This window comes from Prionailurus viverrinus, chromosome X, assembly GCF_022837055.1.
Source record: "Prionailurus viverrinus isolate Anna chromosome X, UM_Priviv_1.0, whole genome shotgun sequence".
NCBI lineage: Eukaryota > Metazoa > Chordata > Mammalia > Carnivora > Felidae > Prionailurus > Prionailurus viverrinus.
Window position 1 is genome coordinate 38,898,234 of NC_062579.1, and position 132,620 is coordinate 39,030,853.

Sequence of the window (132,620 nt, forward strand, 5' to 3'; positions counted from 1 at the left end):
AAAGGAAATATAAATGAAAATGGAATCAACTTAGAAAAGAAGAGGAGGAATTGTGAGAAGTAAGGGAGATGATTCATTTTCAGAAGTACCAATTAAAAGCTGTACTGTCTAGTTAACAATAGATTTACAACCTATTGGAAAATGTATGAACCCCACCCCCACCCCCAGCCCTGTCATAGAGTCCCAAACCCTTAGACCCTTAACTTCCTGGTTCTTCCCCTCTCTGTTTTACAGGCTTATTTTTTCAGGCTTTGCAATGAGCATGGCCAAAGAACTGAAGTCTCTGCGTCACCTCAGGAAATGAACATTTATTTCAATCAGACTACTTTTTGCCTTACATAGGCAACTTTCGGTAAGGCTGCAACCTCTGTAGTACTCAGCCAATGAGGAACCAGGGGAGGGACTTGCACGCTAGGAATTAAATTGTCTGCTGTAACTGCCCTGACTGTGCCTGTCCATCAGACACCCGCTCTTACAAGAATGTTGATTAAAGCCTCGCCTCACTGTGCTCTGAGTCTCCTCGTCCCTCCTTTGATTGGGCCAGTGGGCTTATTTCTCACACTATCTATGTGACTGTATACTTGGAGAGAATAGCTAGAAGCTTGCTCCTGGTTTCTCCTAGACTCTTACCTATGGACCTTTTCCTTTGACTGATTTTAATCTGTATCTTGTGCTGTAATAAACCACAACCATAAGTATAACAGCTTTTCTGAATCTTGTGAGTCCCTCTAGCAAATCATCGTAACTGAGTGCTCTTTGGGACCCCCAACATAGTATTCCCCACTTGTTTTTCCATACAACAAAATGGAGAAGGGAAAATAATTGAAAAATAGGATTAGAGAAATTTAGAGAGAATAAAGAGATGAATAGCTCGTATGTTCCTACGTCTATATAAACCATGCATTTGTCTGTTAGCTTCCTGGCAACCACAGTGAAAAAAAAGGCAAACATGATCAGGTATATGATATGCATTCTCCTCACAGAGAAAACAAATCAGCTCCTAAGGAAGTAAAGATTTCCAGGTACTTAAGCCTACAAAAGTTTACTGTTATTTGTTCTTTCTAAAGGTTAGTGATTTTCAGCTCAGTATTCTCCCAATGAGGCTGTATTTAATAAAAATTTTCTAACAGATGCCTTCAGGGTAGGGGGTAGGCTTTCCTTTTTTTCCATGGCTTCTTTGCTGTCATCTCTGTGAGTTTATGCCCCAACTCAAGGCAAATCCTTCTCCTATGCTCTTCCACTTGGAAAACATTTTTTTCTCCACAAACATAAACTATATATGAAGCAAAAATGTAAACAATATAAGTAAACATTAAGAAAGGAAACATTTCTACAAAAGGAAAAGGAAATTCTCCATAATATATTCCCTGACCTCCAACCCACCTAACCATGATTATCTGGTCTAAAGAAACTCTGGCCAGATTTTGTTTAATATACATAGAAGCCCATCTATCTGTGTGTAGCTTTGTGTAAAGTGAGTGTGTTGCTCATTATATTCTGTATTTTGCTTGACAAAAAATATCTACTATATGTTCTGTCCTACTATTTGCTTTGTTTATGGTAGATTTTCACATAACTTGGAAAAAAACATGTTTATAGAGAAACACTTAACCAATATTTTCTTTTATACTATCTAGGTTTTATATAATGCTTTCTAAGGACTACCCCACTAAGAAATTATAAACAAAAATTCTCTTGATTCCCTTGTATTTCTCTTATTGTTTCTTTCTGTGTTTTATGGTTTCAATATTTTAGGTTTAAATTTTTGTCACGGGTAATTAATTTTTTGTAAGGTGCGAGGTAAGATTCTGACTAGATTTTTCTTTCTCATGGCTACTTGGTTTTAAATAATCTAAAATCATTTCTACATGGATGCAGAATGCCACTTATATCATATTATTAAATTACCATTTGTGGTTGGGTCCCTTTTTGGACTCCATTTTGTTCCAGTAACTATTCTGCTGATGGCAGGATTTCACATCATTTCTCTTATAAAGTACAAGCAAAATCTAGGTGCACAGTAAACATTCTACACATTTTAATGTGGTAAAAATGATGAGAATTCTCTCTTCAAGATGAACAGGTATGTTTTGAACAGGGATCAGTAACATTTAAGGACATGACTATGGACTTCCAGGAGGAGTGGCAGAACGTGGGCTTTGTTCAGAAGGCCCTGAATAGGAAAGTGAAGCTATAGACTTACAACCACCTGGTCTCTGTGGGTAAGAATGACTACCCTCTGTATTTAATTAACCTAATCCTTTTCTCTGTCCTTCAGAACTGGCAAGGCCAAGATCTTTATGTTTTTCCCCTAACAGGGTGTTTCTTCTTTTATTAATTTTATTAATTTTATGATTTCTGGGGTTTTTAAGTGTTTGTCTGTTTGTTACATATGGAATTTATTTTTGTGTATGGTGTGAGCTAGAGATCCAGTTTTGATGGGAGGCTAATGGGCAGCTTCATTATGATGTCCCTGAAATTGGTTCTTTTCTTCATGAAGTTTTGAACTGTCAAGGCAAAAACCTTTATGATCTTCCCTCTTTTTAAGTAGGCTTCATGCCCAGTGTGGAGCCCAACATGGGGCTTGAAATCATGACCCTGAGATCAAGACCTGAGCTGAGATCAAGAGCTGGACACTTAACTGACTGAGCCACCCATGCACCCCTTTGATTTTCCCTTAACAGCATTTCTTGTTTATTAATAGAAACATTTTGGGCTAATGAATTTAATTTGAGTACTACTTTAACTGTGATCCAATCCAATGGTATTCTGTTTTTTAATAACTAAATGTAGTCCTGTTTATTTATGGATCTAACGGATTCATTTAGTCTTATATGTGTTAGATATACCTTATTATATTAATTCTTCTCTAACTTTTTTGTTTGTCCAATTGTCCTATTATAGAGCAATAGATAAAATCTCCCATTTTTAAGATTTTTGATTTTTTTAAATTTATTGTAGTTTTTGTTTTTATTATAAATGTTGACGCTGTGCTATTTGGGACATATATATCTAGTTCTACTCAGATTTTAATTTTGACTTCATACTTTATAATTGAAAACTGTCAGAGTGCCTGGCTGGCTCAGTTGGTAAAGCATGAGACTCTTTTTTTTTTTTTTAAGTATTTCATTTTTTTTTTAAGTTTATTTATTTTGAGAGAGAGAGAGCGAGAGAGCAGGGAGGGGCAGAGAGAGACAGGAAGGGAGAGAAGACCATGCAGGCTCTGTGCTGCCATCTGTGGAGCCCAACATGGAACTCAAACTCACAAACCATGAGATCATGACCTGAGCTGAAACCAGGAGTCTGTCGCTTAACCAACTGAGCCACCCAGGCGCCCTGTGTCTCTTGATCTCAGGGTTGTGAGTTTAAGCCCCACATTGGGTATAGAAGTTACTTAAAAGCAAAATCTTAAAAAATCTGTCTATATTTTCTCATTTGTTTCTTATTGCAAACTCAACATTTTCAAGTGTTAAAATTTTCTTCCCACTTCTTTTTGTTTGCAATTGTCAGGTATGATTTATTTGTCTGTCTATTTCTAATATTTCTAAATTGTCTCTTATGTTTTCAGTTTTACTTTGTATTTCAAAGTGAATATATTTGGTCTTTTAGTAGACAATGTTACCCTGACTTTGTCTGTACACATGACAGATATATTTGGTCTAAGGTTTCCCAGTATATTTCCTGTTGTTCACACTGTTTTCATTGCTTTTGTCTTTTAATATTTTGTCATGTGGTCCTGGTTTCCTTTATATTATTTTGCGCTTGTCCCTTCTATAATAAAAGGGGGACACTTCTAAAGAGTTCGTAGGGAGCCAAAATAATTGTAACACACAAATCTGAAAAATATGGACAAAAAAAGCAAGCTATAGATCAGCTTTATTTGTGAATATCAATGCAAAACTACTAATTAAAATACCAGAAAAATTTTGGCTGCTGCATACTGGTTCACAGCATGAACAAATGAAATTTATTCCACTAATGCAAGAAGGGTTTAATATAAGGACACTTATTAATATAATTTAATATACAATGGATCAAAATAAATAGTCTATGATCATCTCCATAGACACTGAAAAGGTAATTTGATAAAATTCAACATCTATTCTTGATTCAAAAAATTACTCCAATAAAATAGGGGCAATGGATACTTCCTTATCATTATATATTATCTCTCTCTCAACTCAAAGCCTACATGTTTTGTGGGAAAACAATATATATGCTGACTATCAACAATCTGAGAAGGCCAGGAAGAGCAAGTGCTCTTGTTTAATGTTGTTCTGAAAATACCTCACAATGCGTTTGGACTTTAAGTATGTCTCTTAAAATGGTGTATATCTGGCTAGATGTTATACAATCCGACAGTGTTGTCTTTTAACTGGTAAGTACAATTCATTCATATTTATTATGATTGGTGGTATATTTGTACTTATTTCTACTATCTTATTTTGTGCTCTTTATTTTTTTACAGGCCAATATCCCTCATGAACATGAATGCAAAAATTCTCAACAAGATACTAGCAAATCGAATCTAACAGTACATTAAATGAATTATTCACCATGATCAAGTGGGATTTATTCCTGGGCTACAGGGCTGGTTCAACATTTGCAAATCAATCAACATGATATACCACATTAATAAAAGAAAGGGTAAGAACCATATGATCCTCTCAATAGATGCAGAAGAAGCATTTGACAAAGTACAGAATTGATTCTTGATAAAAACCCTCAACAAAGATGTTGATGGAACATACCTCAACATAATAAAAACCATATACAATAGACCCACAGCTAATATCATCCTCAATGGGGAAAAACTGAGAGCTTTTCCTCTATGGTCAGGAACATTACAGGGATACCCACTCTCACCATTACTATTTAACATAGTACTGGAGGTCTTAGCCTCAGCAATCAGATAGCAAAAAGAAATAAAAGGTATCCAAATCAGCCAAGAAGAAGTCAAGCTTTCACTATTTGCAGATGACATAATACTCTCTGTAGAAAACCCAAAAGACTCCACCAAAAATTGATAGAACTAATATATGAGTTCAAAAAAGTCACAGGATATAAAAATCAATGTACACAAATCTGTTGCGTTTTTATAAACAAATAATGAAACAGCAGAAAAAGAAATCAAGGTATCAATCCCATTTACAATTGCACCAAAAACAATAAGATACTTAGGAATAAGTCTAACCAAAATGGTATAAGATCTGTACTCTGAAAACTACAGAACACTTACGAAAGAATTTGAAGAAGACACAAAGAATGGGAAAAAAACATACACATAGATCAATGGAACAGAATGGAAAACTCAGAAATGGACCACAACTATATGGTCAACTAATATTTGACAAAGCAGGAAAGAACATCTGATGGAAGGGGAGCCTGGGTGTCTCAGTCTCTCCATCCGACTCTTGACTTTGGCTCAGTAATGATTTCACAGTTAGTTCAAGTCCCACATTGCACTGGAGCCTGCTTGAGATTCTCTCTTTGCCTCTATCTCTCTCTCAAAATAAAGAAACTTTAAAAAAAAGAATATTTGTTGGAAAAAAGACAGTCTCCTTAACAAGTGGTGTTGGGAAAACTAGCAGCAACATGCAGAACAATGAACCTGGACCAGTTTCTTACACCATACACAAAATAAATTCAGAATGGATGAAAGACCTAAATGTGAGACAGGAAACCATTGAAATCCTAGAGGAGAACACAGCAACCTCTTTAACCTCGGCTGTAGCAACTTCTTACTAGACACATCACTGGAGGCAAGGGAAACAAAAGCAAAAATGAATTATTGGGACTTCATGAAGATAAAAAGCTTCTGCACAATGAAAGAAACAATAAAAAAAACTAAAAAGCAGCCTATGGAATGGGAGAAGATATTTGCAAAAGACATATCTGATAAAGGGTTAGTATCCAAAATCCATATAGAATGTTTCAAATTCAACATCCAAACAATAGGTATTCCAGTTAAGAAATGGACAGAAGACATGAATAGACATTTTTCCAAGAAAGACAACCAGATGGCTAAGAGACACATGAAAAGATGCTCAATATCACTCATCATCAGGGAAATACAAATCAAAACCACACTGAGATACCACTTCACACCTGTCAGAATGGCTAAAATTAACAACACAGGAAACAGCAGATGTTAGCAAGGATGCAGAAAAAGGGGAACCTCTTGCACTGCTGGTGGGAATGTAAACTGGTGCAGCCACTGTGAAAAACAGTATAAAATTTCCTCAAAAAGTTAAAAATAGAACTACCTTATGATCTGACAGTTGCATTTCTAGCCTTTACACAAAGGATACAAAAATACAGATATGAAGGGGTACATCACCCCAATGTTTATAGAAGCATTATCAACAATAGCCAAATTATGGCAAGAGCCCAATTGTCCATTGACTGATAAATGGATAAAGGAGATGTGGTATATTCATACAATGAAATACAGCCATCAAAAAGAATGAAATCTTGGGGCGCCTGGGTGGCGCAGTCGGTTAAGCGTCCGACTTCAGCCAGGTCACGATCTCGCGGTCCGTGAGTTCGAGCCCCGCGTCAGGCTCTGGGCTGATGGCTCAGAGCCTGGAGCCTGTTTCCGATTCTGTGTCTCCCTCTCTCTCTGCCCCTCCCCTGTTCATGCTCTGTCTCTCTCTGTCCCAAAAATAAATAAACGTTGAAAAAAAAATTAAAAAAAAAAAAGAATGAAATCTTGCCTTTGCAACAATGTGGATGGAGCTAGAGTGTATTATGCTAAGCGAAATAAGTCAATGAGAGAAAGACAAATATCGTATGATTTCACTCATATGTGGGATTTAGGAAACAAAACAGTTGAACCCATGGGAAGAGGGGAAAAGGAGAGAGGGAAGCAAACCATAAAAGACTCTCAATAATAGAGAACAAACTGAAGGTTGATGGAGGGAGGTGGGATAAATGGGTTATGGGTATTAAGTAGGACACTTGTTATGATGAACACTGGGTGTTATATGGAAGTGATGACTCACTAAATTCTACTCCTGAAACCAATATTACATTACATATTAACTAGAACTTAAATAAAAATTTGGAAGAAGAAAATAAAAAGTAAAAGTTGAGGGGTGACTAGGTGGCTCAGTCGGTTAAGCATCCGACTTCAGCTCAGGTCATGATCTCATAGTTTGTGAGTTTGAGCCTGCATCGGGCTCTGTGCTGACAGTTCGGAGCCTAGAGCCTGCTTGGATTCTGTGTCTCCCTCTCTCTCTGCCCCTCTCCCACTTGCACTCTGTGTCTTTCTCTCAAAAAAATAATAAACATTAAGAAATTAAAAAAAATAAAAGTTGAGAGGAGAGAGAAAAAATTAGTATTAGTTTACCTAATTAGGGAAAAAGAAATCACAAATACACACTATGAGAAATGATAGTGGAGAAATAACAATATATGTTGAGGAAATTAAATGAATCATAGGAGATCACTTTGCTCAAAACTTCATAAATATATTTTTCTTTTTTCAAAATTTCACAAATCTATACTTCCTTGAGAAAATGGATGATTTTTATGAAAATTACAAGGATTCATATATCTATATCTATGTATTGATAGACATATCAACATAAATACATATATAATCTAAAGAGAGAAAATATGATCAAAGAAATAGAGAAAGATGACAATGAGATTGCTTTCAAATTATGCACCATACCCAAATAAATTCACCGGAAAATGCTACAAAACCTTCAAGCACCAAATAACACCAAAACTATGCCAATTATTCCAGATGTATTTATTCTGTGAGGGGGGGGAATACTTTGAAGGTGAGCAAGTGCATTACATATTTACAGTGTTGAAAATATTCTGAGAGCCTGACCAGATCATCCTGTGGAGGAGTAATCAGAAATATGTAGGAATGTATGAATCTATTCCACAGTAAAGGAGGTGCCACATTTTTTTTCATGTCCAATGTACCCAGAGGATTTCTGTTCAGTGTGAGTTTTTTCATCCATAGTGAGATCTGACTTCTGGGAAGACCTTCCCACAATCAGTACTTATATGAGGTTTCTCTCCTATGTTGGTTCTGATGTCCAGTGAAGTGTATGTGCTGGCAGAACACCTTCCCACAGTCACTGCAGTTGGAGGGTTTCTCTGCTGTGTGTGTTCTCTGATATGTGATCATCTGTGAATTTCGGGAAAAGGCCATACCATATTCAGCAGATTCAGTGGGTTTCTCCCTAGTATGAGTTCTTTGATGTACAGCTAGTGGAGATGTCTCACATAAGGCCTTTCCAGATTCATTACGTTCATATGGTTTCTCTCCAGCATGAGCTCTCTGATGTATAATGAGATGTGACTTCAGGGAAAATGCCCTTCCACACTCAGTACACTCATAGGGTTTCTCCCCTGTATGAATTCTCTGATGAATAATGAGGGGTGATTTCTGGGAGAAGGTTTTGCCACAGTCACTACACTCATAGGGTTTCTCCCCTGTATGAATTCTCTGGTGTATAATAAGAGGTGATTTCTGAGAGAAGGCTCTTCCACACTCTGTACATATATAAGGTTTCTCTCCAGTGTGAAGCCTTTGATGTCCAGTAAGGTGGGACTTTTGGGAAAAGGCTTTTCCACAGTCATTACACACATAAGGTTTCTCTCCTGTATGAATTCTTTGATGCCCTATGAGGTGGGACTGCTGGCAAAAGGTTTTTCCACATTCACTACACTTATAGGGTTTCTCTCCAGTATGTGTTCTATAATGGATGATGAGTTGTGTTTTCCGAGGGAAGGTCTTCCCACATTCAGTACATTCATAGGGTCTCTCCCCAGTATGAGTTATCTGGTGTATAAAAAGGTGAGACTTCTCACAGAAGGCTTTCCCACATTCACTACATTCAAAGGGCTTCTCTCTAGTGTGAACTCGCTGATGTATAATGAGATGTGACTTCTGAGAGAAGGCTTTTTGACACTCAGAACATTCATAGGGTTTCTCTCCAGTGTGGACTCTTTGATGAACAATGAAGGGTGACTTCTGGGAGAAGGCCCTCCCACACTTACTACACTCATAGGGCTTCTCCCCAGTGTGAATCCTCTGATGCACAATGAGGTGTGATTTCTCACTGAAGGCTTTTCCACAATCTCCACATACATACGGTTTTTCTCCAGTATGAATTCTTTGATGTATAATAAGTTGTGACTTCTTAATAAAGCCTTTCCCACACTCACCACAAACATTGGGTTTCTTACCAGCTTGACCTTTTTTATACTGAATATGGACTTGTTTATGACTGAGAAATTTTTCACATTGACCATGTCCACAAGGTTTCATGCCAGTGTAAATTTTCTCAGGTACAGAACAGGAATCACTAAAGCTAGGTGGGCTCCTGCATCCAAATCTCTCAATGGGGTTCTTTCTTGTATGGCTCCTATTACATATCAGTGAGTCTAAATTAGATTCCAAGTTCTTTTCACATAAATAAAAATTATGGAGTTTTTTACTTGAAGGATCAAGGTTTATGCACCCACCAAAACTGTTTCCAAGTGTGTTATATTTGGTGCCTTTCTCCTTGGTCAATGTTTCATGGTTAATGACTGTGACTTGCTTCAAAACTCTGTCTTGGTTTCCCTGATATTTATGTGTCTGACCATCAATACGCCAAACTTTTAAAAGGTAGTACAATGAATTATCCTTTGGGGCTTTTTCCAATATCTCTTTTTGAAATGAAAGTTCTTCAGAAATGATGTGCTGGGAAGAGTCAAGGCTTTTCTCCCTGTCTGAAAGAAGAAAAAGATAAAATCAAATAGAAACCAAAAATAAAACAGCAATGAACAGAAGTGCTAAGAAGGTGCTCATGTGGGATGGATGTTATAAAGAAGGCCTGGTGAATTTTAAAGAATAAAAGAGTTCATTGATGTCAGAGAAGAAGAAAATACCCTCCCAGCCATCTATCAAATTCTCACTTACCTGAGTGGATCCACCTTGACAACTCACTCTTCATGATCCATGGGTCCTCTTCATGTTCCAACTTGAAGATTATACCTGGACTTATACCTGAACACCCTGTTAAGGGAAAATTATTCAGAAATTCATAAAGAGAAGAAGCAATCTCAGGGGCCTCCCAGGAAAGATGGATCTTTAACTCACAAAAATAAATTCCAGATATAACAAAAATATAAACATAAAAAAACTATAAAGACCCTATTAATGGAAAATCATAAAGGTCATGGTCTTGACAGTTTGAAGAATGGGGAGGACTTGATTCATTGTTATACAGAGAATTTGCCCTTACCCACAGAGACCAGATGGCTGTAGATCTCCAGCATCACATCTCTGTGTAGGATCTTCTGAGCAGGGTCCAGATGCTGCCACTCCTCCTGGGTGAAGTCTACAGCCACATCTTCATAGGTCACTAGTTCCTATAATAGCACATTATGTACAATCTGCTCATCCTGATCATTTTTACCACAGCAACACCTGTAGGATAACTACTTATCATTTTGTGTAGCATACTTAATGAGAAAAACTTTGTAAGTTCTGCCATTAGCAAGAATAGTTGGTGGAACAGAATAAAGAGTCTAAAACTAGATTGCAATGGAATATTACTCAGCCACCAAAAATAATGAAATCTTGGAGCACCCTGGGTGGCTCAGTCAGTGAAGCATCCGACTCTTGATTTCGGCTCAGGTCATGATCTCACAGTTCATGAGACTGAGCCTCGCTTTGGGCTCTGCATTGACAGCATGGAGCCTGCTTGGGGTTCTCTCTCTCCTTCTCTCTCTACCCCTCGCCTGCTCTCTCTCTATCTCTCGCTTTCTGTCAAAATAAATAAATAAACATTAAAAGATAATGAAATCTTGCCATTTCAACAACATGGATGGAGCTACAACGTGTTATGCTAAGCAAAATAAGTCAGTCAGAGAAAGACAAATACCATATGATTTGACTCATACGTGGAATTTAGGAAACAAGACAGATGAACATATGGGAAAGGAAAAAATGAGAACAGAGGGAAACAAACCACAAGAGACTCTTAACAATAGAGAAAAAACTGAGGGCTGATGGAGGGAAGTGGTTGGGAGAAGGGTTAGATAGGTGATGGGTATTAAGGGCACTTGTTGTAATGAGCACTGGGTGTTGTGTGTAAGTGACGAATCACTGAATTCTACTCCTGAAACCAATATTGCACTCTATGTTAACTATAACTTAAATTTAAAAAAAAGAAAAAAGAAAAAGAAATAAACAAATGAATTTTGAAAGTAAATAAATGCAGAAACGACAGATTGTTCAAAACTGGGTAGTTATCAGAAAAATGTAAAGTTAGACTCCTTATTTCATACTATACTCAAAAATAAATTTGAGGGGTGCCTGGGTGGCTCAGTCGGTTAAGCGGCGACTTTGGCTCAGGTCATGATCTCGCGGTCCGTGAGTTCGAGCCCGCGTCGGGCTCTGTGCTGACAGCTCAGAGCCTGGAGCCTGTTTCAGATTCTGTGTCTCCCTCTCTCTGACCCTCCCCCGTTCATGCTCTGTCTCTCTCTGTCTCAAAAATAAATAAACATTAAAAAAAATTAAAAAAAAAATAAATTTGAGATATAACAAAAATTTAAACAAAGAAAATCAGAAGACATAAAAATAAAGACAGGAGAGATTCTAAAAATAATTTTAAAGTGGAGAAAACTCTTCTAAGTAGTCATGCTACAAGACCCAGATGTCACAAAGGAAAACACTGATAAATTTGATTACTTTATGTATTTCATAGCAAAATATACCATAAACAAATTCAAAGGACAAGCAACTACCTGAGGAGTATATATATGCACAACACATAAGATGGACAAAGAACAAATTTGCTCAATTTATAGAGCTCCTACAAAGCAAAAAGAAAATGACTAACAACCTTTTAAATTTTTTTTTTCAACGTTTATTTATTTTTGGGACAGAGAGAGACAGAGCATGAACGGGGGAGGAGCAGAGAGAGAGGGAGACACAGAATTGGAAACAGGCTCCAGACTCTGAGCCATCAGCCCAGAGCCCGACGCGGGGCTCGAACTCACGGACCGTGAGATCGTGACCTGGCTGAAGTCGGACGCTTAACCGACTGCGCCACCCAGGCGCCCCAACTAACAACCTTTTAAAAAATAATCAAAGGACATTACTGTCAATTCAGAGAAAATAAAATGCAAATGGCTTCTAAACATGTAAAATGGTGTTCAACTTCATTCACATGAAGATAAATGCAGGAGGTTGCGGCAAGATGGCGGCTTAGGAGGACGCTGGGCTCACCGCACGTCCTGCTGATCACTTAGATTCCATCTACACCTGCCTAAATAACCCAGAAAACCGCCAGAGGATTAGCAGAACAGAGTCGCCGGAGCCAAACGCAGACGAGAGGCCCACGGAAGAGGGTAGGAAGGGCGGCGAGGCGGTGCGCGCTCCACGGACTGGCGGGAGGGAGCCGGGGCGGAGGGGCGGCTCGCCGGCCAAGCAGAGCCCCCGAGTCGGGCTTGCAAAAGCGGAGGGGCCGGGCGGACTGTGTTCCGACAGCAAGCGAGACTTAGCGTCTGGGAGGTCAGAAATTAACAGCTCTGCTCGGAAAGCGGGAAGGCTGGAGGACAAAGGGAGGGAGAGCTGCTGAGCCCCCTGACAACAGAGCTCAGTTTGGTGGGGAACAAAGGCGCTCGCCAGCGCCATTTCCCCCGCCCATCCCCCAGCCGAAATCCCAAAGGGAACCGGTTCCTGCCAGGGAACTTGCTCGCTCCGCGCAAACACCCAACTCTGCGCTTCTGCGGAGCCAAACCTCCGGCAGCGGATCTGACTCCCTCCCGCTGCCACAGGGCCCCTCCTGAAGTGGATCACCTAAGGAGAAGCGATCTAAGCCTGCCCCTCCTGCCCCCGAGCACCTTGCCTACCCACCCCAGCTAATACGCCAGATCCCCAGCATCACAAGCCTGGCAGGGTGCAAGTAGCCCAGACGAGCCACACCACCCCACAGTGAATCCCGCCCCTAGGAGAGGGGAAGAGAAGGCACACACCAGTCTGACTGTGGCCCCAGCGGTGGACTGGGGGCAGACATCAGGTCTGACGGCGGCCCCGCCCACCAACTCCAGGTATACACCACAGCACAGGGGAAGTGCCCTGCAGGTCCTCACCACGCCAGGGACTATCCAAAATGACCAAGCGGAAGAACTCCCCTCAGAAGAATCTCCAGGAAATAACAACAGCTAATGAGCTGATCAAAAAGGATTTAAATAATATAACAGAAAGTGAATTTAGAATAATAGTCATAAAATTAATCGCTGGGCTTGAAAACAGTATACAGGACAGCAGAGAATCTCTTGCTACAGAGATCAAGGGACTAAGGAACAGTCACGAGGAGCTGAAAAACGCTTTAAACGAAATGCATAACAAAATGGAAACCACCACAGCTCGGCTTGAAGAGGCAGAGGAGAGAATAGGTGAACTAGAAGATAAAGTTATGGAAAAAGAGGAAGCTGAGAAAAAGAGAGATAAAAAAATCCAGGAGTATGAGGGGAAAATTAGAGAATTAAGTGATACACTAAAAAGAAATAATATACGCATAATTGGTATCCCAGAGGAGGAAGAGAGAGGGAAAGGTGCTGAAGGGGTACTTGAAGAAATCATAGCTGAGAACTTCCCTGAACTGGGGAAGGAAAAAGGCATTGAAATCCAAGAGGCACAGAGAACTCCCTTCAGACGTAACTTGAATCGATCTGCACGACATATCATAGTGAAACTGGCAAAATACAAGGATAAAGAGAAAATTCTGAAAGCAGCAAGGGGTAAACGTGCCCTCACATATAAAGGGAGACCTATAAGACTCGTGACTGATCTCTCTTTTGAAACTTGGCAGGCCAGAAAGAATTGGCAAGAGATTTTCAGGGTGCTAGACAGAAAAAATATGCAGCCAAGAATCCTTTATCCAGCAAGTCTGTCATTTAGAATAGAAGGAGAGATAAAGGTCTTCCCAAACAAACAAAAACTGAAGGAATTTGTCACCACTAAACCAGCCCTACAAGAGATCCTAAGGGGGACCCTGTGAGACAAAGTCCCAGAGACATCACTATAAGCATAAAACATACAGACATCACAATGACTCTAAACCCGTATCTTTCTATAATAACAATGAATGTAAATGGATTAAATGCGCCAACCAAAAGACATAGGGTATCAGAATGGATAAAAAAACAAGACCCATCTATTTGCTGTCTACAAGAGACTCATTTTAGACCTGAGGACACCTTTAGATTGAGAGTGAGGGGATGGAGAACTATTTATCATGCGACTGGAAGCCAAAAGAAAGCTGGAGTAGCCATACTTATATCAGACAAACTAGACTTTAAATTAAAGGCTGTAACAAGAGATGAAGAAGGACATTATATAATAGTTACAGGGTCTATCCATCAGGAAGAGCTAACAATTATCAATGTCTATGCACCGAATACCGGAGCCCCCAAATATATAAAACAATTACTCATAAACATAAGCAACCTTATTGATAAGAATGTGGTAATTGCAGGGGACTTTAATACACCGCTTACAGAAATGGATAGATCAACTAGACACACGGTCAATAAAGAAACAAGGGCCCTGAATGAGACATTGGATGAGATGGACTTGACAGATATATTTAGAACTCTGCATCCCAAAGCAACAGAATATACTTTCTTCTCGAGTGCACATGGAACATTCTCCAAGATAGATCATATACTGGGTCACAAAACAGCCCTTCATAAGTTTACAAGAATTGAAATTATACCATGCTTACTTTCAGACCACAATGCCATGAAGCTTGAAATCAACCACAGGAAAAAGTCTGGAAAACCTCCAAAAGCATGGAGGTTAAAGAACACCCTACTAACGAATGAGTGGGTCAACCAGGCAATTAGAGAAGAAATTAAAAAATATATGGAAACAAACGAAAATGAAAATACAACAATCCAAACACTTTGGGACGCAGCGAAGGCAGTCCTGAGAGGAAAATACATTGCAATCCAGGCCTATCTCAAGAAACAAGAAAAATCCCAAATACAAAATCTAACAGCACACCTAAAGGAACTAGAAGCAGAACAGCAAAGGCAGCCTAAGCCCAGCAGAAGAAGAGAAATAATAAAGATCAGAGCAGAAATAAACAATATAGAAACTAAAAAAACTGTAGAGCAGATCAACGAAACCAAGAGTTGGTTTTTTGAAAAAATAAACAAAATTGACAAACCTCTAGCCAGGCTTCTCAAAAAGAAAAGGGAGATGACCCAAATAGATAAAATCATGAATGAAAATGGAATTATTACAACCAATCCCTCAGAGATACAAACAATTATCAGGGAATACTATGAAAACTTATATGCCAACAAATTGGACAACCTGGAAGAAATGGACGAATTCCTGAACACCCACACGCTTCCAAAACTCAATCAGGAGGAAATAGAAAGCTTGAACAGACCCATAACCAGCGAAGAAATTGAATCGGTTATCAAAAATCTCCCAACAAATAAGAGTCCAGGACCAGATGGCTTCCCAGGGGAGTTCTACCAGACGTTTAAAGCAGAGATAATACCTATCCTTCTCAAGCTATTCCAAGAAATAGAAAGGGAAGGAAAACTTCCAGACTCATTCTATGAAGCCAGTATTACTTTGATTCCTAAACCAGACAGAGACCCAGTAAAAAAAGAGAACGACAGGCCAATATCCCTGATGAATATGGATGCAAAAATTCTCAATAAGATACTAGCAAATCGAATTCAACGGCATATAAAAAGAATTATTCACCATGATCAAGTGGGATTCATTCCTGGGATGCAGGGCTGGTTCAACATTCGCAAATCAATCAACGTGATACATCACATTAACAAAAAAAGAGAGAAGAACCATATGATCCTGTCAATCGATGCAGAAAAGGCCTTCGACAAAATCCAGCACCCTTTCTTAATAAAAACCCTTGAGAAAGTCGGGATAGAAGGAACATACTTAAAGATCATAAAAGCCATTTATGAAAAGCCCACAGCTAACATCATCCTCAACGGGGAAAAACTGAAAGCTTTTTCCCTGAGATCAGGAACACGACAAGGATGCCCACTCTCACCGCTGCTGTTTAACATAGTGCTGGAAGTTCTAGCATCAGCAATCAGACAACAAAAGGAAATCAAAGGCATCAAAATTGGCAAAGATGAAGTCAAGCTTTCGCTTTTTGCATATGACATGATATTATACATGGAAAATCCGATAGACTCCACCAAAAGTCTGCTAGAACTGATACAGGAATTCAGCAAAGTTGCAGGATACAAAATCAATGTACAGAAATCAGTTGCATTCTTATACACTAACAATGAAGCAACAGAAAGACAAATAAAGAAACTGATCCCATTCACAATTGCACCAAGAAGCATAAAATACCTAGGAATAAATCTAACCAAAGATGTAAAGGATCTGTATGCTGAAAACTATAGAAAGCTTCTGAAGGAAATTGAAGAAGATTTAAGGAAATGGAAAGACATTCCCTGCTCATGGATTGGAAAAATAAATATTGTCAAAATGTCAATACTACCCAAAGCTATCTACACATTCAATGCAATCCCAATCAAAATTGCACCAGCATTCTTCTCGAAACTAGAACAAGCAATCCTAAAATTCATATGGAACCACAAAAGGCCCCGAATAGCCAAAGGAATTTTGAAGAAGAAGACCAAAGCAGGAGGCATCACAATCCCAGACTTTAGCCTCTACTACAAAGCTGTCATCATCAAGACAGCATGGTATTGGCACCAAAACAGACACATAGACCAATGGAATAGAATAGAAACCCCAGAACTAGACCCACAAACGTATGGCCAACTCATCTTTGACAAAGCAGGAAAGAACATCCAATGGAAAAAAGACAGCCTCTTTAACAAATGGTGCTGGGAGAACTGGACAGCAACATGCAGAAGGTTGAAACTAGACCACTTTCTCACACCATTCACAAAAATAAACTCAAAATGGATAAAGGACCTAAATGTGAGACAGGAAACCATCAAAACCTTAGAGGAGAAAGCAGGAAAAGACCTCTCTGACCTCAGCCGTAGCAATCTCTTACTCGACACATCCCCAAAGGCAAGGGAATTAAAAGCAAAAGTGAATTACTGGGACCTTATGAAGATAAAAAGCTTCTGCACAGCAAAGGAAACAACCAACAAAACTAAAAGGCAACCAACGGAATGGGAAAAGATATTTGCAAATGACATATCGGACAAAGGGCTAGTATCCAAAATCTATAAAGAGCTCACCAAACTCCACACCCGAAAAACAAATAACCCAGTGAAGAAATGGGCAGAAAACATGAATAGACACTTCTCTAAAGAAGACATCCGGATGGCCAACAGACACATGAAAAGATGTTCAGCGTCGCTCCTTATCAGGGAAATACAAATCAAAACCACACTCAGGTATCACCTCACGCCAGTCAGAGTGGCCAAAATGAACAAATCAGGAGACTATAGATGCTGGAGAGGATGTGGAGAAATGGGAACCCTCTTGCACTGTTGGTGGGAATGCAAATTGGTGCAGCCGCTCTGGAAAGCAGTGTGGAGGTTCCTCAGAAAATTAAAAATAGACCTACCCTATGACCCAGCAATAGCACTGCTAGGAATTTATCCAAGGGATACAGGAGCACTGATGCATAGGGCCACTTGTACCCCAATGTTCATAGCAGCACTCTCAACAATAGCCAAATTATGGAAAGAGCCTAAATGTCCATCAACTGATGAATGGATAAAGAAATTGTGGTTTATATACACAATGGAATATTACATGGCAATGAGAAAAAATGAAATATGGCCTTTTGTAGCAACGTGGATGGAACTGGAGAGTGTGATGCTAAGTGAAATAAGCCATACAGAGAAAGACAGATACCATATGGTCTCACTCTTATGTGGATCCTGAGAAACTTAACAGGAACCCATGGGGGAGGGGAAGAAAAAAAAAAAAAAAAGAGGTTAGAATGGGAGAGAGCCAAAGCATAAGAGACTGTTAAAAACTGAGAACAGGGGCGCCTGGGTGGCGCAGTCGGTTAAGCGTCCGACTTCAGCCAGGTCATGATCTCGCGGTCCGTGAGTTCGAGCCCCGCGTCGGGCTCTGGGCTGATGGCTCAGAGCCTGGAGCCTGTTTCCGATTCTGTGTCTCCCTCTCTCTCTGCCCCTCCCCCGTTCATGCTCTGTCTCTCTCTGTCCCAAAAATAAATAAACGTTGAAAAAAAAAAATTAAAAAAAAAAAAAAAAAAAAAAAAAAAACCAAAACTGAGAACAAACTGAGGGTTGATGGGGGGTGGGAGGGAGGGGAGGGTGGGTGATGGGTATTGAGGAGGGCACCTTTTGGGATGAGCACTGGGTGTTGTATGGAAACCAATTTGTCAATAAATTTCAGGAAAAAAAAAAAGATAAATGCAAATTAAATCAAAATATCATGTTTTTCTTACATAATATCAAAGTTTAGAGTTTGATAAGTCACTAAGATGGTGAAGATGTAAAAAAAAAGTAGCACTCAAATTGCGAGTATACACTGGTACAATATATTTTGAGGGCAATTAACTTACAATAATTTAACAATATCCATCAAAATCTTATTTTTAATATAATTGATTGTCAAATTGGTTTCCATACAACATCCAGTGCTCATCCCAACAGGTGCCCTCCTCAATGCCCATCACCCACTTTCCCCTCTCCCCAACCCCATATCAACCCTCAGTTTGTTCTCAGTATTTAAGAGTCTCTTATGGTTTGCCTCCTTCCCTCTATGTAACATTTCCCCCCTTCCCCTCCCCCCTGGTCTTCTGTTAAGTTTCTCAGGATCCACATATGAGTGAAAACATGATATCTGTCTTTCTTTGCCTGACTTATTTCACTTAGCATAACACTCTCCAGTTCCATCCACGTTGCTACAAAAGGCCAGATTTCATTCTTTCTCATTGCCAAGTAGTATTCCATTGTATATATAAATCACATCTTCTTTATCCATTCATCAGTTGATGGACATTTAGGCTTTTTCCACAATTTGGTTATTGTTGAGAGTGCTGCTATAAACATTGGGGTACAAGTGCCCCTGTGCATCAGTACTCCTGTACCCCTTGGGTAAATTCCTAGCAGTGCTATTGCTGGGTCATAGGGTAGATCTACTTTTAATTTTTTGAGGAACCTCCACACTGTTTTCCAGAGTGGCTGCACCAGTTTGCATTCCCACCAACAATACAAGAGGGTTCCTGTTTCTCCACATCCTCTCTAGCATCTATAGTCATCTGACCAGCAATTCCATTTCTAGAAATTATTCAACACATATATGTAAGCAAAAGAACATGTGTGATGTTACTTCACTACAGTACTATTTATAATAGCAAAATAATGCAGACAACTTTATGGGGGATTGGATGAATTGTGCTTCAATCTGCATAAGAGAATTCCATATACAACCATAAAAAGCAACAAGGATCGCTATGCAAAAATCTCTAAGATATATTGTTAAGTGAAAAAAAAATCCATCTATTCAGCAAGCAGTTATTGAGATCCCACTGAATACCAGGCATTTTTCTAGGAACTGGGGATACAGCAAAAAAGAAACCTGACAAAAATATCTTTCTTCAAGTATCTCATATTCTAGTGAGAGAAGACAGCCAACAAGGCTGAGTGAGAAAATGACATATAGCCAAAAAAGTTTTTAATGTGTACTTCAAAATTTGTATCACTCATATACAAAAAGCTCTTAGAAATCAATGAGCAAAAGACAAAGACAGAAAGGGAGTTTTACAGAGAAATTTTTAAATGGCAAATAAATATGTGAAAAAATGCCATATTTCATTTAATGATTAATGAAAAGCAAATGAAAATAAGATACAATGCTCATCCATAAAAATAGTAAGAATGAAAACCACTGAAGCTATCTGGTAGTCAGAGAAGTATTTGGAAATGGGCCTTTTTATAAGTGATTTGAAGCCACATGTAGAAGCTTATTACATAATATCAAAATGCAATTTGAAAAATACCCTTTAAATTTTAAACATGCTTGCTCTGTAACCTAGCACTCTCATGTCCAAGAATTTGGTCTATATAAATATTTGAGAAATATACAAAGATATGTTGATAAGGTTGTTCCCTTATTTGTGACTTCACTACTTTAGAGTATTGGTGAGACTATGTACTACCCATGCCTCAGCTTTTTTCTCTGAAGAATGGGGATAAATAATAGTATCTAACACAAAGTAATTCCATTATGTTTTATTATAATGGTGTCAGGCACACAGTAGGCATTCAATAAACGGTAGCTGTGATTATTCTTATTCTTTAAAAAAAAATTTTTTTAATGTTTATTTTTGTGAGAGAGAGAGAGACAGAGTGCAAGCGGGAGAGGGGCAGAGAGAGAGGGAGCCGCAGAATCTGAAGCAGGCTCTAGGCTCTGAGCTGTCAGGATAGAGCCCGACATGGGGCTCAAAGTCACGCCCGCAAGATCATAACCTGAGCCAAAGTAGGATGCTTCATGGACTGAACCACCCAGGCGTCCCTATTCTTATTCTTATTTCCATTAGACATCAAAGAAAAAAAAAACAGAAATAAAAGAATCCACAAGGGGCTGGTATCCTGCAAACATTAAAAGAACAATGAAAAGATACTATGAACAAAGTGCCTGGGTGGCTCAGTCAGTTGAGTGCCAGACTCTTGATTTCAGCTCAGGCCATGATCTCTGGGCTCATGACATCAAGCCTTGCATCGGGCTGTGTGCTGACAGCACAGAGCCTACCTGTGATTCTCTCTTTCTCCCTCTCTCTTTCTGCCCCTCCCCTGCTCACGCTTGCACACGTGCTTTCTCCCTTTCTCAAAATAAATAAATAAACATTAAAAAAGATACTATGAACAATTTTATTTATAAATAAAGTTTATTTACAATGCAGGTTGCAGGACAGCAGGGTATGGTACGCATGCCAAATCTGGCCCACAAGCATAGGATGGTTTTTACACTTTTAACTGTTGAAGAAAAAAGTGAAAGGAGAATATTTTGTGGCATGTGAACATTGTATGAAATTCAATTTTCAGTGTCCATAAATAAAATTTTATTGGATTACAGCCATGTTCATTGGTTTACATATTGTCTACAGCTGTTTTCAACCTACAAAAGCAGAACTGAGTAGTTGCAACAGAGACCATATGGCCTACAAAAGCTTAAGTATTTCTATCTGGCCCTCTACAGAAAAAGTTTGCTGACCTCTAACTTAGACAAACTGGACAAATTACTTGGAAATCACAAGTTAACAAACCCAACATACATAGAAATAGAAAAGCTGGATGGTATTGTATCTTTTAAATAAATCAAATTCATAATTAAAAACTTAACCACAAATAAACTCCACACCCTGATGACTTCACTGGAGAATTCTTCCTAATTTTTAAGAAGGAAATAATACTAGGGTGCCTGGGCGGCTGAGTCGGTTAAGCATCCGACTCTTGGTTTTGGCTCAGGTCATAATCTAATGGTTAGTGTGTTCGAGCCCCATATTGGGCTCTGGACTGTTGGCGTGGAGCCTGCTTGGGATTCTTTCTCTGCCCCTCCCCCAGTTGCTCTCTCTCTCAAAATAAATAAATAAACTTAAAAAATTAAAAAGAAGGAAATAATACTAATTTTACCCAAACTCTTTCAAAGAATACTTCCCAACTTGTTAAATAAAGCCAACATAACTGTGATGCCAAAACATGATAAGCACAATACAAAAAAAACACAACCATGTCTCATGAACATAGGAGTAAAAATTCTCAACAAAATATTAATAAAAGACTGACTCAATGATGATGATGATGATGACAGGAATGGTTGGAGATTAACCATAGATAAAACAAGATTGGCCACTGGTTGATAATATTTGCAGCTGGGTGATAAGTACAAAGGGGTTCACAAAAATCAACTTTTGTGTATGTTCAAAACTGAAACTTTCCATAATAAAATATGTAAAGTTTGGATTTATTGGAAATGTTTTAATACACTTTTTTAAAGTTACAGAAGATATAGTTTGTGTAGTAAAAAAACATGAAAATAATAAAATCACTCACACACATTTACATATATACATCTACACACATAGGGATTATATGTATAAAGAGTGGAAAGATCATCCCCAAACTACATAATACTAGTTATGCCAGGGAAGAAGGCAAAAAATAGATTTCAGACATATTTCCCTTTCTTCCTAAATTTTACTTTGCAATATTATGTACATTCTTTGCACCATGTATATACTACCCTTGCAAAGAAAGGATAAAAAGGCATAAAAGTAGAGTAGAGAAGGAACTGGCCTTGAGTTGGGGCATGATCCCACAAACTATGAGATGACAGTGAAGGAGCCATGGAAAACCAGGCTCCAAGCCTCTGCCAGAAAATTTTAACTAAAAATAGCCTCTTTGAAACAACTATTGATGATACCACACTGTGCTGAAAACAGCTGGCCTTTAGGAAAACTCAACAATAACATTTCTTAAGCTAAAGTCTCAGAAATCTTGACTTGAGATGGATTGATGAACTGCTTTATCTTGATGGGGAATGCAAATCATCTAAAGCATCCTGTTTGCCATTTTCACTGTGGCTGCCAGGAAGCTTGAAGATAAAATGTTTATCTCATTTTATATCAAATATGGCCAGATATCTTCACAGCAACTTCACCTGCCTCTTAATCTTCTATTCTGTCTAAATTTCTCTAATTCATGTGTTCAATGTATTGTCCTTTTTCATTTTATTGTGGGAAAACCAAGTGGGAAACAAACAACCTACCTGGGACTCCATCATTTTCTGTTTCTCTTTGGAAACCAATTGGGGGTGGGGTGGGGGTACAGAAGAGTCTTCAGAGACCAGGCTGTATTAATCACTCTTCAGTGGCTGAATATAAAATGCATTACTTGTTAATTCATTGGTAATTGTCTTTGTCATCTGACCAGCAATGCCACTTCTAGAACTTTTTCTTAAGGTAATAATCATGGATGTGTGCAGAGACTTAACTGAAGGAAATTTCATCACAGATTTGTCTTTAACACCATAATTTTGAAAATAATCAAAATGCTTAATCACTGAGGACTGAGAAAATAAGTTATGGAACCTCCAAGAGATGAAAAGGCAGGTGACCATTTAAAGTAACACTAGAGACAATTAAGAGGTTCACGAGATACAGAAACCAAATGTAAAGTATGGACCTTGTCTGGACCTTAATTTAAAAAGACAAAAAAATCTTTGAGATAATCATTAAATTTTGAGTCCTGACTAGATATTTGATGATATTAAGAAATTTAACCAATGATGATCGGAAGTTATTACTGTTATTTTATATTGAATATATAAAAATCAAGTATTGACCTTGAAGTCCTTATCTTTTGTATGAAATGATATATCTGGGCTTTGTTTCAAAATAATAACAACTATATATATAAAGATTAATTGAGCTATACATTTAATATTTGTGCATTTTATGTTATCAATAACAAAAAACAATCTGGAAGAAAGAAATAAATGGGTGGTCTAGATTAGGGGTTGGCAAACTTTCTCTGTAAAGAGACAGACAGTAAATATTTCAGATTTGTGAAGCCTATGGTCTTTGTTGCAATTATTCAGTGATTGAAAGCAGCTATAGACAATGCATAAGCCAATTCTGTTCACTGGCTGTGTTCCAATAAAACATCACTTATGGACACTATAATTTGAATTTTATATCATTTTCATATGTCACAAAATATTCTTCTGATTTTTTTCCAAACATTAAAAAATGTGAAAACCATTCATAGTTTACAGCTGTATAAAAACAGCAGCAGGCCATATTTGGCCCACTGCCTAGAGTTTTCCATCCCCTGGTCTAGGTGAAACAACAGTGGCCATGAGTTGATGATTGATGATACTGGGTGATGTGCATAATGGGGTTTATTATATAATTCCCTATATTTTGCTGAATGTTTGAAAATTTCCATAGAAATATACTTAATAGTATATGGAAATAAAGTTAATAGCATGGAAATACACCTGCAAAATGAAGAAGAGGCCGACCACAAGATCACACTCCCAATTGTTTAATAACAACAAACATCTGTTCCCAAAGATATCACAGTGGTTTGTGGCCATCCAAAGTTCAACCCTACCTGACAAAATCTTATTTGTTGGTATCTAATTTCTTTCATTGGATTTTCTTGGGTATCACATGAGTAGAACTGACCTTGAATTCATGGAAGATCCATGAAATATATACAAGATCAGTGCTACAAAACCATAATGAATAGATAATAATTGGGTATTAACTCACTTAAATATCATCCCAAGCGTCAAAGGATAGACCCTGCTATTATCCTCATTTCACAGTGAAGAAACTGAGGCCTAAAGAGGTTTAGTGACTTATTCATGATCACACAGCCAGTGACTAGAGGGTGAAGTGGTGGGAAAACAAAAAGCAGAGAACTCCTCCTTAGCTGTCATGGCACCAAAGTTTTCAGAGATGCGACTCGGCTTCTGAATGCCCTAGAAATTAATTCTCCTCCTAAATTACAGAGGGCATTGTCTGGTTGTTAACTTGAGAATAACAAAACTCTAAATTTACATTGTGCTTTACAGCTCAAAGTTAACTTAAAACCTTAACATTCAAAGCCACAACACGGAAGAGAGAAGCCAAAAATCAATGAAATATTTGCAAAACACGTATCACTGATAAAGGAGTAGTATCAGAATATATAAAAACAAGTTCCACAAATCAATAAGGTAAAGGCAGACATTCAATAGAAAAAGGAGCAAAAGATCTGAACAGGTGCCTTACAAAAGAGGATCTAAGATATCAAAAATATATGAAAAAGCAGTCATCAGGGAAATACAAATTAAAGGCCCAATGTATGACTCCCCCATTGGAATGTTGATACCACAAGGGCAGGAATTTTTGTTTATTCTTGGATGTACTATCCATCTCAAAGAGCCACCCATCATGGACCTCACAGAATCTCAACATTGACCCTACACATTCTAATTCCTGTCTCCATGGACCCTCATCATTCACCCTAAAGACCACCCCATTGCTCACCCCAGATCCCCCATCATTCACCCAACAGACTCTCCATCACTCATCCCACAAACCCCTTTCACTCACTCCCTTGAAACCCTACCATTCACCCTACAGACACTTTTGCTCACTGCACAGACTCCCCTATCGCTTCCATAAACCCCTCATCGAATATCCCACACAGTCTTACAGACTCCCCTCCCTATCACTGTTTTCCACATCATTCAGTCCAAAGGACCCCCTCATTAGTCCTTCCACATGTCCCCATCACTGACCACACAAACCCGCATCACTTAACGGGGCGGGGCCCCTCACCCTGGCTCTGCTCTCAGGACCCCAAAGCTCCTTCTCAAGACGAACTTGGCTCCCTGCTTGCACAAATGGGCTCAACATCCCCCGAAATTCCCTTTCCCCTCCAGCCCTCCTTGGTGGGTCTGGTTGACGCTTTAGCTTATCTTTCGCATGCCCAGAAACAGCCTCCAAGCCGACCTCTACCAGTAACAAAAATGGCGTCATTCGGTCTGTGCCAGGAACAACGTCGCCGGCCAGGAAAACGGCCAGGGCCTCACACTGCCTCTTGAGGCTCCCATTCCAGCCAGAAGAGATACGCGTTTTGGAGTCCAGGAAGTCCTCGTGATATTCCCGAGGCAGGGTATTCGGAATTGGTGCTTCGAAAGCAGTGTGAGGCTCCAATGTGTAGCGACTGTTCCGGGCGGGTAAATGGGCGTTCCCGGCCATCGGCAGAGGCACTGCCAGAGCAAAGGCGTGGCGACGTGCGGGTAGGGGTGTTCGGAGGCAACCCGGTCCTAGGAGCGGGGCGGGAGGGAGTGGTAAGGCCGGAGGGTAGAAGCACCGCCTGGGAGATTGCTCTGCAGAAGCTTCATTTCTAAAACATCTGGAGAAAGTGAAGAGTCTTTTTACATAACGTATTCTCTCGTTAACACACCCGGCCCGCCTCTAGCAGCCTAAGGTTGTTGCCCTCCGGCCTTCCTATTGTTCCTTCGAAGGGGCAGCGCCCCCTCCCCTTGTGTCACTCAAGGCTCTGCCTCGCCGCGCTCCTAGTCTTCTATTGGCTCCTTCGAACACAGAAGGTCCTCCCTCTCTTGTCACTCACGGGCCAGACTTTCTGCCAGGGTCCCTTAAAGTGGGCAGATGTGGCCTTTTGTAGCCCAATATGAAAGCTAAAAGAGAGGGGGCACCTGGATAGCTCAGATCATTGAGCATCGGACTTCTGCTCAGGTCATGATCTCACAAGTTCGTGGGTTCCACAGCCCCGCTTTGGGCTCACTGCTGTCAGCACAGAACCCGCTTCAGAGGATCTCTCTCTCTCTCTCTCCTCCTCCTCCCCCGCTTGCACTGCCTCTCCCAAAATAAATAAATAAACTTTTTTAAAAAAACTGAAAGAATTAAGAGAGGCAGAAGTTTAAGGTAAAACCTAAGGAACATTGATTTTAGAAAACTTAACAAAAGGCTATATTGGAGGCAAACCCTGAATGGGATTGAATAGTTAACAAAATCTCAGATTCTAGATCTACAACATAGAGGAGTTCTGATGGTGAAATAGTTAAAGCCCTAGGATTCAAGACTTCTACCAGAGCACATGGATGGGGGGGAGGGGAAAAGCTAACAAAAATTTTACTTCTAAGTCAAACCAGAAAGGCACTGAAGGTAAAATTGTGGCCTAGTTACCAATTCTTTCCAGAGAGGCTTTGAAAATGTAAACATTAACTTCTCTGGTAGACTGGAGAAGCATCAATGGTGGCCTAATTAGCAAAGGCTCACAATTCACAAACTATACCAAAGGGGCAATGATCGCAGAAGAGTTAACCAAGACCTGACTTCAAGGTCAGACCAAATAGGCATTTATGATAAAAACATGAACAAAGGGCTGGAGTTGATGCACATAGAAGGGGCAATAATGGCACAAGAGTTAGCATCGGTTTGATTTTTCAGCACACACTAAAAGAAGACAGGTGGGGAGGATTTAACTAAGGCTGCCATCAATGTACATAGCTGAAGGGTAACAGTGGGGGAAAGTTAACAATGTGAAAAAAGATTGACACATAAATTGCCCTGATAGTGGAGAAATGAACAGACATCCAAGCATAATACACAAACACAAAGGGACTGTTAACTTTCTACCCTTAAAGCTCTAGATTCTATATCTAGATCAAAACCCGTTAATGGTAGAATAGATAACTGATGCCTGAGTTCAAGATAAAATCAGAGTTGATTTAGGTTGGAAAAGTTAATAGAGGTCCAGGTTGGAGGACATAGATAAGGGATTTTGATGGTGGAATGGCTAACAATGGCTGGGATTTGAGGTCACACAGAGGGGCGTGGGTGGTGGAAGAGTTAATAAGGACATGGTTTGAGTGTTGAGCAGGTGGGCATCAATGGTGGAATTTTTCAAAGATGCCTGTATTAGTTTCCTATTGCTGCTCTAAAAAATTACCATAAACTTACAAGTTTAAAACAACACAAGTTTATTATGTTATAGTTCTGGAGGTCAGAAGTCCAAAGTGAGTTTCCCTGGGCTGAAATCAAGGTAGTAGCAGAATCATACTCCCTCTGGAGGCTCTAGGGAAGAATCCATTTCCTTGCTTTTTCTAGCTTCTAGAGGTCAACTGTATTCCTTGGCTTAAAACCCCTTCTTCCATCTTCAAAGCCAGCATTGTAGCATCTTCAAATCTCTTTATGACTGTGTCCTTCTGCTTCCATCATCACACCTCAATTTTTGACTCTGACCTTCCTCTTTCCTTCTTATAAGGACCCTTGTGATTACACTGGACTTATCTGGATAATCCATAATAATCTTCCCATCTCAAGATTTTTTAATTTACTCATATCTGCATAGTTCCTTTTTCCATGTAAAAACATTCAGAGGGTCAATTGTGGTGGAAGATTTGGTTGGGGCACAAGGTATTAATAGAGAAAGACTAATGATAGTATATGAGGGTTGAATTCAAACCAGATGGGTATCAATGAGGAGCCCAATCTGTTATGTCAGAATTTTTTCAAAGACCTGAGTTCAAGGTCAAAAAAGGAAATTGATGGAAATCTGAATATAGACCCTGGGCCCTAGGTCATGATCGTAGGAGCACTGATGGTGGAAAAGTTAACTGAAGTCCAGATTTAAGATCTAGAGCAAAGCCACATTAATGGTGGCATATTTAATAGAGCCATGAGTTTAAAGTTAAAGGTCATTGATGAGGAGAGCCTGAGTGGCTCAGTCAATTAAGCATCTGACTATTGATCTCAGCTCAGGTCATGATCTCATGGTACATGAGATCCAGCCCCACAGTGAGGTCTGGGCTGACAGCTTGGAGCCTGCTTGGGATTCTCTCTCTCTTCCCCTCCCCCACTCACATGTGCACCAGCTCGCGCGCGCGCGCGCTCTCTCTCTCTCTCTCTCAAAAATAAATAAATAAATATTTAATAAATAAATAAACATTTAAAAAGGAAAAAACCATCATTATTGATGAGGGACCATAAGGCAAGCTGAGGACCAAACACAAGCTTGCACACCTCCCACCCCTGGCAGGTGGGATATGTGTGATATTCCTCAGGCACTCCTGGCTTCCCAAGAATAGAGGAAAGGACAGAAAACAAATACTTAAACTGATAGAGTCTCCATCAATTTACAAATATCTTAGTACAATTACAAGAAAAGGGCAATCTTATCAATAGCTTAGTCTCCAGCAACTCCCTACAGTCCTAACCATAATGTTTTGCTAGAGGGAAGAACAACTTTAGCTTGACAATAACTAGGCCTTTAGTAATCTGTGAATCTTCTTTAGCATATGGAAATACCTGTAAGAAACTTCCTCTTGGAGTACCTGGGTGGCTCAGTCAGTTAAGTGTCCAACTTCGGCTCAGGTCATGATCTCGCAGTTCCTGAGTTCAAGCCTTGCATCGGGATCTGTGCTGACAGCTCAGAGCCTGGAGCCTACTTCAGATTCTGTGTCTCCTTCTCTCTCTCCCACCTCCTGCTCTCTCTCTCTCTCTCTCTCTCTCTCTCTCAAAAATAAGTAAACATTAAAAAAAAATTTTTTTAAAGAAACTTCCTCTTGACTTTATTTGCCCCAACTCCACAGTATATAAGCAATCACTCTTCATGACCCCAATGCAGCTCTTTCTGCCCACAGGTCTTGTCCCCGTGCTTTAATAAAATCACCTTTTTGCACCAAAGATGTCTCAAGAATTTTTTCTTGGCCGTCAGCTCGAAACTCCCATCACTCCAAAACCCCATGAATTATGAAAACCTACAGCGTGGGGAGAGGGAGACCTGAGCAGATGAGCCTTTTCCAGTGCAGGAGTCTTGGATCAAAATGGGAAGAAGATGATGAGAGTTCATCTTCCCCTTGCTGCCTCCCTAGTGGTTGATGCCACATCTTTATAGGTGGTTTGCAGCAAATTGTTTCATTCAGGGCTGGAAAGGGACAGTGCATTGGTGACCTGTGAGAGATAAGGGAGATGATTCATTTTCAGAAATACCAAATAAAACTGTGCTGTCCAGTTAACAGTACATTTACAACCTATTGGATATATATATGAACCCACACACACAGACACACATAATGGAGTCCCAAACCCTTAGACACTTCATTTCCTGATTCTTCTTCCCCTCTTTGTTTCACGGGCTTCTTTTCATGGGCTTTACAATCAGCATGCACCAAAGAACAAAGGAGGGACTGAAAGTCTCTGCGTCACCTCAGGAAATGTACATTTGTTCCTATCAGACTACTTTTTGCTTCACATGGGCATAGGCAATGTCTGGGTAAGGCTGTAACCTCTTTAGTACTCAGCCAATGAGGAATCAGGAGGAACATGCATGGTAGGAGATAAATTGCCTACTGTGACTGCCCTGAGTGTGCCTGTCCATCAGACACCTGCTCTTGCAGGAACATAGATTAAAGCCTCGCTTCACTGTGCTCTGATTTTGATTGGGTCAGCTGCCTTATTTCCCACATTTAGGGGCTAGTCCCGGATTCACCTTGACCCACAAGGTCCAGGTCCTCCTGCAAGAGGGGAGTCGCATCCCACCCCAGTTTGGGTGGCCTTCCCACAGGAAGGCCCCTGGCCCCTCAGGGATCCATGGAACTCGAGACTTTTTGCCTTTGGAGACAAAAGAAGTGACACTATGAAAAGGGTAAAAGACAAGCACTGTGGTGTCCTGATAACTCCATGCATGGACAAAGATAGGAAAATTGGACTACAAGTATGGCCTTGGGGGTTGGGAAATCCTCAGAGGCTGAGTGTGTGTGACTGAGACATATCCTAGATACAAAGCAAATGCAGAGTCTCAATCCACGGACCCGTTTTCTCATGAGGGAAACAGCCAGAGACAGAAGAAGTGGACTCTGGAGAGTGCAAGAAACCTCCATTAAGGGTGGATGAGGGCCCCAGTGAAACTCAGGAGCAGGAACTAGCTTGGTAGATTATGGGGAACAAAAATTCTAGGCCTAGGGGTAAGGAATAATTACCCAGAAAGAGGCAGAGTCTCCTCAGATTCCCCTGGATAGTATGTTGGGGCGAATGTTACAGTACTGGGGATGCTAAGGCTATTTGGGTCTGTTGGTAAACATGCTTTGTGCTTAATAGATTCATAAATTTGCCATCTAAAGAATTCTGATATAACAGTTCACAATTGGTAACTACTTAGTTTTCACTGGAGACTAAGTTTTCTTTTTTTTTTTTTTTAATTTTTTTTTTCAACGTTTATTTATTTGTGGGACAGAGAGAGACAGAGCATGAACGGGGGAGGGGCAGAGAGAGAGGGAGACACAGAATCGGAAACAGGCTCCAGGCTCTGAGCCATCAGCCCAGAGCCCGACACGGGGCTCGAACTCACGGACCGCGAGATCGTGACCTGGCTGAAGTCGGACGCCTAACCGACTGCGCCACCCAGGCGCCCCGGAGACTAAGTTTTCTAAGAGTTAAAATTCTGCTAAATGCAGTTAAGAATGATAGAAATAAGGAAAGCATCTCTATATGTAAAAGTAGGTATGTAAAAATATTTTCAAAATGGATATACATTTTTGTTGAAGATAAAAGAAAATAATTTTGTCCTAAATGAGACTGGTTGTTTGGAGAGGAATGGCTTGGGACAAAATCTAAATGTAAGGGAAAGTTGTAGACAGTTCATGAAGGGAAGTCTTTGGAAAAGAATTTTATGTGTGGCCAGGATGGACTAAGGTTAAAATGAATAGGTTTTCAAGGGATATAGGGGTGTTGATACATAGTGGCACATGTACCCATATGTTTATAGCAGCGCTTTCAACAATAGCCAAATTATGGAAAGAGCCTAAATGTCCATCAACTGATGAATTGATAAAGAAGATGTGGTTTATATATACAGTGGACTACTACTTGGCAATGAGAAAGAATTAAATCTTGCCATTTGCAATAACGTGGATGGAACTAGAAGGTATTATCCTAAGTGAAATAAGTCAGTCAGAGAAGACAGATACATTTGTTTTCACTCATATTTGGATCTTGAGAAACTTAACAACAGACCACAGGGGAAGGGAAGGGGAAAAAATAGTTACAAACAGACAGGGAGGGAGACAAACCATAAGAGACTCATAAATACAGAGAACAAACTGAGGGTTGATGGGAGGTGGGAGAGAGGGGAAAGTGGTTGACGGGCATTGAGGAGGGCCCTTGTTGGGATAAGCACTGGGTGTTGTATGTAAGCCAATTTGACAATAAGTTATATTTAAAAAATAAATAAAATAAGATTAAGACTTAAAAAATGAATGTGTTTTAAAAGTACTCTGGTATAGGATTAAAATCCTGCTTTACTCTCTGTTAAAAAGACAAAGTTTTCTTGGCTTGTGGGTCTGCTTTTGAAAAACAACAAAAAAGGAAAGATTTCTTTCCTCTTTGCCCAAAAAGATGGAAAGAACTATGATTTTAACCAAAAGGGCAGGACAGCGTGTCCTTTTGAGTTTTTTTTTTTTAATTTTTCTTAACGTTTATTCATTTTTGAGAGACAGAAAGAGACACAATATGAGTGGGGGAGGGGAAGAGAGAGAGGGAGACACAGAATCCAAAGCAGGCTCCAGCCTCTGAGCTGTAAGCACAGAGCCCAATGTGGGGCTTGAACTCATGGACCGCAAGATCATGACCTGAGCCAAACTCCAATGCTCAACCAACTGAGCCACCCAGGCGCCCCATCCTTTTGAGCTGTTTTAATCAAAGCTTGGTTGCCCCTTCTTTGATCCAAAGGCAGAGGAGATGATGGCAATGTTCTCGCTGCTACTCTCCAAATGCTCCACATTTGTATTATTTCTGCAATGCAGAGAAATGGGTTCCTATGCTATATGAGGGCTGGATGACTATTCTATATAAAGGGCTTTTACCTGATTACATGGGTGCCATTTTGCTACACTGAGCCCAGTATATGCTGATTTGTACCAATACAGTGACCTTAAAATGGACATCTACATGGCTGGAACATACTTATGTAGACATTGCCAAAAAAAAAAAAAAAAAAAAAAGGCAGGGGAATAGACCTTGACTTTGGCCCTTTTAGCTCCCCTCAATGGCCAATTTTACCCTTATAAAAATGGTTTTCACCAGTCTTTTAAAATGTACTTGTAAAGACGAACAGTTTTGTTATGATGTATAAATTACTGTTGGGCCAAAATAAAATCAATGCATCCCTCTACAACCAATGGAATCATGCTTGGTCACAGTCAATACCCGCAAAGTCAATACCCAGGTCAAGCCTGGGTAAGAGCAACTATTCCAAGCACCTCCTTAGATTGACAAGGCTTCTGGCTGCCAGTTGCATAGCCAGCCAAAATGCAGGACCAAGAGATGACGTTTCTCTTGGTCAGCTATAAGGGATGACTTTTCTTCTTTTTCCTATAGATGGGCAATTCCCCAACCAAGGCCAATATTCTTTGGGATGCATTCTGAAAAATTGGGATGATTTTGATCCACAAACCCTAACCCTTAGTTATCAATTGCTTTTGCACTGAAGCTTGTCCCCAGTATAAATTGGAAGAGGAAATTTGGCCACCAGAGAGAAATATCAATTATAATACTATCCTACAATTGGACTTGTTTTGCAAACATGAGGAGAAACGGGGAGAAGTATCCTGTGTTCAGTGTTTTGGGGCCTTAAGAGATGATCAAGTTATGTATAAGGTCGATCCTGGCCTGCTGGCAACCCTTTCCAAGGGTTCACAATGATGAAGCAAGGGAGCAAAGAGTCCCTTGCCTGTACCCAAAGAAGACCTAGAGAAGTAGGAAGGGAAGTCCTCCACCTCAACTTCCTCCTCCTTGGGTCCTCAATCTATATATCCAGACTTAGAAATGTGCACTTCTGCTTCCTGATGCCCACCTTATCCAGGCCCTCCCCATAATGTAACAGGCATGTTTCCCCTACAAGAAGCTAGAGTGCCAGAAGGAGAAACGCAGGGAGGCACCACTAGGATAAGATTGCAAGTACCTTTTTCATTGCAGGACTTAAGACAGATAAAAGAATATCTAGGTAAATTTTCTGATCCGGATAAATAGATAGAGGTTTTTCAGAATATTACGTATGTTTTTGAGTTGATCTGGAAAGATACAATGCTTTTGTTGAATCAGACTGTTAATGAGATAGAGAAGCATGGTGTCCTGACAGCAGCTGAGAGATATGGGGACAAGGAACTTCCTAATTATCATGGGACTAGAGGTCCTATAGGGAACTCCCAGTTCCCTACTGGGGTTCAGGCAGTTCTGCCCCAAGATCCTAATTGGGACTATGATAATCCTGTTGGGGAATGCTATCGTTGCCACTTCCAAGCTTGTGTTTTGGAAAAATTAAGGAGATTTAGGTTAAAGCCTTAAATTAGTCTAAATTGGCCACTACTTTACAAACACAGGATGAGAGCCTGGTCGCCTCCCTGGAAAGATTAAGGTTAAATATACGGCTATCTCCCCTGATACCCTTGAAGCTGAGACGATTCTAAAGGACAAATTTGCCACCCAATCAGCCCCAGAGTTTCCAAGTAAGCTGCAAAATTTGGCAGTTGGCCTGGAAGGGACTCTGGAGGAGCTCTTACAAGCTGCCAATTGAGTATATTACAACTGAGATGAAGAGGAGAATAATGAACATGAAAAGAAGCTTTAAAAAAAAAACCTAAAGCCTTAGTCGTGGCCTTACTTATTATGTCAGTCCAGACTTCCCGAGGTCTTGGAACCAAGTGCCGTTCAGGGCACTGGAAACGAGAATGTCCTCGGAAGGGACAACAGAAGTCGAAACCCCATAAGCCATGCCCTTATGTGGTGATCACTGGAAGATCTGAATGCCCTTGGGGACCTCAACCTGTGGGGTCTCAGATAACCAGTGTCCCTGAAAGGAACTGATGGGACCTGGGGCTCTTTGGGGTGGATCCCCTGAACCAACCATCTATTGGAAACCCAAAGCCTCAGGTAACTCTGAAAATAGAAGGAAAACTGGTTGATTTCCGTCTTGACACAGGAACCACCTTGTCTGTCCTCCTTTCCACTTCTGGCCGACTGTCCAAACACGGTGTAACAATTAGGGGCATCTTCAGAAAACTTATGATTAAATTTTTCTCTCAGCCACCAGGGTGCATATGGGGAGACTTTTTTTTTCACATTCTTTTTTCATAATGCCAGAGAGCCCCTCTCCCTTGCTAGAAAGAGACGAGTCATAATTGACTAAATTAAGGACCATAGTGCTACTAGCTCCAGGACAGATAAACAATTGCCTAAACTTATAGTAATCTGGATATCGAAGATCAATCTTTCCTTGAGGTAAAATTAAATACGTGTCATGGAGTTGTTCCTATGGAAACTGGAGGGCCAAAGGAATCTTTGCAGATTGAGAACCAAAAACTAGTTCAGGTGCTTAATTATTCTAACCAGCAATATCACAAGATCCCAATAAATATGGAAGGGGAGGAAAAACTACAGTTACATTAAAAAAAAATATGACCGGGGCGCCTGGGTGGCGCAGTCGGTTAAGCGTCCGACTTCAGCCAGGTCACGATCTCGCGGTCCGTGAGTTCGAGCCCCGAGTCGGGCTCTGGGCTGATGGCTCAGAGCCTGGAGCCTGTTTCCGATTCTGTGTCTCCCTCTCTCTCTGCCCCTCCCCTGTTCATGCTCTGTCTCTCTCTGCCCCAAAAATAAATAAACGTTGAAAAAAAATTTTATAAAAAAAAAAATATGACCAGACACGTCAGGGACTTTTTGGATGGCTACAATGCATCTTTCCTTCCTCTCGTGTGACCTCCTCCCTAGGAGGCATTGCATTTAGAATAATAATGCTTGTTGGTCTAATATTCTTTTTGTATTTTTTATAGAAGCCCTCACAGATGCCAGGAAAAAAGACATTCAAGAAAATTTTTCTAGCCCAGACGTTCCAAATACCCTCCCATTATTTCGGACCTCTGGATCGACCTCTGAACCTGCCCCAACTGTTGTACCTATGTCATCACCCCCTTTCAGCAGGAAGCAGTTAAGATCAGTCATGGTCCCAATTCCTAAGGGCAGTTAGGAGTTACATGTTGAATGCCGGGGAATATGATAGGAAAAGATGGGATTCAGTAGGCAGAGAGGGAAAGGTTAGGACATGAGGTCCCTGGGTGGGAAAAAAAAAAAAAACATGTCTTGTAACAATGCTGGGAGCTTCTGACCACAGCAAACCCCCTCGGGCATAAGGTTTCTCTTTAGAAACAGATATCTGTGCCTTATGCCCCAAATAAGGGCATATTAGAAGATAAACCTGACTGTGAAAGGGAGAGTCAACACTTGCTGAACATGTTTGAATGAGAGCTCAAAAATAAAGGAAATATAAATGAAAATGGAATCAACTTAGAAAAGAAGAGAAGGGATTGTGAGAAGTAAGGGAGATGATTCATTTTCAGAAGTACCAATTAAAAGCTGTGCTGTCTAGTTAACAGTAGGTTTACAATCTATTGGAAATATATATGAACATCCCCCCTATAATGGAGTCCCAAACCCTCAGACACTTAACTTCTTGGTTCTTCCCCTCTCCGTTTTGAGGGCTTTGCAATGAGCATGCACTAAAGAACTGAAGTTCTGCGTCACCTCAGGAAACATACATTTGTTCCAATCAGACTACTTTTTACCTTACGTGGGCATAGGTGATGTCTGGGTAAGGCTGTAACCTCTGTAGTACTCAGCCAATGAGGAATCAGAGGAGGGTCTTGTGTGCTGGGAGATAAATTGCCTGCTGTGACTGCCCCGAATGTGCCTGTCCATCAGACACCTGCTCTTGCAAGAATGTTGATTAAAGCCTCATTTCACGGGCCTCTGAGTCTCTGCAGTCCTCCTTTGATTGAGTCAGTGGGCTTATTTCTCACATGACCTCAACAGGATGTCAGCACTGTCAGAGTCCCCCAGGATGTGACAGCAGCAGGTGCTTAAAGACAATGTTACTGGTCCTGTGTGTGGTTGTATTAGGGTTTGGACATCAGCTAGAGATGCTGCAGCCAACACCGTTAGAGGAAAGAACAAAAGAGGAAGAATGTGTGAGAGAGAGAGAGAGAAAGGCCTCTGAGAGGCTTTAAGAGAAAGAGAATGGAGAGAAGAAGATGAAGAGAGTCAGAAAGAGATAAGCAAATAAAACCAGAGACAAAGTGGGCAACTAACTTGGCGAGTCAGGTATGGGGGGTATCCTGCCCAAGGAACACCAACCCAACTCACAGGTAGAACTGAAGTGTACCAATGAGAATCTATGTCAAGGATCTGGCTACACCAGCCTCTCTCTGGTAGAACCCTTGCCCTGTTATCTGTCCAACTGGGTCCCTACTCCAGGATAAATTCACATGTCTAGTGAAACCTGTGGAGAAAATTCCCAAAGGAAAGGTCAGGAGCTAAGGACTGATGCCTTCCTCCCACTGAAGAGGCCTTGGAAGGGGCTTGTGAGGGACTAAAGGAAGCAGAGAAACTGCTCTATCCCTAGAAGCAGCCAGGGTATCCCTAGGGCAGGAGTGAGGAATCTATATCTGACACCCTTGGGATGGGGCTGCAGAAAGTGTCCTCTCTCTGTGCTGCCTGTGCCCCAATAGGTCATTTTGTCCAACCCTCTGCCTCCAGGTAGCCAGGTATCAGGACATACCAGTCGCACCAGTGGATTCAAAGGCCTCAGGGGAGGAGCCTGTGTCCCAGGTTTCTCAGCAGATGGCCCAAACTGCTTTGCTTTGCAGCTTTGCAGTTGAAAGGAATTAAGGGCCAGGGGCCAGTGGAGCCGTGGGAAATTCTGGGCCAGAGAAGGAAAAACAATTAATTACTCAGGATTTGATGAGCAGTGGCATCTGGATTTCAACAGCTAGAGGCAGTGTGAATCTCAACAGCCATCTGGAATGAGGTGCTAAGCTTGAACGTCAGTGCCACCCTTCAAGGGTACTGTGTTTGGTGATCCAGCTTGCTTTGGCTACTGTTGTAGGAACCCAGGTTACACAGTCCCAGCCCCATTAACATATCAGTTCTGCTGGGTGATTCAGACCACAGGGCTGGGCCATCGTCTGGACATTAAGCCTTCAGGAGCTGATGAAGCTGTTGCAGCAGGGAAAGGAGGGTCAGGGTCACTGCAAGTAGAGAGTATTTCAGCCCTGGATGCTTGTGAATTAGGGCCTATACTGAGCTTACCCTTCCCATCCTTCAGAGGCTTATCTCAGAAGCTCATCACCTCTACTTCCATTCCTCCAGAGTTTCTAGACCAGTCCAGTTTCCCAGAAACATATCTCAAAATAGAGAATCTGATTCCACAGCATGAATTTGTTCTTTTTTAAAAATATATTATTTATTTGGGGAACCTGGGTGGCTCAGTCAGTTGAGCATCCGACTTCAGCTCAGGTCATGATCTTGCAGTGTGAGTTCGAGCCCTGCATTGGGCTCTGTGCTGACAGCTTGGAGCCTGGAGTCTGCTTCGGATTCTGCGTCTCCCTCTCTCTCTGCCCCTCCCCCACTCATGCTCTGTCTCTGTCAAAAATAAAAATAAACATTAAAAATTTTTTAAAGAAATAAAATATTATTTATTTATTTTGAGAGAGAGACAGTGCGAGCAGGGGAGGGGAGAGATAGAGAATCCCAAGCAGACTCCACACTGTCAGCATAGAGCCCGGTTTGGGGGCTTGAACTCATGAACCGTGAGATCATGACCTGAGCTGAAACCAGGAGTTGGGCGCTTAACCGACTGAGCCACCGAGATGTCCCATGAATTTGGTCTAGCTTAATCAACTGCAGTGGCATTTGGATTTTAACAGTTAGAAGCAGTGCTCTTAAGCACCAGCAACAAACCTGCAGTCCAACAATGTCAAGTTTATTGACCCTTTTCAATGAGGGAAACTACACATCAGAAGAACCATGGGACATCTCACCACATAAAAGAAAAGGTACAGTTTTTATAGGATTTGAGGAAAGGATAAACAAAATTTTAATGTTTATTTTTAAGAGGGAGAGACAGACAGACAGACAGAGACAGAGCATGAGTGGGGGAGGGGGAGGGTCAGAGAGAGAGGGAGACACAGGATCCAAAGTAGGGTCCAGGTTCTGAGCTGTCAGCACAGAGCCCGATGGGGGACTCGAACCCATGGACTAAGAGATCATGACCTGAGCCGAAGTCAGACACTCAACCGACTGAGCCACCCAGGCACCCTGGAAGGGACAAAATATTTTTTTAAAGTTTATTTATTTTTGAGACAGAGAGAGACAGAGTATGAACGGGGGAGGGTCAGAGAGAGGGAGACACAGAATCTGAAACAGGCTCCAGGCTCTGAGCTGTCAGCACAGAGCCCGATGTGGGGCTCGAACTCACGGACTGTGAGATCATGACCTGAGCCGAAGTCGGACACTTAACCGACTGAGCCACCCAGGCGCCCCTGGAAAGGACAAAATTTATATGAAATTTAAATGAGCCCTGCTAGGGGAACCTGGGTGGCTCAGTCGGTTGAGCGTCCGACTTCGGCTCAGGTCATGATCTAGCGGTCCGTGAGTTCGAGCCCTGCATCGGGCTCTGTGCTGACAGCTCAGAGCCTGGAGCCTGCTTCAGATCCTGTGTCTCCCTCTCTCTCTGCCCCTCCTCCACTCATATTCCTCTCTCTCTCTCTCTCTCTCTCTCTTTCTCCAAAATAAATAAAAACATTTAAAAAATAAATTTAAAAAAATAAATGAGCTACATCTGTCTACATTGTGTTGTCTGCATAAGTACATTTATTGTGAGGCTCAAATCTGCATATTTACTTATTTCTAATGCAGAATTTCTCAACCTCAACAATATTGACATCTTGGGCTAGATAATTATTTGTTGTGGGAGGTTATCTTGTGCATTGTAGGATGTTTAGCATCATCTCTGGCCTCTATCCACTAGATGCCAGTGGCCGCCTCAACCCAATCATGACAAAATTTTGCAGACATTGCCAAATGTCCTTTGGGGAGCAAAATTACCCCTGGTTGAGAACCACTATTCTAATCGTTTATTGATAGTGAATATGGTAGTGAAGAGTCAGTAAAGGATTTTGTGGAATGACTTCTGTTCACTTTTCTATACATAATTTAGGGTGATACATTAAATGAAAGACACATTAAAATGACAAATCTATTAAAAGCAAGCCCATTGGCTAAAAAGACAATGTCAGTGGGGTACCTGGGTGGCTCAGTTGGTTAAGGGACGGACTCCTGATTTTGGCTCAGGTCAAGATCTTATGGTTTGTGGGATCAAACCCTGCATGGGGCTCTACACTGACAGCATGGAGCCTGCTTGGGATTCTCTTTCTCCCTCTCTCTCTATTCCTCTCCCACTCACATGCACACACTCTTTCTCTCTCTCTCTCTCAAAATAAATAAACATTAAAAAAAAAGTAGCCTAATAGGGGTGCCTGGGTGGCTCAGTCAGTTGAGCATCTGACTTCAGCTCAGGTCATGATCCTGCTTTTCATGAGTTCGAGCCCCACATCCGGCTCTGTGCTGACAGCTCGAAGCCTGGCGCCTGCTTCGGATTCTCTCTCTCTCTGCCCCTCCCCCACTTGCACTTTCTCTGTCTCAAAATAAATAAACATTAAAAAATTTTAACTATCCCAATAAAAAATAGGCAACAGATTTGAGAAGATATACAGATGAGAAATAAATACATGAAAATATGCTCAGCATCATTGTCAATAAAGAAATGTAAATTTAAAACTTAAAAACCTGGGGCACCTGGGTGGCTCAGTCCAGTGAACGTCTGACTCTTGATTTCGGCTCAGGTCATTATTCCAGGGTTGTGGGATCAAGCCCCATGCTTAGTGTGGAACCTGCTTGGGATTCTCTCTCTCCCCCCTGCCCCTCTTCCCCACTCATGCTCTCTCTCTCTCTCTCTCTTTCTCTCTCTCTAAATTAAAAAAAAAATTAGGAGCACCTGGGTGGCTTAGTCTGTTAAGAGTCTGACCTCAGCTTAGGTTATGATCTCTCAGTTTGTGGGTTCAAACCTTGCATCGGGCTTCACGATGATAGCTCAGAGCCTAGAGCCTGGTTCAGATTTCTTTGTCTCCCTCTCTCTCTGCCCCTCCCTTGCTTGTGCTGTCTCTTTCTCTCTCAAAAATACATACAGAAAGGCATACCACTACACACTTAATAGAATGGCTAAAATTAAAATGACCATAATAAATATTGGCATTTATGTGGAGGAGCTGGACCTCTCGTACACTGCTAATTTGGGAAACAGTTTGATAGTTTCTTTAAATTCTAACCGTGCAACGGGGCACCTGGGTAGCTCAGCCAGTTAAGCATCTGACTCTTGATTTCAGCTCAAGGGATCAAGCCCCTCATTGGGCTCTGCACTGACAGCACAGAACATGCTTGGGATTCTTGCTCTCCCTCTCTCTTTGCCCCTCCCCTGCTCACTTTCTCTCTCTCTCTCTCTCTGTCAAAATAAATAAAGAAACATTTTTTAAAAATCTAACCATGTATCTGCCATATGATCCAGCTATCCCATTCTTAGTTGTTTTCCAAGAGAAAAGAAAATATATGTCTATACAAAGGCATGTACAATATTTGTATGGCAAGTGTATTTGTAATAGTCAAAAACTGAAAACAACCTAAATGTCCATCAACAAATGAATGGAAAAGCAAATTAGAGTATATGCATATTACACAACATGGATGAATCTCAAAATAATACTGAGTGAAGGAAGTTATATGAATAAGGGTACTATTTATATAAAACTTTATAGGGGCGCCTGGGTGGCGCAGTCAGTTAAGCGTCCGACTTCAGCCAGGTCACGATCTCGCGGTCCGTGAGTTCGAGCCCCGCGTCGGGCTCTGGGCTGATGGCTCAGAGCCTGGAGCCTGCTTCCGATTCTGTGTCTCCCTCTCTCTCTGCCCCTCCCCCGTTCATGCTCTGTCTCTCTCTGTCCCAAAAATAAATAAAACACGTTGAAAAAAAATTAAAAAAAAAAAAACTTTATAAAAATGCAAACTAAACAGGATCAGTGAATGTGTGAGAGTGGGGAGAGTGATGAATATATTTAAGATCTTGATTATGGTGAATATGTGTAATATATAAACTCATTAAATTGTACACTTCTAATATGTACAATTTATTGTATGCCAATTATATCTCGATAAAGTTTTTTTCAAAAATTTTAATGCTTATTTATTTTTGAGAGAGAGAGACAGAGCACAAGCAGGGGAGAGGCAGAGAGAAGGGGAGACACAGAATCCAAAGCAGATTCCAGGCTCTGAGCTGTCAGCACAGAGCCTGACGCAGGGCTCAAACCCATGAGGTGTGAGATCATCATGTTCTGAGCTGAAGTCAGATGGTTAACCGACTGAGCCACCCATGCACCTCAATAAAGCTATTTTTAATGTCATAGGTAACAATAGTCTACATGGCCAATCATATCAGAAATACATGCAAGAAAGTCTAAGTTGTTGAACCATGAAACTGGTAGATATATTTTTCTGATATCATACTCAACAGCAGTGGTTTACCTTGAGGAAAATAATACCAACTCTTAAATCTTGAGTTCCCCTACCTATGTCAAATGATAGCTACAATTTGTGCAAGATTCCATCTTTATGTTACACTTAATATAAAGTTTAATTTTTAAGAAAAGAGATTGAAATATAGAGTGAAAAAAATCTTGGGCTCAATGAACAATATTCTTCAGGAATCATGGGAAATCTCCCAGAGCCACATGATGCTGGCTTTTTCATCCATCCAGCCTGGAGTCAGAAGGTACACAGCATCCTGGCTCATGGTACAGGCTTTGCCCCCATACAGGGATCTGTCACCACCACTGGGCAGAGAGTGTCTCTTGTTGTCTTTGTAGAAAATTACTGAGCACAGAGACCTCCACCATCCTGGTTTTTCACACCACAGTCTGCAGCCCTAAGAGTTGGCAAGTCTGTCCATACAACTGGCCATAGACTTTCCTGCTTGCAGACGTGTCCATCATTTACATACGCCCTCTGCATGTGCTGGGGTTTACAATCTCCTCCTAACATTATTTTGAAATATCAGCCAGACATGGTCTTCGTCTATTCCTCTACTACTTGTTAACTGACTCTGGGCAAGTCCTGGCCTCTTGAAACTACATCTGTGATATGGGGCAATAAGGGCATCTATATCATATCCTCCTGGGGGTGTATGTTACGATCTCTTGTGAAACCAGAAGAAAGTAAACACAGAACAAATGTATGATATTATTGCCACCATGTTCATGATTGAATAATAACAGCTAATATTTGTTGATCACTCACAATGTGCCTAGCCCTATGCTAAGTGCTTTACAAGTACAAGTTACAACAGCCCTGTGAGGGAGGAACAGTTATTACTTCATTTCACAGAGGGAGAAATGGAGAGTCAGAAAGGTTAAGTAACTTGCCCAAGGTCATCAGATGTTGAGGCTGGAAAGCGAATTCAGGTCTGTCTGACCACAGAGCCCACATCCCTCCCACCAGTCTCCACTGACTTCTGCCCATGTGGCCTCAGAAAGCTCTGGTCACTCCTTTCCAAACCCAGTGATCCTAGAACTTCAGAACAAGGTGTCTGATTTACTCCTTGTAGTAGGCTGAATAATGCCCCCCAAAGATATTAAGCCATAATCCATGGAACCTGTAATTGTTACCTTATTTGGAAAATGGTTCTTTGTAAATATGATTAAGTTAAGGCTGTTGAGATAGGGAGATTATCCTGGATTATCTCGGTGAGCCTTAAATGCAACCACATGTGTCCTTGTAAGAAAGAGGCAAGCCAAGATGTTACTGAGTGCCCAGGAGCTAGAGAAGCTAAAGAAGGGGGAGAGAGAAGCAGCCAAAGGTTGGACCCAGACCAGGAGACAAAGCCAGAGTTGGAAAAGCTGCTTTTGCTAAAGAAGCAGCAACTAAAAAAATTGAAAAGATGCCAGTTATCTTTGGACTGCTCACCTCCTTCCTTTCTTTCCAATATGTGATAGCTCCATCCATTATGAAGTTCTTTGCTGCTGGGGTATGGAGAACAAACATGCAGCTTCCCAGGAAGATAGGGGTGATCACTGGAGCCAACATAGACATTAGCAAGGAGACAGAGAGCTTGGTAGCAGAGGAGCCCAACTATGCATTGCCTACCAAGATATACTTAAGGGGGATAATCTGCTGGCCAGTGAAATCTAGGCCAATACAAAGAACTCTCAGATGCTAATTCAGAAACTGGACCCGTCCAATACCAAATCCATCTGAGCCTTTGCTAAGGGCTTTCTGGCAGAGAAAAAGCAGCTCCATATTTTGACCAACAAAGCAAGAGTGATAATGCATCCATATTCCAAGACAGCTGGTGACTTTGAAACCCACCTAGGAGTCAACCACCTGGGCCACTTCTTTTGTGCCCACTTGCTCCTGGAGCTGCTGAAAACGTCTGCACCCTCACAGGTGATGAACCTGTCATCAGTAACTCACCATGCTGGCAAGATTCATTTCCACAAACTCTAGGGTAAGAAGCACTACAGCCAGGAGTTTTGCTCATTGCCACAGCTAGGTGGCCAATATATTTTTAATTGGGAACTGGCCAAGAGGCTCCAAGGCACAGGGGTCACCACCTATGCAGTGCACCCAGGCATCATCTACTCCCAACTGGTCTAGCACTACTTCTTATTGTGCCTGCTCTGGAGGGTCTTCTCCCACTTCATCAAGTCAACATGGTAGGGGGCACAGACCAGCCTCCACTGTGCCTTGGTTGAGAGCCTGGAGCCCTAGTGTGACAAGTACCTCGTGACTGCAGGAGGACCTGGGTGCCCCAAGGGTCTGAAATAGCAAAACCATTGAGTGCCTGTAGAATGTCACTGTGAGCTTCTAAAAATCCAGGACCAGTCTGGCCACAATGAAAAGGGACAAAGGAGAAGGTCCACCCTGAAATATTGTCCTTCTGGTGGGGCTATTGTTGAAAATCTTGCCCTACTCTGATTCTCCTGACCCTTATAGAAACCTTTGCCTATCCAACACTCTTGTGAAGTTGGTTCATGGTACAAGACATTCACATCTGCAGAGTATTCTCCAAGACTTACAAGAATTAGCTGTTCTCTTGGGGCAGGAGGACTGGGCAGATCCCAGGTTGGTCATGGGGAAAGCAGAAGAACCTGGGAAATTGGGGCAATTTTTTCACTAATACCAGAAATGCCAGCCAGCATGCTCAGCTGAGGTAACAGGAGCATCAGTGTTTCATATTTCCAGGGACAGTAATACTCAAACTTTTGACTGATTGCTTTCATCTTTGAAATACTAGTCACTCAGGAAATACTAGTCATTCAGGAAATAGGAAATTTTTGGTTAACTTTGGACAACTTTCATTTCTTCCTCTGAGCACATTGGAGCTATTGCATGAAGCTGGACCCTCCCATTTTCTTTTTTTCAGTTTTTTTTGTATTAAGAAATTTTCCAGGCTTTATTGAGATATAATTGACACATAACATTGAGTAAGTTAAGAGCTACCCATTTTCAATCATGCAGATGGTTTCCTTTTCAAAAGAGTCCCCTTTACCTCAATTTTTAGAGAAAATAAAGACTGTGCATTGAAAAGACAAAAGAAATAAGTAGGAGATTTAAGAGATACACACAGAAGAAGGCAATGTAAAGATTAAACACAGAAAGATATGAGGTGGTTAACCTTGAAGATTGTAGCAATGCCACCAAAAGTCAGGGAATAAAGACAGTGACAGGAACTGGAAGAGGTAAGGTAAGGCATGATTCTCCCTAGAGCCTGTGGAGGGAACACAGCCCTCTGACAGCTTGATATTGACCGGTGATACTGATTTCAGACATATGGCCTACAGAACCATGAGAAAATAATTTTCTGTTGTTTGTGTCAACAAGTTTGTGGTAATTTGTTATAGCAGCCAGAGGAAACTAATACAGATTTTGGTACCTGGAAGTGGAATGCTGCCATAACAAATACCTAAAAGTGTGAAAGTAAATTTGGAGTTGGATAATGGATAGAGGCTAGAAAAATGTTGAGAAGCTTGATGGAAAAATCCTAGATTGAATTAAACAAATTGTTGGTAGAAATATTAACACTGAGTGTTACTCTGGTGAGATCTCAGAAGGAAGTGAAGAGCATGGAAGATAAAACATATATCATTTTAGAAAATACATGTATTGTCAAAAGTAAAATGTTAGAAATATGAATATTAAAGGTTATGCTGGTGGTAAATAGGAAGGAAATGAGGAGCATGTTATTGGAAACTGGAGGAAAAGCAATCTTTGTTACACACTGACAAAACTTACCTGAATTATGTCCTACCATCATGTGGAAAGCAGAAATTATAGGTGACAAACTTGGATATTTAGCTGAGAGGATTTCTAAGCAAAGTGTTGAAGGTATGGCCTAATTTATTCCTGCTGCATTAGTTAAGTGTCAAAGGAAAGAGATAAATTGAGGAAAGAACTATTAAGCAAAATAGATCCAGGACTTGGTGATTTGGAAATTTTTCAGCATATCAACATTGTAAAATACACAAAATTAAGCTATTTACTCTCATGAAGGTGTGCTATGGTGAGAAAGTCAAGAATGTGGTTGTGTTTGCTAATACTGAAGAGAGTAAGTGTGTGACTCATGAATCTCTTCAACCATCTCAGCCATAGCTAGGAATAGAGATGGGATTATCTGGGAAGGATCTGTGCAAGACCCTATGGACTAATGGCATGAATTGCTGTGACATATGGGAAATCTACAAGGTTTTTGAGAATATCATTAGAAAAATTGCCAGAATGGACTGAAAGAGGCAGAGGCAGAGGCAGGACAAACTGGAGGAAGACTGTTAGACTCCCAAAATGTTACAGACACAAAGAAAGGATAATAAAACTGGAGATTTTTACCTCTTAGTCCCCTTTATCGATTTTTCCCATCCCCCTCATTTGGTGACCACAAGTTTGTTCTTTGTATTTATGACTGTTTTTGTTTTATTCTGTTTGTTCACTTATTTGGTTTTTTAGATTCCACATATAAATGAAATCATACAGTATTTGTCTTTCTCTATCTGACTTATTTCACTTAGTATAACACCCTCTAGGTCCATCCATTTTGTTGCAAATGACAAAGTTTGATTCTTTTTTGCATATATATTTATGGCATATATATATCACATATCCTTTATCTATAGATGAACACTTAGTTTGCTTTCCATAACTTGGCTGTTGTAAATAATGCAATAAACATAGGGGTGCGTATATATTTTTGAGCTAGTGTTTTCATTTTCTTTGAGTAAACACACAGAAGTGGAATTGTTGAATTGTATGGTATATCTATTTTAATTTTTTGAGGAACCTCCGCATTGTTTTCCACAGTGGCCATACCAATTTACACTCCCACCAACGGTACATGAAGATTCCCATTTTTCCACATCTTCACCAACACTTGTTGTATCTTATCTTTTTGATACTAGCCATTTGGACTGGTGTGAGGTGATATCTCATTGTAATTTTGATTTACATTTTCCTAATGTTTAGTGATGTTGAAGATCTTTTCATGTGTCTGTTACCCATCTCAGTGTCTTACTTGGAAAAAGGCCTATTCAGATCCTATGCCTATTTTTTAATCAGATTGTTCATTTTTATGGTTTTGAGTTGTATGTGCTCCTTATATATTTTGGATATTACCCCCCTATCAGATATGTCATTTGTGAATATCTTCTCCCATTCAGTAGGTAGGCTTTTTATTTGTTGATGGATTCCTTCACTGTGCAAAAGCTTTTTGGTTTGATATAGTACCGATTGTTTATTTTTTATTTTGTTGCCCTTGCTTCAGGAGACAGATACAAAAACATATTGTTAAGACCAATGTCCAAGAGTTTACTACCTAATTTTTCCTTTAGGAGCTTTAAGGCTTCAGGTCTTACATTTAGGTCTCTAATTGATTTTGGTGTTATTTATGTATATGGTGTAAGAAAGTGGTCCAGTCATTCTTTAGCATGTAACTGTACAGTTTTCCCAACATCAACTTATTGAAGAGACTATCTTTTCCCCACGCTATAATCTTGCCTCCTTTGGCATAGGTTAATTAACCATATAAGCATGGGTTTATTTTTAGGTTATCTATTTGGTTCCATCAATCTGTGTTATTGTCTATTTTTGTTCCAGTACCATAGAGTTTTGATTACTATAGCTTTGTAGTATGGTTTGAAATCTATACTATACTAACTTTCTATGTTATAGTATGATACCTCCAGCTTTGTTCTTATTTCTCAAGATTGCTTTGGCTATTCAGGAACTTTTGTGATTTCATACAAGTTTTAGAATTGCTTGTTCTAGTCCTGTGAAAAAAGTTATTGGTATTTTGATAGGGATTACATTGAATCTGTAGATCACTTTGGATATTATGGACATTTTAACAATATTAATTTTTCCAATCCATGACCATGGTATATCTTTTAAATTATTTGTGTCATCTTCAATTTATTTCATTAATGTCATATCTTTCAGAATATGGGTCTTCCACCTCTGTAGTTAAATTTATTCCTAGGTGTTTTAGCCTTTTTGATGAACTTGTAAATAAGATTGTTTTATTAATTTATCTTTCTGATAATCTGTTATTAGTGCACAGAAATGCAACATATTTTTGTATATTAATTTTCTTTCCTGAAACTTTATTCAATTAAATTTATTAATTTTAATAGTTTTTCAGTGGGGTCTCTAGGGTTTTCCCATATATAGTATCATATCATCTGCAACTAATGACACTTTTACTTCTTTCTTACCAATTTGGATGTTTTTTATTTCTTTTTCTTGCCTAATTATTGTGACTAGAACTTTCAGCACTATGCTGAATAAAAGTGGTGAGTGAGCATTCTTATCTTGTTCCTGATCTTAGAGCAAAGGCTTTCAGCTTTTCACTATTGAGTATGATATTAGTTGTGGGTTTGTCATATACGGCCTTTATTATATTGAGGTATGTTCCCCCATACCCACTTTGTTGAGTTTTTTTTTTTAATATCATGAATGGATGTTGAATTTTGTCAAATGGTTTTTCTGCATCTATCGAGATGGCTGTATAATTTCCATTTTTAATTTTGTTGATGTGCTGTATCACGTTGATTTGTGAATTTTTTTTAATTTTTGTAATATTTACTTATGTTTGAGAGAGAGAGAGAGAGAGAGCGCAAGTGGGGAAGGGGCAGAGAGAGATGGAGACACAGAATCCAAAGCAGGCTCCAGCCTGTGATCTACCAGCACAGAACCTGATGCAGGGCTTGGACTCACGAACCATGAGATCATGACCTGAGCTGAAGTTGGACACTTAACCAACTGAGCCACCCAGATGCCCCTGAATTTTATTTATTTATTTGAGAATATCGAACCATCTTCCATCTCTGGAACAAATACCACTTGATCTTCGTGAATGATCCTTTTTATGTATTATTGAATTAGGTTTGCTAATGTTTTGTTGAGGACTTTTGCATCTATATTCAACAGGGATATTGGACTGTAATTTTCTTTTTTTGTAGTGTCTTTATCTGGGTTTGGTATCAGGGTACTGCTGCCCTTGAATGAATTTGGAAGTGTTCTTTCTTCTTTGAGTTCTTGGAATAGTTTGATAAAGATACATATTAACTCTCCTTTAACTGTTTGGTAGACAGGGGCCTGGATGATTCAGTCGTTAAGCATCTGACTATTGATTCTGGCTCAGGCCATGATCTCATGGTTCATGAGATAAAGCCCCACATTCGACTCTGCACTGACAGTGTAGAGCCTGCTTGGGATTCTCTCTCCCTCTCTCTCTGCCCCTTCCCCATTGGCGCTCTCTCTCTCTCTGTCTCAAAATATTAAATGTATATTTGGTAGAATTCACCAGTAAAGCCATCTGTACTGGCGCTGGTGCTGGACTTTGTTTGTTGGGAGGTTTTTGTTTACTGAGTCAAAATCCTTTAGTAATCAGTCTAGTCAGACTTTCTATTTTTAAAAATATTTTTAATGTTTATTTATTTTTGAGAGAGAGAGAGAGATACCATGGAGGGAAGGGGAAAGAAGGAGAGAGAGTGGGGACAGGGGATCTGAAGTGGGCTCTGTGCTGACAACAGAGAGCCTGATGCAGGGCTCATACTCATGAACCATGAAACCATGACCTGAGCCAAAGTCGGTCACTTAACCGATTGAGCCACCTAGGCACCCCTAGATTTTCTGTTTTTTATGATTCAGTCTTGGAAGATTGTAAATTCTAGGAAATTACCCATTTTTCTATGTTGTCCAATTTGTTATATAATTATTCATAATTCTCTTATAATCCTTTGTATTGCTGTAGTGTCCATTTTCTTTCCTTCCTAATTTTATTTATTTGAGTCCTCTTTTTCTTGAGTCTGGCTAAAGGTTTATCAATTTTGTTTAAATTTTCAAAGAACCAGTTTTGCATTTCACTAATCTTCTTTATTGATTTTTGTCTCTATTTCATGTATTTCCATTCTGATCTTTATGATTTCCTTCCTTCCACTAACTTTGAGCTTTGTTCTTCTTTTTCTATTTCCTTTAGGTGTAAGCTTAGATTGTTTATTTGAATTTTTCTTTTTCTTTAGGTAGGCCCATATCAGCATAAACACTCAGAACAGTTTTTGTTGTGTCCCAAAGATTTTGGAATGTTGGGTTTCCATTTTTATTTGTCTCAACGTATTTTTTTATTTCCTCTTTGATTTTTTTTATTGACCCATTAGTTGTTTAGTAGCATATTGCTTAATTTCCATTTATTTTTTCCAGTTTTTTCTTTGTAATTGATTTGTAGTTTCATACCATTATATAGTCAGAAAAGATGCCTGATATGATTTTAATAATGTTCAAATTATTGAGACTTGTTTTGTGGCCTAACATGTGATCTATCCTGCAGAATGTTCCATGTGCACTTGAAAAGAATATGTATTCTGCTGTTTGGGAATGGAATGCTCTGTATATATCTGTTAAGTCCATCTGGTCTAATGTTTCATTCATACCCATCATTTGCTTATTGATTTTCTTTTTTTAATGTTTATTTATTTATTTTGATGGGGAGGGGGTAGAGGGAGAGAGAGACAACCCCAATCAGGCTCTGTGCTAACAGCACAGAGCCCAATATGGGGCTTAATCCCACAAACCATGAGATCACGATCTGAGCCAAAATCAAGAATTGGATGCTTAACCAACTGAGCCACCCAGGAGCCCCTGCTTATTGATTTTCTATCTGAATGATTGAACCATTGATGTGAGTGGTGTGTCGAAGTCCCCACTATTATTGTATTATTATCAATTTCTCCCTTTATGTTTGTTAGTATTTGCATTATATATTTAGATGCTCCTATTTTGGTGCATAGATATTTACAATTTTTATACCCTCTTGTTATATTCCTCTTTACCATTATGTTATACCCTTCTTTATCTCTTGTTACAGGCTTTGTTTTAAAAGCTATTTTGTCTGATATAAGTATTGCTACCCCAGCTTTTTTCTCATTTCCATTTGCATGGAATATCTTCTTCCATCTCTTCACTTTCAGTCTGTATGTGTCTTTAGGTCTGAAGTGAGTCTGTTGCGGGCAGCATATAAGTGGGTCTTGTTTTTTTTAATCCATTTAGTCGCCCTATGTCTTTTGATTTATTCCATTTACACTTAAAGTAATTGTTGACAGGTAAGTACTTATTGCCATTTTGTTAATTGTTTTCTGGTTGTTTTTGTAGTTCTTTTCTGCTTTCTTCTTCTCTTGCTCTCTTCCATTATGATTTGATTATTTTCTTTAGTGTTATGCTTGGATTCCTTTTTATTTTATTTGTGTGTGTGTGTGTGTATCTATTATAGGTTTGTGGTCTGTGGATACCATGAGGTTCATATGTAACACCCTATATAGATAGCAACCTTATTTAAATCTATAGTTGTTTAAGTTCAAACACATTCTAAGATCACTACATTTCTACTCCCTCCCCTCCTGAATGTTTCATGTATTTGATGTCATAATTTGCATTTCTATTTTGTGTATCACTTAACTACTTATTGTAGATATATTTTATTTTACTACTTTTGTTTTTTAATCTTCATACTAGCTTTATAAGTTATTAATCTACTACCTTTACTATATGCTTGCTTTTACCAATTTTTTATTTCTCAATTTTCTTACATCTAGTAATGACCTTCTTTTTTTCCATGTAAAGGAGTCTCTTTAACATTTCTTGAGAGCCTGATTTAGTGGTGATAAACTTCTTTAACTTTTGTTTGTATGGGAAACTCTTTATTTCCCCTTAAATTTTGAATGATAATCTTGCTGAAGTAGTTTTGATTGCAGGTTTCTTTATCCTTCATCACTTTATTTTTTTTAATTAGGTAATGTTTATTTTCGAGACAGAGAGAGAGCATGAGAGATAGAGACAGGGAGGGGCAGAGAGAGAGAGGAAGACACGGAATCTGAAGCTGGCTCCAGGCTCTGAACTATCAGCACAGAGCCCGACACAGGGCTTGAACTCGTGGACCGCAATATCATGACCTGAGCTGAAGTTGGACACGTAACTGATGGAGCCACCAAGGCACCCCTCCTTCATCACTTTAAATGTATCATGCCACTCCCTTCTGGCCTGCAAAGTTTCTGCTAAAATATCAGCTGATAGCCTTAAGGGTGTTCCCTTGTATGTAACTAATTACTTTTCTCTTGCTGCTTTTAAGATTCTCTCTTTATCTTTAATTTTTGACATTTTAACTATTATGTGTCTTAGTGTGTACCTTTTGGGGCTCATTTATTTGGGGACTTCTGTGATCCCTGGACCAGAATATCTGTTTCCTTCCCCACGCTAGAGAAGTTTTCAGCTACCATTTCTTCAAATACGTTTTCTGCCCCTTTCTCTCTCTCTTCTCCTCTGGGACACCTATAACATAAATACTAATATGCTTGATGTTGTCTGAGAGGTCCCTTAACCTATCCTCATATTTTAAATTCTTTTTTTTAAATTTTTGCTGTTTAGGTTGAATGATTTCCACTACACTGTCTTCCAGATAGTTTATCTGTTCTTCTGCATTCTCTAATCTTTTGTTGATTTCCTCTAGTATGTTTTTCGTTTCAGTTATTATATTCTTCAGCTCTGATTTGTTTTTATATATGTATTTTTTCTCTCTTTGTTCACATTCTAAATGAGTTTATTCACTCTTTTCCCAAGTTCTGTGAGCATCTTTATGATGATTACTTTGAACTCTTTATCAGATAGACTGCTCATCTCCATTTCATTTAGTTCTTTTGCTAAGGTTTTGACTTATTCTTTCATTTGGAACATATTCCTCTGTCTCCTCATTTTATCTGATTCTCTGTGTTTGTTTCTGTGTATTAGGTAGGTCAGCTACATCTACTGGTCTTTAAGGTAGTGGCCTTAGTAGAAGGCATCTTATGGGACCCAGAAGCACAATCCCCTCTGATCACCAGAAGTGGGCACTCCAGGGGTGTCCCTTATGTAGGCTGCATGTGCCTTCCTATTGTGAATGGGCTACAACTGCTGTGAGAATGCTGGTGGGTGGGGCTGACCCCCAGCATGACTACCTGAGAGGCCTGGTTGAAGCTGCTGTAGATTTGTTGGTGGGTAGAGTTATCCCCTGGTGTTATTGGCTGTGAGGCCTGTCCATGACTCTTACAGGCATGCTGGTGGAGGAAGCTGTGCTTCCCTGTCACAGGAATCACTTTGCAGGGGCACTGGTCCCAAAGGAGGCTGTCCATAGAAAGTGGTGGGGCAGGAGCCTCACCTGGGGCAGGTGAAGGGGTGCCTATTGAAGTGGGTGCATTGGTAAGGTAGGGCTGCAAGGAGTCAGACAAGATAAGTGGTACTATCAAGGTAGATGGACAGTGACAGAACTGGTGCCTGCCAACATTGGGCCAGCTAGGCACCTGTCAACACTTCTGTTCCAGGAAAAATTTCCTACAGATCTCTACCCCTCCAGCACATGCCCTAAAATTAGCCAATAAATGTTCTTCATATATGGCCTAGCTGCTTTTCAAACTGCTGCCTCTGTGCTGGGTGTCAGAGCCAGTGAGATTGTGTAAGCCCTTTAAAAACAGAGCCTTGGGGGACACCTGGATGGCTCAGTTGGTTGGGCATCCGACTTCGGCTCAGGTCATGATCTCACTCACAGTTCGTGAGTTCAAGCCCCATGTCGGGCTCTGTGCTGACAGCTCAGAGCCTGGAGCTCATTTCAGATTCTATGTCTCCCTCTCTCTCTGCCTGTCCCTCACTCACACTCTGTCTCTCTCTCTCAAGAATAAATAAACATTAAAAATATTTTTTTAATAAAAAAATTTTTTTAAAACACAGAGCCTTGGTTTCCTACAGTCCACCAGTTCTCCCAGAGTTAAGCCCCACTGATTTTTTAAAGCCAAATGTTATGGAGGCTCATCTTCCTGGTGCATATCTTCAGGGCTGGGGGTACCCAATATGGAACTTGAACCCTTTGCTCCTCACAGAGGACCCCCATGTCTATCATATTCCTCCCATTTGTGGATTGTTACACCAGGGCTTTGGTTCCCAACCAGGTTTCATCTCTGCCTTTCCTACCCTTCTTGATAAGACTTTTTCTTCATATCTTTGGCTGTGGAAGAGATTTTCTGCTAGTCTCCAAGTCATTCTCAGAAAGAGTTGCTTTAATTGTAGTTACAACCTTGATGTGTCTCTGGGAGGAGGTGAGTTAAGGATATTTCTACTCTGCCATCTTTCCCTCTAATAATGATAACTTGATTTCTAGTGTCCAAGTCCAAAGAGGAATTTTAACCCAGGATGGATCATGCCAAGAGTTTCATCCATACTTATTTTAAGTGATGAGATTTGGTACTTTTGAGCTGATAATATTAAATGAGATTGTGGACTTGAGTTGATGTATTGAGAAATTTGGGTATTGGTGATGTAGTACATGTGTTTTGCATGTGGGATGGATGTGAATCTTCTGGGACCAGAGGTCAGATTATGGGAGACTGAATAATTTCACCTCTCCCACCAAAGATATTCTATTTCCTGGAATTTATGTGTGTTACCTACAATACCAACAAAAAAAGACTTTGCCAGTGTGATTAAGTTAAAGATCATGATATAGGGGGATTATCCTAGATTATTTGGGTGGGTTCTAAATGCATCACAAGTGTTCTTATCAGAGGGAGGCACAGGGAAATTTGTCACCAACAGAAGATAAGAGGGGGATGTGACCATGGAGGTAGAGATTTGAATAATGCAGCCACAGCCAAGGAATGCTGGCAGCCACCAGAAGCTGAAAGAGCAGAGAGAATATTCTCTCCTAGAGCATCTGGAAGGAGTACAGCCTTGCTGACACCCTCTTTTCAGCTTAGAGAAACTAATTTTAGACTCTGGGAAAATAAATTTCTCTTGTTTTATTCCACAAAACTTTTCGTAACTTGTTACATCAGCCATAGGAAATTTGGGTGATCATTAGAGATTATGTAGATTATGTTGAAAGTCCCTTGTAGTTTTAAGATGCATTCATTCATTCAACTAACCAAGAAATATTGAAAGCCATATAAAACAGTAATTAAAAGCACAGACTTTTGACTCAATTCAACTTGGGAGTGAATTGTGTGACCTTGATCAGGCAGCATAACTCTCTGAGCCCCAGTCTCCACATCTACACAATAGGGATAATAACAGTACTTAACTCAAGGTGAGGTTGTGAAAATTACATGGGATAATGCACACATACGGCTTTGTGCTGGGCACAAGGGTCATTGCCCTGTCCTTGTTCTAAGAGACCTATCATTCTGGGAGGAAAAACTTAGAGAGATCAAGACTGTGGACAGAAAGCACAGGAGGAATTGGGGACCCGTTGGAGGCACTGGTGGTAGGGGGTCGGAATGAATTCCTAGAGAAAGTATCTTCTGAGTCCCCTGAGGGACAGAGCAAGCTGTAATTATATGGATACTCTTTTTAATACTATTACTATTAAAATATTACTATTAAGGAGGAAAACATTCTTGGTTATCGGGTCTTCTAGAAAAAGCACATCTTTCAAAAACACCTATCAAAAACAGTAAAAAAAAAAAAAAGTTTAAAATAATTCCTGTCCCTCACTGGGTTTGCACAGGGAGTCATGCAGGCCCCCACTTCCACCTTGGCTGCTGACACTGCTACCACCACCATCATTGCCTTGATCCTTTATCCCTCACCATGGCTGAGGACCTGTCTTCGGCCACATCCTACACCAAAGATAATTTCTACTGCCCCACCTGTTAGGGGGGCTCCAAACCGCCATGGGGCCATGGCCTATCAGCACATTCTGTAAGAAATGTTTTCTGACTGGGGCGCCTGGGTGGCTCAGTCAGTTGAGCATTCGAATTCGACTCAGGTCATGCTGACAGCTCACAGCCTGGAGCCTGCTTCCAATTCTGTGTCTCCCTCTCTCTCTTCCCCTCCCCCCCACTCTCTCTCTCTCTCTCTCTCTCTCTCTCTCTAAAATAAATAAACATTGAAAAATTTTTTAAAGAAATGTTTTCTGATTTTAACAAGAGAGAGCAGAATACGTTGTCCCCTCTGTTATAGAAATGTGACTAGACTTAAGACTGAATGTCCCGAACAAGCCTTAGACCTTGAAACTGTCATGATGAAGTTTTCAGGTAGTTGTAGATGCTGTGCAAAACAGATTAAATCCTGTTACTTGAGATATCATTACAAATTTTATTAAGAAGTATCAAGATGGAGGGGGCACCTTGTTGACTCAGTCGGTTGAGCATCCAACTCTTGATTTCAGCTCAGATCATAATCTTGCAGTTTGTGCAATCAAGCCCCCCATCAGGCTCTGTGCTGACAGTTCTGGGCCTGCTTGAGGTTCTCTCTCTCTCTCTCTCTGCTTCTCCCCTGCTCATACACTCTCTCTCCCTCAAAATAAATAAATAAATAAACTTTAAAAAAAAGAAATATCAAGATAAGGACATCTGGGTGGCTCAGTCAGTTGAGCATCCATCTGTTGATTTTGGCTCAGGTCATGATCCCAGGATCATGACTTCAAACCCTGCATCAGGCTCTGCACTGAGCATGGAGCCTGCTTAAGATTCTTTCTTTCTCCCTCTGCCCCTCTCCCCTGCTCTCTCCCTCTCTCTCAAAAAGGAAAGCTTTCAAGATGAATATCGTGTTTCTTCTATCATTCCAAATTTTCAGATCTCTCAAGATTCCGTAGAGAATATTAATAGGAGTGAAACACTCACCTCTAACAACACAGAGATTTGTCAAGAGAATACAAGCTTTTCTGGGCATCCCATCATTAAGTGTCCCTTTTGTCAAGGGTCAAATTTTACCTGACAGCGTTTATGGAATCATTGTAACAATGATCACATAGTTCCTATTTCAGACAGTACCGGTGATATGCCCTATTTGTGTGTCTCTTCCTTGGGGAGCTCCTAGCCAAATAACTAGAAATTTTGTTAGTCATCTAATCAAACACATCAGTTTGATTATGGATAATTTGCTAATCTTCATCTAGAATGAGGAAATCCAATATGAGACTGCTGTTGAAGGATCGACTTATAAAGACTGTAGACATCTCTGCAGCTTTGTACCTGCAAATGCTATCTTTAATGGGACAACTACATGAAGTCTCTGTTTCAATAACTTCATACATATATTAATGAAAGGAATTCAATCTTTTAAAAGTTTAAAATTCTGAAGTCACTAGAGTAGTCCTAGAAAAGACCCCCATACCTGAGGAAGTTGGAGATTGATAGCAAGGATTTGAGGTGATGGTTTCATATTTCGCATTTATTAAAACTAAACAACAAATGCACAGAACCGAGCAGTACGCTGAAGAAAAAGGGACCATCTGAGCATGCGCACTTAAGGGCCTACGGAAGCTAGAGCGGCCAACTTTGGCAGAGCACAATCCTGCTTCAAGCGTGAAAATCAACCCACTGTGAAAAAAACGGTACTGTCCCTGGAGCTGGACTTAAGAGACCCCGTGACTGACTCCCTTGCCTCGCCTACTTTCTTACCCCCTGATTGGCCAGTTCAAGTTCATTCACTGTTCTGATTGGTTGATTGTCCTTGGGCAGTAGAATTGTGGGATATCATCCGTTGGAGCGACTTTTCGCCTCTGCTTCGCCTCTGAGGGAAGCGTTCTTTTCAGACAGTAGCGGAGTGGTCAAAGGTGGGCAGGTAAAAAAGTAACGAATCTCCACAGTCACTCAAGTAGTTTAATTCTCGCTGGGCCTCCCAACATCCTCAATATCCCTAGGACTGAGAAGTGACTTAAAGCCTTTCAGGGCAATCCCCGTCAGGCAAAGATAAAACTAGTTTTTCGTCTGTGAGACTTTCTAATTGGCCTTCCTGAGGAAAGAACTCCCGTCAGCCTGAGAAACCCCCAAACCAGCTAGATGCCCCTATATTTCTTCAACCAGAGATAATAGCCACTGCCTAAGTGACTCTTTTATTGACTCCTCTAGGATAGAGCAGAAACCTTCTTTGCCTTAGAGACCCCTGAATTTTCTCTCCTTAAGAGATTCCCAATGTTGAGGAACACCAGATTGCTGCATTGAAACTCTCCACGTTGCTGCATTGCCTAAATGATGGCTGATCGAGTAGTCTTGGAGATTCTAGCTGTCTTCACACCAATAATTTTCAAATAACCTAATAATGGGCTCTAAATCCACTTTATGTTAGCAATCCTCATTTATTTTCAACAGAGCAAAACCCCACATCCCTCTGCCTGAAAACCTAAACCCATCTGTCAGAGACACCATATGGTCTCTGGGACTTACCTCCTCACTCTTTTGCCTCAAAACATGCCCCTTTCCCCCTCATAAAACTAGATGCTCACTTCACTTCTTGCCCAACAAGGTTGTCTTTATATCTTTCCTTCAGGATAAGCCAAACTTCAGGCGAACTATCAACAGTAACAAATCCCTTCTCAAAGTCTCAAGGATGCATTAATGCTTACAGAAAACCTGTCATTCCTAATCAGTACTTCTCCCAAAGATCTCCAGCTCCCTGTTCATTTGACTCTGCCCCCCCCAACCCACACCCCCACAGCCATGTCCTTTTTCAGAGGCAGATAAGCCCAGGATGGAGAAAAGTAGAACCTAGAACTCTAGGTAACTGACGAAATGTAGCCTACCCTCAGTGCTATCTCCCTTCCTCAGGTCCTTTGGATACATGACTGGAGAGATTTAGGTTATGTCCCTTCAAGATCAAACCATCTCCAGCGCTATGAACAAAGGCAACTCCTTTGCAAAGAGGCCCAAAGAGGTTACCCAGAAATCAGAGAAGAAATGCAAGGTGAGGTGATCTGGAGGGGGTAGAGGAGTGGCCCAGGGGACACTGTAGAGTGACTAGATTTCTGAGGAGGTGAGGTAAGAGGCACTGGAGAAAAGGAGCAGGGTGTCAGGGGGAGATCCAGAGACTCAGGAGCTTCCCATCCTCACTCTCTCCTCATCCACCATCCCTGGAGACAACAGATCTGTGACTTTGCACTGCATTTGGTGACTCTCAGTCCATTCTGGAAGGTGAAAGAGCATGCTACCAGCATTAAGCATCTACTGCATGCCTGGGGAAAGGCTAGAGAATGTTACCCATGACATTAACTGCGAAGGATTATTATCCCCAGTTCACAGATCCAACATTGAGATCCTGTGGCAGAGGAAGAGACCCCAACTGAAGACCAGACATGTTTAGCTGAGTTGCTATTAGGATTTACTTATTTTTCTTTCCTAGGAATTCGAGGCTATTTCCAAGTTCTTCTCTAAGGAAGAGTGGGCAAAACTTGGATACTCAGATAAAATCACCTATGTGTACATGAAGAGAAACTATGACATCATGACTGGTCTAGGTAACAGGAAGTTCTGGGTACAGACAAACCTGGGAACACATCACTACCCCCTCAGTCCCTTTACATGCCACGGCTTCTTCCTAGGCTGCAAGTGTCCCACACCTGCCCTTTGTGTGGGGAGAAATCCTAGGGCAACTTCAGGGCATTCTTTTCTTTTTTTCTTTCCTTTCCTTTCCTTTCCTTTTTTTTTTTTTTTTTTTTTTTAGTGTTTTATTTATTTTTGAGAGAGCTAGCATGAGCAGGGGAGGGGCAGAGAGACAAGGAGACAGGGAATCTGAAGCAGGCTCCACGCTGACACCAGCAAGCCTGATGCAGGGCTCAAGCTCACCAACTGTGAGATCACAACCTGAGCTGAAGTTGGACGCTCAACCGACTGAGCCACCCAGGCGCCCCTCTGCTCTTTTCTATTCTGTGCAGGGCTGAGGGCCTGGGGTGGCCACAAAGATGCTCAAACATAGATCCCACATGTTTCTCTTCTGCTCACCCTTGTTGGGATTCCCCCAGCTGATGAGCTTTACTTTTCCTGCTGCTTCCCAGGATCCCACCCCACATTCCTCTCCTCTCAGGTTGTCTCTTAAAGAACAAATATTTTGCTTCTTTCTAGGTCTCAAGACCACCCTCCCAGCCTTCATGTGTCCTAAAAAATGTGCCACAAAGTCCAGTGGGCATGATTCTGATGAATACCAGGACTCCAGGAATGAGAGTAAGTGGACAGTAAGGCCTGGAAAGGGTCTCCTAAAGCCCAACTGCTTTGGGTCCAGCTGCTTGGGAAGGATTCTCAAGAGTTTGCTCTCTCAAAAGTATCATGGCTGAGTGAGAAAAGTTGGATGTATAAGGTTAAGTAGAGTCAGAGGCCATTCATATAAAATCCTAAAACATGCAAAATGAGAGTATATATTTTTATGGATAATAAGCAAATGGTAAATGTATAAAACCTGAATGAGAATAAAACCCATCAAATTCAGGAATGCAGAAAGAGGGAGGGCAGGGATCAGTGAGGACTGTACAGATGACTTCAGCTGTTACTTGTTTATTGTGTTTTGTTATATATATTTTTAAGTTTTATTTATTTATTTTGAGAGAGTGTGTGTGTGAGAGAGAGCAGGGAAGGGGCAGAGAGTGAGAGAGAGAGAGAATCACAAGCAGGCTCTGCAGTGTCAGCATGGAGCCCGATGTGGGGCTCGAACTCACAAACCATGACATCATGACCTGAGCCAAAATCCAGTCAGACGCTTAACCAACTGAGTCACCCAGGTGCCCCATGTTTTCTTATATTTTGAATAAAGATCTCAGAACAATCTGAAGCAGTTGTGGGATAATGGTAATATCTGACTAGACTCAGTGATAGATGTTCACGTGTTTCCCATATTATTCTCCATAATTTTCTGTACATTTGAAACATTTCTTTTTTTTAATGTGTTACTGTTATTGCTCAACACAGTTAATGAATCACAGGACAATTAAGAAAAATATAATTAAAGTCTAAATCCATGTGGAGCACCTGGCTGGCTGTTGGTAGAGCATGCGACTCTTGACCTCGGTGTCATGAGTTCAGGCCCCACACTGGGCATAGAAATTACTTTTTTAGTATATGTGCTGCCAAAGTGAGCACAGAAGTTACTTTTTAAAAAAAAAAAGTATAAATCCACAAAAAACTTCAAGAGTCAATTTCATAATAGGGCAGAGGTATTGGGTAAATATCTTAAGAGAGAGTGATTAATGCATTATATAATATACATATATGTGTGTGTGTGTGTGTGTGTGTGTGTGTGTATAATGCATTATATGGATTATATAGTGACATACAGCTATTTGGTGTTTTTACCCAAACCAAGTAGTCTTTTTGCTCCTAATCCAACCTGATTCTAGGTGTTGAGCTTGGGAGAGAGTTTGAGACAGCGATTCTCCACACACCGAGCTTTTCTAGTTGTCAGTGAGCACAGGTAACACACAGTGAAAAGGGTAGCAGATTCTAGAAATCTGTGTGCATTTGAGCAGTGTGTGTACTTGCTGTAAAGAGGATGAGATATACTCACTTGGTCTCTGCTCTGACGGCACAGTTGTAAGCAGACAGAGTCAGAATGTTCAAACCATTTCCAACAGACCTGTGAGTCTCCAGGAAGACAGACCAGATTCCACAAGTTCCCAAAACTACTGTGAGAGGGCTGAAAATCTAGTGCTTGAAAATCTACAAAATTTTTGACACTAAGGGAGTATCTTTTTATTATTATCATTTATTTATTTTTAGGGAGAGAGTGTGTGAATGGGGGAGGGACAGGGAGAATCCCAAGCAGGCCCCGCACCAGGACCATGACATGGGGCTCGGACCTACGAGCTGTGAGATCATGACCTGAGCCAAAACCAAGAGGTGGATGTTTAACTGACTGAGCCACCCAGGCACCCCTGACACTAAAGGAGTATCTTTTTACTGGAAACATTCCAGAACCACTGCTAAATCATCCATGGTTCATCATACACCTAATGACTTGGTTAAAGTATAACTGGCATATTATAAAATTCACCAGGTTTAAGTAGACAGTGATTTTAGTTGTCACACATCTTTAAATGAATGCAATCATTTTAGTTTAATTAATTCAGTTTAATTGGGGGGAGACGCAAGAAATATGTAGTAGAATAGGGTGAGGTAGTGATGGAGTTTAGTTCACATTTTATAAATCATCAGAAGGAAAATTATGAATTATGATGCCATGAATAAATGTATAATCACAATTTAAAGATAATTCAGGGACACCTGGGTGGCTCAGTTGGTGAAGCGTCCAACTTCAGCTCAGGTCATGATCTCACAGTTTGTGGGTTCAAGCTCCACGTCGGGTTCTGTGCTGGCAGTGCAGAGTTTGGAGACTGCTTCGGATTCTGTGTCTCCCTGTCTCTCTCTTTCCCTCACCCACTTGTGCTCTGTCTCTTTCTCTCTCTCAAAAATAAATAAACATCAAAAAAAATTTTTTAAAGCCAGTCTCAAAATAACTCCTTGACAATAAGTGGATTCATAACCCTTTCCTCAGAATTCCCTGATACTACAGGAGTCTCTGGTGTTTGGGAATGTTTGTCAACAGAGAAAAACTTCCACTTATCATTTCTTTTAGATGAACCTATTCAGGAGGATTCTGATGTGCAACAGAGAAAACGCCTGAAGGTGAGTATCTCCCAAATCTAAAGAACCAGAGACTCTTTCTTCCTCCACAGATATGAATATCGGTAAGAGCGGGGGAATATTGAATATTGCCTGACCCTTGCTGCCTCCCTTTCATGATCTGTTTATCACAATTCCTGATGTAGCATCAATAACTTAATAATTAGAGATTGTGATAGCTGATACTTCTGTTGTTTTCATACTGATGTCAGATACTATTTTAAGCAATTCACAAGGATTAATTTCGTTAATCCTCAGAAAACCTCTATGATGTTTTCCTATCATTATTCTCAGATAATAATGAGGATATTAGTAATAAAAACTAATCATAAAGATGAGGATGTTGTGGTGCAGAGTTGTTAAGTAATTTGCCTGAGACCACAGAGGTAGTGGTAGTAGTCTGTACATTTGAAACATTTCTTTTTTTAAAGGGGTGATTGTTCTTGCTAAACACTGTTAATGAATCACAGGACAATTAAGAAAAGCCCCCAAAGGATTTCCAAGCTCAAGAAACTTTTCATGTGTTTATGAAGTTCGAGGGTTTCTCCCAAAGCTTTACCCCACAGAAGCTGATCATGCTTCTGTTTAGACACCCACTCTCGCAAAATGAAATACCAGCTCCCCTCTGCTCTGTGGCAGGGACACTTTCATGTGGCTTGAGAATGGCCTGAGCTGTCAGCCCCTCCCTACTGTGATCTCCTTTGGGGCTTTGTCAGCATCTGAGGCATCTCTGAAGCCTCGATCCCAGCCCAGAGAGTCCCTCAGAGGTAACTGAATGTTCACTGAATAAGTGATTCCACAATTGTAGAATAAACTCTACTTTAGAGGGTAAAGGCATCTGGGACAGTTGAGACGGTTGGAGACAGTTGAGAGAATTCAAAGAAGGATCATAAAAGAAAGTATTCATTTTCATTATTACCACATTAAAGTGTTTGCAAGCTCAGTACTTTCACTTAGCTTCTTTTACTTTTATTGTTCACTATTTCATAAACGAGGGAACTGAATGAAAGGTAACTTAAGATTGTTGGTCAGTGACACATCCTGATGCAAGCAGAATTGGTATGAGAGCCACCTTGCCTAATTCCACATTCAATGTTCTTGCCAGCATAGGATAGTAGGTGACATCTGGTGCTGCTTTCTTTGCTGTCTATATTAATGTCTGTGAACTATTCCTTTCCTCTCCCTTCCCTGTACTCCTCTCCTCTATACCATTTTCCAGCAGTGTTTTGTCTCTGTGCATTTTTACATTTATTCTCCCTGCAGCTCTCTACTAGCTTCTATGCAAGAAAGGAGCCCCTCATGGGGATTATTAGAATGCTATTCTACCCCAGCTCTTCTGTCTACAACACTCCACTTACATGGAGCATTTTGCTGTTTGCAAGAAGGTGAAGACAAATGTTCTAGCCCTGGAGACATCCTCATTTAAGCCATTCCTTTTTGTTCTAATCTCCCAGGCTCTTCATAATTTAGGTACAGGTGATATAATGATCTTCCAGGGTTTTAGGACATTAATCAAAGTACTGCATGTGAAGACATTTTGTAAGCTCTAAAGCACTAGAGAAATGCTGTTGATACTGTTTATGTATGACCTTCACATTAAAAAGGTGATGCACAAGAAACCAAAGGAAAAAGATGATTCAGACCCAGTGCCAGTAGCACTTAGCTCTAAGCAGGTTCAGGAACAGCAGCGCTGCCCAGGAAAAGCGAGTGCCCCTGGTAAAAAGAGTAAGAAGAAACCAGGTAAGAGGTAGCTATGTGGGAACGACTCCTCTGTTTCCTGGCTATGTTCAAGTATGTGGTCTAGGTATGGGGGATGGATCTTGGACAGGGTTGTAGCCAGACTGGACTGAGGAGCTCACCGAGCTCCAGCTGAGATATTAGAACATGACTTCCAGGGTCATAGACCTGACTTGTCATTGATATAAAAGCTAAGTAACTAGGGGTGCCTGAGTGGCTCAGTTGGTTGTGTCTGACTCTTGATCTCAGCTCAGGTCATCTCAGGGTTGTGAATTCAAAACCCATGTTGGGCTCCATGCTGAGTGTGGAGCCTACTTTAAAAAAATAAGAATTAAAAATAAAAGCCAAGTGACTATAGGCAAGTCTTCTAAATTCTTTGAACTCCAGATTCCTAGTCCATAAAATGGAAATAAAGAATCATAGTTCACAAATTGTTCAAGGGCGTTAAATCTAGAAAGCTTGACAATATGAAATGTGGTCAAGTAATTCCATCTGTGATAACCTGGGAATGCATCTTACAGTTGTATCCCCAGCCCTCAGCCTGACACACAATATGCCCTTAACACAAATATGCTGAATGAAAGAAGGTCTGAATGAATGTTCTGGTAAGTAAAGAGGTTGGAAATCTAAATCTGACAATGGGAAGAGCCAGAAGCTAAAACTGTGGGTATTTGGTGTGTATTGGTCTAACATCTCAACCTCTCTGAGCCAGAAAGTGTGGAAAACAGACTATGTCGAATGCCTGTGGGCACTTGGGAGGGAGGAGGCATCTCCTTATCTGAAAACAAAACAAAACAAAACAAAACAGAGACTTATACTCCCCAACCCAACCAACTCTCATTTACCAACTCTTCTCCACCATAGGATCCAAGAAAAGGAAGAATATTTGGGCCAATAGACTGCGCCAAAGAAAGAACCTGATAGCATATGAAGAGATCAGTGATCCCGAGGAAGATGACTAATCCTGTAAGTAACCCTTCAGTCCATACCCGCAGCCCTGCAAAATGTACTTGTCTGTTATAGAACTGGTATCCCATCTTGTCGCTTATTCCCCAAACCATTCCTTTCTCCTAGTCCCTTGGGGTGCAGCATTGAAGCTAAATGATGAGGTTTCCCATGCTCTTTCTGCTCCCTGCTCAGTATACCCAGGGATCCTCCCTACCTAGAATGATGTGGGCTCCCAAACCCCTGGTCAGCTCCTGATGTGTAGGCCACACTTTCCTGTAGTCTGGGAAAACTCAAAAGACATGTAAGGGGGTGACTATGGCATGAGCATAAGGTTCACTTTGAGGAGCAGTGGGAGATGCATGCAGATGATGAAGTAGGGTAGAATCAGAGTGCTCACAGCCAAGCAGGTGTGGATGAGGAGTTTGGTATTGATTTATCAGACAATAGGAGCTCACTGCCACTGATTCTCCTTCTCTTTCCTTGCCTCAACCTCAGGGATGTACAAGTGCCCATGATAAGAAGCAGAACCTGGTGGCCTTTCATGAACATGGGCATGGCTGTGAATTCCTAGCCATCAGGTGTATAGCAAGCAAAAGAAAGAGTTCACAATAGTGAAAAGTTAAGCATGATTTTTGTTACTGTGCGCCAAATATTCTGTTAGATATAAGAGTTTTGTTGATGAGTAAAACATATACCTAATACATATTTCTTTCTGTGTATCCATGCACTTATCTTAGAAAATAAGTATTGTATTGTCAGGTAATTCTATGCATAGAACAGCACTACCCTCCTCCCCAGATGTGCAGATGTGACTGCTGAGGGCAGTTTTGGGTGTTTGATTTCACATGTTTTCCTCTGCATTTACACACACACATACGGTACTACTATAAGCATTTCCCACGTGCTTTTTCCCCACTACCAGCGTGTCCTGGACAAGTACCATTCATTTTGTTCCTGTTCAGCAGGTGCTCCATGTTGTAAATCCACATTATTAATTTACGTTGTATTAGTCATTGACAGGTAATAAACATGTACAAGCTTTTCTCAGTTGTTTGCTCCTTTCATTCTTCTGCACAGAGCCCTGTGCATATGTGTGAGTGTTTCTTTAGCACGCAGTCTTAGAAGTGTAATTGTTGTGTCAAAGGGCTCATTCATTCAACAAACACCTATTGAACATGTACTGTGTACTGAACACTGCTCTAGGTGCTTGAAAGACATCAGGGAACAAGACAGACAAATGTCCCAGCCCAAATGGAGCTAACATTCTAATGGGTGATGTTTCCAGTTTTTATTTTGATGGACACTATACACCCCAAATTCTGGGGCAGGTGCTGGTTGGACACTGTGGCCTTTGCTCTCTGTAAGATCTCCTTAGTAAGGGGCTGGGATGGTCCATTTGGAAGTCTGTGAGAGGAGACAGAGATAAAACCATCAACTGGGGAATGTAGAATAGAAAAAGGAGTGGTCCCCTGGAGAGCATATGGTGCGCAGGAATGGAAGTTTGCTAGTCATGATGCAGGAGAGCAGCAGATGGAAAAATCCACTGGACAAAAGTATGAAACTGCCCATCAAGGGTCTCATGACCAAAGTTTTGAGGGCTGGGGAGGGGATGAAGAGTTGAGAATGGGAGAGTCTCCTCCTATACATACCATTGCAGACCACATAATCAGCTCTGGGAAAAGGAAGAGGGGAGTCTTTGAGGGAACAAACCATTGTGTGGTACATTAAGGGACATTAAGGTTGCCAACAGAGGTCACCAAGGTGACTTGCATTGGACATCAAATACCAGCCCCAGATGGAAGCAGGGTTGGTGCTATTTTAACCATCCACTGCCCATCACCTCAGCCTCCCAGCAACCACCCAGCCTTGGCAGGTCTCTACTCTTCCGCTGAGGCTTCCATCTCCCCTACCTCTGCCTTTGTTCCACCTCTGGACCTGTCTCCTCATCCCAATAGATTTGGATCCAAAGCAGGGAGAAGCCATAAAGCCACAGATGATTGGGTCCTGAGGAGACAAACAAGAATTAAAGGCTCTCCTGGGGGTCTGACTGATCATTTTGACTTGAGGCTAAGTCCACATTTGCTGGGCCGGAGTTGGGTCTGCCCTCTCCCATGTATACAACTATGACAGCTGCAGGGTTGCTGTCCTCACATCAGCCCTGAGGCTGGGTCTCCTAAAGCCCTGAGAGTTGGTGGACCCTACTCCAGAGGACTTTGCCCTGAGAGATTGATAAAAGCCTCAAAGAATCACCATTCATTGGAGCTCTAGACAAGACAGACAGGTGAGGAATAAAGCATGGCCAGGGGTATAGGCAGATAGGGATACATACATGAACTCTTTCTGACCAGCATGTTCCCCATGATACAGCCTTCTTCACAGGGGCGACCCTCCCCACAAAGTCAGCTCCTGGGGAATGTGTATCGAGGACATCCTTGTTTACCTGCTTCTTTGAGAATATTATCCTGTCACTTGTCACACCTCTGGGTGGGACAAGTCCCAAATCCAGGACTTTACATCCCAGGACAAGAACACCATCTGCAGGAATGGGGGAGGTCTGGGTTCACTGGGGTCTTCTCAGCCCACCTTCCATAATAACCATATAAAGTGCAATTAATATTCACCATGCATTTAATAGATGTTATATATAAATAGAGAGAGATTATACACAGAGACACTGGCAGATGTCAGACTTCTCGCCAGAGTTCCTGTAAATTGCATGTGTGGGATGGATGGGCTTGGAACTCACTGAGACTTCAGACATTAAGGAGAATAGGTGTGGGGGTACCTGGTGGCTCAGTTGGTTAAGCTTCCGACTCTTGATTTAGGCTTAGGTCATGATCTCACCGTCTGTGGGATTGAGCCCCGCTTTGGGCTCCGCACTACTGACAACGCAAAGCCTGATTGGGATGCGCTCTCTCTCTCTCTTTCTCTGCCCCTCCCTGCCCTCTCTCAAAATAAATAAATAGGTAAACTTTTCAAAAAAGGAGAACAGGTGTGTATTGGAGGGGGAACATGAATAAGCTTCAGGTTCTGTCCCAAGTCTCAGAGTAGAGGACAACATGGATGGCCTTGAGGGTATAATCCTAAGTGAAATAAGACAGAGGAAGACAAATAGCATGATTTCACTCATACATGGAATCTAAAACAAAACATAACAAAAAACAAACAAACAACACAAAAACAACCTAGTAGAGAACAGATTGATGGTTACCAGGGGGGAAATGTGTCGGAGGGTGGGCAAAATGAGTAAAGGAGCTCAATTATATGGTGATGTATGGTAACTAGACTTTTGGTGGTGATCACTTTGTAGTGTATACAGATATTGAATTATAATATTGGTACACCAGAAACTTATGTGATGTTATATACTAATTTTACCTCAATAAAAAGATTTATTCTCCTTAGGGAGACACATGTACTTGTGGGAACAGTTTTTGAGCCAGTGAAATAGGCCAATGATGCCTTTGACAACATTTTATGTGTTTTACCGTTTTATCTAAACATTATATCATAAAACGCATGAAAGTTTCATTGTAGGGTGCCTGTTTCAGACTCTCTGTAAGCAGGTAGGGCATGCTGAATATTCCTCTTTGCTTTGGCATGACTAGCCATGGGGCAGACAGACTAGAAATGGTCCCTTCTCACGGAATCTGGCTGGCTCAGCCAGTGGAGCACGCGACTCCTGACCTCGAGGTTGTGAATTCAAGCCCCACGTTAGGGGTAGAGATTACTTAAAAATAAAATTTTTTAAAATGGTTCCCTCTCTACAAATGCATTTCTCTCCTTCATTATTACTATGGAGGGCTGAAGGTACCCCAGGCTCTGATATGCTTCTTTCTCAGCATTCCCTACATGCATCCTAGGGGACTTTCCCATGTAGGAGGTAGGGAGTTCATGGTCATTTGTGTGCCATCTGCCCGGTGTAAGTAAGGGTGTTGAAGGTCCAACTAGCCGTTTAGCTGTGAGTGTAGTTCTTGATTTTTTATCCATTTTACCCTGTTTGAAGTTTCTCCAGATATATTCTTCTCTTCTTGGTTGTTTCCTCCTGCTCATTTTGGCTTCTGGCTCCCTTCCCCCTTGAAACTCTCATCTGAGCTACTTTCTGTTTTTAAGGAATCCGTCACAATTTCTGGTCCCCAAATGACATCCTTTCTTGTTTCCTGGTACTCTATACAATTTTTTTCTGTTATTTCAGTGGAGAGGTAGACAAGTTTGCTCAAGCAGCCATCTTCAGAACATCTTTAAGGGTGTTTTTTAAACTTCTGAGTAGAAACCGTTGTTTTACTTTTATTGTGTTCAGAGAATGTCCCTTGCATTTTCTACATTTTGAGGGGCAGCTTCAAGATTTATTTGTGGCCTATTACATGGTCAAATGTATTAATGTTCATGGGTATTATACAGAAAGTTGGGCAGATTCCTGATTATTTACTTTCTTTAATGAACAGTTATTGGAGTTGCACCTTAGAGGCAGAAAGGGCTACTGCCAGCCAATCTATGTAAGTGTTGGAGGGCAATCTACCAATGAACTTTTCAATGAACTCACCAGATGATTATCCTAAGCCCCCCCCCCCCCCCCCCCCCGCTCTTTGTCCTTTTTGACTGAGTTTGGACTTTTTCGGAGGCTTTGTTACAAAGAACAGCTCTTGCCTCTGGTGATTTGAGGTGTGATCTTGTCTCCTTGGACTTCTCTCTCAGTCTGATCCCACCTTGTTTCTATCTTCCAGGAGTGTTTCAGCATTTCTGGTGGACCACCAACACCTTTTCCCTGTACTGTTAAGAATGTATCCTGGGACACCTGGGTGGCTCAGTTGGTTAAGCTTTTGACTCTTGATTTCAGCTCAAGTCATGATCTCATGGTTTGTGAGTTCAAGGCCCACATCAGGCTCTGCACTGTCAGTGCGGAGCCTGCTTGGGATTCTCTCTGTCCCTCTGTCTCTGCCCCTCCCCTGCTTGCAGTCTCTTCTCTCTCTCTCTCTCTCTCTCAATTAATAAATAAACTTAAAAAATAATTTATCCCTGGCATGACTGGCTGGTTCAGTCAGTAGAGCATGCAACCCTTGATCTAGGGCTCATGAGTTTGAGCCTTGCATTGACAGTGGAGCTTACTTTTAAAAAAAGAATTTATCCTTAAAAACCCTTCCCAAATCAATATAATGTTGGGTGGGATGGGAGAGAGACGTACAGTCTCTATTTGCCATCCTCCTCCGATCATCTGTTTGTAGATGTAATGAATTTTTGTCACTATATGAGTGTAATTTTCCTCCATTTTTTAAGGTTTCACACCCAGCATGGAGCCCAAAGCAGGGCTTACTTATGACCCTGAGATCAAGACCTGAGCTGAAATCAAGAGTCAGATACTTAACCAACCAAGCCACTCAGGCGCCCCAATTTTCCTCCATTTTATTCTCTAAATGGCATTTTATTCTCTAAATGGTTCTTGAAACCTATCAATTATTGTGTATAAGGGGCGCCTGTCTGACTTCATCAGTAGAGCACACAACTCTAAATCTCAGGTTGTGAGTTCAAGCCCCACGTTGGGTGTGGAGCCTACTTTAAATTTTTTTTTTAATTATTGTATATAATATTTTGTAACCTGGCTATGTGCAGGTTCCATTGGGGATATGCTTTTGGGTTTTTTTGTTTTGTTTTGTTTGGCTTATAACAGCAAACATTTTATATGTTCAGGATCTTATGGGTTAGCTCTTTGGGTCGGGCCAGGTGGTTCTTCTGCTGGTCTTGCCTGGGATCACTCATTCGACTGCAGTCAGTTTGCAGGTTGGTAGGGTGCTCAGCTAGCCTGAGTCTTTTTGCTTCCTGTGGTCTAATCCTCAAACAGGCCAGCCTGGGCTTCTTCACATGGCAGGCTTAGGTCCTCTGAGATCTGCTCCTTCCCCAGGCTCTGCTCTGCAGTCTCTCTTGCACCAATGCTAGCACAGGACTCAATGTGTTTTATTCCCCAAAGGAAAATTCACTTCACAAGGCAATATCATTATAAAAGGACAATTTATTGAAGATTTCATAGAGGAGACTAGTGGAGGTGAAGGAAGTATATATTTTACAGAGCTGAGAAATTCATTGCAAAAATCACCTAAACTGCCTTCCCTACCCCCAAAAAAATCACCCTTAAAGGGTGCCTGGATGGCTCAGTCAGTTAAGTGCCCAACTTCGGCTCACGTCATGATCTCACAGTTTGTGGGTTCGAGCCCCACATCAGGCTCTGTGGAGCCTGGAGCCTGCTTCAGATTCTGTGTCTCCCCCTCCCTCTGCCCCTGCCCAGTTTGCATTCTGTCTCTATCTGTCTCAAAAATATATTAACATTAACTTTTTAAAACTTGCCTTTAAGCTATTCTACTGTTTCTGTAGCTGGGGTATTGTGGTACAAGAGTACCTGGCTCCAGGCATCCTAAACAGACCAGGTTCGGCCACTCACCACTGACAAAACCCAATGCCTGAGAAACGAGTGGTAGTGGAACAAGAATGGAAATTATTTCAATGAAGCCAACACCGGGAAGACAGCAGACTAGTGTCTCAAAGACTGACTCCAAAATGCCAGAAAGTTCCAAGTTATATAAGGAAAATGTGGGGTAAAGGCGAGTGGGTAAGTGCAGGTGGGCAATGAAGGTCAAACTGATCGTTGTCTTGGGGTCAGTCACATGGGGTCTTGCTGGCTCAGGGCAGTCCCTATTGCTTGGGGAGTGTACTTGCAGTTCCCATCAGGGGATGCTTTTGCCCTGGGGTCTTCCACCTGAGCTAAGAGACAAACAGGAAAGAACCCAACTAGAAAGCTCGAGGTCAAAATAGAGGCATCTAAAGTCCTCTTTCCATTCTTCTATTCCTTCTAAGACAGGGAAACTGAAGGGGCCCCATAATATACTGCTTTATTCCTGCCTCTGTTCTTGCTAGGACCTATACCCCCCTCCTTACACACACCTTATAGAAAATGGTGTATGTACTCCTTGTAAAGGTCATGGAGTTAATGATTTCTTTGGAGTCTTCCAGTACAGTACCTTTCCAGACCACTGACTCCAGGCCTGTGCCCCCAGGGCATAAGTGACTTATGGAGGACACCTGAGCACTTATCCCTGGGTTTTTTTGGTATTTTATTTTATTTTATTTTGAGAGAGAGAAAGAGCACAAGCGGGGAAGGGACAGAGAGAGACAGAGGATTTGAAGCAGACCCTGGGCTGACAGCAGTGAGCCCGCTGTGGGGCTCCAACTCATGAACTGCAAGATCGTGACCTGAGCCAGAGTTGGACACTCAGCCGACTGAGCCACCCAGGGGCCCCGCATTCATCCTTGTTTTGACTAGTTCCTGGATGCCTGAGAGGACAACGTACACCAGATCTCCATCCTCAATAAAAACCTCAGACCCCAGGGGCACCTGGCAGACTCAGTCGGTAAAGCATGCCAACTCTTGGCCTTGGGGTCGTGAGTTTGAGCCCCACGTTGTGGGTAGAGCTTACTTTTAAAATAAAATAAAATCTCTTCCTTAAAAAAAAAACTGCAGACCCCAAGCAAAAATGAGACTCTCTCTTTTCCTTTCTAGTCTCCATTCTACTGTACTCTATCACTTCTACTAATCAATAAACTCTGCCATCACTTCCTCTTCAGTTCTCCATTTCTATTCTTGTGTGAAGCCAAGGACCCTCTTGGCTGGTCCTGTGGGATCCCCTCTGGGTCCTTGGCCCCAGCCAGCATACATCACCTCCATCTATCCCGAATCCTCATATTTGCCCTTTTTCTCTTTTGGACAATTTTACTCTGCTCAGACTTGGGTTCTCCACAATCAACACTTAACATGGCCTTCACAAGTTCAAATGACCATTGTTTAAGGCCAGATTCCCAAAGAAACAGACTTTGGGCATATAGGATGTCTCCAGGCAGATTATACAAAGAAATGCAGCTCAGAACTTTGCATGAAGAGAGGGAGGAAGGAGAGACTTGATCTTCCCAGCTCACTCCCGGATCCTTTTCTTGTTGGTCAAAATGCACCCCACAGGCATGAACTCCCCACATTTCCAGATTGCACCACCTGACCCCTTTGACAGACGTTTGGGAAGCCAGATTACACACTTCTGAGACCCAGCATTTCATACAATCAGAAGTGATGGGAGGAGCCAAAAAGCCCAGGCGTGCAGCTCACTGGCCTGGCTTTAGAGCAGCATCCAAGGGTGAGCGCTAAGTACTCCCAGGCAAGTCCTAAGTTCACCTGGTAGTTGTACTAGCCATCTGTGCTAGCTAATTGCCTTTATCCACTATCTCTATGATAAGCAGGTGCTTACAGCTTGGAGCCAAGCACGTAGGTGAAACTCCCAGGTGACAGGTAAATGGGATGCTTATCTTCTTTGACAACCACATTTCAAAGATATGGCTCCAATGCTCTTATTAAGAAAGGCATTCCTGGGTTATAGGCTGGCAACAGGCTTATTTAGCTCTTAAAAAGATGTACAGACATATCAAAGAGGCAGAGAAAGATTCAAAATCCTAGGTTTCTCAAGGAAATGCTTGAAGAAAAGTGAAGGAGGGGAAGTCTCTTTCCCTTTTTTGGCAACAGGGAAAATTCAGTTTTGTGTTTATTTACCCTAACAATGTTCCTCTTTGGTTATTCTTTTACAGTGACACTACCATTTTTATTTTTTAAAATGTATTGATTTATTTTGAGAGAGAGAGAAAGCACACAAGTCTGGGAGGGGCAGAGAGAGAGAGAGAGAGAGAGAGAACCAAGCAGGCTCCTCACTGTTAGCACACAGCCCGATGCAGGGCTTGAACCCACGAGCTGTGAGATCATGACCTGAGCCGAAGTCCAACATTTAACCGACTGAGCCACCCAGGCGCCCCAACACTATTAAATGGAGATATTTAAAATATCTCCATTGCCATTTCTGCCTTTCTCGGGGAGTTTGTAGCCACCAAAATATTCAGTAAACCCATAGTAAGAGGCAAAGGAAAGCAACCATCATAATTACAATAGAATGAATTTAAAAGTTCAATAAATGGGGGTGCCTGGGTGGCTCAGTCAGTTGAGCTTCCGACCTCAGCTCAGGTCATGATCTCACAGTCCATGAGTTCGGGCCCCGCATCGGGCTCTGCACTGATAGCTCAGAGCCTGGAGCCTGCTCGGGATTCTGTGTCTCCCTCTCTCTCTGCCCCTCCTCCACTCGCGCTCTGTCTCTCTGTCTCTCTGTCTCTCTCTCTCTGCCTCTCAAAAATAATAAAAGGAAACTAATAAAAATTTTTTTCAAAGTTCAATAAATGTATTTAGCTAGTATATTGAAAGTGAAAAAAATAAAATAAAAAATAAAAGTTCAATATAATACTCACCCTTGGTGATGGAAGGGAAACCTTTATGCCATACCAGGTTAAAGCAGATTCTTGCTTAGTATTGTGCAAAAATTATCCTTCCTCGCACATTCATTTTACTGCTGTGTGGTTGCCTTTATTGCTTGGACTTTCTCTCTGTCTTTAAACTTCTGACAATCTGTATGCCTGAAACTGTCTCTATTCCACCTTATATAAAAGTTCCTTTCTTTCAACACTTTGGAGTTATTACACCCTAGTCTGCTTGCATCTGGTATGGTATTTGAGAAATCTGATGTCAGTTAAATTACTTTTGCTTTGTAAGTAAACTTCTATTTCTCTGTAGATGTTTTAAAAATCATTTTTGGGGGGCACCTGACCGGCTCAGTCGGTGGAGCATGTGACTCTTGATCTCGGGGTTGTGAGTTTGAGCCCCACGCTGGGTGTAGAGATGACTTACAAATAAACTCTTTAATAAAATAAAATGAAAATAATTTTTGTTATCTTTCATAATCTGGAATTTTACTGTGTCTAGGGGAGTGTATATATGTGCATGTCTTTATCTATTCTGTTCAGCATACTATGATCCCTTTAAATCTGAAGTCATCTAAGTCTGAGATATTCTCACTCATTTTTTTAATTTAAGCATTCTGTCCTTACGAGGCTACTATTAGATGGGTCTTGACATGTATACATCTATCCTCCATATTAATTAGCATTTCTTTCATTTACTCCATCTCTATCCATTCCTCATCATGTTTCTTGCCTTTTCAAATGCATCTGTTTTAATATCCAACCTACCCCACTGAATTATTTATTTGAGAAATTAATATCTGGTATTCCTAATAGTTCTGTAAGCAGAAAGAGCTGGGGTCCCCAGAAAAAGAAAAACAGACACAGCTTTCTTGACATAAGAAAAGTTATTTTAGGCCCCCAGTCGACTTGTAAAAGAATATAACAAACAGTCACTATCAGGCCAGGAGATAGTCTAATCCCACTCAAAAGTGAAGACTGACCAGATGCATGCTGAGTTATCTTTGCAGGATCTAAACCCCTTTAAGCACTCAGAGACTGGATGATCTGGAGCCAGAGAACTGATGATGCTGGCCCTTGCTGGCCCTTGTGACTTTGACCTGGACTCAGTCACCTTAAAATGACTTTTGCCCCAGTTCCGTGCTGTAATTCCCTATTGTGCAAGCCCCTTCATAAATATGTATGCACTCTTAGCTTAAAACTAACCTGGTTTTAGGGGCACCTGGGTGGCTCAGTCAGTTGAGCATCCAACTCTTGATTTTGGCTCAGGTCATGATCTCAAGGGTTCGTGAGTTTGAGCCCTGCATTGGGCTCTGTGCTGACAGCATGGAGCCTGGTTGGGATTCTCTGTCTCTGTCTCTCTTTCTTTCTCTCTCTCTCTCTCTCTCTCTCTGCCCCTCCCCCATTCTCAAAATAAATAAATAAGCTTAAAAAAATTAACCTGGCTTTAGTTGTTGGAGGAGACACTGCTTTGGGAAATATCTCTGGTGTTCTCCTATACCTGTTGCAAGTAAAACCCTTCCTTTTCTTATTCTTTGGCTTAGTTTTGTCTTTTAGCTAGACACCTACCAAAAGGTGAACCCGGGTTCAGGTAAAAGTTCTATATAACCTTCTGGGAAGATATGTAGCCTGGACATTCCTTGTGGGTTTGAGGGTTTGGAGGTTGGTATGTCAGGGTAGAGAACTTCTAGAGTTGTCCTCTGGGCTCAGCTAATCCTTCTTTTCCCTCCCCAGCCTGTGACTCCCCAAAGAAACTTCCAGGACTTCTGCACCAAGTGAGGATGTAGAGGGGCTTCGGTGGGGGGGGGGGGTGTTATTTGTTGTAGTTTCCTAGCCCAGAGGGTGAAGGGAAGAATGCCTGCCTATATACTGGCTAGCCTGACTGCACATTTTCTATGAGCTTTCCAAACCCACTCTGCCCCGATGTAACCATGCCTCCTCAGACTGGCACTGGGCCAGCCCTGCCACTTTTTTGCTTTGTGGTGCTTACAGGACGGGTAATGAGCCTTCCAAAAAATATAAGGAGACAAAAGGACACAGTTAGAGAGCTCCACCTCAGCTTATCCTCCATCGATGACCTCTGACCTTTTCCCACTCTGGGCCATCGCATCCCCATCTGGGGACCAAACCATCAAGAGTTTTGTGACTGGGAAGTATTCTGAAACCTGACCAGCTCCTTACCTCTTCTGTGGTATCTGCTATTGCTTGTTCAACATCTTCATCTATAGCTACATTTACATTTTATTTATTTGCTTACTTACTTACTTATTTATGAGTTTGTTTATTTTGAGGGGGGAGGGGCAGAGAGAGAGGGAGAGAGAGAATCCCAACCAGGCTCCATGCTGTCAGCACAGAGCCCGACGCAGGGCTTGATCCCACACACTATGAGATCATGACCCGAGCCAAAATCAAGAGCCGGACACTCAACTGACTGAGTCACCCAGGTACCCTGCCTTATATTTTAGCAGACATTTGAAGTCATTACTTAAGACAACAACAACAATAGCTGAAATAGATATACCAATTACCATGTGACAGGGGCTATTCTAAGTGCTTTACATATATTAACTCACGTAATCATCATAACCATCCAGTGAGTTCAATAACTATCCCCAGTTTACTCTTGAGTAGACTGAGGCACAGAAAGATTATGTGACTTACACAAGGTCACACTGCCAGTAAATTGAGAAGCCAGAATTTGACCATGTGCAGTTTGACTCCAGAGTTTACACTTTAAAAAGCAACTGTTCTACAATTCTACCATTAATTTGCATCTACAGTCATCCCTTAAACAACATAAGAACTCTCTTTTCTTTCCTCTTCCTCCCCTCATCTCCCATGTTTATATTACCTGGAATTTTAGTTCAAGATGGTGATCTTTAAAATTTACAATCAAGGGGCGCCTGGGTGGCGCAGTCGGTTAAGCATCCGACTTCAGCCAGGTCACAATCTCGCGGTCCGTGAGTTCGAGCCCCGCGTCGGGCTCTGGGCTGATGGCTTGGAGCCTGGAGTCTGTTTCCGATTCTGAGTCTCCCTCTCTCTCTGCCCCTCCCCCGTTCATGCTCTGTCTCTCTCTGTCCCAAAAATAAATAAACGTTGAAAAAAAATTAAAAAAAAATAAAATTTACAATCAAAACTTATTTAGACTTTTCAATGAATGTTACTATTTTTCCCCTCACCATTGCTTACTAGAACCCCCTTCTGGCTCCTTAATCCAGTTTTCTTCTGCTGGATCACATACCCTAATAATCCTTTAAGAAGGGGTAGGTGTGTGATGAATTTTCTGAAATATTTTTGCTCTCATCTGGATTATCTTGTCTAGATACAGGTTTTTTGAAATATAGGTTCAAAGTTATTTTTCATCAGCTCTTTGAAGAACTCCTCCACTGTATTCTTTCTTCTCTCTTTTCTTGCTGGGACCTTTCAGGATTTTGTTATCCTTTAGGATTTTATTTTTAACCTAGAAATTTTATTTCTATGGTGTGTGTGTGTGTGTGTGTGTGTGTGTGTGTGCATGCGTGTAAATCATGCTTAGAATTTAGTGGCTCTTTTCAGTTTGATGATTGTCTTTTTTCAGCTCAGAAAATTCTAGAACATTATTTCTTCAAGTATTGCCTTCTCCCCACTGTCTATTTTCTGTGTCTGAAGCTCCTATTTGATGAATGTTGAAACTTCTGGGGCCTATCCTCCATTTCCTTTATTTCTTTCATACTATCTACTTCTTAATCCTTTGTGCTGTAATGTGAAGTAATGCCATTGCATGAACACATTTTTTTTTCATTGAGCTACTCCAGTTTCTCTTATTGATCTGCAAAAGCTTGTTTACATATTAGGGATAATTACTTTTAATTTGTCGCATATTGTAGGAGACCAGAATATGCCACCCCAAAATATGCCTCTTTGGCATAAGGATGGCTTTGAGCTGATCATTTTGAGAAACAGCAGATAGAAGCTCAGGTCATGATCTCGCAGTTTGTGGGTTCGAGTCCCGTGCCAGGCTCCATGCTGACAGTGCGGAGCCTGCTTGGGATTCTCTCTCTCTTCCTCTCTGCCCCTTCCTGACTCGCATTTTCTTTCTCTCTCAAAATCAGTGAATGAACTTTTTTAAAAAATAATAAATAATCTTTTTAAAAAAGCCAGCTTGTTGAGCTCTAGTGTTGAGCCTAGTGGCAGTAAGGAATGAAGAGTGAAATAAGAAGGATACCATATTCAACTACAGTCAACTGCCCTATTTCTAAATATACAGAGGAGAAAGATTATTATCTGTGGTGGCTTGCACATGCATTAAAAATTATCTGGGAAGATAAACAAAAAGTCTCTTAAACATCCAGAAACTTCTCTCATAAAGAAACACATGCGAATTTTAACAGCAATACCATTTTCACCTAGTAGGTTGGCAAAAAATCCATGTCTCATGACTCAGGATGTTGGCAAGGCTGTGGTGAAATTGGCACTCATACACATTGCCAGTGGGAGAGCAAGATGGCCATGCTGGCTCCTGTTGGACCTGCCATGCTTGTTTCTACCTCAGGGCCTTTGCACTTGCTGGGGCCTCAGCCAAGAACACTTTGTCTAAATAAGCATGGGACTCACTCCTTCTTGCCAATCTAGGACTGACTCAGCTCCTTGTCTGCTCGACAGTGAGGCCTCCCTGACTACCCCCTCACTGCCCCCTGCACACCACACTCACATCACTTATTTTCCTCACAGTGTGCATCTTTTTTTAAGCTTATTTATTTATTTGGAGAGAGCCAGAGACAGCCTGAGAGGGGGAGGGATAGAGAGAGAGGGAGAGAGAATCCCAAGCAGGCTCTGCACTCCCAGCACAGAGCCTGACATGGGGCTTGAAACCACGAAACTGTGAGATCATGACCTGAGCAGAAACCAAGAGTTGGACGCTTAACTGACTGAGCCACCCAGGCTCCCCTCTAAGATTTTATTTTTAAGTAATCTCTACACCTCACGTGAGGCTTGAACTAACAACCCTGAGATCAAGAGTCGCATGCTCCACTGACGGAGCCAGCCAGGAGTCCCTCATAGTGCTCATCTTTATCAGAAATAATTAATCTCTTTTCCTCTCTTCTGCTAGATCAGGGATCAGCAATTTTTTTTTTCTGAAAAGGGCCAGATAATAAATAGCTTAGGCTTTGTGGGCCATGTGGTCTCTGTTGCAACTCGTCAGCCCTGCTGTTGTAGCAATAAATAACCATAAACAATATGTAAGTGAGCAAGCATTATTGTGTTCCAATAAAAGATTTGCAGACACTGAAATTTAAATTTCATACTTTTCAGGTGTCACAAATTATTCCTCTTCTTATTTTTTTTTCAAGTACTTAGAAATGTGCAAACTATTCTTGGCTCAGGCCATACAAAAAGAGTCAGCAGGCTGCTGAATTTGGCCTGTAGGTCATAGTTTGCCTACTCTTTTGCTAGAACACCAACTATAGGGATTATTGTCTGCTTGATTCAACCCCAGCACCTAGAACAGTGCCTGGCACCCAGTAGGCTCTCAAGAGGTTTCTTGAGTGAGGAAGTGAATGGAACAATGAGTTGAGTAGCAAGTTACTGAAGGAGCAGAGAAGTGAGTGAATACTTGAGAGCCAGTTCAGTCCTACTCTCAGGGCCTTAGTTTACCCCTGTCTGAACCTAGGCAGACTCCCCCAAGAAGACTTAGAAAGAGATGAGAAGGCTGAGACCAGAGTTGCAATGCAGCATCTTTATTCTTCCCCTTTAGCTCGAGGGTGATCCTGACAAACAGCTTCTGCCAAGAGAGGCAGAAAGGACTGGGCTGGGCAGGGATTCCCCAAAGACCTGGTCTCCTCCTCCTCCCATGGTGTTGGGCTTAGGGCCATGATCCAAGCTCAGCATCCCCGGGGAGGAGGGAAGTGGACCACTCTGCAACCTCTGCAGCCCCCTACCTCCAACAGCCATGATAATGGGAACCAGCCACCTCCACACAACAGGCAGGAGGGACCCAGGAGAGAGGCCCCATCTTCCTCCACGTGCACAGGAGCATGCGCACGGGGGCCCAGGGAGGAGCAGGGCATGGTCAGTGTCCAGACACAGGGCTCTGGCCTGTGGCCCAGTTGGCAAACATAAAGCCTAGACTGATTGCCATGAAGAGGACCCCCAGGAGACCAAAACACAGAGCCTGTGGATGAGAGGGAGACAAGATGCAGTTGGTTGGGTCTCCACACAGGAGCTCCTCCTGAGAATGTCCCTCTAGCCCTCCATCCCCTCCAGAGTGCCCCATGCATTCCAGACCCTCCTGCTCCCTCCCCTTCCTCAAAACCAGCCCCTTCCTAAGAATTCTTCTTTCATCCTTCTAGAACACTTCAGAGAGTACTCTCCTATATCCTCCTTGAAAGTGCTCCTGACCCTCTTCAAATAGTACTCCTTCTGTTGTCTGTAGAATGCTCCCTCTGTCTTTGCAGACCCTGCTGGTACTCTGTCTGCTCAGCCGCTTTCTAAGACAATCTCCTTCATTCTTCCAGACCACCTGCTCCCTTCCCCCCAGCCACCTCTTGAAAATGTTCTTTTTATCTCTGGCCATCCAGGAGTGCTCTCTGCTCAGAATTCTCCCTCTTCCCCCAACCCTCTCCTGGAATGCTCACCTGGATCTTAGGCCAGGAGTAGAGGGGCTCCACCTCAGTTGGTACAATGCGGAGGTAGAAGATGCTAGGAAGGATGAAGATGAGGCTAGGGGCTGAAGTGGACCCTGAAGGACAAGCAGGAGGGACAGAAGCCAATGTAAGTTTGGGGTACCAGGCCCGTATTAGGTGGGGTCTGGGATTGGGGTTAGGGGTACTAACCAATAACCCCAAAGATATCCCGGATGGTTGGCACACAAATGACAAGAACATTGACCAAGACAAGCAGGATCAGGGCTATGGCCACGTGTCGTGGCCAGCTGAAGTCTCTGCTTGGGAAGAACAGCTGCTGCAGGGCCCGGCGGATCTGTGGTCAGAGTAGGGCAGGACACCAGTCAGGGCCCACGTGCTGCCTCCCCACTCCATGCGGTCATCTGACTTTAACTCCACCCTCCATCTGAGCACCCATCGTGCCTCCACCCTGTGTGAGATGCCTGATTCCCCCTCCGACTATCTACATGTCCCCCTCGTCTGACCACCCATCGGTGCCTCCACCTTCTGAATGAGTATCCCGCCGCCCTTCTGATGATCCATGTGTCTTCCTTCTGTCTGATCACCCATTGATGCTTCTACCCACTATCTGAAATCTCTGCCTCCCTGTCTGACCACCCTCTTGTCCTTCCATTCTGTCTTAGATCCCTGCCTCTCTTTTGCCATCTGACTACCTCAGCCTCCCTCCTCTGTCTAGTCATCCCACCTCCCCATCTGAGAGCCTTGGCCCCCCTTATACCTCACTACTTCTGCCTCCACTCTTTTTCTGTCCATCCCTGTTTCTTCATTCTGAGTGTCCATCTCTATGCCTCTACCCTGTCTGAGTATTCCTGCCTCCCTCTTCTGTCTGGCCAGACATCTGTGCCCCCTCCCTCCAACTGACTACCCCTCTCCCTCTCATTCTCTCTGCCCTGACATCTATCCCCCATCTGTCTGACCATCTATTTTTGCGTTCTCTGTCCATCTGCCAACTTTGCCTTCCCTATCTGTCCATCCCTGCCTCCTCCATCCATAAATCCACTCCTATCTCCACCCCCCAGTCAGACATCCATGCCTATGCCTTCTACATCCATCCACATCCCTCCACTCCATGGGCCCACCCTCAACCCCACGCACAGGGAACAGCACAACTGGCACAGTGAGAGTCACGGCGAGCAGCACTGCCAGGCGCACACAAAGGATGAGCAGGTCCTGCTGGCTGTACATGTGCAGCATCTCCGCCTCCACGCTATCTGGGATGTGGGACATGGGACATGGGATGCAGGATGTAGTGGGAGCACTAGGACCAGTGTCCCAGAAACACAAACTCATACACACACACACACACACACACACACACACACAACAAAATCTACATGTGTGATGTGCACCCTCTGTTTGGAAACTGATGGGTCCAGGGCACGGAGGAAAAGCACTCAGGTTCCTGCCCCAGCAGTCTGCCCACTCCCCACTCCAGCCCCCACCCAACCCTGGCCCCAGCCCCACTCACTGTAAAAGGTGAGGTATCCAAAGGTCGCAGTAAGCCCATACATGCAGAACATGGCCCCAATGGACACGTTGGCCACAGCCTGCATTCTGTGCTTGGAGGGCCTGAGTCATAGAGGTTATGGAACTGTCATGCCCAGACCCCTGGACTTGGTACAGGCGCTTCCAAAGTAGCCTGCACTCTCCAGAGTCCCCTTGTTCCTGAGCTGACATTCAGCTGGTACATGCTGGGATGCCCATCTCTACCTCCCCTGTGTGATTAGCCACGCCTCCCTCTGTCCAGCCATCTCACCCCATATGACCATCTTTGTCCATCTCCTCTGTCTGCCCATCTCTGCCTTTCCCTCACATCTGACCATCCATGCTGTGCCCCCATCTGATCATCCACACATCCCCCTACCATATAATCCCTGCTCCCTCTTTTGTTCACCCATCCCCCATTCTATCTCCCCATCCCCATCTCCTCATCCCCATCCACGTATGCTACACCCTCCTTCTGATCATTCCTGCCTCCCCACTCTGTCCATTCACACTTGTACAGGATGTTAAAAGTAGAATATTTAAGCCCTAATCAGTAAAAAGTCACCGCCCTGCATTCCCCAAGGCCACTTCAACAGCCCCCCACCACCGGCACCAACTAGCCACCATCAAGCTACAGTACAAGGACCACTTGAGGGGCTGTCGGACATTATGACTCTCCTACCAGTTGCTGGCCCATCACATATGCCCACTTGCCTGCCCACTCACCGGCAGAGCTCTGTGTAGATGGGCAGCACCTCAGGGTGACAGACGAAGGCAAAAGCCATAATGGGCACCGTGTAGAACATCTAGGGGAATGGCCCAAATACATGAGGTTAGAGCCTACAGGGTTATATCCCCTCCTCATCCGCCTGACCCCACCATTGCACTCCATATAAGACACATGGAAGCCCCCCAATATCTGATGCCCAGCTCCACTGTGAACAGAGTGGACCATGTGACGGGACCAGAGGGCCTAAGTGTGGTGCAAGCTCCAAACACATGCCTGCACACCCACCTGTGAGTCAACTGTGAACATATGGGCCTCACAGCTTCTGTTGAGTCCCTGGATGGGAAGGGCCGTAGGGTTCTTGCTCTCCACTTCCGTCTCATTGAGACCTACAGGACAGCCAAGCTGGAACTTCTTATAGATGACCTGGGGGAGGGTGGGGAAGCGAGGTCATGGGGAAGGCTATGACCCAATGTTCCAAACTCTTGCTTCACTTTTTCATGTTCTTCTCTTTCAGACTCACCGAGATGAGAAAAAACAGCATACAGGTCAAAGAGAGACCACTGGTATATCCCAGGTAGCCTGCAAGAGGTAATATAGAGAGCCTCAGAAATCCAGGGACTCCCTACAGCAAATATCAAGCCCCAGTTTGGCCTTCAAGGCTACCTCACCCCAGTTAGGCCACATGTTGCACAAGCTTTTACTTCTTCCTGAACCAGCCTCCTCTCCACAGCAAACTCCTATTTATCTGTTAAAACCCGCATCAAATAAGCTCACCCCTGGTATTCCATAGCCCTTGAAAATGGGGATTTTCTCAATCTGGCTCCCTTTTTCTGACTCCACTATCCAATGAACAACACAGGAAGCCTCTTACCCAAGTGTCTCATGAGGGCCAGTGGCAGGATGATTAACACACTGACAATGATGATGAGGAGGTTTCCCTTCAAGAACCAGCCCCTAGGGAGACAGGCAAACACAGTGACTAGCTGCCTGCCAAAGAAAACTGTCAGGCAGACAGTCATAAACGACAGCCGGACACACAGATTTCTACCTGCAGTCAGGGGAGGTGAGCTGACGTCTCAGCTGTGAGAAGCCATTCAGGTGGTCACAGTGACAAATGGCACAATAGGATTGACAGAAGCAACCAGACTGATTATCAGACTGTCAGTCAGACACTGTCAAAGGGACACAGTTAAGAAAGAACACACGCACAGCTGGACAAAACTGTGCCATCAGACTCGCCAGCAGACATACAACCAGATGGGCAGAAAATGCCCCAAATCAGTGAGACTCACACAGTCCAACACAGAGTACCAGACACAGAGTGAGTCATGACCCTGGTGTGTCTGACAGGCAGAACAACAGTCTGATTATCTGGTAGTCAGGCAATGATGCAAAGTCAGACAAGAAGTCAGGAACACACACATGTGGTTTTTTGAACAGGTCAAGGTTTGTCGAATATCTAAAAGTAGCCAGGCCAACTTGGCCATATAGCCAAAGACCGAACTAGAGACAAAATCAGCCAGCTGGCTATAGTGTTGGAACCAAGTTCAAAAAAAGAGTGGAAACTGTACAGATATTGGAGGGAGGTACCCAGGTAAGACAGTTACACAAAATCAGCTGAAAAACTGCTCATTTGTTCAAAGGAATTTTATTAATTGCCTGCTATGTTCCAGGCATTCACACACTATCTCATACACACAGTTACACAGAAATAAACCAACAAAGCACCATTGGCCATACATATACAGTGGGAGATAATTATAATAATTAGACACACCTAGTCACACAGATTATCAGATACCTAAATGGCTTCAGAATGAAACCAAAGATCTAACAGGATACACAGAGTCAGCCATTATATACAAACAACTGAACAGATTTAGCTAGCAGATGGATCCAAAATCAAACATACAGTCAACTAGACGCATACGCAGAACATCAGTCAAACACACACGGCTGGAACCATAGTACAGAGGACATATAGTCAGAGTAGAGGATCACACACACTCAGCCAGAGAGAATTTGCCAGAAAAAAATGGTTGCCAAATTAAACACACAGGTGGGATTCTACTGGAACATACAGTTGGAGCAAATCACATATACGTAGTTGGCACCACAGTTCGCTGCACACACACGGTTGCAGTTAGTGACCGTGCACTTCGAGCTAGACAGATTTCCGCCAGCCTGATGGACCCTGAATCAAACAGAATCTGCTGGACAGGGAAAGTCAGAGTAAGCAAATGTCAAACACACATGGTTGGGATCACAGCATTCAGAACACAGCTGTAGTCAGTTGTCATACAGCTGGCCACAGAATCTGCCAGTACAGCAGTCCAGAACCAAATCCACAGAGTTTAGGTCTACTCGATATGTACAGTCGCCTGGTCAGTATCAGAGTGTACTGGACATACGGAGTCGGCTACCCGACAGAATCAGCCAGAACAAGTCACAAAAATCAACGCGTGGTCTGCTGTATAGTCAGATCAACGGTCACACTTTCTGTCGGCATCATAATATGTTAAGAATCACAGTCTGACCAGACTGTCCAGCCCAACAATCTCTGAACACCTAGGAGTCAACTGAGCACAGAGTTGAAGATGGCAGCCAGACCGCACAGGTAGAGTCAGTGGCCTGCAGGCCAGAGCTAAGGGGTGTTTCTCACTCACCCCTCAGGGTCCATGTCCAAGAAGGTGCCGATAACCAGAGGGAGTTCGGATTTGATGATGAACAGGTAACTGGACATGGCTGGTGCAGGTGGGGGGAGGTATAAGCAGAAGGATTCCCCTCATCCTCCCAGCCCAGCCTGAGGAAGCCCACCCCACCTCACCCTCTTCCCCCAAGCTGATCCCCTACCTCCCAGAGTCCTCACCCCCAACATTGTGCAGACAGATCACCGCAGCCACCACTACTTTCCCTGCAGGCCCCAGCGCCCTCTGTCCCAGCTGCTCATAGGCTCGGATGCCTGGGGTAGGGAGACAGGAAGGAATGCGCTGTGAGTCCAGGAGGCTAGGCAAGGGGTAAGGAACTGGGTGGGGGGTGGAAGGGAGCAGTTGAGGGTCAGGGAGCTGAGGAACTGGGGCTTGGGGTAATTGGATCTGATTGATGGAAGCTGGAGATGAGGGTTAAGCAGTTAACTTGGGCTGGGCTTGCAGTGGAGCCTGGGAGGTGGGAATCTGTGACCAGAGAAAAGGTTGGGGACCAAATGTGGGTAGTGGGTCGTGGGATTCTTGGGTTGTGAAGCTGGCTTCCACAATTAGGGGGAGCTGGAGACTGAGGAGTGGAGGTGAGAGGTGGAGTAATCTGGGTGTGGGGAGGGTCTGAGGAATGAGGCTTGACGCCAGACTGAGGGTGAGGGGTGAGGATTGAGAAGAGGAGATCTGGGAGCCCAGATAAGTTCTGAAGGCCAAGGTGCGGTTTGAGGTCTGGAGTCCAGGGAGTTAAGTATGGGGTCTGGGGTCCTGGGTCCAGGATCTGGGATCCATGTGGTACTTTCAGAATCTAGGGTTTGGGCTGAGGTCTAGGGTCTCAGGTCAGAGGGGTAGATCCAGAGTCTGGGGTCCAAGATCTGCATTGATCTCTGGCCTTACCTACAACACCGGCACAGGTCAGCAGGAGATGGATGGAATATGAAGATAGAAACGCAATGCATAGCAGCAGGGCCCTGTGGCAGATGGCACAGCTCAGACTTGGCCCCCAGGCCTCCTGCATGTCCCACACAGCACCCCTGCCCCCTGGCCCAGGCCACCCCGGCCGCCCAAGACTCACAAGAAGAAGAGGACCCCTGTGTGAGCCATGGCATAGGCCAGTCCCAGGATGCCACTGCCCATGATGGCGTTGCTGAGATTGAACACGGACATTCCAAACGATGTCTTCCCTTCGAACTGCAGGTAAGGGCCAGGCCGGGCACACATGGGGAAGGAGATCAGGTAACGGGACCAGCACTGGGGCCCAGGAAAGACTAGGGGAGAAGTGACCAGGGCGGGGAGAAGCCCAGAAAGGACTATAGGACGGAAACTAGGAAGGAAAAAAAGTGGAAGCCAGGGAGAAGCTGGGGAAGCAAGAGCTAGGAAGGAAGAACTAGGAGGAACTTTGGAGGGGAGCAGCTGGAAATGGAGAGGAACAGGGGAGGAGGGCGGAGCAGCCACCAGAGGCAAAACAGCGAGGGAGGAGAGTGGCTGGGGGACCGGAGTGGCTGGGGACAGGAAATAGCCAGGCAGGGAACCCCTGGGAAGAGGGAACAGTAGGGGAAGAGATGAGCTGGGCAAGGTGCAGCCAGGACAGATCCTATGAGGTCACTCACATCCATGAACTCGATTGGCTTCCTCCCAGGAGCAGGAGGATGGCTGGGCAGGAAGCCCTCGTGTTCCTGCCTGTAGCTGGAGAAGGCAGGGAAATTGGGGCTGGTGAGAGGGTAATCCTGACCTCTAACCTTTGTCCCCCTGGGCCCCCGACTCACCCCAGAGCATCCGCAGGGAGGGCTCCGTTCATCTTTGGGTCCTGAAGTTCCATCCTGTGGGCAGAGAAATGGGGGTGGGGATCAGAGATGGGGGGGCTACAAAGTAGGGAGAGCTAGATGAATAGGGTAGGGGGTCAGACAGAGACAGATGGAGAAACAGAAACAGAGGTGAGGCAAGGGGAACAGGAACAGAGGGATGAGAGAGACTGAGAGATAAATGGAGAGACTCGAAGACAACAGTGAGAGGACGACAGAAAGAGATGGGAGGCAGAGAAGGGAATTGGAGGGGGAGGGATGCCAACAGTTACTCAGACAGGCAGAAAAAGAGGGCAGCGAGAGACAAATAGAGGGGGAGAGGGGCAGAGACTGAGAGAGAAAGAGAGAGAGAGAGAGAGAAAGACCAACCCCACAGCAGACGAGATGGCCATTTGGAGCTGGGATAGCCTGTCCTTCCAGAACCCACACTCACTCTGTCTCTCTTACTGTCTCTTTCCTTGCCACCTCCCCCGGCCCCCCCTTCCCTCCACCCTCACCGCTTGGCCAAGCCTCTTACTCCTTACAGGGACACGTGTCGGCCCAGCTGCCCCACCCCTCCTAACGCCCCCTACCCCCCCCTCCCGGCCTGGGCCCCGAGCCTGAGCCCAGAGCTGATGCAAGCTGTTGCAGGAGCTGGAGGTGGGGGGCCAACTTGGTGACCTTAACCCCCCACCCCCACCCCATGCTGCAAACTGCCCTCCGCCACAACTCTGAATATCCTCACTAGAGGCCAAAGACAATTCTCCAATCAGAGCCTCCTTCCAGGGATAGAAGTGACCCAGGGACCCCCACTTAATCCCCCTTTTAGGGATTAGATTAGTATTTTTCTCAGACCCCTGTCAAGTCCTAAACACTCGTTCTTCTGGCAGAAATAACTTTAGAGACACTTCCAGACTTAAGATCCTTCTTGGTCTTGGGGTGTCTCAGGAACCTGCTCTGAGCCCTAATCTCCCCCTCCTGACGATGAGCTATCTCAGAAACCTGCATCAAAAGCTCCATCCCAAGGCCTGATGTGTTTCCTGGGGTGGAGGTGCTCCAGGAGGGGCCCCTGTCTTCTGGATGGAGTGTCTCTGAAGATACCCCCTCACCCCGCGCGCGCGCGCGCGCGCGGGCACGCGGGCGGGCGCGCGGGCGCCCAGAGCTCACTTCCTGGGAGTGCAGTATCTCAGAAACTCCCATTCAAGGTCCCCATCATTGCTAAAAGTGCCTCTGAGAAACCCCCTCCCCAAGCCCCTAATCCCCTAACTGGGAAGGGGAGGGCTCTCAAGGAGTCCCATCCTCAGTCGCGAGCACTCTCTGGAGACTCTCAATCACTTCTGAATTCACTTCCTGGGAGCTAGGTACCATTCAATTCTCCACTAGGGCTAAAAATGTCTCCAGGGGAACCCCCCTCCCCGGAGGTTCCCCCAGAGAACCTCTCCCAGGATCCCCACTCATGCCTCGGGGTCTCCGGAGCCCCAACCCGGCCAGTATCCCCTCCTCACCTCCCTGCTCCTCTCAGCTCCTGAAGCCACCGTAACTCACTAGGGCTCTGGGACCCCACGGCCCCGGCAAGGCTCCCCTTCAGCGGACCCTGCCCCCGCCCCGCCCCGTGGCCAATCAGCTCCTCCGCGCTTGCTAGGTGGCTAATCAGCGCAGCCCGCGCCGCATCTGGCCCGCGGATTATTTTTTTTTTCTAGGAAGAACTTTTAATTTTAATTCAGTTTCCCTCCATCTGGCTCTCGGCTGAGGACAGGGGGTGGGGGAGGAGGGCGCCCTCCTTCACCTGCACCCACGTGGAGAGAGACCGAGGTGTGTGGGGGCCTTGGGTAGGGGGAGGTGGACAGAAAGATTGAGGGGGTAGATCCACACTTAGAAGGACACGCAGGCAGAGGCAACTGACTCAGGGATCAGACACACGGAGGATGCAGAGAGGAGAGACAGACATCGTAAGGGAAACGATCACAAATAGAGAAAGGCGGGCAGGCGACACAATACAAGGACAGACAACAGAGAGGGCAGAAAGACAGCCATGTTGAGGAGTGGTCGATAGGCAGAGGGGCAGCCATGGGGGAAAAAAAGAGAGGTGCAGACAGACTCAGAAGCAGACAGGGGAGGGGGGGAGGCCTCCTCAGAAGCATCTGGAGGAAGGCTACAGGCAGTCAGGCCCAGTAATAAACAGGAGACGCAACTGGCAGACAGACAGGTGGACACAGCCAGACACATCCCCAGAGGCTGGGAACAGACACACCAGCAGAGAGAGACAAGGGGAAAGAGGGAGTGGTTGAGGTAGGGAGACACCTAGAGGGACAGATGACGACAGGCAGAGGGAGAGTCAGATTCAGGCAGAGGGACAGACAGGGTAGATGGACAGACCTGGGAGCAGCAGTGCGACAGGTGCAGGAAGACACAGCCAGGCCACTATGGGCTGACCTCAGAGAGAGAGCCTAGCTTAGGCAAAAAAAAGTGCTGGACCCCAGCCCAGGCATTGGGTGGGGATTGTCCACACCCTAACTGAGGAGCCCCACTGTCTGTCTGTCTGTCTGCCTTCTATGTGGGTCTGTCTGTTCACTCTCATCCAAGCATGTGACAGGCATGTCTGTCCCAGGCAAAGCATGTGTCTCCTGCACAGAGTCAGGAGGATCGGACTTGGGGTCCGGGCCCAACTCCACTGGGCTGCTTGAGGCCCTGGTGGACAAGAGGCCTCTGTCTGGGCCTCTTCACCCTCCTGCCCATCCCCCACAGGGAGCACAGAATTCCCGGAAAGGCCAGGGGCTGGCTGGGGCTTCAAAGCTAGCCTAGATGCCCCCACCCTACCCGCAGTCGGAGGAGGGTGAGGGATGGGGCGGTTACTTCCCCCGCAGCAGGAGAGAACACTCAGGGGTCACAACCCCATCCAGGGGCTCAGAGGTAGAGGCTGCCTCACCCATCACCCACAGAAGCACAAACTTGCACTCAGACTCACAGCCACACACAGAGAATATGGGCTGACATAAGAACACTCACAGACTGCGCATCGAGAGCCCAGGTCACATTGAGAGTACAGTCACATACTCAACAGCCACACCAAACGACTCACTATTCCAGGTATCATCACCCCCAGCCTCAGCGTCGTGTCCAGAGAACACAGACTGACACGCGATGGGCTCGGGCTGATTTACAGCCCCTCTAGACTCATGGACATCATCACCCAGGGACTCAACAGCCATACCCTAGGGAGCCGACAGGCAAATCGCACACAGACTCACAGCTGCACACAGAGCACACAAATATGATTTCCTACAGCCGACAACATCATGCGTGGGCCCAGTGTCTCACAAATCAAATCAGAAGAGACACATATAGGGGTGCACAAACAGGGAAAGCAGGGAGGCAGAGAGTACACTTACTGTCATTACAAAGGGGGAAATCCAGAAAATACATCTCAAACTGCATGAAGAGGAAACAAAGGAACCAGAGAGTACACAAACAGCAGAACCAAAAGAAACACACACACCTACACTAGCTCACCACAGACAGACACAAACAGGGTGGCAGAGAAGAAAGGCACACAGACACAGGAGACACACGCCTACGGGCAAGACAAACACACTCAGCGCCCATCAGCATTACGAAGGAGACACGTAAACACCCAAGGAACATACACACGACCCCATAGAGACGAACTGCGCAAACAGACCACCGTTGCCATAGTGACACACCCAGTTGCCATAAAGGGAACACAGGAGTTGGACAGGCAGCCATGGTCACAAGATACACCCAGGCAAGTTGCATAGGAAGACACAAGTGGAGCTCACATACGTGTGTTTGTGGCTGAGAACATGTACAGGCAGATGAGATACATTGAGGGTATTCAAATACACACCCACACACCCACACACACACACACACACACACACACACACACACACCACAGAGTCTCCCCTTGTCTATCCCGGCCTATTCTGATGTCTCTCTCCTCTCATGGTCCTCCTCCCCCTAGAGCCATTACACATCTGTGCTAGAGGCTGGCCAGGGAAAGAGACACCTGTTGGCAGAGGCCTTGGCCTACATGGCTATGGTATGTGTGGCGGGTGGGGTTGGGGGGGGGGGTGGAGGCTAGGCAGATGTCTAGATTTCAAGAGAAGTCTGAAGCGTCCTGCCCAAAAAAGCTAGTATACCTTGGACAACAAACAGATACCCCCATCCACCACCTCCCAGCAGCAGTGTCCTGCCCTGATCATTCCCTGGCCCTCCAACATTGCCCAGTGCAGGGCCGCCAGGCACACAGCAGGTGCTCAATAAATGCCACTTATCAAGTGCCATATTATCATCATTCTTATTTTTATTTCTGCCAAGTGAACTCTTCTCCGGGAGGGACAAACCTGCACCCAGCTCCGCACCCTATAGCTTAGCTAAGCTTCAAGGCACTGAAAATGGCAAGTGTTCAACATATGCTGGTAGGAGGGAAAACAAAGGGAAAGGGAAATCTGGCTGCGGAGGGAGGGCAGCTTGCTTTAGAAGGAACAGATGTCTTTAAGCTTGACCAAGGCCTTGAGACTGTGCCAGGGATAAGAATGCTTTGTTAATTCACTGAAGTAAGGTCCTTTCTCGGGGTCATTTAAGGCTTTTGTTGGTTCAGTAAAGCAGACCCTTGTGTGACGTTTGGGATTCCTATCGAGTCTATTAAAAGTCGGCTTGCGTTCCTGTCGGTTCTTATAAGCAGATCCCTGCTTTTCATTAAAACAGGTCACTGCTCAGCAGCCTTCAGGGGAGGGAGCCACAGAGCAAAGCAGTTAACACCAAGAGCTTTCCCCGCTCTGCCACTTACTAGCTGTGTGGCCTGGAGCATATTCTGAAACCTCTCTGTCTCAGCTTCCCCCCGCGGCATAGTAACACCTAACTCTTAGGGCCCCTGGGAAAACCCGAGTGAATTAACACAGGTAAAGCGCTGAGAACAATGCCTGACACACAGTAATTGCTCAATAACATATTTGTGAAAGGAATTAATGAATTCTTCTCCGCCTGTGAATGCAACCCCCTACTGGGCTGCATTTAGGATTCTAATCTCCCCTTTCAGGCAGGCTCCCCACTGAGAGACTCTTCCGTCCCTCAAAGCAGCCCCGGGGCAGCAAGGCTTTTTTGAGTCTGTCTAGTCCCCTGCACCTGGACCACCCCCGTCTTTCCCTCCCCCGGTTAGATGCCCTCCGGTACAGAACTGGCCTGGCAGCTCCCAGCTCCTTGACCTCTTCAGGAGGCTGAGGGGAGGACACCTTTACACTCAGTGGGGTGCCGGGTGGGAGCTGCAGGCCGACACCCTACTTCGGGAAAAGCCTGGGGAGTTCAGAGCCTGGATCCTGTCCCCCAATTCCCCCGGGCCCTGCTGGAGGAAGCAAGTTTCTTTGCAAAAAATTAAACATCCTCTTTGTGAGAGGCAAGAAAACAGGACGTGGGAAGCATCCCACAGGGTGAACATGGGCCCCCAATGCCTGGCACCCCCTCCTCTCTGTGGAGCAGAGGCCAGGTGGCTTGAACCCTTGCTTTCTCACACTTGCTCACCTCTGCAGGGGAGCCGTTGTTCCCACCGCCCCCACAAGGCCCTGGAGCGCTGCCACCAGCTCTTGCTTCCTCCCTGGCTCTCGGGACTCCTCCAGGAAGTGCTTTCTCCGTGTCTCTGCTTGTCTGTCCACAACTCCCATGGCCTGGCATAAATGCAGAGCGCACCACTGAGGAAAGAATAAAGGACCAAGGCAACAAAAGCGTGGATTCAACAAACATCTACTGCATGCCACCTGTATGCCAGGCCCTGTTCCAGGGTCGGGAGGCAGCGGTGAAAGGGACAGAACAAAATTCCCACCTAGTGAAGCTCATATTTCTAAGGAATGATGAATCAATCGTTCAGTTCTTTGAATACTCACCGAGCTTGTTCTCACTTCAGGGTCTTTGCACTCGGTGTTGCCTGTGCCTGGAATGCTCTTCCTCCAAGTATTCCTAGGGTGCGTTTCCCTTTAGGTCTCAGCTCAAATGCCACCTCCTCAGAGAAGCCCTCCCTGACTATGCTGTCTAAAAGAAAAATTCGGGGCACCTGGGTGGCTCCGTCGGTTAAGCGTCCGACTCTTGGTTTCGGCTCAGGTCATGATCTCACAGTTCGTGAGTCTGAGCCCTGCATGGGGCTCTGTGCTGACAGTGCGGAGCCTGCTTGGGATTCTCTGTCTCCCCCTCCCTCTGTTCCTCCCCTGCTTGCTGTCCATCTCCCTCTCAAAATAAATAAATAAACTTTAAAAAATAAATAAAATAAAAGAGCAACTCAAATCCTCTGCTACTCTCCATCGCTTTCACCCTACTTTATTATTCATCATGGATTTTATCACCACCTGACAAACATTATATATTTACATACACGATAGTATGTTTAATTTAGTACAGTTATTTTACTAAGTAAATGTATATAGATACCAGCGTATTTATATATATCAGCATACACATTTACATATTATATGCATAAGATATGTGTATTATATGTACATGATACAAAATGCATAAATAGGTTATATATTTTCTTATATTTGCATGTAACAGTATATTTATATTTATTATATTTCTTACTAACATATAACTTATATACTAGTGGATGTTATACATCACTATATTTCTATATAATCACATACATATCAAGCAGCACATATGTTTATATACCTAATGTAATCTATATTCTCCCTATATATCTACAACCTGGGGATAATTACAGTAACTTCTTCATGTGGTTGTTATAAGGATTAAAATGAGTTCAAGGAAAGAATTCAGCAGTGCACTAGAGCCAAGCACAGGTTTGCAGACTGCTTGTTCCATTTTCAGGAATCCTGTCAACCAGTTGGTAAAGAGCTATTGTTTAAAATGAAATAATATAAACTTACAATTAAATAAGTTAGTTTTTTTAAAAGGTGATATTCAAAACTTGTCACTTCCTGATTATTTTACTACATTTCATTCTTTATGCTCTTGAGGAAATTTACCCCTATTTGAACTGTATGGTAGAAATATTACATAATGGTGCACTACCGCCATCTCTTCCGAACTCTGTGTTCCGTGACTACACTTTGGTAATTTAAAATCTGACAGGACGATACTATGGAAACCATGTAAAACTGGCAAATGTGAGAAGTCAGGGCTTCCCCCCCCCCTTTCCCCCCGCCCAGAGAATCGCTTGTTAGTCATTTACCAGCACATCACTGAGAGCACTTTAGGTGCTTTGGCACATTGTAAACGCTATAATGAATGTTTCCATTATTCTATTTGCTTGTGCACTGGGTCGCATGATCTTTTTTTGTGGGTCGAAGTTCAAAACGTTTGAAGAACACAGCATTACAAAAGGACAGACGCTGTGCTAAAGTACACGCATTTAATCCTCCCAATAACTCTGTGAAGCCTATATTAGTGATCCCCATTTTACAGAGGGAGAAACTGAAGTTCTGAAAGGGTACAATTGAAGCAGCGCTATGAATTGGCTGACGTGGATTCGAATTTTGGCGCACAGCGGCTTCAGCGCTTTCGCGCACTAAATTAACGCACTTTCCTCACTCTCACGTTTGCGACCCTAGCAGTAACTTCACCTCGCGCCACGCCTAAAAGGAATGGGTGCCGTCGTGCTCGTTGCATCTTGGGAAATGTAGTCCCCAGTGAACCCGACGGTCCAAAAACACGAGGGGCGGGGAGTAAAGCGATCTTAGTCTTGGAACAGAAGAGTCCGTTCCTGAGCCTCGCGACATTTCGGCGTCCCGGTGCGCGATTTCAGCGGCTTGGGTCTTGCCCGTTGCATGCTGGGAACGGCAGTCCGCGAGACCGGCTACGTCGACACAAGATGACGGGGCTCACGTCGTACGTTCAGGTTGGCCCCGCGTCGCGCCGGAGCCTTCGCGTTCCGCGATGACAGGCCCCCCCACGCTGTGGGGGCCCTTAGGCATGCGCGACAGGCATTCGGGTTGACTGAGAACACAAACTGAATCAGCCTTGCGACTTTTGGCCGGTCTGCGCTCTCGCCGAGGCTCGGGCTGCTCACGGACCGGTCTCCTTCGTCCCCCTTCTCCCCACTCCGAAAGCTAAGGTAGGCCCTGGGGTGCGGAGGATGGGGGTCCAGGCCGAGACGGTTGAGGCACACCTGCTCTGTCCCGCCGACGAGGGAAGGAGAGAAGTTCGCCTTCCGTGCTGCAGCCGCGTAGTCTGGGCGCCTGGTGCCGGGTGGGCTCCAGACCCAAGGTTTGTCTTTAGAAGGGAACCGCTGTGCGGGGTGGACGGAGGGGTAAGGGTGGGGGCTCAGGGGTCCAGATATCGGCGGAGCCTCCTTGAGTGGGGTCCGGTGGTCCCAATGGGGACATGGACGTTGAGGTAATGATGCGAGATCCGGAGTGTGGCCAGAGGACTGTTTAACGGAGGGGGCGGGTAGGTCGCATGAGAGTAATGAAGGTCTGATGGGCGTGTTACCGGGGAATCAGTGGGGGCTAATAGGAGTGTTTTAGTCAACATGCTCACGGGGGCGGGGGTGTGTTCATTGATTAACGAAGGGATAGTAGAATGGACAACTAGAAAGAAATTGGATAATTGGAGGTAGATGGGGTGTGATCTGTGATCCCTGAGGGATTGCTGGACGTGTGTGGTATTAAACAGGTTCATGAAGAGCGGCAGGCGATAGTAATAAAAAGGATAATGGTGAAGCAGTGGAGGGGATAATAGAGGCCAGTGGGAGTCATGATCAAGGAACTAATGGGGTCAGTGATCAAAGAAAAGTGAGTGAGAGGTTGAAGGTGGGTTGTAGTCACGGGCTTTAGGTAACCAGGGCATGATAATTGTGGAATTAATGGGAACAGAGTGAGCAAAGGGAGGGTAATAGTAAGCTGCTGGATGTGATCATCAAGTGATTATTGATTGGGCGCTTGGGTGGCTCAGTTGGTTAAGCATCTGACTCTTGGTTTTGGTTCACATGATCTCACAGTTCATGGGTTCGGGCCCCACGACAGGTTCTTCACTGACAGCGGGGAGCCTGCTTGTGAATCTCTGTCTCCCTCCCTCTCTGACCCTCCCTGGCTTGTGTGCTCGCTCGCTCTCAAAAAAAGAAATAAAAATTTAAAACTTAAAAAAGTGATTATTGAGGGGGCAAGGTGGGCATTGAGGGAGAATGGGGAACTGATGGTCATCAGGGATTAACGTGGTAATGAAGGGATTATAGGGGACTAATGGTGTGATATATGAGGGATCAGTTGGAGGGCTGAGTTAATGGGAGCTGATAAATCATAGTCACCGAGAGCTTAATGGGGAGTTAATAGGCCATGATCCTCTATGTATTAATGGAGCTTGATAAGGATGTAGTAATAAAGGAGTTACTGGGGACCTAATCATTTCGGGATTAATGGGGAATGGTGTGGAGAGAGATTAAGGGGGTGAGGAGTACAAGGAGGTAGTATTAGGATAACGAGGGTGAAAGCAAGGGATTGACAGCAGGATGATAGGGCTGTGTGAATCTAGGGGCCATGAAGACAGCTGGGGAGATGGTCAGTGAGATGTTAATGGTGGGTGGAGAAGGGTTCAAAGTGAGAGTTGTGGGGCTAAGTGTGTGCAGCATGGGTGGCAGCAGTGGGAGGTCAACAGGGTCAGTAATGGGTCATCTAGAAGTGTTGGGTTTGGGGGATCTGTGGGGTGAGTGGGGGGATCTTTGAGGGAGCAGTAGAGCTTTAGAATTCAGTGATGGGGTCCCTCGGGCCTTGTGAGGTCAGTGGGGTCAGTGACCGGGCTCCACTTTTCCCATCTGCTGAGTGAGCTGTCATGGGGCTCATGGGGAGTTTGTGTGGTTCTCACTGCCCTGCAGAAATAGGTGGGAGCCCACTCACCCAGTTACTGATATAGGGCGGCATCAGCTTACTGTTGGCAGGTCCCTGGGCAAACAGCGTGAGATGGGACGGACATCAAAGGACAAGCGGGATGTCTACTACCGCCTGGCCAAGGAGAATGGCTGGCGTGCCCGCAGTGCCTTCAAGCTGCTACAACTTGATGAGGAATTCCAACTCTTCCAAGGTCCCCACCTGGCGGGCGAGTCACCGGGGGATGGGGTGGGCAAAGGGAATGGACAAGTGGGCCATGTCTGCAGAGCTTCCTGTGGTAGGTGGGCTGACGTGGAGAGTCTGTGGGACAGGGGACAGGTAGGAAGAGGGACAGGTGCTTGAAAGGAGTTGGGCATGGATAGAATGTGGGAGAGGGGTGAACTTTGCAGGGCTCGAGGTTGGGGAGGTGGGTGCAACTGACCACTACACCTTCCTGTGTGTGCTCAGGCGTGACACGGGCAGTTGACCTGTGTGCAGCCCCGGGCAGCTGGAGCCAGGTGCTGAGCCAGAAAATTGGGTGAGTGTGGAGTCCCAGATGGGGTGGCCGGGAGGGGAGGGTAGGCCAGGTCAGGGATGAGCCAGGAGTGAAAACCAGGTTGACATGGGCCATGCTGTCTGCAGGGGTCAGGGCTCCGGCCATGTGGTGGCTGTGGACCTTCAGGCGATGGCTCCATTACCAGGTGTGTTACAGATCCAAGGGGACATCACCCAGGTAAGAGCATGGCTGGGGGCGTTGGGGTATATCTGGGGCGAGAGCCCCTCCAACCTGGGGGCTATGGAGAGTGGAAAAGAAAGAGCAAGAGAGCATAACCTGAGAGAAGCCAGAGAGCGCGTAGCAGTGGAGAAACAAGATCCGGCAGGTCGTCATCGCAGAGACAGCCAGAAATGACAGTACTAGGTCCCGAGAGATGGAGCCCAGTCTTAGACCGGCAAAGCCTGAGGGTCTGGCTGACCCAGGGTTGCTGGCTAGGGCCGTGGGCAGGTGGGGTAAGAGGGCTGCGGACAGGGGGCCTGGGACCACTCATCCTCCCTCTCTTCCATAGCTGTCCACTGCCAAGGAGATCATCCAGCACTTTGAGGGCTGCCCCGCGGACCTAGTGGTGTGCGACGGGGCTCCCGATGGTAAACAGCAGGGGTTGGGAGGCCAGGCGGGGGCCCTGTGTGTGTCCTCCTCTGTGGCTCCCACCTCTGTTGGCTTCTTCACTATTTCAGCTACTCCCTGCCTCTCCCCTCTACTCTCAGCTGTTCCCCGCATCTATTAACTTCTCCCTACCCCTGCTTCCTGGTCTCTGCCTCTCTCTCCACACCGTACCATTTTGGTTTTGTCTGTTATCTCCCCTTCCCTTTGCTCATCTCTCACTTGCAATTGTCTATTTCTATTGTACTATGTGTTCATTCATTTTTTTTCAGTCAGCCATTCATTCAGTGCACATTTATTGAGCGCCCGTTGTGTGTCGGGCACTGTTCTACACATGGGAAAAATATTTGTGAATAAAATTCCACTAATCTGATCTCATAGACCTGATGTTCTAGTGGAAGCATATGGAAAAGAAACAAATGATAGCCATGTAGCATGTGAAGAGGTGAGTGGTACCATGAGGAAATCAATGAAAAGGAGGAGGAGACAGGAAGTGCCTGTTGGAATTTTAAGTAAAGTGGATGGGAAGGCCCCCCCACCCTGACTTTAACACAGAGACCTAAAGGAGGTAAGAGAGTAGGTCAAGGGCATATCTGGAGAAAGAACAATCTGGGCAAGAGGACCAGCCAGTGCAAAGTCCCCAAGGTAGGAGCATGTTGGGCATGTATGAGGAATAGCGAGGATATCAGTGTGGTTGGATCAGAGTGAGGGGAGAGTGGTAGGAGGTGAGGTCAGAGAGTTGACAGAGGGCAAGATCCCGTGTGGGTCCTTGTGGGCCACAGTGAGGACTGTGGCTTTTTCACTGAGATGAGAGCTCGGAGGAAACCAGGAGAGGGTTGTGAGCAGAGGACAGCCATGCCTGACTCAGGTTGTAACAGGATCCGTTTGGCTGCTGTGAACAGTGTGAGGGTCGAGGGTGCAAGGAGGAGGCCACGGCAGTAGTCCAGGGAAGTGATGACAGTGGTAGCGGTGGTGGAGACGGGAAGAGGGTTGATCCAGGAGATCTTTTGAAAGTACAGCCGACCGGACTTGCTAATATTTGAACGTGGATGTGAGGAGAGAATGGAAGGTGTATGGTACTAAGGCTTTTGGCTGGATCAGCTGGAAGGATCGGATGAGATGGGGAAGATGGTGTAAGGAGTGGAGTTTGAGCAGGCAGGTCAGGAGTCTGGTCTTGGACATGTTGAGTCTGATCTATAGTCAGGCATTCAGGGGAGCAGTCTGGGTTGGAGGTAGAAGTGATGGTAATGGTACTCGTGTAGGAATGCCTGGCTGGCTCAGGCAGTAGGGCGTGCGAGTCTTGATCTCGGGGTTGTAAGTTCGAACCCCATGTTGGATGTGGAGATTACTTTAAAAAATAAAATCTTTGAAAACAAATTAATGATACTTATGTGTAAGGTTGTTTTGAAAATTAAAATGAGTAAAGGTTGGGAGGTCAAAATAAGCCTCCAGTTGGCAGATATTACTTTGCAAGCAGAACCTTAGCAGTGAAAGAGCCTGGGATATGCTTTTAGCATTCTGACTTCTCTGGGACAGGAAGATGGCCAGAACTGGATGGCTCCCCCTAATACTGTTCCTCTTGCTGCAGTAACTGGCCTCCACGATGTTGATGAGTATATGCAGGCCCAGCTCCTCCTAGCTGTGAGTAACCTTGGCTGCCCCTGCCTTAGTTTGGACCCCTCATGCCCGTCTCCACCTCAGCCTTAGCCATTTGTCCCACCCACAGGCTCTGAACATTGCTACACACGTCTTGAAGCCAGGGGGCTGCTTTGTAGCCAAGGTAAGTCTCAGAGAACCTGGTGAGGGGTCAAGAGAGGTCCTCGAGGGCCGCCCTCATGCCTTCATCTCTGCCTCCTCCCCCTACAGATCTTCCGAGGCCGGGATGTGACCTTGATCTACAGCCAGCTGCGTGTCTTCTTCTCCAGTGTGCTGTGTGCCAAGCCCAGGAGCAGCCGCAACTCCAGCATAGGTCAGTGGGGTGGACAGGCCGGGCAGGTGGATTCGCGTCTTGGGGACACATCCTGTGCAGGGCAGAGGCAGCAGTCTCCCCTCACTCCACCTTCCACCCACAGAGGCCTTCGCTGTCTGTCAGGGTTATGACCCCCCTGCGGGCTTCCTTCCGGACCTGACAAAGCCCCTGCTGGACCACTCATACGGTGAGAGCCAGAGCCCTGGGCCTCTCCCTAGGGAGACTTCCGCCCCCTTATGGAATTTCTATCTCAGGAGGGCCCTCAGCCCCACCCCTTGGTGGAAACTTACCCTTTGTTGAAATTCTGTCCCAAAATGATCCTTAGCCCCACCGTGTGGTAGAAATTCCACCCCTGTATGGATGTTTTGTCCTAGGAGGACCTTCATCCTGGTCCTCTAAGGGTTACTGTCAAGTCTGGTGAACATTCTGTCCTGAGTCCTGCCCCAGTGGAGATTCCTCCTACCTCAGATTCTAGCCTAGGAAGACTCGGTCATGCCCGCAGGTGGATACTGCACCCCTGCATAAGAATTTTGCCCCGAGAGAGTCTTTAGCCTGGTCCACAGTGGGAAAAGGCACAGAGTCTGCTCTTAACTTAAGCACGCTTGAGTGAGACAGAGTTCAGGCAGCGTATGGTAGAATGGCAGGTGGATATAAGTGCAGTGTGAGGAAAGCAGGGGAAGGTGATATTTTAGAACAGGTGATCATGGAGGGCTTTCCTAAGGAGGTGATCTGAACCAAATGAAGTATTCCTGGTGAAGGAGTGTGAGAGTAGCTGGTAGATACATGGGGAAGACTCCGTACCCTTGCTGTAGCCCAAGTCCTAACTGGTCCCAGGCATCCCAGCCCTGTCCTGTCTTATTTCTCCCTGCTTGTCAGATCCAGACTTCAACCAATTAGATGGACCCACTCGCATTATTGTGCCATTTGTGACCTGTGGGGACCTGAGCTCCTATGATTCAGACCGCAGTTACCCACTGGACGTGAGTGCCTGACCAACAGTAGGTGGATGGGGGCTCTGTCCTAGGTTCCCAGGTCCTCATCGTCCCCCCACCATGTGTCCCTGCAGCTGGAGGACGGCTCAGAGTACAAGTACACTCCACCCACGCAGCCCCCCATCTCACCACCGTACCAGGAGGCCTGCACGTTGAAGAAGAAAGGGCGGCTGGCCAAGGAGATCCGCCCCCAGGACTGCCCCATCAGCACTGTAGATGCGATGCCCCAGCCCCTGGCTGCTCCACAGCGCCACACCCTGCTGCCCTCTGAGGTCTGGAAACACGTGTCCCTGAGCCCAGTGACACCCCCCCCCCCCAGCTTTAACTGCACCTTGTTCTACGCCCAGATCACATGGTTTCTGGGGCCAAAACACTCCTCCCTGCCTCCTAAGAGCTATAAAAATCAGTGGGTAAGACCAAGTCTACTGAATGGAAAAGCTTAGGCAAATATCTGAGTCCTTTTTCTTTTTCTTGGGTAGGTGGAAGACAATGGAATGAATTGTTCGCCTTAATACATTCAGGTAAATTTGCCTTTTTATCTAAGAGTTTGAGTAAAGGGCACCTTCAAGAAAAAGCTCAGTAAAATTTCACCTTTGAAATTTTTACTTCAACTGGTAAGATTTCAGTCAGCCAGCCTTTACAAAGTACCTGATGCTGTGTGCCAGGAACTGCTTTAAGCATTTTACATATTGAGGCATTGAGTAAACATTTATTAAGCACATGCTATTTGCTGGGCATTGTTCCAGGTTGGGAGATAAAGCAGGGAACAAAACAGGCAAAACTCCTGGCTCTCATGGATCTTCTAGATTGGGAAAGAGGTAATAAAAACAGCTTATGAGTGCAGGAGTTTCTACACATGGATACACATGGACACACCCACTACATACACACATATATATATACGTACACATTTATAGCTCACATTTCCCTGTAGCTTGAATTGTAACATTGTATATATACACAGGTGTATTATACACACACACACACACACACACATACATATATGAAGGTAATATGGGATATGAAAAATTTTTTAAGTTTTTTTATTTTGAGAGAGCATGAGCAGGGGAGAGGCAGAGAGAAGGAGAGAGAGAATCCCAAGCAGGCTCCACACTGTCAGCACAGAGCCCGACACGGGGTTTGAATGAGTCAGATGCTTATCCAACTGAGCCACCCAGGCACCCCTGAATATGTTTTTAAATAAAGTAGGGTAAAGAGAATCAGGAATTCTAGGAGTGCCAGTTTGCAGCTTTTAAAAGGGTTGCCACGGAAGGGCTTGCTGAGATAATGTCTGAGCAAAGACCTGAAGGAAGATGAGGCAGGGGATCCGTGTGTTTATCTAGGGGAAGAGCGTTCCATGGAGAGGAAATAGCACATCCAAAGACCCTGAGGTGGAACCATGCCTGGTGTGTGAGGCAGCAGTGAGGGGCCAGTTTGCCTGTAGCAGAGTGGGCTAAACCTGTCTGTGCTGGAGGACTTCTTATCCTCGGGAAGTCATGTTAGAGGAAGTCCCTTTCTGACACTGGCGTAGCAGGTTTTTAGACCAAGTCTTCTGTTAAAGAAATGAGAGGTGCCTGGGTGGCTCAGTCACTTAAGCGTCCAACTCTTGATTTCAGCTCAGGTCATGATCTCATGGTGCATGAGCTCGAGCCCCACCTCAGGCTCCGCACTAATGGGCTCTAATTTAATGACACAGAGCCTGCTTGGGATTCATATTCTCTTTCTCTCTCTCTCTCTCTCTCTCTCTCTCTCTCTCTCTCAAAAATAAATAAATGAAATTTAGAATCCTTTTTTAAAAAAAGAAGCAAAAAGGATACCTTTTTAAAAATGAAACAGTGATGGAGCACCTGGGTGGCTCAGTCGGTTGAGCATCCGACTTTGGCTCAGGTCATGATCTCATGGTCTGTGAGTTCGAGCCCCGCGTTGGGCTCTGTGCTGACAGCTCGGAGCCTGGAGCCTGCTTCGGATTCTGTGTCTCCCTCTCTCTCTCTGACCCTCCCCCGTTCATGCTCTGTCTCTCTCTGTCTCAAAAATAAATAAAACATTAAAAAAATTTTTTTAAATGAAACAGTGAATCACAGTGGGAAAACATTATTTACCATCCCTATGTATAATATCCTCTATATTAAAAAGCTCCTATAGGGGCACCTGGGTGGCTCGGTGGCTTAAGCGTCTGACTTCAGCTTAGGTCATGATCTCACAGTTCACAAGTATAAGCCCCACATGGGGCTCTGTGCTGACAGCTCAGAGCCTGGAACCTTCTTCGGATTCTGTGTCTCCCTCTCTCTCTGCCCCTCCCCTGCTCACTCTCATAAAATTTCTGTCTCTCTTTCTCTCTCTCTCAAAAACAAAATATTTAAAAAAATTTTTTTGAAGAAAATAGAATAGCTAACAAGCACATCAAAAGCTGTCTCTCAGGGAAATGCAAGCTAAAACTAAGATGATTGGCAATACTAAGTGTCCGGAAGAACATGCAACAATGGAAACCCTCATATATACCAGTTAGCCATTGTCTAAAGCTACATGTCTAAATCGTTAGCCATTGTCTAAAGCTGCATGTGTGCTAGTTCCACTCCTGAGAAATAAGTACTGGAATTCCTACCGGGCACTATTTGTACCCCCAGACTAGATAGAGCCCAAACATCCATTGACTATAGAATGGATCATTAAATCACAGTATATTCAGGAGCCCCTGGGTGGCTCAGTCAGTTAAGCAGCTGACTTTAGCTCGGGTCATGATCTTGCGGTTCGTGAGTTGGAGCCCCACATCAGGCTCTGTGCTGACAGCTTGGAGACTGGAGCCTGCTTCGGATTCTGGGTCTCCCTCTCTGCCCCTCCCCCACTCGCACTCTGTCTCTCTCTTTCAAAAATAAATAAACATTAAAAAAATAAATCATGGTATATTCACAGCAGAGAAGTACACAGCAATGAAAATGAACATTCTACAGCTATAAAAAAATAACACCATGTCACTCATTAAACTGAATGTATATAAAACATTTGTGTATTTGTTAAGGTTCACAATAGAAATGGGGGAAAAGTCACAAAACTGTTAGTACCTGCAGGAACGATCATTACAGTAGAAGAAAGTGGGAAATGTACTTGTTAAAACTTTCTTTCTCCTTGGTTTTAGTTAGCTGGCAATCTGATATAACTCGGAAGCTGTTTGCTGTCAGGAAAATGAGAACTGGCATTGATGAACTTGTTTTCAAAAATCTCATCATCGGGTCCTGAGCATCCGAGTGGGAACCTGCAACAACCACCATGAACACAGCAAGGAAAGAAACATCACAGAACGCCTGTCTGTGCTGCAGAGGGGATTCTTGAGCCAGGTCTTGCCTCCTCTCTCAGTCTTTCCAGGGGCATCCTGGTTATGTCCAGAATTCACCCCCAAAACAGGGATTCTTAACCCGGATAGAAATCAGGGGTATCTGTGAACATAACGGAGGAAAATATTACATCTTTATTTTCACTAATACTGAACTGAAATTTCACTAATATAACTGAAATGTAGCTTTACCCCCAAATACAAATGCTGGCAACAATTCACAATACTAAAAGCAGTGCCTGTACCTTCCCACCAATATAAATCAGTTCCTTTTTAATGTTGAGGTTTTTGCAGGCATCTTGAAATCCTGTTCACGTTTATCACTACTTTGAATTATAGAAGATCTTATAATTTGATGTTCTAATAAAAAAGTCAATATATTACTGTATCCCAGTACTGTTTCATTTGAATATATATAGTAATATTTTTCCCATTGAGGTATAATTGACAATAACATTATATAAATTTAAAGTATACAGCTGAATTTGATACATACCTAACAGTAAGTTAACATGCATCACCTCATGGTTACAAAGTATTTTCTTGTGATAGGAGCTTTTAAGATCTACTCTCTTAGAACTTTTCACATATACAATATTGATAATTCTAGTCACTATGCAGTACATTATATCCCTGAACTTATATGTATAACTCCAAGTTTGTACCTTTTTTGACTACCTTCACCCATTTTGTCCCCTGTCCCTGGTGACCACTGATTTGTTGTATGTTTCCTTGAGTTTGGTTTTTTTAGATTCCACATGTGAGATCTTCACTTCCCAGTATTTGCCTTTCTCTGACTTACTTCACTTAGCACAATGCCCTCCAGGTCCATCTGTGTTGTCACAAATGGCAGGATTTCTTTCCTTTTTATGGCTAGATAATATTCCATTGTATATATAAATACATACACCACACTTTCTTTATCCATTCATCTGTCCACAGACACCTAGGTTGTTTCCATAATTTGGTTATAAGATCCCCTATTAAAGATGTCAGAAAGGGGGCACCTGGGTGGCTCAGTCGTTTAAGCATCCGATTTTGGCTGAGGTCATGATTTCACAGTTCATGGATTCGAGCCCCACATCTGGCTGTCTGCTGTCAGTGCAGAGCCTGCTTCGGATCCTCTGTCTCCCTCTCTGCTCCTACCCTGCTCACTCTCTTTCTCTCAGAAATAAACATTAAAAAAAAAAAGATGTCAGAAAGCCTTGACTGCAGTGCTGAATTCCTACAATTTAGCAAACAGGAGCTAACAAACTCACCAGCTACAAACTCACCAGAGCCTGGTTCTGCCTGTATCTTTACTCCTGTATCTTCAGAAACACGGTCTCTGTGCCTCCGTTCAGTGGCCTCAGGACCACGCACATCCCAGTCGGTGACCCTAGATGTTTCTGTGTGACCCTAAGAATGTCCATACTGAGTCTGTAATGCCAGATGTCGGGGGTGGGGGACACACTGTGGAATGTTAACCCAGGAGTTTTGTCACCCAAGCAGTGTGACCCCAGAAGTGTATGACAAAAGTGCCCTCACAACAGCCTATGTGACCACAGCAGTATCCACACCCATTACCGCACAAATTCAACATGTCTACACTAGAATCTGAGGCCCCAGGAGTGCAAGCCTATCCCCATCGCCCCAAGAGTATCCATCTAATCCAGGAGTATAGGGACACCTGGGTGACTCAATCGGTTAAGCATCCAACTTCAGCTGAGGTCACAATCTCGTGGTTCATGGGTTCGAGTCCTGCATCGGGCTCTGTGCTGACAGCTCGGAGCCTGGAGCCAGCTTCAGATTCTGTGTCTCCCTCTCTCTCTGCCCCTTCCCTGCTTCCACTCTGTCTCACTCTATCAAAAATAAACATTAAAAAAAATTAAATTTCCAGGAGTGTAAACACACCAGCCTTTGGGACCTGGTGGGTATCTGCATCTCAGGCTCTGTGTCCCTAGTTGTGTCCACCCCCATCTGTGTGACATCCAACATATACACACGCAAGTTCCTGTGATGAGAGCAATGCCCAATCCCCAGAATGTGTGACCCAGCGATTTCCACACCCCTGAGTGTGTGGCTCAGGAAGGACCAGCCTGACCCAGGCCCAGTCTCTGACTTCGAGAGCACCCCGTCTGGCCCTGAGTGTGGATACCCTAGCCTTACAACTCCAGGGCTGTCCACACCCCTCGATGTGACCAAAGCCAGTTTATCCACAGAGGTATGTGTACCCCATGCCACGTGTCCCCAGTTGAGCCCTTACCTTAGTCTGACTCCTGGAGTATTTCCACCCCAGTCTGTGATGATAGTTTATTTTCCAGTCTGTGAACCTAGGCTTGCCATAACCCGGTCTGTGTCCCCCAAAAGGGCACACACCCCAGTCTGACCACTAGTTTGTCAGTTCCTTGGACTGTGTGACAACAATGGATATCTGTTCCCCAGTCTATGGCACCTCAGGGGTCACCACACCTCAGTCATCGTCTCCCCAGGGACGTCTACAACGCAGTTCATGTCACCACAAGATTATGTGCACTCCAGTCCGTATGATACCTGGAGTAATCAAAAACAGTCTCTGTGACCCTCTAAGTGTCCAGATCCCAGAGCTCATGACCACAGAGTTGTGAAAACTCCAATCTATTTGACCACAGATGTGCCCCCTGCCGAGTATGTCAGTCCGTGGTAGTGCCCACACCTCAGTGACCTCACTAATGGTCATATGTCAGCCTTTGTCACCACAGGAGTGTTCCTCCACATGTGATCCTGGGAATCCCCAGACCCCAGTGTGTGTCCTCAGGAACATACCCCCATCTGTGTTACTGCAGAATTGTTCACACCCCAGCCTGTCACCATGGGCTTTCCACCTCCCGGTCAGTGTCCCCTAGGAGTGATCATTCCCCAGACCTTGAAATGCCAGAAGTGTCCACACCCCAGTCTGTGTCACCCCAGGAGGGCCCACAGCCAGCCTGTTTCTCTGGAAATGTCCACACAATAGCCTGTCTGTGTAACCCCAGGATGATCAACTTTCTGTGTGACCACAAGAGTAGCCACCACCCAGTCTTCATGTCCCCAGGGTGGCATACTCTTACCTGTGTGACTTCCAGGGTTTTTACACCCTAGGCTGTATGGTCAAACAAGTCTCCACGCCCCAAACTCTGACACCGGGGAGTCACTCTCTGGTCTACAACTCTAGGATAGTTTCCACACGTCAGTCTCTGTGGCCCCAAATTCATTCACTATATTGTGTGTGTGGCCACAGGAGTGTCCATTTCCCAGTCTGTGTGACTCTGGGAGTAGCCAAGCTCCAGTCTGTATGATTCCAGGAGTGTCCACATCCCAAACAATGTGAGCAAGGGGGTGTCTACACCCCAGCACATGGAACCACAAACATGTTCTCTTCCGTGTCTCTATGACCACGGATGAGTCCCGGTCGTGTCCACATCCCAATGTTTGACTACAGAAACCTCCACAGCCCAGCCCGTGTGACCCCAGGACTGTCTACCCACTCAGTGTGAATCCAGAAGTGGCAAGAGCTTTGCCTTATGTGACCAAAGGTGTTTCCACACCACAGTCTCAGTGGCACCATGAGTGTGTTCATGTCAAACTGTGATCACAGAGGTGTCCACACTCCAGCCTGGGGGACACCACAGGTGTCTGCAGCCCAGCCTGGGATGTTCCAGGAGTGGTTTTGCCCCAGTCCAGTCACTTCAGGAGTGTCTCCCCGCCCCAGTCTCCATGACCTGAGTGTGTCCACACCTAAGTTTCTGTGACAGAAGCTATGTCCAATCCTGAGTGTATTTGACTCCAGTGTTGTCCAAATGGCACAGCGTCCAGCACGGTGTTGTGCACGCCCCAGTCTGTGTGGCCTCGTGAAGGTGTGCTCCCATCAGGACGACCACAGGCGTATGAAATTCCTCCCACCAGGATGACCAACCTGTAATAACTGGTGGGTCCACACTCCAGTCTAGGTGACCCAGAGAGGACACCCCCCCCCAATCTGGGTGACCAAAGAAGTCTCCACATCCCAGTATGTGTGGCCACAGGGGTGGTGATCTCCCATTCAGTGTGACCAGCGGAGTACCCACGCAAAATTCTGTGTGACCACAGGGGTGCCCACCCCCCATCTGTGTGTCTCGAGAGACATCTCTGCTCCAGTTGGTGTGATCCCAATAGAGTCCACACCACAAGCTGTGTGACCACAAGAGTGTCCATGGCCAAGCCTATGATAATCCAGGAGTATCCATGCCACAGCCATTTGGCCACAGTGGCATCTACCTCCCAGTTCATGCATCTTCAGCAATGTCCTTGTCCTAGTTTGTGACCCTAGGCATCTCCAGAGCCCAGAATTTGTGTTTTTTTTAAGTTTATTTATTTTCAGAGGGGGGGACACAGAGAGAGGGGGACAGAGGATATGAAGCGGGCTCCACAGACAGCAGAGAGCCTGATGTGGGGCTTGAACTCACGAACTGGGAGATCATGAGCAGAGCAGAAGTCAGTCGTTCAACCAACTGAGCCACCCAGGTGCCCCAGACCCCACAATTTGTGATTGAGTGTGTCCAAAGTTGTGATTGTGTCCAGAAGATACCAGATCATAGTCCATGTGACCCCAGGAGTGTCCACACCCCTAACGAGGTGATCTGAGAGATGTCCAAACTCATCTGTGTGACGCCAATGTTGTCCACACGCCACTCTGTATGGCACCAAAAATGTCCACCTACCAATCCCTAGACTCTAAGAGAACACATCTCAGTCTGTGACACTTTAGGAATGGCCACACCCCATTCTGTGTGACTTTAGCCATGTCCACATCCCAGTCTGGGTGACCCCTAAAGCCTCCACATCCTAATGTGTGACCCCAGGAGGGACCAAGCCTGGTCTCTGTGACCCTAGGAGGTCCACACTCCAATCAGTATGTCCCCAGGGTTGCTTACACCCAAATCTAGTGACTTCATGAGTGTCTACACCGCCATATGTTTGATCCTGGGAGGGTTCCCTCACGACTGTGTGACCCTGAGAGGATCCATACACAAATCAGTGTGACCCTAGAAGCAGTCATGTCTGGAGGAAGAGTGATCCAAACAAAGGGAAAAGCCCGTGCAAAGGCCCTGAGGTGGGAGCATTCTAGGTACAGTAGGGGAACAGAGAGGAGACCAGTGTGGTGGGAGCAGAGTGAGTGCAGGGGCCAGTGGCAGGAGGTGAAGTTGGAGAGGTGACAAGGGCTGGGACTGGAGAGCCTTGTAGGCCACAAAAAGGACTTTTGCTTTTTCTCGGAGAGATGGAAACACAGCAAAGGTCCGAGCAGAGGAGAGCTGAGGGCTGACTTGGGTTGTAACAGAAGCCTCTGGCTGCTGTGAGGACAGACTGAAGCCCCCGAATCAGATCAGAGATGAGGCTGATCTGTGGATGGCAGTGGCCCCAGGGGCCAGCACCAGAACCACTTGACAGGTTTCGCCAGGTTTCTATGTAGTAGAGTTCCAGCCCTCCTCCTGTCCCCCAAAAATGGGAGAAGCCATGGGGACTGAGTGAAGATGACCTCAGTATAAGGCCTTAGGTCAGCCCTGCATTTCCCCAGGTCCCGGGTTTTCCCCTTTGGCAGATAAGTATAAATCTTTCCTTCCCTGCCAGTCTCTCCTGAGAGTCTCTACTCGCCAATTCTCTCCAACCACACCAGCCTCCTTGACGTTCCTCAAATACACCAAGCACTATTCCCACCTCAGGGCCTTTGCACCTGTCATTGCCCCTGTACCTGGACACTTTTTCCAAAATATATAGGTAGTTCACAGTTACATGGCTACCCCCTTCATTTTCTTTTCTTTGCTTAAAGATCATCTCGGGAAGCCTTCCCTGACTATGCAGAACAGCACCCCATCCCTCTCTAACCCTGCATCCTGCCTTGTTTTCTTCACAGCACTTAGCACTTCCTAATAATAAACATCTACTTGTCAAGTCAGCCAGGGCCCTGAGTGTAGCCACCAGGGAGGCGGGGTACACAGGGCACACACAGGTGGAATTTTGAAGGGACCATTTACGGAGGTACAAGGAGGGTTCAAGAAACCAATCACGCTGCTGAGCTGCCTCAAGACTGGCAGCGGAGGAGTGCTGTGACCATTCCTAGGCTTGAGAGGGCAGGAAAGGAAACAGTGTTCCTGAACCCTAGGGGAAGCTGGAGCCCAGCGCTGACCGGTGAGCACCTGGCTTTCTGTGTCCTCCCACTGTCCAGTTACCTGCCAAGGCCTCTCAGGCCAGCTCAGTTGGAAGCCAGCTATGGCAGACTCCAGCTGATAAAGTTCACACAGTCAACCTCTTGGGACACAGAGCAGGGGAAGGAGGGAGAATGGACTGGGGGACAAATGGAATATCCAGCAGCTTAATTTAGTGTTTTCTACCATCTATCAAATAATACCGAGTGGGGCACCTGGGTGGCTCAGTTGGTTAAGCGTCTGACTTCGGCTGAGGTCATGATCTCGAGTTTCGTGAGTTTGAGCCCCGCATCGGGCTCTGTGCTAATGGCTCGGAGCCTGGAGCCTGCTTTGGATTCTGGGTCTCCCTCTCTCTCTGCCCCTCCCCCACTCGCAGTCTGTCTGTCTATCTCTCAAAAATAAACATTAAAAGAATTATATTAATAATAATAATACCGAGTATGGGAAGTCCCTGAAGGACAGGGGTTTGTATGTGTTGTATTCCCTTCTGTGTTTTTAGTACCTAGAGCTGTACCAGGCACATAGTAGGTTCTTTTATTTTTAATTATTTTTTTTAATTTTATGTTTATTTTTGACAAAGAGAGAGAGAGAGAGAGAGTGTGAGTGGGGGAGGGGCAGAGGGAGAGGGAGACACAGAATCCCAAACAGGCTCCAGGTTCTGAGTTGTCAGCACAGAACCTGACGCGGGGCTCAAACTCATGGACCACGAGATCATGACCTGAGCCAAAGTCGGCCACTCAACTGACTGACCCACACAGACGCCCCTTTTTTTTTTTTGTTTTTTAAATGTTTATTTATTTTTGAGAGAGAGTGAGTGGGTGAGGGGCAGAGAGAGAGGGAGACAAAGGATCCAAGCAGACTCCTCACTGTCAGCACAGAGCCCAATGCTGGCCTTGAACTCACGAACCATGAGATCATGACGTGAGCGGAAGTCGGTCACTTAACCAACTGAGCCACCCCAGTGCACCCATAGTAGGTCTTAATAAATACTCACTGAAAGAATAAATGACATAAAATAATAGATATAAAAGTATAATGCAAAAGCGAAAGGATAAACCCCAGACAGGGAGAAAATATTTTCAAAATGCAGTTCTTGGCAAAGGACCAGTATCCAGAATATATAAAGAATTCCCACAGTTGTATAAATTGGTACAGCCACTGTGGAAGACAGTACAGAGTTTCCTCAAAAAACGAAAAATGGAAATACTAGCCAGTAGTAATTCCACTACTGTGCTCTTTACCCAAAGAAAACAAAAACCTAAACTCTAAGAGATACACGCACCCCTATGATTACTGCAACATTATTTACAATAGCCAAGATACGGAAGCAGCCCAAGTGTCCATCCACAGATGAATGAATAAAGAAGATGCGGTGTATATGTACAATGGAATATATGCAGCCATAGAAAAGAATGAGATCTTGCCATTTGTGACAACACGGATGGACCTAGAGGGTATTATGCTAAGTGAAATAAGTCAGGGAAAGAAAAGTGCCATATAATTTCACTTATATGTGGAACCTTACAACAAAAGAAATCAACAACAAACACAAAGCAGAAGCAGACCCATAAATACAGACAACAAACAGGTTGGTTGCCAGAGGGGTGGGGGTGGGAGGAAGGGCAAAATGGGTGAAAGGGAGTGGGAGGTACAGGCTTCTAGTTATGGAATGAATCACAGGAATGAAAGTCACAGCGTAGGGAACATAGTCAATGGCATTATAATAGCACTGTATGGTGACAGACTGTAGCTACCCTTGTGGTGAGCAGAGCATAACATGATCATTTTTATGTTGCACACCTGAAATTAATGTTGCAATTTGTGTCAATTATACTACAATGTAAAAAGTAAATAAGGGGCTCCTGGCTGGCTCAGTCTGTACAGCATGCAACCCTTAATCTCGGGATCATGAGTTCAAGCCCCACGTTGGGCATGAGGCCTACTTAATAAAGAAATAAATACATAAATAGAAAATAATAAAAACAGAATTCCCACAATTCAATAAGAAAACCAAAAATCCAAGGGCGCCTGGGTGGCTGTCGGTTGAGCATCCTACTTTGGCTCAGGTCATGATCTCATGGTTTGTGTGTTTGAGCCCTGCATCAGGCTCTGTACTGATAGCTCAGAGCCTGGAGCCTGCTTCAGATTCTGTGTCTCCCCCTCCCTCTGCCCTTCCCTTGCTCATGCTCTGTCTCTCTCTCCCTCTCAAAAATAAATAAAAACATTTAAAAAAAAAAGAAAACCAACAACCCAATTTTTGAAATGTCCAAAGATTTGACCAGACACTGCACCAAAGAGGAAATACACATGACATTAACCTGTGAGTAGATGCTCTACATCATTAACCATTAGGGAAATGAAAAATAAAAACCACAATGAGATACATTGCACACTTATTAGAAGGACTAGACTGAAAAAAGGCTGACCATGCTAAGTGTTGGGGAAGATGAAACTCACCTACAGTGCTGGTGGGAATGTTAAATGGTACAGACACCTTGCAAAAACAGTTTGGTGGTTTCTCATAAAGTGAAACATACATTTTCCACACGATGCAGCAGTCCAACCCCTTGGTATTTATCCAAGAGAAATGAAAACATGTTCACACAAAAAACTGCACACCAGTAATTATAGCAGCTTTATTTGTAATCACTCCAAACTGAAACAACCCAAATATCCTTCTTTTTTCCATTTTTTAAAGTTTTATTTATTTAAGTAATCTCCACACCCAGTGTGGGGCTATAACTCATGACCCCAAGATCAGGAGTCACATGCTCAAGGCTCTTGAGAGGCTCAGTCGGTTAAGCATACGACTCTTGGTTTGGGCTCAGGTCATGAACTCACGGTTTTGTGAGTTTGAGCCTTGCATCAAGCTCTGGGCTGGCAGCACAGAGCCTGCTTGGGATTCTCTCTCTCTCCCTCTCCCTGCTCCTCCCCCACTCACGCTGTCTCAGTCTCTCTTAGATAATTTAATAAACTAGGGGGAAAAAAAAGAGTCGCATGCCCTTCTGACTCAAGGTAGCCAAGTGTCCCATCAAGTCTCTTTCAATTGGCCAATAAACTAACAAATGGATACATCCTTACTTAGTACTCAGCAATGAAAAAACAGACTACTGATGCATACAACATAGAGGAATCTCAAATGCACTATGCTAAGTGAGGGAAGCCTGAATAATAAGGTTACGTACTGTGCGATTCCACTTACACGGCATGCTGGCAAAGCCAGACCTATGGGAATAGCACCCAAAGCAGGGGTTTTAGGGTGGAGGGAGGGGCTGACTTCAACATGGTCACCCAAGGAACTGTTCAGAGGGGAGAGAACTGCTCTGTGTCCCACTTGTGGTGCCAGTCAACTGACCATTTTTGTTTGTCAAGCCTCAGAGAACGGTATGGTACAAAGGGGAAATTTTGCTGTATGTAAAATATACCTCAATTAGGGCCCCTGGGTGGCTCAGTCAGTTGAGTGTCTGACTCTTCATTTCGGCTCAGGTCATGATCCCAGAGTCGTGGGATCAAGCCACACATCGAGCTCTGCATCGAGCATGGAGCCTCCTTGGGATTCTCTCTCTCTTTCTGTCTGTCTGTCTCTCTCTCTCTCTTCTTTCTCTCTTTCTCTCTCAACACCTGGGTGGCTCAGTCGGTTAAACCTCTGACTCTTGGTTTTGGCTCAGGTCACGATCTTGCAGGTCATGAGTTTCAGCCCTGCGTCAGGCTCTGCACTGGTAGTGAGTAGGGAAAGGGTTACATTAGGCAGGGAGAGAAAAGGGGCCTTGAGGGAGGCAGAATGCAGCTACACGTGGGAGGCTGAGAAAGTAGCAGCAGCAGCAGCAGCAGCAGCGGAGTTTGGGGAAGAAGAGGATGAGATAAATGTGTTCCCATTCCGCCCGGGCTAGGCGCCATGCATGGAGTCTCACAAACTTTCCGATAAGGTCCCAAAAGCCAGGGACAGAAATCCCCAGCAGTTATTATCAAGTCAGGACCCCTCTCCCTCTTGAGAGCTTTGTACTTTCCCTCAATAAACTCTATGGCTCTGCTCACTCTCTGTTGTCATCCATCTGTGAGATTCATCCTTCGACTCCGTGAGACAAGGACCAGTGTCCCTCCCACCCTCCAGTAACATTTTGGTGCCGAGACCCTGGGACCGCCAGAGGGTGAGTAACAATGGACTCTTTTTCCTTTTCTGAATGCAGGATCTCCTTACCAAGACTCTCAAAACCAGGCACCTGTCGGCCAGTTAAAAGCAGGTCGTGTGGCCGCCAGTCTCGAGTCTCAGGCTTCTGGGTAAAGGTTGGTCAATCCCCCCTTGTGAAAGGGGAACGTTGGCCTAACCCTAACCAGTTCCCCTTTTATCTGCTCTCGGCTTATTCTTCCTTCCCCTGTCCTTCTTAAATGCCTTCTAAAACCTCTCCAACCCCGATGATCAATATGCTCCAGCAATTAGGGGCTCGTCTCAGGATCTGGAATCCCTCGTTATAACTGTGGCTCGTTCTCCACCAAACACCTGGGGATCTCTTGGGTGCATCAGTTTCATAGGGGGCCCTACTGATTTTGTCACGTAGGGAGGAAATGCTGTTTGTGTAGCTTTCAGGACCTCGCCTTTAAAAGTGTCTCTCGTGAGAGTCTCGAGGAAGCAGAGAGATCTTTTCCGTTTTTCTGTTGTTTGGGGAGACAAATGTTTTATTGTCAGATATGACTCAGTCTTCCGTGTGGTCAGTGCTCTAGGCTTGAATGCGAGCAGACAACATTTGGGTCATTTCCCCTCATGACAAGCTAGAAGCAGCTTACTATCGTCAAGTGTTTTGTATTCCCTTGGTGTTGAACATTAAGAATGGGACGAGAGATCTACCATCAGTGCCTTCTTTGTGGGCAGCACCAGCGGGAACCTTAACAATCGGGACCCATCTGCTGATAGGATGTGAGGCATATGGGAAGGAAAGATGCTTGGGGCGGGGGGAGGTGAGGAAATAATGACTGTGTGGACTAGATTCCATGGGTCGGGGTGCAAGCAAATTGGTACGACCGTGAAATGAGGGCCCTGTCAAGGGGCCTCCAAAGACGGAGGTCGTCAGAGACCCTCTTGGTCATGGGAAAGGTTCATCCAGGGGCACACATAAGGACTGGCGATCCAGCACCCTGAACCTGCCCTGTGGCTCCCATTGGGCACCCGAGACACGTAAAAGGATGGAGACCGGCCCTGGGGGTCACGGCCCGGGGGAAGCCTCCTCCGTACGCAGCACATGCCTCCCCGTAACTGCCCCAGCTGTTTGCTCGCACCCATAAGCTTTACAGATAACAAACCTTGAATCACTAAGCTCGCCAAACTCCTTAAGACATTTAGAAGGATCCAGAGGAAGGAAGGCAGGGTTGGGTGGGGGCTAAAGGAGCAGGTCACAATGGCTGCCCCGCTAGCCCAATCAATCCTTCTTAGACCCAGGGTTCGAGGCCGTCCTCTCACCTTGGGGAGGGCGGGTCAGGGATGCCTGGATTCTAAAGGGGAGAGCTGATATGCTGGGATGCTTCATAGTCACCTCTCTAATATAACAGGTATGGAGATTCTTGAGGTTCTTGACTCCTACTGGGATGGCCGGATGGGTCACAAACCCTTCTCCGTGGGAACTCCTCTGGAATGTGTTCTGAGAAGTTGGGAAAGATTTGACCCACAAATGCTCAAAAGGGAGAGCATGAAGTTTTTTTTTTTTGTTCCCAGGCTTGGCCTCAATACGGCCTGGGGGATGGAGAATCCTGGCCTCCTGAGGGAAGTATTCAGTACAGTACTATCTTACAGTTAGATCTATATCGTAGAAGAGAGGGCGAATGGTCAGAAGTTCCTTATGTAAGACCTGTAAGTTAGGTGCCGACCTCTGGGCCCCTGTAAGGAGCCCAGAAGGGCAAGTACTTGCAGACTTGCCTGCTGAGGCCTCTTCTCAGGAAAAGCCACCTGTTAGACCTTCATGTCTTCCTTATCCAGGATTGGCAGGGATGAGAAATCCTCCCCCTGAAAGGAACGCACATTCACTTAGCATAACACTCTCCAGTTCCATCCACGTTGCTACAAATGGCCATATTTCATTCTTTCTCATTGCCAAGTAGTATTCCATTGTGTATATAAACCACACTTTATTTACCCATTCATCAGTTGATGGACATTTAGGCTCTTTCTATAATTTGGCTATTGTTGAAAGTGCTGCTATAAACATAGGGGTACAAGTGCCCCTATGCATCAGCATTCCTGTATCACTTGGGTAAATTCCTAGCAGTGCTATTGCTGGGTCATAGGGTAGATCTGTTTTTAATTTCTTGAGGAACCTCCACACTGTTTTCCAGAGCGGCTACACAAGTTTGCATTCCCACCAACAGTGCAAGAGGGTTCCCGTTTCTCCACATCCTCTCCAGCATCTATAGTCTCCTGATTTGTTCATTTTAGCCACTCTGACTGGCGTGGGGTGGTATCTCAGTGTGGTTTTTATTTGTATTTCCCTGATGAGAAGTGACGTTGAGCATCTTTTCATGTGCCTGTTGGCCATCTGGATGTCTTCTTTAGAGAAGTGTCTATTCATGTTTTCTGCCCATTTCTTCACTGGATTATTTGTTTTTCGGGTGTGGAGTTTGGTGTGTTCTTTATAGATTTTGGAGACTAGCCCTTTGTCTGATATGTCATTTGCAAATATCTTTTCCCATTCCATCAGTTGCCTTTCAGTTTTGTTGATTGTTTCCTTTGCAGTGCGGAAGCTTTTTATCTTCATGAGGTTCCAATAGTTCATTTTTGCTTTTAATTCCCTTGCCTTTAGATATGTGTCGAGTGAGAAATTGCTACGGCTGAGGTCAAAGAGGTTTTTTTTCCTGCTTTCTCCTCTAGGGTTTTGATGGTTTCCTGTCTCACATTCAGGTCCTTTATCCATTTTGAGGTTTTTTTTGTGAATGGTGTAAGAATGTCTAGTTTCATTTTTCTGGATGTTGCTGTCCAGTTCTCCCAGCACCATTTGTTAAAGAGACTGTCTTTTTTCCATTGGATATTCTTTCCTGCTTTGTCAAAGATTAGTTGGCCATACGTTTGTGGGTCCAGTTCTGGAGTCTCTATTCTATTCCATTGGTCTATATGTCTGTTTTTGTGCCAATACCATGCTGTCTTGATGATTACAGCTTTGTAGTAGAGGCTAAAGTCTGGGATTGTGATGCCTCCCACTTTGGTCGTCTTCTTCAATATTACTTTGGCTATTCGGGGTCTTTTGTGGTTCCATACAAATTTTAGAATTGCTTGTTCTAGCTTCGAGAAGAATGCTGGTGCAATTTTGATTGGGATTGCATTGAATGTGTAGATTGCTTTGGGTTAGCATTGACATTTTAACAATATTTATTCTTCCAATTCATGAGCACGGAATGTTTTTCCATTTCTTTGTATCTTCTTCAATTTCCTTCATAAGCTTTCTATAGTTTTCAGCATGCAGATCTTTTACATCTTTGGTTAGGTTTATTCCTAGGTATTTGATGATTCTTGGTGCAATTGTGAATGGGATCAGTTTCTTTATTTGTCTTTCTGTTGCTTCATTATTAGTGTATAAGAATGCAACTGATTTCTGTACATTAAGTTTGTATCCTGCGACTTTGCTGAATTCATGTATCAGTTCTAGCAGACTTTTGGTGGAGTCTGTCAGGTTTTCCATGTATAATATCATGTCATCTGAAAACAGTGAAAGCTTGACTTCATCTTTGCCAATTTTGATGCCTTTGATTTCCTTTTGTTGTCTGATTGCTGATGATAGAACTTCCAACACTATGTTAAACAACAGCAGTGAGAGTGGACAGTAAGTAGTAAGTCATACAGAGAAAGACAGATACCATATGTTTTCACTCTTATATGGATCCTGAGAAAGTTAACAGAAGACCATAGGGAGGGGAAGGAAAAAAAAAAGTTAGAGAGGGAGGGAGCCAAACCATAAGAGACTCTTAAAAACTGAGAATAGGGGCGCCTGGGTGGCTCAGTCGGTTAAGCGTCTGACTTCGGCTCAGGTCACGATCTCGCGGTTGGGAGTGCGAGCCCTGCGCCGGGCTCTGTGCTGACTGCTCAGAGCCTGGAGCCTGTTTCAGATTCTGTGTCTCCCTCTCTCTCTGACCCTCCCCCGTTCATGCTCTGTCTCTCCCTATCTCAAAAATAAATAAACGTTAAAAAAAAATTAAAAAAAAAACTGAGAATAAACAGGGTTGATTGGGAGCGGGAGGGTGGGGAGGGTGGGTGATGGGCATTGAGGAGGGCACCTGTTAGGAAGAGCACTGGGTGTTATATGGAAACCAATTTGACAATAAATTTCATATAAAAAAATTAAAAATAGAATTACCCTACAATACAGCAATAGCACTACTAGGAATTTATCCAAACAATACAGGCATGCTGATTAATAGGGCACATGTACTCCAATTTTTATAGCAGCACTTTCAACAAATTATGGAAAGAGCCCAAATGTCTATCAACTGATGAGTGAATAAAGAAAATGTGGTTTATGTATACAATGGAATACTACTTGGCAATGAGAAATAATGAAATCCTACCATTTGCAACAACGTGGTTGGACCTGGAGGGTATTATGCTAAGTGAAATAAGTCAGTCAGAGAAAGTCATATATATGTTTTCAGTCATATGTGGAACTTAAGAAACTTAACAGAAGACCATGGAGGAAGGGAAGGGAAAAAAAAGACTTTCAAACAAAGAGGGAGGCAAACCATAAGAGACTCTTAAATACAGAGATCAAACTGAGGGTTGATGGCAGGTTGGGGCGGGGAGGCGGGGAAGAGGGGAAAATGGATGATGGGGATTGAGGAGAGCACTTGTTGGGATGAGCACTGAGTGTTGTGTGTAAGCGATGAATAATGGGAATCTACACCTAAAGCCAAGAGCACTGTATACACTGTATGTTAGCTAACTGAATGATAAAATATATTTAAAATAAGTAAACAATTTTTTAAAAAATTAAAAAAAAAAAGGAAGGCACATTCAATGTATCCATTGACTGAAATGCCTAATGGTGAATTTGGCCCCATGAAGGTTCCATTTTCCTTGAAAGATTTTAAGCAAACAAAAAGGACATGGGCAAACTTGCAGACAATCCTGATCAATATACAGAAGTGTTCCAAAACCTAACTCAGGTTGCTGGAGAAAAACACAGGCCATCCCTAACGAAGGGGACTCTAATACTCTATCTCTCTCACTGTTTCTCCTAATACACTCTGGTTACTCTAACTGTATGTGGGGGCTTCTCCCTCATCCATTTCCTGGGTCAATGACTATGATGATTAGGGCCAACTGTCTCTGGTTGGTCTACCTCGGGATGGAGACTTTAAGGAATGTTCCTAAACATCTGCCGAAAATCGTTTTGTTTTGGGGAAGTTCCCTGTCTTCTCTAGCCTAACATGGACTGCCTAATTCCACTCTTTGGTGGGAAAAAACCTGGTGTCTGCTCATCTGTTTGAGTGGACAGGCTTTAAGACCAGGAGACCTCTCTCTACCCTCTGGGCTTTTATTTGCCTTCAGGCTTTAGGTCAAATCTGGCCTCTTCTGCCTTCCTCTCCCCCTCCTCCTCCTTCTGCACCACCTTGGGTGCAGCCTGCATAACTGATTCCAGTACCATCCTCAGTGCCTCAGGCACCATAGGCTCCTCCTCCCACCCTCAAGGTCAAGGAGCAAAGAACACTCCCTTGGACTGCCCACTTCAGATTTCCCATTGGTGTCTCAGGTAAAAACTAATAATGGGGAACAAATTGACTTTTAAATGGACGTGGGTGGGACGTATTTGGCATTTAAACTAATTTAAGTTTATTGGTTTAATTAAGTTATCAGCATTAAATATGAAACTTATTCTACCTAGGTTTGCTAAAGGTTAAATAAGTTCATGTTGTCTCTGTTGCAATTTGTTAGCAAAAAGTTGACTTAAAATAATGGTTAATTTTGTCTGTCTCAACATTTTCAAGGGTAATTCTTAAGATAACTTTCAGGGTCTTTGGTAACCTAAAATTTTAAAGTTTTACTTGCATAATAAATGGCATTGAATTCATTGGACATCTAGGTCTTTTCCAAATAGAATGGAATGCTAAAGAATTGCTTAAGCATAGGTTTATGTTTTTGGCTTCTTATGGCAAAAAAAAAAAAAATACCTAAGCATATTTAAATCTGTTAAAAAAAAACATGCTTTATGGTTAATGGATTCATAATTTGCCATCTAAAAAAAATTCTGATGTAGCACAGAGTTAACAGTTGGTTACTACTTAATTTTCACTGGAGACTAAGGTTTCTAAGAGTTAAAATTCTGCTAAGTATAATTAAGACTAATGAAAGTAATGAAAGTAATTCTGTAGGTAGAAAAGTAGGAGATATGTAAGAAAGATATATGGAATGGGAATACCTTTTTGTTCAAAGTAAAAGAAAGTAATTTTGTCCTAAATGAGTCTGGTTGTTTGGAGAAAAAGGGCTTAGGTAAAAATCTGAAAGCAAAGGAATTTTATATGTGGTCAGGATGGACTAAGGTTAAAATAAATGGATTTTACAGGAGCACTAGTATAAGATTAAAATTCTGCTTTACTTTCTGGTAAAAAGGCAAAGTTTTCGTGGGTTGTTGGTATATTTTTGATAAAAGAAAGAGGTAAAAAAAGACTTTTTCTGCCCAAAAAGATGGAAAAAATATGATTTTAACCAAAAGTGCAGGGCAGCATGCCCTTGAGTGTTTTACGCAAGCCTTGGTTGAAATTGCCCTTGAAATTGTCCTTGAATTGCCCCTGAAATTGTCCTGTGATCCAAAGGCTGGGGAGCCCTTGACCATGTCCTTGCTGCCAGCCTCCAAATGCTCCACATTTGTGTTGTTTCTGTTTAGCAAAGGAATGGATGCATGTGCCATATAAGGAATACATGACTATGATATATAAAAGACTTTCACTGGAATACATAGGAGCCATTTTGCTACACTTAGCCCAGTGTATGCCTATTTGTAACAACCCAGATACTAAAAAACAGATATCCACATGGCTGAAACATATTTATGTGGGCATTGCTGAAAAAGGCAAGGGAATAGACCTCAACTTTGGCAGTTTTAGCCCCCTTGATGGCCAATTTTATCCTTTCAAAAAATGGTTTTCACCAGCCTTTTAAAACATAGTTGTAAATAGGATTACTGTTGGGCCAAAATGAAATTAGTGCATCCTTCTACAACTAGGGAAGTCTTGCTTGGGCATAGTCGATACCCTCAACGTCCTGCAGATGAAAAAATAGAGGGATAGGAGAAATCAGGGAAGACAAGGTCAGCTCTCAGAGGTAGGGTCAAGCCTGGATAAGAGCGACTGCTCCCAGCACCTCATGAGACTGACAAAGCTTTTGGCTGCCAGTTGAATAACCAGCCAAAATGCAGGGCCAGGAGATGAGGTTTCTACTGGCCAGCTATGGAAAATTAAGATAAGGGACACTTCTTCCTCCTTTTTCCTTAGATGGGTAATTCCCCAACCAGGCCAACACTCCTTTGGGATGCATTCTAAAAAACTGGGATAATTTTGATCCATAAGCTCTGAAAAAAACCACAAACAACTCATTAATTATCTTGGGGCTGGATGCCCTATAGGGAACTTCCAGTTTCCCACCGGGGCCCAGAGAGTTTCATCCCAAGATCCTAATTGGGACTATGACCATCCCATTAAGAAATGGTAGTGCCGGGGCGCCTGGGTGACTCAGTTGGTTAAACATCTCACTTCAGCCTTGGTCATGATCTCACCATTATGAGTTCAAGTCCCGCATCAGGCTCTGTGCTGACAGCTCAGAGCCTGGAGCCTGTTTCAGGTTCTGTGTCTCCCTCTCTCTCCGCCCCTTCCCCACTCTCACTCTCTCTCAAAAATAAATACACGTTAAAAAAATTTTTTTAAAGAAATGGTAGTGCCATGGCACAAAAACAGACACTCAGATCAATGGAACAGAATAGAGAACTCAGAAATGGACACACACAAGCATATGGGCAACTAATCTTTGACAAAGCAGGAAAGAATATCCAATGGAATAAAGATAGTCTCTTCAGCAAGTGGTGCTGGGAAAACTGGACAGTGACATGTGTAAAAATGAACCTGGACCACTTTCTTACACCATGCACAAAAATAAACTCAAAATGGATGAAAGACGTAAATGTAAGACAGGAAGCCATCAAAATCCTCGAGGAGAAAGCAGGCAAAAACCTCTTTGACCGTGGCTGCAGCAACTTCTTACTCAACATGTCTCTGGAGGCAAGGGAAACAAAAGCAAAAATGAACTACTGGGACCTCATCAAAATAAAAAGCTTCTGCACAGTGAAGGAAACAATCAGCCAAACTAAAAGGCAACTGATGGAATAGGAGAAGATATTTGCAAATGACATATCAGATAAAGGGTTAGTATCCAAAATCTATAAAGAACTTATCAAACTCAACACCCAAAAAACAAATACTCCAGTGAAGAAATGGGCAAAAGACATGAATAGACACTTTTCCAAAGAAGACATCCAGATGGCCAACCGACACATGAAAAAAATGCTCAACATCACTCATCATCAGGGAAACACAAATCAAAACCACAATGAGTTATGACCTCACATCTGTCAGAATGGCTAACTAACAACTCAGGCCACAACAGATGTTGGTGAGGATACGGAGAAAGAGGATCTCTTTTGCACTGCTGGTGGGAATGCAAACTGGTGTAGCCACTCTGGAAAACAGTATGGAGGTTCCTCAAAAAACTAAAAATAGAACTACCCTACGACCCAGCAACGGCACTACTAGGCATTTATCCGCAGGATACAGGGATGCTGTTTCAAAGAGGCACATGCACCCCAATGTTTATAGCAGCACTATCAACAATAGCCAAAGTATGGAAAGAGCCCAAATGTCCATTGATGGATGAACGGATAAAGAAGATGTGGTGTATATATACAATGGAGCATTACTCGGCAATCAAAAAGAATGAAATCTTGCCATTTGCAACAACCTGGATGGAACTAGAGGGTATTATGCTAAGTGAAATTAGTCAGAGAAAGACAAATATCATATGACTTCACTCATATGAGGACTTTAAGATGCAAAACAGATGAACATAAGGGAAGGGAAGCAAAATTAACAAAAGAGGCAGGGGGACAAACCATACGAGACTCATAAATATTGAGAACAAACAGGGTTACTGGAGGGGTTGTGGGAGGGGGGATGGGCTAAATAGGTAGGGGCATTAAGGAATCTACTCCTGAAGTCATTGTTGCACTAGATGCTAACTAATTTGGATGTAAATTAAGAAAACAAAATAAGATTAAAAAAAAAAGAAATGGTAGTGCCACCACTTCTAAGCTTGCGCTTTAGAGAAATTAAGGAGGTCTAACATTAAGTTCTAAAATTATGCTAAATTAGTCACTATTTTACAAACACAAAATAAGAGCCTGATGGCCTTCCTGGAGAGGTAGAGGGAGGCTCTCATTAAATATATGGCTATCTGCCCTGACACCCCTAAGTCTGAGATGATTTTGAAGGACAAATTTGTCACTCAATCAGCCCTAGATATTCAGAGGACATGCAAAAATTGGCTGTTGGTCTGGAAGGGACCTTGGAGGAGCTCTTACAAACTGCCAATCGGGTAGGTTACACCCAAGATCAAAATTAAAAAAAAAAACAAAACGGAAAAGGAGGCTTAAGAAAAATCTGGGGGCACCTGCGTGGCCCAGCCGGTTGAGAGACCAACTTTGGCTCAGGTCATGATCTCACGGCTCATGAGTTTGAGCCCCACATTGGGCTCTGTGCTGACAGCTCAGAGCCTGGTGCCTGTTTCATATTCTGGGTCTCCCTCTCTCTCTCTGCCCCTCTCCTGCTCATGTTGTCTCTCTCTGTCTCTCAAAAATAAACAAACATTAAAAAAAGAAAAAGAAAAATCTGAGGCCGGGGGCACCTGGGTGGCTCAGTGGGTTAAGTGTCTGACTTTAGCTCAGATCATGATCTCATGGTTTGTGGGTTTGAGCCCCACATCGGGCTCTGTGCTGACAGCCTGGAGCCTGCTTCGGATTCTGTGTCTCCCTCTCTCTTTGCCCGCCCCCCCCCCAACTTGCATTCTGTCTCCCTCTCTCTCAAAAGTAAATAAACATTTAAAAAAAGGAAAGAAAAATCTGAGGCCTTACACTCTATGTCAGACCAAACTTCCTGAGGTCCTGGCACCAAATGCCACTTATGTGGCCAGTTGGGACACTGGAAATGAGACTGCCCTCAGAAGGGACAACAGAAGTCAAAGCCCTGTAAGCCATGCCCCTTGTGTGCAGACAATCACTGGAGGTCTGAATGCCCTCGGGGACCTCTATCTGCAAGGGCTCAGATAACCAGTGTCCCTGAAAGGGACTGATGGGTTCTGGGACTCTTCAAGGTGGCTTGGGGAGCCAACTGTCTATTGGAAGCCCAGACCCTCGGGTAACTCTGGAAAACTCAGGTAACTAAAAAGCTGGTTCGTTTCCTTCTTGATACCGGAGCCACGTTTTCAGTCTTCCTTTCCACTCCAGGCCAACTATACAGACACGGTATACTGATTAGAGTCATTTCCAGAATACTTATGTCTAAATTTTTCTCTCAGCCCCTGGGCTGCATACAGCGAAAACTAACTTTCTCTCATTCTTTCTTGATAATGCCAGAGAGCCTTACTCCCTTGCTAGGAAGGGACATTATAACTGAATTAGTGACTATAGTGCTACTAACTCCAGGACAGAAAATCGTGTGAGTTTGGGGGAATTACTGGATATTGTAGGCTGTGGATACCAGGGTTCAGGAAAATAGCTCACCCGCTCTATCAATTATTAAAGGAGACTCAATCCCACCTACTCTTCCAAGGAAATGAACTGGGGCTGACTCCTAGATACTGTCTCCAGCCCTCGGGATGGTTACAAACAGAGCCGGGCAATTACTAATACCGAGCTCCCAGAGCTGGAAGAGCATTAAAGCACTGCATCAGGCCTTTCATTTAGGGAGGGATAAAACTTATCAAATGGCCCAAAGGATGTTTACCGGGAAAAATTTGTCAAGGACAGTTCGGCAAGTAGTAGCGGCCTGTGAAGTCTGTCCTAGAAGCAATCTTCTCAACCACAGACTTGCTCTCCCAGGCAATCAAGGACCTGGAGGCTATCCAGGGAAGACTGACAATTAGATTTCACTCACATGCCAAGGTCAAAGAGGTCCCAACATCTGTTGGTACGGGTTGATACTTTTACTAATTGAGTAGAGGCCTTCCCCTGCAAGACAGAAAAGGTGCAAGACGTAATAAAAGCTGTGCTTTATAAAACAAATTTTTAGGCCGGGTTCGGTTTACCTACAAATTTACAAAGTAATAATGGTAAATGGCTGTCTTGGCTCTTTCTCCTGGTAGGACTCCTGGCTTTTGGAAAAGTTTTACACTGCAAAATAGAGCAAACTGTCTGCTTGCTCAGCAGAACACCAAATGACACCTCACAAGCATTAGATGCTTTAAATCAAGAATGAAACGAAGTTAGGGCCAGACTCTTGGAAAATCGAGCCACCACTGATTACTTACTGCTCCTCCATCGCCTGGGTGGTGAGAGATTCCCTGACATGTGTTGTTTCAAGATGACCAATAATTCCCGTAATCTCACAGCTGATAGATGACATTTGCACACAATTAGGCAAAGTTAGGGTCTCTCCTGGATTGTTTGACCGGTTTGGGAACTGGGGACATCTTAGAGGTGTCATCTTGGTGGTCAGTGTAATCTTTAGTTTGTGTTTTCCTCTTTGCGTCTGCCATTGTTTGTGCCGCCTCCTGCCTGCCAGCCTTCCTGTTGATCCACACCGTGGGCCACCCGACATACCCTTGAGTAGACTCTGACTGCTGTACCCCCACACTGTCCCTTGTCAGCTTGAAGAAGCCAGAGCAGTCACCATCCCTGTTCTCTAATGGCAGTTAGGGACCCTATTCCAGGGGGGAGAAACGAGTAGGGAAAGGGTTACATTAGGCAGGGGGAGATAAGGGACCTTCAGGGAAGCAGGCTGCAGCTACAGGTGGGGGAGGCTGAGGAAGCAGTGGGGTTTGAAGGGGGAAAAAAAGGATAAAAGTGTTCTGGACTCGCCTGGGCTAGGTGCCATGCGTGGAGTCTCACTGACTTTCTGATAAGGTCCCAATAAAAAGCCAGGGACAGAAATCCTCAGCGGCTACCCAGTTGGGACCCCTGTCACTCTTGAGAGCTTTATACTTGCTTTCAATAAACTCTATGGCTCTGCTCACTCTCTGTTGTCCGTGAAATTCATTCTTTGACTCTGTGACAGACAAGGACCAGCGTCTCTCCCACCCTCCTGTAACACTAGGAGTGGTGCCAGTCAGCTGACCATTTTTGTTTGCAAAGCCTCAGAGAACGGTATGGTACAAAGGGGAAATTTTACTGTATGTAAAATATACCTCAATTAGGGCGCCTGGGTGGCTCAGTCAGTTGAGTGTCCAACTCTTGATTTGGTTCAGGTCATGTCCCAGGGTCGTGGGGTCCAGCCCCACATTGGGCTCTGCACTGACCATGGAGCCTGCTTGAGATTATCTCTCTCTCTCTGTCTCTCTGTCTCTCTGTCTCTGTCTCTCTCTCTCTCTCTCTCACTCAACTTTTTTTATACCACAATCTACACTTCCTCTCTGCCCCTAACTCCTTATCATATAACATGTCGAATCTAACATACCACATAATTCATGTGCATATTTCCTGTTTATTGTCTGTGGGCATGTACGCTTCTCTAGGATGGGGATCTCTGTTTTATTCATGAATTATCTCAAGCATGTAGAGCACAAAGCAGGTGTTCGATAAGTGCTGTGAATCAATGAATTAAAGACTAGAGAGAATCTACACATTTTCCACAAAACTGATTAGAGGCAAATCTTCAAATGCAGATACCAAAACAGAGATTTATTGTAAGGATCTTCTCTAAAGGTGAAACCAGAAAAGCTAAGCAAATCAAGCAAAACTAGGTCTTTAGGTTGTTACTTTTTAACTCAGAGAAATCCATATTACGACAATTTTTACTTCCAATAAGATTACAGCATAAGAAAAAAATTTATAGGTGTGGAATTTTATGGTGCTGATACAAAAAAAACATACGTTGACTAAGAACAAGCTTGTATTTGTATTTCTCAGTATTTTATTGCCTGAGCCAGGATGTCAACTAACTATATAAATTTCAAACATTTAAGAGGTACAAATTAACTCACTAAAATATCTGTCAGAGCTTCCTGCATTAATCAAATTTGATGTATTATAACCTACAGGGGAAAAATATGTGTGACAGAAACTCAAAAATAATTGAATGAGCATAATATTCAAAAGCATGTACTTGAATTATTACGCTTAAATGAAGAGAAAAAGAGCAATTTCCTACATGTGGTGAAAGATTTTAATCCAATTGGACACCCTCAAGTTATATTAAAAATATGTTTCAGTCTCTTCCAATTGCTTTAAAGAATAGTTGTAAGTTCAAAACTCGATGCTCACTAATTTTTTCAGTATTTATTTATTTTGTAAAAATTATTTTAAGTTTTGACCAAAGATAATTCCTCAATTTGAATAAGCAGTTTCTCTCTTTAGCCAAGAACCAACATTATGTTTGATGGTGAAACACCAAAGGCATTTCCATTAAAATTTTCAAGCAAGAAAAGTAAAGGATGTCCCATCTCAAATATTATATAACATTTTCTGAATATTCTGGCACACTCATAAGATATGAAATAGAAATAAGAGACCTAAGTAGTGGAAGGAGGAGAGGAATTATTATTTTTAATCAAAAAAATGATATAATTGGCCAGTGAAAATCTCTTAGAATCTTTAAGAATTTCACTAAAGTGTTGGTAAAATGCAAAAACTTACTATTGTAAATAAATATAAAAATGCTAAAAATATCAAAAAAATTCTCTCTCTCTCTCTCTCTCTCTCTCTCACTCTCTTTCTCCCTCTCTCTCTCGGCACTTGGGTGGCTCAGTTGGTTAAGTGTCCAACTCTTGGTTTTGGCTCAAGTCATGATCTTGCAGTTCATGAGTCTGAGCCCCAAATTGGGCTCTGTTCTGGTGGTGTGGAGCCTGCTTGGGATTCTCTCTCTCTCTCTCTCTCTCTCTCTCTCTCTCTCTCTCCCTTTCTTGCCCCTCTCTCAAAATAAATAAATAAACATTAAAAAATATTCTCTCTTTACCCCCTCTGCCCCTCTCCCCTGCTCATGCTCTCTCTCTCTCTCTCTCTCTCTCTCAAATAAAAATAATATGGGGTGCCTGGTTCAGTCGGTTAAGCGTCCAACTTCAGCTCATGTTTTGATCTCGCAGTTCATGAGTTCGAGCCCCGCATTGGGCTCTGTGCTAACATCTCAGAGCCTGGAGCCTGCTTCAGATTCTGTCTCTCCCTCTCTCTCTCTGCCCCTCCCCCACTCACGCTCTGTCTCTCTCTTTCTCTCTCAAAAATAAATATTAAAAAATTTTTTGAATAATAATAATAAAGTATACCTCAATAAATGTAACTTCTCATATGCAATATTTTGCAAGCAATAGAGAATTCTTTGTCTATAAAGAGGGCACTTGTGGGATACCTGGCTGGCTCAGTCAGTAGAGCATGTGACTCTTGATCTCAGGGCCATGAATTCAAGCCCCACGTCAGACACAGAGATCACTTAAAAAATAAAGATTTTTTTTATTTATTTTTTTTAACGTTTATTTATTTTGGAGACAGAGAGAGACAGAGCATGAACGGGGGAGGGGCAGAGAGAGAGGGAGACACAGAATCAGAAGCAGGCTCCAGGCTCCGAGCCATCAGCCCAGAGCCTGACGCGGGGCTCGAACTCCCGGACCGCGAGATCGTGACCTGGCTGAAGTCGGACGCTTAACCGACTGCGCCACCCAGGCGCCCCTAAAGATTTTTTTTTAAAGGGCACTTGTGATGAGCACTGGGTGTTGTATGGAAGTGTTGAATCGCTATATTGTACACCTGAAACTATTATTAAACCGTATGTTAACTAACTGGAATTTAAATAAAATCTTTAAAAAGGGGAGGGGTGCTGTGATTGTGCCTCATCTCCACGTGGTTTCTGCACAGACCTGTCTCAGGAATGCACCTGAGGAAAAGAAGGAGCCGTGGTCATACTGCTGCAACTCAACATAGTGCTTTGTTGACTATCAGGACCTGAATTGTGCCCCCTGTACCAAAAAAAAATTCATATGTTGGGGCCCTAACCCCCAACATGACTATATTTGGAGATCAGGCTTTTAAAGAGGTAATAAAGATTAAATGGGGTCATAAGGGGGGCCCTAATCTTATAGGGCTGGTGGCCTTATAAGGGAAGTGAAAGAAATCCCCAGGCACTTTTTCTGCACACACGGGCACAGAGGAAAGACCATGTGAGGTCAAAGCTAGAAGGTTGCCATCTACAAGCCAGGAAGAGAAGCCTCACCAGACCCAACCCCGATGGCACCTTGACCTTGGATTTTCCAGCCTCCAGAACTATGAGGAAATAAATGTCTGTTGTTTAAGCCACCCAGTCTGTGGTATTTTGTTATGGCGGCCCAAGCAAACCAATACATTGCTTCTCAGTTTCGGATCTGACTTCAGAAGACTCATCTTGGCCACATGCGAGGGCAGCAGTGTTCAAGTGAAAGAAGAAAAATGTGACATATCTTCCTTGTCTAGGTATGAAGGGGCCACTGGAGCTCACAGAGGGGATGTACAGCCCCGGGGGAAGCCCAGGGATGAAATCCGCAGCACTCTCGTGGATCAGTTTCCAGGAGCTGTGTCCACACAACATCCTGGGCCATGCTGCAGTATGCGTAAGAATGGTTTGGGAGATCTCAGAACTGCCCCAAGTCTCCCTCTAAAGCCCCACCCAAAACTGGATCATGCCAGACTGTTCTCCCACAGAACACATGTGCAGTTTTAGAGCCATCAATGCCTTGCTTCAGGAGAGTAGCCGTGATGGTGTGATCTCAGGCCTGGTGGGAGCCCAACGGACGGGACTAATGTTGGAGTCTCTCTAGGTGACAGGGGCTGGGGAAAGCTGGAGTGAATCGTGGGTCACATCTCATGTGAAACTTCTGCCAGATGCAGGATCTGGGACCGATTACCAGCTGGGCTGGGCTGGTGAATGAGAGGCTCAAAGGGCAATTGGGTGTGTGCGTGCCTGCATGGATGTGTGTCTGGGTGTGTGTGCGTATCAGCATGTGTAACGTTATGCGCGTATGTGCATGGTGCACTTATGCCTCTGTGTGCATATTTATAATGCTTCCATACGTGTATGCGTATGTGGTACGTGTGTGCGTTAAAGCTGTGCTGCTTTGGCTACAGGAGATGCTAGGGTGCAGAAAAGCCCAGCAGATACAAACGGGCCTGTATCCTGACAAGGGTGTTTGTGAAAAGCAATTGTGCATAGACATGAGGACATGCTTGTGCATGAGATTCCAGTTCAAACCCCTATGGCCACGGATGCACGCCTGAGTGTCTGTGTCTAGGTGTGTACACGTGTACCCGAGGGTGCACATGCATGGCTATGTATGAGCACACAGGTGCAGGGGAGCCCAGTGGCCCAGGCTTATGTGTCTAGGGTCTGGGCACATATACCCTGGGCAGCCAAGCGTGTGCAAATGTGAGTAAACAGGTGCATACGGTGGGGTGGAAATGGATGTGGGTACACATGTGGCCCTGGGAGCCTGTGTAAGGGCACGGGTGTGGCATGGTTGCAAGTCGTTGTTTATTCATTCATTCATTCATTCATTCATATATTTTAATCTAATTTGTTTTTTAATTTAAATCCAAGTTAGTTAACATACAGCGTAATAATGATTTCAGGAATAGAATCCAGTGATTCATCCCTCACATAGGACACCCAGTGCTCATCCCAACAAGCGCCCTCTTTAATGCCGATCACCCATTCAGCCCATCCCCCCACCCAACACCCACCAGCAGCCCTCAGTTTGTTATTTGTATTTAAGAGTCTCTTATGGTTTGTCTCCCTCTCTGTTTTTATGTTTCCTTCCCCTCCCCTATGTCCGTTTTGTTCTCTTAAATCCCACCTGTGAGTGAAATCATATGATGTCTGTCCTTCTCTGACTTATTTCACTTAGCATAATACACTCTAGTTCCATCCATGTTGTTGCAAATGGCAAGATTTCATTCTTTTTGATCACCGAATAATACTCCATTGTGTGTGTGTGTATATATATATATATATATATGTATATATACCACATTTTCTTTATCCATTCATCCATCGATGGACATTTGGGCTCTTTCCATACTTTGGCTATTGTTGATAGTGCTGCTATAAACATGGGGGTGCGTGTGCCCCGTCAAAACAGCACACCTAGGGGTGCCTGGGTGGCTCAGTCAGTTAAGCGTCCGACTTTGGCTCAGGTCATGAGTCCACCATTTGTGAGTTCGAGCCCTGCGTCAG

The 132,620-nt window shown here is 43.9% G+C and overlaps 4 protein-coding genes and 2 pseudogenes across 15 annotated transcripts; 4 read left to right on the top strand and 2 right to left on the bottom strand.

Annotated features, from left to right (window-relative positions):
- Positions 1–7,736: 7,736 nt before the first annotated feature.
- Positions 7,737–25,752, bottom strand: ZNF630 (zinc finger protein 630). Of its 3 annotated transcripts, none has more exons than XM_047844887.1 (5): positions 24,267–25,635; positions 22,757–22,861; positions 10,257–10,383; positions 9,932–10,027; positions 7,737–9,741 (listed from the first exon to the last, which is right to left on the bottom strand). In XM_047844887.1, exons 2-5 carry the CDS (start codon positions 22,769–22,771, stop codon positions 8,015–8,017), a joined length of 1,965 nt encoding a protein of 654 aa, XP_047700843.1. In that variant the 5' UTR covers positions 22,772–22,861; positions 24,267–25,635; the 3' UTR covers positions 7,737–8,014. The 3 variants fall into 3 exon arrangements, with proteins under 3 accessions (XP_047700843.1, XP_047700844.1, XP_047700842.1); XM_047844888.1 differs by having other exon boundaries at positions 25,497–25,571; XM_047844886.1 differs by lacking the exon at positions 22,757–22,861 and having other exon boundaries at positions 25,497–25,752.
- A 17,691-nt stretch (positions 25,753–43,443) lies between these two features.
- LOC125156955 (retinol dehydrogenase 12-like) lies at positions 43,444–44,207 on the top strand (annotated as a pseudogene).
- Positions 44,208–55,589: 11,382 nt separating this feature from the next.
- Positions 55,590–57,009, top strand: LOC125156956 (E3 ubiquitin-protein ligase RNF138-like; annotated as a pseudogene).
- A 475-nt stretch (positions 57,010–57,484) lies between these two features.
- LOC125157536 (protein SSX1-like) lies at positions 57,485–66,114 on the top strand. 2 transcript variants are annotated; one of them, XM_047844350.1, is made up of 8 exons: positions 57,485–57,558; positions 58,550–58,685; positions 59,121–59,235; positions 59,840–59,938; positions 62,340–62,389; positions 63,991–64,126; positions 64,988–65,089; positions 65,567–66,114. In XM_047844350.1, exons 2-7 carry the CDS (start codon positions 58,584–58,586, stop codon positions 65,083–65,085), a joined length of 600 nt encoding a protein of 199 aa, XP_047700306.1. In that variant the 5' UTR covers positions 57,485–57,558; positions 58,550–58,583; the 3' UTR covers positions 65,086–65,089; positions 65,567–66,114. The 2 variants fall into 2 exon arrangements, with proteins under 2 accessions (XP_047700306.1, XP_047700305.1); XM_047844349.1 differs by having other exon boundaries at positions 57,516–57,566.
- A 13,988-nt stretch (positions 66,115–80,102) lies between these two features.
- SLC38A5 (solute carrier family 38 member 5) lies at positions 80,103–89,338 on the bottom strand. 4 transcript variants are annotated; one of them, XM_047844935.1, is made up of 16 exons: positions 89,255–89,338; positions 87,735–87,788; positions 87,579–87,654; positions 87,044–87,159; positions 86,866–86,939; positions 86,148–86,240; positions 85,945–86,023; positions 84,150–84,232; positions 83,799–83,857; positions 83,564–83,701; positions 83,275–83,354; positions 82,532–82,632; positions 82,159–82,274; positions 81,214–81,358; positions 81,016–81,119; positions 80,103–80,552 (listed from the first exon to the last, which is right to left on the bottom strand). In XM_047844935.1, exons 2-16 carry the CDS (start codon positions 87,785–87,787, stop codon positions 80,451–80,453), a joined length of 1,419 nt encoding a protein of 472 aa, XP_047700891.1. In that variant the 5' UTR covers position 87,788; positions 89,255–89,338; the 3' UTR covers positions 80,103–80,450. The 4 variants fall into 4 exon arrangements, with proteins under 4 accessions (XP_047700891.1, XP_047700892.1, XP_047700893.1 ...); XM_047844936.1 differs by lacking the exon at positions 89,255–89,338 and adding an exon at positions 88,752–88,840; XM_047844937.1 differs by lacking the exon at positions 81,214–81,358.
- Positions 89,339–95,568: 6,230 nt separating this feature from the next.
- On the top strand, positions 95,569–105,412 carry FTSJ1 (FtsJ RNA 2'-O-methyltransferase 1). Of its 6 annotated transcripts, none has more exons than XM_047844559.1 (13): positions 95,569–95,829; positions 97,634–97,790; positions 98,045–98,114; positions 98,219–98,309; positions 98,641–98,719; positions 100,324–100,376; positions 100,462–100,515; positions 100,602–100,704; positions 100,808–100,891; positions 101,581–101,684; positions 101,771–101,968; positions 102,176–102,217; positions 104,830–105,412. In XM_047844559.1, the coding sequence occupies exons 2-12, from the start codon at positions 97,670–97,672 to the stop codon at positions 102,206–102,208; spliced, it is 990 nt and encodes a 329-aa protein (XP_047700515.1). In that variant the 5' UTR covers positions 95,569–95,829; positions 97,634–97,669; the 3' UTR covers positions 102,209–102,217; positions 104,830–105,412. The 6 variants fall into 6 exon arrangements, with proteins under 6 accessions (XP_047700515.1, XP_047700520.1, XP_047700521.1 ...); XM_047844564.1 differs by having other exon boundaries at positions 104,834–105,412; XM_047844565.1 differs by having other exon boundaries at positions 101,587–101,684.
- Positions 105,413–132,620: the final 27,208 nt, after the last annotated feature.

What these genes read in the sequence shown, in the direction of transcription:
- ZNF630 (XM_047844886.1), bottom strand. Translation starts at nt 25,745, where the DNA reads ATGGCCGGGAACGCCCATTTACCCGCCCGGAACAGTCGCTACACATTG. An exon ending in CATTTTTGTTACTGGTAGAG is followed by an intron (nt 10,384 to 25,496) that starts GTCGGCTTGGAG and finishes GTGCTATTATAG; the next exon opens with GAACTAGTGACCTATGAAGA. An exon ending in CAGCCATCTGGTCTCTGTGG is followed by an intron (nt 10,028 to 10,256) that starts GTAAGGGCAAAT and finishes TTCCCTTAACAG; the next exon opens with GGTGTTCAGGTATAAGTCCA.
- LOC125157536 (XM_047844350.1), top strand. Translation starts at nt 58,584, where the DNA reads ATGTCCCTTCAAGATCAAACCATCTCCAGCGCTATGAACAAAGGCAAC. An exon ending in AATCAGAGAAGAAATGCAAG is followed by an intron (nt 58,686 to 59,120) that starts GTGAGGTGATCT and finishes TTTCTTTCCTAG; the next exon opens with GAATTCGAGGCTATTTCCAA. An exon ending in TGACATCATGACTGGTCTAG is followed by an intron (nt 59,236 to 59,839) that starts GTAACAGGAAGT and finishes GCTTCTTTCTAG; the next exon opens with GTCTCAAGACCACCCTCCCA.
- SLC38A5 (XM_047844935.1), bottom strand. Translation starts at nt 87,787, where the DNA reads ATGGAACTTCAGGACCCAAAGATGAACGGAGCCCTCCCTGCGGATGCT. An exon ending in CTCCCTGCGGATGCTCTGGG is followed by an intron (nt 87,655 to 87,734) that starts GTGAGTCGGGGG and finishes TGCCTTCTCCAG; the next exon opens with CTACAGGCAGGAACACGAGG. An exon ending in ATCTACACAGAGCTCTGCCG is followed by an intron (nt 82,633 to 83,274) that starts GTGAGTGGGCAG and finishes TCTATGACTCAG; the next exon opens with GCCCTCCAAGCACAGAATGC.
- FTSJ1 (XM_047844559.1), top strand. Translation starts at nt 97,670, where the DNA reads ATGGGACGGACATCAAAGGACAAGCGGGATGTCTACTACCGCCTGGCC. An exon ending in GTGCTGAGCCAGAAAATTGG is followed by an intron (nt 98,115 to 98,218) that starts GTGAGTGTGGAG and finishes TGCTGTCTGCAG; the next exon opens with GGGTCAGGGCTCCGGCCATG. An exon ending in ACCGCAGTTACCCACTGGAC is followed by an intron (nt 101,685 to 101,770) that starts GTGAGTGCCTGA and finishes GTGTCCCTGCAG; the next exon opens with CTGGAGGACGGCTCAGAGTA.